We start from the raw sequence: 144,179 nt of genomic DNA, 5'->3' as shown, positions 1-144,179 counted from the left end.
CTACAAGGGCACTACATCTTTCACATTTTTTTAAAAACAGCCAGATGTCCCTAAATATTATTGAAAATCTCCTAAATATTGCCAGAAGACTCTACGAGTGTCCGAAACATTTGAAAAATGTTTAAATATTACCAGAAGCTTCTACAAGTGTTTAAAACTTTTGAAACATGTTTGAATATTGTCAGATTACTCTACGAGTGTCCAAAAGCTTAGAAAAATGTTTAAATTCTACCAGAAGTGTACAAAACCTTTGAAAAATGTTTAATGACAGTTCAGGAGTTTCTTTGAGGCTTCTGGCAATTTAAAAAAATTCTTAGACACTTAAGAACCTTCTTGGAGGCTTCTGGCAGATTTAGAAAAATTCTAGGACAGTTCAGGAGTTTCTTAGAGGCTTCAGGCAAATTAAAAAAATTCTTAGACACTTAAGAACCTTCTTAGAGGCTTCTGGCAGATTTAGAAAAATTCTAGGACAGTTCAGGAGTTTCTTAGAGGCTTCAGGCAAATTAAAAAAATTCTTAGACACTTAAGAACCTTCTTAGAGGCTTCTGGCAGTTTCAGAAAAACTCTATGACAGCTCAGAACCTTCTTAAAGGCTTCTGGCAATTTTAGAAAATTTTTGTGACAGTTCCAGGTCGTCTTAAAGGCTTCCGGCAATTTTAGAAAAATTCTATGACAGTTCAGGAGCTTCTTAGAGGCTTCTAGCAATTTAAAAAAAAAATCTGAGACAGTGTAAGACTTTCTTGGAGGCTTCTGGCAAATTTAAAAAAAATCGGAGACATCTAAGTTCTGGCTTCAGCACTAAGAATTTCCTACAACCAACTATTGTAGATGCAAACTTGGTTGTCGCATATCTCAGAAACAAGTGGAGTTTGGTGAAAATAGCAAAAGAACAAATACACTCAGCCAATCAGTTTTGAGGTCACTAAGTTTACCTTAAACAGGAACAATTAACGTTTCGTGGCTTCCATAGTGTACTCTGTTGTCTTTTTCCCACATATTGAAGAAACAACAACCATTTCCGCTTAAAACCTATAAAAGTCCATTTATTTGCAGTAGGAATTGCACGGACGATACAACAATGCAATTAGCCAAGTATGCCGGTAGCCACTTAGAATTTACAGACGTTTTTACGAAGTAAATCGGTTCCGCAGTGTTTTTAATTGTTTTCCATGGAAAAGTGCATTCGCAGAACGATTAAAACACTTCTTTGGTTCTTAAACCAAGATTAATCGAATAATCAAATTGTTGTTTAGAGTCAAGCAATCACATTTGCTTGACTTTGAACAACAATCAATTAAACGTGTTGTCCTAGGTTCTTTACCATTTTAACAATTTGTGCTTTAAAAAGGTGAATTTTCCCTGAAATAACGAGGGAAAAACGGTGGCAAACGCGGTGTGATAATTTAAATACCGATCCCTGTTTGCACGAGGGATATAATGGGGCAGAGAGACTGCTAACTTTATTTGTTTAAGAGCAAATGGCTGGAAATAAGATCCGCTGAAACAAATTCCGGTTTTGTGTGTGCTTTTTCAATTGGATTCCACCGAATCCCATCTAATTCAGACTATTTAAATAGCTTAAATTACTCAAAAGTGTATACCATTTTCCATTTGTCATATTAAATAGTATATTACATACTCAGGTGGAAAGTGTTTGATTTCTGTCGAGAGATTAGGTGGTAGAAAATCTGCCGCCATTGTTGACAAAAAGTAAACAAAGAGACATTTTTTATTGTTGATGTAAATTTTACAATATTTTAAGAAGTATTTTGATTTAACTTGTTTTTAACTGCGATACTAGATAATGTGTGTGTGTTTCGGTAGTCAGTTTTGAAAATGCCACCTTAATACACTTTACAACTATCAAGGGGCCCAGTGAAACATTCTGAAGGAACTAGAGTTTGTGGTACAGAAAAGGATGCCTTTTCTAATAGAAAACACTGTCACAATGAAACAGCCCATATAGGTATTTACTTACTCCCAAGAAGAGTTTTTACAAGAACACTACAAAAACCAAGTTTATTCAAGCCAGTGGTTCTCGAAGAAACATGGATATAGAGTAAAGGTGTATTTAGCAGAAGCTGACAAGGTGATTCACCTAATACTATAAAAAGGACTCTGGTAGAGGTATTAATAAGCTAAGCATAATACTAAATAGCTTATGTTTCAGATACCTTTATTTACCTAATCTGAAGTTTGCTTATCATGCTTTGAAAGGGTCCAAATGTAAAAAGTCTCATTATCAATTGCTCTAAAAGACTCTGAACAAAAGGTGTTTGAAGCTATGGTTATGGTGTTGTCAAAATCCATAGGCAGAGTGTTGAAAAAACAAATTTCTAATAAGTTTCAGGTAATATTAGAAAGATCGTGTAAACTTTATAACTTTTTTATGGGTTTTGCCAATTTTAAGACACTTTCTACATAGTACTCTATTTTCTGCAACGTTTTTGATTATTTCAGAGGCCTCTGGCAGACTCTTTAGTGGCTTCTGCCAATTTTAAGACAATTCTTGGAAGCTTTATAACTTTTTATTGATTTTTTGCAATTTAACAACAGTTCCTACACAGTATTCTATTTTCTGCAAATTTTTTTATTATTTTAGACGCCTCTGGAAATATTAGAAAATATCTGGAAAGATTTTATGACTCTTTTAGTGACTTCTGCCAAATTTAAGACAATTCTTGGAAGCTTCATAACTTTTTTATTGGTTTTGCCAATTTAAAGACACTTTCCACATAGTACTTTATTTTCTGCAACGTTTTTGATTATTTCAGAGGCCTCTGGCAATATTAAAAAATATCTGGCGAGCTTTTATGACTCTTCTACTGGTTTTGCCAATTTAAAGACAATTCTTGGAAGCTTTATATCCTTTTTATTGGTTTTTAACAATTTAAAGACACTTTCCACATAGTACTTTATTTTCTGCAACGTTTTTGATTATTTCAGAAGCCTCTGGCAATATTTAAAAATATCTGGCAAGCTTTTATGACTCTTTTAGTGGCCTTTGCAATTTTAAGACAATTCCTGGAAGCTTTCTAACTTTTTTATTGGTTTTGCCAATTTAAAGACACTTTCTACACAGTATTTTATTTTCTGCAAAATTTTTGATTATTTCAGAGGCCTCTGGCAATATTAAAGAATATCTGGCAAACTTTTATGACCCTTTTTAGTGGCTTTTAGCAATTTTAAGACAATTCCTGGAAGCTTTATAACTTTTTTATTGATTTTGCTAATTTAAAGACACTTTCTACATTGTACTTTATTTTCTGCAACGTTTTTGATTATTTCAGAGGCCTCTGGTAATATTTAATAATATCTGGCAAGCCTTTATGACTCGTTTACTGGTTTTGCCAATTTAAAGACACTTTCTACATAGTATTCTATTTTCTGCAAAATTTTTGACTATTTCAGAGGCCTCTGGCAATATTTAAAAATATCTGGCGAGCTTTTATGACTTTTTTAGTGGTTCCTGCCAATTTTAAGACCATTCTTGCAAGCTTTATTTCCTTTTTATTGGTTTTTTCGCAATTTAAAGACAATTCTTGGAAGCTTTATAACCTTTTTATTGGTTTTGCCAATTTTAAGACACTTTCTACATAGTAGATTATTTTCTGCAAAATTTTTGATAATTTCAGACGCCTCTGGCAATATTAAAAAATATCTGGCGAGCTTTTATGACTCTTTTACTGGTTTTGCCAATTTAAAGACAATTCTTGCAAACTTTATATCCTTTTTATTGCTTTTTGGCAATTTAAAGATAGTTACTACACAATATTTTATTTTCTGCAACGTTTTTGATTATTTCAGAGGTTCTGGCAATATTTAAAAATATCTGGCAAGCTTTACTTAATACATAAATTTGATCAAATGCCATTATTTTGCAGAATTAGTCCTTATAAATTTTGCCGTATCTTCTCTGACTATAAGGCCAGAAACAGAATACTTTTACATCAGATAGTAGGTTAAATTACTATTTTAATTGTATTGTTTACACATTATGAAATATACAAATAAAATCTTTAAAAAGTACACTCAAATCATAAAATTAGATAATTTCTTTAACTGAGGTACCTACCTGCTCTTACAATAAATTAAACTGAAATTGAAAAAACATGTTAAGTAAATCACACAAGAAAACCAAATTGATATGTATTTAATGCTGCTGAGTAACAAGTTACAAAAGGAAATAAATAAGCAATTTAAATCACAAAATCAAGAAGCAATTCTTAAAACACCAACAATTCTGTTATAAGTTAAAACACTGCTTTAGGATTTAATAGTCCCCAGGATACACACATTGCCTTTCCTTTCTTCCTTTCTTTGCCTTTCTTTTATGGAATAATTCTTGAAACGTTGGTATTGGGCTGTTTGAATGCACCTATCTGTGATGTTCTTTCCAGATAATTTAAATTGAATGTGGTTGTTGTTCCCAAGCCAAAGTTTGATTGGAACTTTCCGCCTTTGTTTACCACCAAATGTTGCAAGTTTTCCAGTTTGGTGAAGAAAAATCTTAAATTCTACGAAGGTCTCGCAATAACAACACTAATTAAGTTTTTATTTCTTCTGTTTGTAGTTTTTGCGGTTTTTCAACTTTTTAAAATTAATTAATTCTATTTATTAATTAATTTTCATCTTTCCACCTGGTTTACACATAAGAAATAACGTTATTATATACCTGGTTGAAAATAAACATTTTTTTTGACTAAGTCTGTCAAAATTTGGCATTTGTCGTATAATTGTTGCTCCCTAATGGAAAGAATATACTGTCAAAGTGATTTTTAATGATCCGAATGTTGGCTGAATGGATTGGCGTATCCCTAATCTGACTTGATAAATCGATTAAAGGGCAATTCCCACAACATTACCATAAATCCCGAGCCCTGAGGGCATCGTAAATCTCCCCGGAACTTAATAATAATAAAAAGTCCTAAATCACCGTACCGAAAAGTGAAACCGTCAATAAGTATTTGACATTGCTAAATAGCTTTGCAATTATACGATACAATGAGGCTTCAGAAGGGCTTGAAGGGCCCGAAATATATTTACCTGAAACACGCCTCAAATGGCCCTTGTGTTTAGTACAAAGACCCTAGAAAAAATTCAAAACTGATGCAAATACGAAAACGTCACCTCCATCAGGTTTTATTTTTACATACGAAATTTAGTGATCCTCTGGATCAGCTCACTTCATATGTTGATTATTTTGACAGTTACAGGGTGATGCAATATATCATTTTACAGCTCTTTGAATTTCCTTTTGACCATCCTGTATAGTGTCTATACTCAAAAGTCTGGTAACTGAGTTATTTAGTGGCAATTACAGATTTGATTGAATTAGTCGTGAACCAGTTTAACAGTTCATAACTCGTAGAGGCTTTTGGCAATATTCAAACATTTTCTAAAGGTTTTGGACACTTGTAGAGCTTCTGCCAGATATCCCTAAGGTTGCCAGAAGCCTCTAAGAAGGTCCTGAGCTGTCATAGAATTTTTATAAATTTGCCAGAAGCCTCTAAAAAGGTTCTTAAGTGTCTAAGAATTTTTTAAAAATTGCCAAATGCCTCTAAAAAGGTTCTGAAAATTTTAATATTTGTTTTAACTTGCCAGAAGCCTCTAAGAAGGTCCTGAGCTGTCATAGAATTTTTCTAAATTTGCCAGAAGCCTCTAAGAAAGTTCTGAGCTGCCTCAGAATATTTTTAATTTGCCAGAAGCCTCTAAGAAGGTCCTGAGCTGTCCTAGAATTTTTCTAAATTTGCCAGAAGCCTCTAAGAAGGTCCTGAGCTGTCCTAGAATTTTTCAAAATTTGCCAGAACCCTCTAAGAAGGTCCTGAGCTGTCCTAGAATTTTTCTAAAATTGCCAGAGGCCTCAAAGAAGGTCTTGAGCTGTCCTAGAATTTTTCTAAATTTGCCAGAAGCCTCTAAGAAGGTCCTGAGCTGTTCTAGAATTTTTCTAAATTTGCCAGAAGCCTCTAAGGAGGTTCTTAAGTGTCTAAGAATTTTTTAAAAATTGCCAGAAGCCTCTAAGAAGGTCCTGAGCTGTCCTAGAATTTTTCTAAATTTGCCAGAAGCTTCTAAGAAGGTTCTTGTGTCTAAGAATTTTTTAAAATTGCCAGAAGCCTTTAGGAAACTCCTGAACTGTCATAGAATTTTTCTAGAATTGCCAGAAGCCTCTAAAAAAGTCTTGAACTCTACAAAAAAAATTTAATTGCCAAAAACCTCTAGAAAGGTTCTGAACTGTCTAATATTTGTCTGAATTTTTCTGTGTCCAAGAAAGTTCCAAAAAGTTGCTGATTTCGTAGTATACAGAATGTTCAAAAGAGCGTTAATTTCTTCAGACAGAATTTCGTGGTTTATGAGTTGATTGGCATATTAATATATAGGGTGTTCCACTTAAAATAGCTGAGGTATGTTCATTTAATTGCGGTGATAGTGTATCAGTATAGGTATGATTGGTGGATCACAAATTTGCAGTTCCACCCAAATGAAATAGTGATAAATGTGTCTAACGCCCTATGTAATTAAGTAATTTGTAAAGGTGAAGGGCTTAATTTTGGGGTGGTTTATCAGACCTAAAAATCCATGAATCTTGCTGTCTTAATTGTAGTTTTAGTTCAGCTGCCCTTATTGAAAGTGTCTAATTTTTTTAAGGAAAAAAACCATTTAAGTTACTCGAAAAGGAAATTTTGCTGGAAATTCAGTCGCCCAACCACGTAGCATTTCCAGGAGAAAATCAGATTTGCCCTTCCACGTCAAATTAATGGACTACCAATTTATTCGAAAATCTAATAATTTTTTCTTAAATGCCCGCGAATATTTTATCGACTCGAGAAAATCCAGTTTTCCCTTCATCAAATTTACTAGAAAAGTCCCTGATTTAAAGGGAATTTTCTAGTTTTAAAGCAAAAAAAAATATTGATAATAACAAGAAGTGTGTAATTATTATGGCCCTCTTTAAAGAAGTGTATACGTCCCCCAGTTTTTTTTTACATTTCAGGAAACATAGCAGGTCTTCTTAGCCGAAAACCCTTAACAGATATTAGGACCTACGTTGTTTATAACCAGGCCGTAAAATTCAATAAATTGGACCAGTTCAAGGATAACTTTCCTTAAGTTACTGGAAGGTTTTGGTTCAAAGAAAACTGCTTAAGACTAAGAGATGTGTTCCGGCCTGTTGGTGGTATAAAGGGTCGTTTCCTTGTCTCTTCTTCTTCGTCCCTTTGCCCTTCCGACCCTTATGCTCTCGTATCTACATGCCTCTTGACGTCCATTGTTCGGAAGCGTGTAGCGAACGCCTGGAAGATCTTTGCCCTCGGCCGGGATATAATGACGGATTTCCATTGCCTGCAGAAAACTCTTTCTGTGCCAGACGGCTTCGTTTTTCCTCTTTTTTCCATTCCCTTCATCCCCCCCCCCCTCAATCCCGTCACCCTTTCGGTTTGGAGGGCTCCTCCAAGTGGATACGCGGTTCAAAGAGAAACGTTTCCGCTGAAAGTTCCTCTATCAAAAGAATTTTAGTAAATTTTCACAATCTGTATTGCACATTTAGTTCAAAATACTAACGTAACGTCACTGTCTTAGATTGATTTTTAATGAACAAAATGTCCTGGATGTAAATAGGGTTCATTTTAGCATACTCCTATTACGTTTAGTTGGCGGAAATTGCAGTACAGTACTACATAGTTTCAAGGGAATTTAGACCATAAAGACATTTTACTTAATTATTTTTTTACTAATGCTCTAGCAAAGTTTTGTTTTAAGTCTTTTGACAAACCTGACAGCCGTCACGTGACTGGTGACATGTTACCAGCTGTCACGTGACGTCACAACTGTTAAAATTACTTCTAACGAGCTATTTGATACAGTCTGAAGGAGACTTTCCTATTTTGAGTAGAAATTAGAGTTTGTTTTAATTTTCGGGCCGACATTTTGAATTCTATAAATATCTAGAACATTCTGGAAGATTCTAGAACCTTCCAGGGTGTTCTCGAAGAATCCAATAAGCTCTGTAAAGACCTAGAATGTTCCTGAAAGCTTCTACAAAAATCTGAAACAGTCTAGAAAGGTGTGGACGATTAAATGGCTGAATGGTGCAATGTTGTCATATTTTCTGAAAACTGACACTTTGGGCTACCTTTTCGCTTCAGTGACATTCTAACGTCAACTGTCAAATAAGCGAGTTATTCAAGATCAAAGTGACACGTGTCAGAAACGGTTGTCTTGGAAAGTTGGGTCAATTTTGAAGAAAATTGACTTTTGAAAATGAACTGCATTTTTTTCAATATCTCAAAAACCGGTAAAGTTACGAAAAAATTGCAAGAGTAGAAAAATATCCAAAAAATCTTTGTTAACCTAACCCTACAAGTTTTAAGGCACTTAAGCAAAGTTTAAACTATACAGAGTGTCTTAAAGTGTTGTAATGTTGGACTTGAACACACCCTGTACATTACTTAAAATTTTGAAAATTTTCAAGGCTACAGTTGTAAAAAGAAGACTCTAAGCTATATTTCGAGTGGTTGGTGGTTGTCGTAGACCAAAAACTAAGCGAGATATGGTGATTTGAAGTTACGACTTTACTTTATAACAAAAATTGACTTTTGACACTAAACTACTTTTTCTTCAATATCTCGAAAACACGTAAAGTTACGAAAAGATTGCAAGAGTAGAAAAATATCCAAAAAATCTTTGTTAACCTAACTCCACAAGTTTTAAGGCACTTAAGCAATGTTTAAACTATACAGAGTGTCTTAAAGGGTTGTGATGTTGGATTTGAACACACCCTGTACATTGCTTAAAATTTTGAAAGTTTCTCTATCAAACGAATTTTAGTAAATTTCCACAATCTGTATTGCACATTTAGTTCAAAATACTAACGTAACGTCACTGTCTTAGATTGATTTTTAATGAACAAAATGTCCTGGATGTAAATAGGGTTCATTTTAGCATACTCCTATTACGTTTAGTTGGCGGAAATTGCAATACAGTACTACATAGTTTCAAGGGAATTTAGACCATAAAGACATTTTACTTAATTATTTTTTTACTAATGCTCTAGCAAAGTTTTGTTTTAAGACTTTTGACGAACCTGACAGCCGTCACGTGACTGGTAACATGTTACCAGCTGTCACGTGACGTCACAACCATCAAAACTAGTATTATAGAGATATTAATACAATTTAAACTATAGAGTTTAATAGTTTCATGGCACAGAAGGATTTTGACAGTCACGGGACTGGAAATGTGTCACCAACTGTCACGTGACGTCACAACTGTTAAAAGTACTTCTAACGAGCTATTTGATACAGTCTGAAGGAGACTTTTCTATTTTGTGTAGAAATTAGAGTTTGTTTTAATTTTCGGGCCGCCATTTTGAATTCTATAAAGATCTAGAACATTCTGGAAGATTCTAAAACCTTCCAGGGTGTTTTCGAAGACTCCGATAAGCTCTGTAAAAACCTAGAATGGTCCTGAAAGCTTCTACAAAAATCTGAAACAGTCTATTAGAAAGGTGTGGACGATTAAATGGCTGAATGGTGCAACCTATCGAGCAATGTTGTCATATTTTCTGAAAACTGACACTTTGGGCTACCTTTTCGCTTCAGTGACATTCTAACGTCAACTGTCAAATAAGCGAGTTATTCAAGATCAAAGTGACAAGTGTCAGAAACGGTTGTCTTGGAAAGGTGGAAAGCAAAGTTTAAACTATACAGAGTGTCTTAAAGTGTTGTAATGTTGGATTTGAACACATCCTATACATTACTTAAAATTTTTAAAATTTTCAAGGCTACAGTTGTAAAAAGAAGGCTCTAAGCTATATTTTGAGTGATTGGTGGTTGTCGTAGACCAAAAACTAAGCGAGATATGGTGATTTGAATTTACGACTTTATTGTGTAACAAAAATTGACTTTTGACACTAAACTACTTTTTCTTCAATATCTCAAAAACAGGTAAAGTTAGAAAAAAAGTGCAAGAGTGGAAAAATACTCAAAAAAGCTTTGTCAATCTAAAACCACAAGTTTTGAGGCGTTTAAATAAAGTTTAAACTATACAGAGTGTCCCAAAGTTTTAAGTTGTTCAGAAATAATACATTTAAAGAGTTTTCTATTATTTTTTTTCAAGTTTTCGAACCGACACTAGATTAAAAACGAATTAAAAACACATTAAGAACGTTTGCCAACTTGTGAACATACAGGGTAGCTCCAAATAGTGACACTCGCACATTTTCGTCCAGTTTCTAGTGTTCGAGTTGGAACTTGCTTGGGCCGCCCTGTATATTGGAAGGAGGAATTCAATAAAGCGCGATCGAAAGCAAAAAAAAGCGACAATAAGAAATCGCTTAGCGAGGCGTTTTACACATACAAAAACCGATAAATACAGATGTGCCGTTTCGGCACCCGATTCCTAATGGATCCCATAAATATCTCGGGAACGGAAACAGGAACGTATTCCCGGTCTCCTTCTTGCAAACTCCCCCGAAAAATGGGACGGATCGGAAGCCATTTTGTATTGATCGGGTTGTTTTCCTGTCAGAAAAAGCTTTTTCGTCCATGTCTGGGTACTTGGATTTGTTTTTGATCCAGTTGGTACCCATCTAATGCCCATGAAGGTACTCAAAGTTTTTGAGGACTAATTTCTTTAACATTACCATTAGCACTGTGAACGGAAATTGCTTTAGAATGTTGATTAGTTTTACTGAAATTTCTATCATATATAACGTGACATTGTATTTTTTTTCAAAAAATTTAAAATTATAATTTTGTATACTAAGATCTACTTTTGCATATTACCACTATCCCTTTCTAAGGAAAATTGCATTAGAGCATTAGTTTGTTTTAAAGCAATTTAGACCATAATGACATTTTCGTGTTACTTTAAAACTTAAAAACAATACAGGGTGTTTTGAAGATAAATAAAATAAAAAAATGTCAAAATTGCACTTTTTGCAAAAATGGCATTTTTTCAATTTTTGAATGATTGTAACTTTTTTATTTGAACTTTTGTAGGTTTCACTACAACTCCATTAGAAAGATGATAAAAAATACTACAAAATGAGACAAAACTGGCTTCTCTAACTCTTCATGTTACCGAGATATTGAATTTCAAAAAGTAGTTAAAAAAGACCCATAATATACCTCAAAATTTTTAAAAATTTTAAAGTGGTTTTTTATTACTTTTTTCACCTAATTTAAGGTCCTTTGGTATAAATATGCCGTTTTCTGTGTCACATGAGTTGATTGGTCACACCGTTTGGCCGCTAGAGGCCGTCAAATTTCCTTCCCCATAAAATCACATATTTTTTGACACACGTTGCTTAGACCATAAATGTCTCCCTTATTTGACAAGTTACGTCAAAATGTCATAGAAAACAAAAGATAGAGCAGATTTCAAGCTTTCTAAAAATGTCCCCCCATGAGCTGATTGATAGCATCGTTTGGACGCTAGAAGGCGTCAAATTTCCTTCCCCATAAAATCACATATTTTTTGACACACGTTGCTTAGACTCTAAATGACTCCCTTATTTGACAAGTTACGTCAAAATGTCATAGAAAACTAAAGATAGAGCGGATTTCAAGCCTTCCAAAGGTTTCTCAATTTGAGTTGATTGGTGACACCGTTTGGCCGCTAGAGGCCGTCAAATTTCCTTCCCCATAAAATCACATATTTTTTGACACACGTTGCTTAGACTCTAAATGACTCCCTTATTTGACAAGTTATATCAAAATGTCATAGAAAACAAACGATACAGCAGATTTCAAGCTTTCCAAACCTTTCTCAACTTGAGTTGATTGGTAACGCCGTTTGGCCGCTAGAGGCCGTCAAATTTCTTTCCCCATAAAATCACATATTTTATGACACACGTTGCTTTGACCCTAAATTACTCCCTTATTTGACAAGTTACGTCAAAATGTCATAGAAAGCAATAGATAGAGCAGATTCAAGGCTTTCCAAAAATACGACCACATGAGTTGATTGAGTACACCGTTTGGCCGTTAGAGGGCGTCAAATTTCCTTAAAATCACATATTTTATGAATGATCCTAAATTACTCCCTCCCTTATAGATTTCAAAAACGACATTAGAAAAAGGATAAAAATACTACAAAATGAGGCAAATTAAGCGGTACTGTACTGGGGATAAAATTGGACCTTTCATTTTTAGTACAGGACAGTATTAAGGTGATTTAAAAAAATAAAACTTACACGTAGTTTTTTCTTGGAAAGTGACAAAATTACTTTGAATATTGCACGATTGCAATAAAACACGTCGTCTGCCACCCCTTTATCTACACCCCCCAACTTCCAGACCCCCCTTCTCATCCCCACCACCATTCGATCCAAAAGTATAAGAAAGCGCTTTCTTATTCTTACTTTTCTCGTGTAGGCGGAGCGTTTTTCCTTCCCCCCTTGCCGCCTCCACCACCCTCCTCCCGCTCTGGTTGACGTATGTGAATGTATGTGTGGAGGCGGCATATAAGCGAGAAATAGGATAAGGAAGGACGCGTTTTTAACGGCCCTCAGCCTATAAGGTAGGGCCCCGAAGGGCCCGATGCGATTGGTTGCGGAATTTTAGATTTTATGTAAAAAAGGAGATTACGGCGCCTCACTTTATATGTAAAGTGGATTTGGGAGCCTGGATTCGCATTACAGAGTCCAGAAAGTTTAATAATTATAAAGGAGGAAGTCAGCTGACCAAATATTGCGAACAAACCTTGACCTGCCCCAAAAATCTAATTTCTCTTTTGATATCCTCATTGAAAAAATTCTCCTGCTTCTCCTCTTCTTGATTACGTCCACGCCAGTCTCCAATTACCATAACGACACTCCATGTTGCCATATCACCCCCCTAAGTTTCTCAGAATGCTCTCATATGCACACCTAACAACTTTCTCAACTGCTTCTTATTTTGGCAGTGTTGGCGTATGTTTAACTTAATTAAAACACTTTAAGTGTACGTGAAATATGGTATGGAAAGGAGTGAGGGTCAAAGTGGCAACACTGTAAGACGCCAGCCCAATTAAGGCAGCTCAGGGCGCCTCGACGCCTAATTACCCCCTTCCCCCTTTTAAAAGCAATTGCGAAGGTCAAGGCTGTTTAGAGCGCGGTCTTTGACCTTTTTTTTCGGGATGGACAGTGGGGACACCAGATTTGACCCTGAGTGACCAAAACGACACCCCCCTTCACCCCTTTTTCCAGGTGAAATGGTGAGGCAACGCCCGTTCCCTTCGGCATCGATCAGGGACGGACTGAATAGGGCGCGTGCGCCCCTGGATATGTCAATACGACCGTATTCGCACACCTATGTCATCGCACGGGAGGGAGTTGGATGTACGTCTTCGGGGGAGATTTTGCGGTGTTGCCATTGATTTTTTTTGCATAAAACAATTTCCACGCTTTACACTGTGGTTCAAAAATTGTCAGTCAAATAACTATGTTTTATGAGTTTTGAAGTTGTCCTGAGTTTGCGTAATCCAACGATACTAATTCATACAGGGTGGCCCATTTAAAATTTTCGTCATTTTTAAAACAGTTGTCTGATGGTTAAGTTAACGTAACTCTAAATATCTCATAAACTGTGATAATTTCGTAGGGCTGTATTGGGTCACCGTGTAGAGCTGAGTGTGCGCAATACAACGAAGATAAAATATACACGGTGTCCCTTTTGAAATATCTCAGAATCTGTAACAATTTTGTATGGACAATGTTGGGTTGATACAGAGAGAGATCAAGTTTGAAGATACCCACTTGTAGAGGCCTCTGGCATTTTCAAAATGGTTCTAGAGGCTTCTGGCAATTTTAAAAAATTCTTAAACGGTTTAGGACACTTTTAGAAACCTCTGGCAACTTTGGGATAGTTATCAGTAGTTTTCAGAGGCCTCTGGCATTTTCAAAATGGTTCTAGAGGCTTCTGGCAATTTCAAAAAATTCTTGGACGGTTTAGGACACTTATAGAAAGCTCTGATAATTTTGTACAGATGTCAGCAGTTTTCAGAGGGCTCTAGCATTTCCAAAATGGTTCTAGAGGCTTCTGGCAAATTTCAAAAAATTCTTGGACGATTTAGGACACTTATAGAAACCTCTGACAGCTTTTGCACAGTTATCAGTAGTTTTTAGAGGTCTCTGGCATTTTCAAAATGGTTCTACAGGCTTCTGGCAAATTTCAGAAACTTCTTAGACGATTTAGGACACTTATAGAGACTTCTGATAATTTTGTACAGTTGTCAGTAGTTTTTAGAGGCCTCTGGCATTTTCAAATTGGTTCTAGAGGCTTCTGGCACTTTCAGAAAATTCTTGGACAATTTAGGACACTTATAGAAACCTCTGACAGCTTTTGCACAGTTGTCAGTAGTTTTTGGAGGCCTCTGGCATTTCCAAAATGGTTCTAGAGGCTTCTGGCAAATTTCAAAAAATTATTGGACGATTTGGGACACTTATAGAGACTTCTGACAGCTTTTGCACAGTTGTCAGTAGTTTTTAGAGGTCTCTGGCATTTCCAAAATGATTCTAGAGGCTTCTGGCAATTTTCAGAAAATTCTTAGACAATTTAGGACACTTATAGAGACTTCTAACAATGTTTGACAGTTGGCAGCAGTTTTCAGAGGCATGTGGCATTTCCAAAATGGTTTTAGAGGCATTTAGAAAATTCTTGAAAGTTTTAGGGCACTAATAGAAGCTTCTGACAATTTCAAAAATTCACATAAATACGGTTCATTTTTGCTTATTAGCACTGAATCATATTATGGAAAATATCATTACAACAGTCAATAATTTTAAAGGACTTTGAACTGTAACTACTTATGTTACTGAATTGAGTGTTCCAAAAAAGCCCGTACTAAACTCTTTTTTCTTTTGTGACTATTAAACAAAACAACTTGGAGAAAACAACAATTCCAAGGCAAAACGACCCGGAAATATTCGTTTAGAGACCTGGGAAATGTCTCGGCGCCATCTTCCAGGCATTTCAAAACTAATAAAAGAAATGCAGATTGCATTTCGGTGCATCAAAATGTATCAAATATGAGCGGCAAATTTTTTTAATAAAATTCCTTTGGATTCATCTTTTTCCCAGGTTGCCAGGACATTTTAATATTCCCCCGGTACTTTTTTTAATGCATTCTTTTATTTTCGGACGGTATTGAAATTGAAATTCCAATCTTCCGTCATACGTTGTATAGTATGCAAATATGGAAAAGGGCGTGGGAATCAAAAAAAGGGTTAGACAACACAAATTCCTATTGCGACATTAAATTATTTCCTTCAAGGAAAATATTAAAAATCCAGGTCTAAAAAACATAAGCAGCTGAGACGACCACCAGGTAATTTATTCCAGTTTCCACAACCAGAAAACTTTACAGGAACTGAGGTGGGAAAGTTGAAACCAGTTACGCGGTGCTGCTCCTATTTGACGAGAGCAGTCTGGATTGATTTTAATAAGAACATGAAGTAAAAAGCGGGAAATAAGCCGATATATCCAGAGGAGATGGTTGTTTTCACCCCCTCTCCACCCCAAGACAAATCCATGGGAATGTCAAAATGTAATTGGTTTGCTGATATGAGGCTTTTTCCCTTTTTAATTTGGAAAAATGGCTTTTACGAGACCCTTCTTTTTTTTATTTATATTACTTGCCCAAACATTACAGCTACAGAAGATCAACAAGCCAGTTTTTCTATGTATATTATTTGGAGCGACGGTTGGTTCCAGAGTGTTGCTAACCAAACCTGTACACGAGTGATTTCAAAATTAGAAGTTTCTGGCAATTTAAAAAATTCTTAGACAATTGGGATCTTTCCTAGAGGCTTCTGGCAATTTTAGAAAAATTCTGTGTTATTTCATGACTTTTTTAGAAGTTTCTGGCAATTTAAAAAATTCTTAGATAATTAGGATCTTTCCTAGAGGCTTCTGGCAATTTTAGAAAAATTCTGTGTGATTTCATGACTTTCTTAGAAGTTTCTGGCAATTTAAAAAATAAAGAATCCTCCTAGAGACTTCTAGCAATTTTTTAAAAATTCTATGACAGTTCAGGACCTTCTTAGAGGCTTCTGGCAATTTTAGAAAAATTCTTAGACAATTGGGAACTTTCCTAGAGGCTTCTGGCAATTTTAGAAAAATTCTTAGACAATTGGGAACTTTCCTAGAGGCTTCTGGCATTTTAAAAAAAATTCTGTGGCAGTTCAGGACCTTCTTAGAAGCTTTTGACAATTTAAAAAAATTCTTAGACAGTAAAAAACCTTCTTAGAGGTTTCTAGCAAATTTTTAAAAATTCAATGACTGTTCAGGACCTTCTTAGAGGCTTCTGGCAATTTTAGAAAAATTGAATGACAGTTCAGGACCTTCTTAGAGGCTTCTGGCGATTTAAAATATTTTTAGACACTTAAGAACCTTCTTAGAGGCTTCTAGCAAATTTTTAAAAATTCTATGACTGTTCAGGACCTTCTTAGAGACTTCTGGCAATTTTAGAAAAATTCTTAGACACTAAAGAATCTTCTTAGAGACTTCTAGCAATTTTTAAAAAATTCTATGACAGTTCAGAACATTCCTAGAGGCTACAGGCAAATTAAAAAAAATTCTTAAACAGTTTAACTGTTTAAAGTCGTTTGACAGGTCAGAATTCGACTAATTTGACAGAAACAATTTTTTTCACCAAAATGACTTGACGTTAGAATCTGTCATAGTTAGCAATGCTTGAGAGTGTCAAATAAAAATCCGAATTAATTTGACTCAAAACACTCAGTAGTAAGAAAAACTTTACAGTCAAACTTTGACAGCTGGTTATTATTATGACGTGATAAATGATAGGTTAGAATCAAATCTTTGAGGAAATCCAGCTGAAATATTTAGTCCAACTTTGACCGCTCAGAACTCGTTTAATTTGACAGTTACAGTTTTACAGTGACGTAGTATACAGTGTGGTCCAAATTGGTGATGCATGTATTGGGATCTCAAAAACGGTAAGAGCTACAGAGTCGGTTAAATGGGGAAAGTTTTAGAGAATTTGCTAAGAGTGAATTTTGCTAAGAGTGTTTGAAATGCACTGCCTCTGACGTTTTCCCAATTTTCCGGAAAACTGAGAAAGATAATTTAATTTGAAAACCGGAAATAAGTTTCACATAAAATTCTCTAAAACTTTCCCCATTTAACCGACTGCGTAGCTCTTACGGTTACAAAGATCCCAATACATTAGTAGAATCAATTTGGGACACACTGTATTTAACTCTTTCTTGCACACACGCACGTTATATGAATGAGGGGTGAAACAAAGCGGAAAAATGCGCTAAATTAATAAATTCCCACAATAAATAAGCGCCATTGAGGAAAAGTGCATAATATTATCAATAGATTGGCCAATGGCAGCACGAGGGGCCACCTCAACCAATGGCGTGTCCACCATAATTACGCAATAAATAATCGCCATTGCACTTACAGGTGTACATAATTATTATTATTTAAGGTGGCAATTGTATATTTGGGTGATGCAGTGGCGTGCATTGATTTTCTTTTTTTTAACCCTCAAGTTTTACTAATTAAAGGACTTTTCCAAGCACCTCACTTACCTTAATGAACCTTCTCCGGTGCATTCTCTTTCTCAAAAAAAAAAAATACAAAATATGGCGCCCGTATCCACTACAATTAGAACAAAGCTCGTCTGCACTCCATCTACACGAGACGCTTTTGTATCCCTGAAATATGCATTATCCCGTAACGGGAACGTGCTGAAGAGGAGATTTTTGGGCACGCAAATACCTTTTTGTTCCCTCAGGACTATAATTATTAAGCCTGGAAATTCGAGCCTTCCATTTGCATGTGTGTGAACAGATTACGCTGTTTCAATTTCTCCGGGAAATCTGATACGTGGGGCGAGAAGCATCTTCGACGTGTCCGTGAAAAAACCAATCAATGTTTTGAAATGTGACCCAGCAATGTAAAGTCCTTTTAATTCAAATTCATCTTAGATTGTAGTCGGATTGTGGTCTTGGATTTGTACACACCCTGTACATTGTTGAAGATTATGTATACTTTCAAGCTTACAGTTGCAAAAAGGAGACTTTAAGCTACATTTTGAGTGGTTGATGGTTGTCGTAGACCAAAAACTAAGCGAGATATGGTGATTTGAATTTACGACTTTATATTGACTTTTGTCACTGAACTAGTGTTTCTTAAATATCTCGAAAACATGTAAAGCTACGAAAAAAGTGCAAGAGTAAAAAAATACTCACAAAAGGTTTGTTAACCTAACCCCACAAATTTTAAGACACTTAAGTACATTTTCAACTATACAGAGTGTCCCAATATAAAATGATTTGGATTTGTACACACCCTGTATACTGTTGAAAGTTTGGTACATTTTCAGGGTTACAGTTGCAAAAAAGAGGCTGTAAACTACATTTTGTGTGGTTAATGGTTGTCGTAGACCAAAAACTAAGCGAGATATGGTGATTTGAATTTAAGACTTTATATTGAATTTTGTCACTGAACTAGTTTTCCTTAAATATCTCAAAAACACGTAAAGCTACAAAAAAAGTGCAAGAGTAAAAAAATACTCCAAAAGGTCTGTTAACCTAACCCCACCAGTTTTAAGACGCTTAAATACAGTTTAAACTATACAGAGTGTCCCAATATAAAATGGTTTGGATTTTTACACACCCTGTATACCGTTGAAAGTTTGGTACACTTTCAAGGTTACAGTTGCAAAAAGGAAACTGTAAGCTACATTTTGAGTGGTTGATGGTTGTCGTAGACCAAAAACTAAGCGAGATATGGTGATTTGAATTTACGACTTTATATTGACTTTTGTCACTGAACTAGTTTTTCTTGAATATCTCGAAAACAGGTAAAGTTACGAAAAAAGTGCAAGAGAAGAAATATTCTCAAAAAAGCTTTGTTAATCTAAAATCACAAGTTTTAAGGCGCTTAAATACAGTATAAACTATACAGAGTGTCCCAATACATAATGGTCTTGGATTTGTACACACCCTGTATACTGTTGAAAGTTTGGTACATTTTCAGGGTTACAGTTGCCAAAAGGAGACTGTAAACTACATTTTGTGTGGTTAATGGTTGTCGTAGACCAAAAACTAAGCGAGATATGGTGATTTGAATTTAAGACTTTATATTGAATTTTGTCACTGAACTAGTTTTTCTTAAATATCTCGAAAACAGGTAAAGCTACGAGAAAAGTGCAAGAGTAAAAAAATACTCACAAAAGGTTTGTTAACCTAACCCCACCAGTTTTAAGACGCTTAAGTACATTTTCAACTATACAGAGTGTCCCAATATAAAATGGTTTGGATTTTTACACACCTTGTATACTGTTGAAAGTTTGGTACATTTTCAGGGTTACAGTTGCCAAAAGGAGACTGTAAACTACATTTTGTGTGGTTAATGGTTGTCGTAGACCAAAAACTAAGCGAGATATGGTGATTTGAATTTACGACTTTATATTGACTTTTGTCACTGAACTAGTTTTTCTTAAATATCTCAAAAACACGTAAAGCTACCAAAAAAGTGCAAGAGTAAAAAAATACTCCAAAAGGTCTGTTAACCTAACCCCACCAGTTTTAAGACGCTTAAATACAGTTTAAACTATACAGAGTGTCCCAATATAAAATGGTTTGGATTTTTACACACCCTGTATACCGTTGAAAATTTGGTACACTTTCAAGGTTACAGTTGCAAAAAGGAAACTGTAAGCTACATTTTGAGTGGTTGATGGTTGTCGTAGACCAAAAACTAAGCGAGATATGGTGATTTGAATTTACGACTTTATATTGACTTTTGTCACTGAACTAGTTTTTCTTGAATATCTCGAAAACAGGTAAAGTTACGAAAAAAGTGCAAGAGCAGAAATATTCTCAAAAAAGCTTTGTTAATCTAAAATCACAAGTTTTAAGGCGCTTAAATACAGTATAAACTATACAGAGTGTCCCAATACATAATGGTCTTGGATTTGTACACACCCTGTATACTGTTGAAAGTTTGGTACATTTTCAGGGTTACAGTTGCCAAAAGGAGACTGTAAACTACATTTTGTGTGGTTAATGGTTGTCGTAGACCAAAAACTAAGCGAGATATGGTGATTTGAATTTACGACTTTATATTGAATTTTGTCACTGAACTAGTTTTTCTTAAATATCTCGAAAACAGGTAAAGCTACGAGAAAAGTGCAAGAGTAAAAAAATACTCACAAAAGGTTTGTTAACCTAACCCCACCAGTTTTAAGACGCTTAAGTACATTTTCAACTATACAGAGTGTCCCAATATAAAATGGTTTGGATTTTTACACACCTTCTATACTGTTGAAAGTTTGGTACATTTTCAGGGTTACAGTTGCAAAAAGGAGACTGTAAACTACATTTTGTGTGGTTAATGGTTGTCGTAGACCAAAAACTAAGCGAGATATGGTGATTTGAATTTACGACTTTATATTGACTTTTGTCACTGAACTAGTTTTTCTTAAATATCTCGAAAACAGGTAAAGCTACGAAAAAAGTGCAAGAGTAAGAAAATAATCACAAAAGGTTTGTTAACCTAACCCCACAAATTTTAAGACGCTTAAATACAGTTTAAACTATACAGAGTGTCCCAATATAAAATGGTTTGGATTTGTACACACCCTGTATACTGTTGAAAGTTTGGTACATTTTTAGGGTTACAGTTGCAAAAAGGAGACTGTAAGCTACATTTTGAGTGGTTGATGGTTGTCGTAGACCAAAAACTAAGCGAGATATGGTGATTTGAATTTACGACTTTATATTGACTTTTGTCACTGAACTGGTGTTTCTTAAATATCTCGAAAACATGTAAAGCTACGAAAAAAGTGCAAGAGTAAAAAAATACTCACAAAAGGTTTGTTAACCTAACCCCACCAGTTTTAAGACGCTTAAGTACATTTTCAACTATACAGAGTGTCCCAACATAAAATGATTTGGATTTGTACACACCCTGTATACTGTTGAAAGTTTCGTACATTTTCAGGGTTACAGTTGCAAAAAAGAGGCTGTAAGCTACATTTTGAGTGGTTGATGGTTGTCGTAGACCAAAAACTAAGCGAGATATGGTGATTTGAATTTACGACTTTATTTTGTACAGACAAATTGACTTTTGTCGCTGAACTAGTTTTTCTTGAATATCTCGAAAACAGGTAAAGTTACGAAAAAAGTGCAAGAGAAGAAATATTCTCAAAAAAGCTTTGTTAATCTAAAATCACAAGTTTTAAGGCGCTTAAATACAGTATAAACTATACAGAGTGTCCCAATACATAATGGTCTTGGATTTGTACACACCCTGTATACTGTTGAAAGTTTGGTACATTTTCAGGGTTACAGTTGCCAAAAGGAGACTGTAAACTACATTTTGTGTGGTTAATGGTTGTCGTAGACCAAAAACTAAGCGAGATATGGTGATTTGAATTTAAGACTTTATATTGAATTTTGTCACTGAACTAGTTTTTCTTAAATATCTCGAAAACAGGTAAAGCTACGAGAAAAGTGCAAGAGTAAAAAAATACTCACAAAAGGTTTGTTAACCTAACCCCACCAGTTTTAAGACGCTTAAGTACATTTTCAACTATACAGAGTGTCCCAATATAAAATGGTTTGGATTTTTACACACCTTGTATACTGTTGAAAGTTTGGTACATTTTCAGGGTTACAGTTGCCAAAAGGAGACTGTAAACTACATTTTGTGTGGTTAATGGTTGTCGTAGACCAAAAACTAAGCGAGATATGGTGATTTGAATTTACGACTTTATATTGACTTTTGTCACTGAACTAGTTTTTCTTAAATATCTCAAAAACACGTAAAGCTACCAAAAAAGTGCAAGAGTAAAAAAATACTCCAAAAGGTCTGTTAACCTAACCCCACCAGTTTTAAGACGCTTAAATACAGTTTAAACTATACAGAGTGTCCCAATATAAAATGGTTTGGATTTTTACACACCCTGTATACCGTTGAAAATTTGGTACACTTTCAAGGTTACAGTTGCAAAAAGGAAACTGTAAGCTACATTTTGAGTGGTTGATGGTTGTCGTAGACCAAAAACTAAGCGAGATATGGTGATTTGAATTTACGACTTTATATTGACTTTTGTCACTGAACTAGTTTTTCTTGAATATCTCGAAAACAGGTAAAGTTACGAAAAAAGTGCAAGAGCAGAAATATTCTCAAAAAAGCTTTGTTAATCTAAAATCACAAGTTTTAAGGCGCTTAAATACAGTATAAACTATACAGAGTGTCCCAATACATAATGGTCTTGGATTTGTACACACCCTGTATACTGTTGAAAGTTTGGTACATTTTCAGGGTTACAGTTGCCAAAAGGAGACTGTAAACTACATTTTGTGTGGTTAATGGTTGTCGTAGACCAAAAACTAAGCGAGATATGGTGATTTGAATTTACGACTTTATATTGAATTTTGTCACTGAACTAGTTTTTCTTAAATATCTCGAAAACAGGTAAAGCTACGAGAAAAGTGCAAGAGTAAAAAAATACTCACAAAAGGTTTGTTAACCTAACCCCACCAGTTTTAAGACGCTTAAGTACATTTTCAACTATACAGAGTGTCCCAATATAAAATGGTTTGGATTTTTACACACCTTCTATACTGTTGAAAGTTTGGTACATTTTCAGGGTTACAGTTGCAAAAAGGAGACTGTAAACTACATTTTGTGTGGTTAATGGTTGTCGTAGACCAAAAACTAAGCGAGATATGGTGATTTGAATTTACGACTTTATATTGACTTTTGTCACTGAACTAGTTTTTCTTAAATATCTCGAAAACAGGTAAAGCTACGAAAAAAGTGCAAGAGTAAGAAAATAATCACAAAAGGTTTGTTAACCTAACCCCACAAATTTTAAGACGCTTAAATACAGTTTAAACTATACAGAGTGTCCCAATATAAAATGGTTTGGATTTGTACACACCCTGTATACTGTTGAAAGTTTGGTACATTTTTAGGGTTACAGTTGCAAAAAGGAGACTGTAAGCTACATTTTGAGTGGTTGATGGTTGTCGTAGACCAAAAACTAAGCGAGATATGGTGATTTGAATTTACGACTTTATATTGACTTTTGTCACTGAACTGGTGTTTCTTAAATATCTCGAAAACATGTAAAGCTACGAAAAAAGTGCAAGAGTAAAAAAATACTCACAAAAGGTTTGTTAACCTAACCCCACCAGTTTTAAGACGCTTAAGTACATTTTCAACTATACAGAGTGTCCCAACATAAAATGATTTGGATTTGTACACACCCTGTATACTGTTGAAAGTTTCGTACATTTTCAGGGTTACAGTTGCAAAAAAGAGGCTGTAAGCTACATTTTGAGTGGTTGATGGTTGTCGTAGACCAAAAACTAAGCGAGATATGGTGATTTGAATTTACGACTTTATTTTGTACAGACAAATTGACTTTTGTCGCTGAACTAGTTTTTCTTGAATATCTCGAAAACAGGTAAAGTTACGAAAAAAGTGCAAGAGAAGAAATATTCTCAAAAAAGCTTTGTTAATCTAAAATCACAAGTTTTAAGGCGCTTAAATACAGTATAAACTATACAGAGTGTCCCAATACATAATGGTCTTGGATTTGTACACACCCTGTATACTGTTGAAAGTTTGGTACATTTTCAGGGTTACAGTTGCCAAAAGGAGACTGTAAACTACATTTTGTGTGGTTAATGGTTGTCGTAGACCAAAAACTAAGCGAGATATGGTGATTTGAATTTAAGACTTTATATTGAATTTTGTCACTGAACTAGTTTTCCTTAAATATCTCAAAAACACGTAAAGCTACAAAAAAAGTGCAAGAGTAAAAAAATACTCACAAAAGCTTTGCTAACCCAACCCCACAAATTTTAAGACACTTAAGTACATTTTCAACTATACAGAGTGTCCCAACATAAAATGATTTGGATTTGTACACACCCTGTATACTGTTGAAAGTTTCGTACATTTTCAGGGTTACAGTTGCAAAAAAGAGGCTGTAAGCTACATTTTGAGTGGTTGATGGTTGTCGTAGACCAAAAACTAAGCGAGATATGGTGATTTGAATTTACGACTTTATTTTGTGCAGACAAATTGACTTTTGTCGCTGAACTAGTTTTTCTTGAATATCTCGAAAACAGGTAAAGTTACGAAAAAAGTGCAAGAGCAGAAATATTCTCAAAAAAGCTTTGTTAATTTAAAATCACAAGTTTTAAGGCGCTTAAATAAAGTGTAAACTATACAGAGTGGAGGAAAATTGAAATATTTAGGGAGATATAGTAATTTAAAAATTTGTATTATACAATCGTATATAAATATGGTCAAATCCTTTAAGGGCTGAATTGATATTGTTTCTAAAATGACAATTAGACCTAATTTGAATGAAATTTTTTGCTGTGTTCGGCAAATTCATAATTTACAACCAAATTTGGGGAAATTTGCCATTTTTAAATTACTCCCTTATTATCATTAACAACATTCTTGCAATGTTGCCAAAACTGATATTAATTATTTAATTTATAGTGAACTTTTTGCAACCTTACAAAGGTATTATTATTGTCCATTTTTGCTTGTCAACCATGTTAATTCTTACGTAAAAACCGATTACTTTACCGATTTGTTTCAAGCAAATTTGGACTTAAACTACACACAATTTTTTTTTTTTTTTTTTTTTTGATTATTTCATCGTTCTATTTGGCTATATCGAGTTACCGATCTAGTTACGGTCCCCTTGACATGAGGCTTGAAACAAATGAATTAAGTCACGAAGAGCAAAAGGTGCGGCGTGCAACAAGACGCATCGTGTGTCATCGAGGATCATATTATGCCCCCCAGGGGGCGTCCGAGTCACACGCAGCCCGGTCAATTAATTAATTTACCTGGACAGGGCATTATTAGCCCTATTTCACCCTGTAAACGATTTTCTTCGAACACTTGTTGTTAGTACAAAAGGGGTACTCAAACAACCCCCCCGAAGGATTAGGTTAGGATGTTGAAGAGGTGTTATGACGTGGTCCTTTTGTCCTATCGATGGGTATTAGCAAATAATGGACCGGTGATTTTCTACTTATGAACCGCATGCGGTATCGATTTTATATAAAAAAAGGGGGCTTGAAGAATTGTTTTGTTAAAACAAAAGAGCGAATTAATCACAAAGTGTTATCGCAAAAGAGCCGGTCCCAAAGACACGCGATTTTTATGTTAATAGGCAATATATATCCACGTTTCAGCTGGAAAATGCCGGTCATGTGCCATTAGAAAATTAAATTTTTTCCCCAAGAAATTCAGTCACAAATTTGATTGCCAAAACCATCAAAAATCCAATTAACATAGTCCGGATCTGTGTTAATTTTTTCCAGAGACAAAAACCACCCCGGGAGGGTGTCCGGAACGGTTAAAGGGTTGCCCTTCTTTTGTTTTTTTGCCTTTTAAAAATTAAAAAAAAAAAAATTACTTTCCAACAGCTGGATTCTTTTATTGTTTTGTCCGATTGTTTAGATAACCCATGAATGGTGTTTCTGGGCCCTTATAGTAGGTTTTTTTTTCAATGCGAGTATTTGCATATTAAGAGCCCCACCAAATCAAACTTTGACTTGACATTTTAAATGTCTCCTAACCGGTACCATCTGCTTAACATTTCACGACCCTGTATACGCATATTAATCCACAGTCAGAGCAAAAAAAATACAGAGTGGAGCAAAAAAAAAAGGCCAGTTGTTCGCTCGTTTAATTTAATGTGCACCCTTTCAGTTAAATTTATTCTAAATTGGATTTGTGAGTTTTTTTTTTCACAGTACAGGTCCGGCTCAAACTTTCTAAAATGTCCAGTTATTATAGAAATCTGTGGTTTAATTCACATTCTAAGTATTATCAAGTGGATAATATTGCCAGACAGGGTAAAGTGCCACCTATAGGGTTATAGGGTTGACCAAAAAAATGGTATTAGACTAAGCAAAAACAGCAACTCTCTAACTGTGAAACTAACCAAGTTGTAACCTGTCAAAGTTTACTCTACTTACTTGACATCACTTTGGTGTTTTCACTGCAATAACTCCCTAATTTGAAACGTTTCAAGCCTAATTGTAATAGTGGATTTAAAAGGAATTTCAAGGGCTATACAGAGGTCAAAACAGCAACTCTCTAACTGTCAAAATAACCAAGTTGTGACCTGTCTACTTACTTGACATTACTTTGGTGTTTTCACTGCAATAACTCCCTAATTTGTAACGTTTCAAGCCAAATTCTACTAGGGGATTTAAAGAGAATTTCAAGGGCTACACAGAGGTCAAAACAACAACTCTCTACCTGTCAAACTAACCAAGTTGTAACCTGTCATAGTTGACTCTACTTACTTGACATCATTTTGGTGTTTTCACTGCAATAACTCCCTAATTTGAAACGTTTCAAGCCTAATTGTAATAGTGGATTTAAAAGGAATTTCAAGGGCTACACAGTGGTCAAAACAGCAACTCTCTAACTGTAAAACTAACCAAGTTGTAACCTGTCAAAGTTGACTCTACTTACTTGACATCACTTTGGTGTTTTCACTGCAATAACTCCCTAATTTGTAACGTTTCAAGCCACATTCTACTAGGGGATTTAAAGAGAGTTTCAAGGGCTACACAGTGGTCAAAACAACAACTCTCTAACTGTCAAAATAACCAAGTTGTGACCTGTCAAAGTTTACTCTACTTACTTGACATCATTTTGGTGTTTTCACTGCAATAACTCCCTAATTTATATCGTTTTAAGCCTAATTGTAATAGTGGATTTAAAAGGAATTTCAAGGGCTATACAGAGGTCAAAACAGCAACTCTCTAACTGTCAAAATAACCAAGTTGTGACCTGTCTACTTACTTGACATTACTTTGGTGTTTTCACTGCAATAACTCCCTAATTTGTAACGTTTCAAGCCACATTCTACTAGGGGATTTAAAGAGAATTTCAAGGGCTACACAGAGGTCAAAACAACAACTCTCTACCTGTCAAAATAACCAAGTTGTAACCTGTCAAAGTTGACTCTACTTACTTGACATCATTTTGGTGTTTTCACTGCAATAACTCCCTAATTTGCAATGTTTTACGCCATATTCTAACAGGGGATTTAAAGAGAATTTCAAGGGCTACACAGTGGTCAAAAAAGCAACTCTCTAACTGTCAGAATTATCAAGTTGTGACCTGTCAGAGTTAACTCTACTTACTTGACATCACTTTGGTGTTTTCACTGCAATAACTCGCTAATTTGCAATGTTTTACGCCATATTCTAATAGGGGATTTAAAGAAAACTTCAAATGCTATACTGTAGTCAAAACAGCAACTCTCTAACTGTCAAAATAACCAAGTTGTGATCTGTCAAAATTGATTCTACGTACTTGCCATCATTTTGGTGTTTTCACTGCAATAACTCCCTAATTTGCAATGTTTTACGCCATATTCTAACAGGGGATTTAAAGAGAATTTCAAGGGCTACACAGTGGTCAAAAAAGCAACTCTCTAACTGTCAAAATAACCAAGTTGTTATCTGTCAAAGTTGACACTATTTATTTGACATCACTTTTGGTGTTCTCACTGCAATATCTCTCTAATTTGTAGTCTTTAAAGCCACACTTTGATAGGGGATTTTAAAAGAAATTCAGCAACTCTCTAACTGTCAAAATGGTATTCTAGGATTTTAGGTAAATTTTGACAGTTTGGACAATAGTGACAGATATCACGTAGTTTTAGAAAATAATTTAGTTAGACAGTCACGTGACAACTGTTAAAATAACTGTCATAAATACGTTTTATACCGAATAGTGCAATAAACCTTTCTAAACCGTGATTTTTGCAACTTTTTAGTACAGTTTGACATTAGTGACAGGTATCACGTGGTCATAGAGGTTAATTTAGCTAAACAGTCACGTGAAAACTGTCAAAATAACTGTCATAAACTTCAGAAACAGGTTTTATAATGAATACTCTAAGAAAACTTTTTAAAACTGCAATTTTTGAAACTTTTGATTACAGTCTGACAGTTTTGACGTTAGTGACAGTTGGTCATGTGATTTTAGAACACTATTTTTACCTAGACGGTCACGTGACAACTGTCATAAATCTCAGAAATCTGTTTCGTTTCGAAAACTGTGCTAAACTGTTTTCGAAACGAAATTTCAAAATTCTTGCAGGTTCGTGACAAATTTTGACAGTTTTCACATTTTGACAGTTTTGAAAGTCAAGAAGACAACTGTTGAAATAACTGGAAATGCTGAAGGTCACGTGACTATTTTCTACAGTCGAATGGAATCTTAGATTGATTCAGTTTAATGTTAAAATAGCACCCTTGCGGTCACGTGACCTGAAGGTTACGTGACTATTTTTAGGTTTGAAAGCAAAGTCACGTGACTTTTTCAATCACTAAATTTTTAATTACGAAAGTCATGTTAAGGTTAGGTTAGGCATTAAACACTTTGGGTATCACTGATTTAAAACCAGAAAAAATTTAAAATTTGGAAAAACTTTTGATAACCCCTGAAAGGTTAGGTTTAGGGTCTTATGTAAATAACTGTGACGTCAAAGAGAATTGTTTCTTCTGTGTGAGTCAAACTCGATACTTTTTTCTGGCCGGGTACACTCCGCTAATGGACTCTTTATTCGGTGGGTATGGTAATGAGCGACCGGACCGCCATCTGTGAACCATTCGAGTACGGAAATGATGTATTCTTTTATGAGTCTCCGGGGGTAGTAAGCGATATTATTTTCGCTATCGGGGCGCAGCACCCCGAAATGGAATTTTAAATTTTGCGCATATAGAAAGTTACACCGAAAAGGGTTAATGAGGAATTTAAATATGCATCAAGGGCTGGTAAAATGGCAGGTAGATGAATTCAAGGGTGCATTTAAAAGCATCCCCGCCGCCCTTTTCCTCTTCTTTAGTTTGAAACGGGGTTGCCTCGCGGCCAATTTTCGAACGAGCAAACTTTAGAATTAATCTCCGGAAAATTGCTTTTCAATAAAAAAACATGCACACACACACAACTTTTCACCGTGCTCGGGAAAGTCTCTCGGAGTTATTTTCAATTTTTTAAAAAAGTTTTAATTTGCCCAACTTAAAGGGCCACGTGTACAGGGTGTCTCATTATAAATGCCTTCCCCTTTTTTTGTTCTAAAGATTTGAACGCAACTTACTTGAATTAACCCGGATGTCCCCAAAAAGTTTGACAGACCAAACTTATGTTTTTTTTATGAAACACCCTGTATATTATTCAATTGTTGAATAGAGCACGTCTCGAGACGATTTCAACGATATATAGTTTGTTGAAAAATGAAAAAAAGTAAATTTTTCAAACCACCCTTTGATCGTTAATTCAAAACCAGTCAACTACGCAGCACTCAGTTTAAACGTCATTAACTCGGTTATTTGACAAGTGACAGTAAAAGTGATTAGAAATAAAATTGTAGAGAACATTCAGAGGTTTGCAAAAAATACCATTCAATCAGGTGATCTAGTTCACTGTTTAGCCGCTAGAGGGCGTCAAAGTTGACCGTTAATTCAAAACCTATCAGCTGCGCAGCACTCAGTTTAAACGTCATTAACTCGGTTATTTGACAAGTGACAGTAAAAGTGATTAGAAATAAAATTGTAGAGAACATTCAGAGGTTTGCAAAAAATACCATTTAATCAGGTGATCTAGTTCACTATTTAGTCGCTAGAGGGCGTCAAAGTTGACCGTTAATTCAAAACCAGTCAACTAGGCAGCACTCAGTTTAAACGTCATTAACTTGGTTATTTGACAAGTGACAGTAAAAGTGATTAGAAATAAAATTGTAGAGAACATTCCGAGGTTTCCAAAAATACCTTTCAATCAGGTGATCTACTTCACTGTTTAGCCGCTAGAGGGCGTCAAAGTTGACCGTTAATTCAAAACCTATCAGCTGCGCAGCACTCAGTTTAAACGTCATTAACTCGGTTATTTGACAAGTGACAGTAAAAGTGATTAGAAATAAAATTGTAGAGAACATTCCGAGGTTTCCAAAAATACCATTCAATCAGGTGATCTAGTTCACTGTTTAGCCGCTAGAGGGCGTCAAAGTTGACCGTTAATTCAAAACCAGTCAACTACGCAGCACTCAGTTCAAACGTCAATAACTCGGTTATCCGTTATGTATCGGGTTTTACCGTACGATATTTGACAACTATGACAAAAAAAAAGAGGAGAAAGTTTGTTGTGGTTATGTTCTGTTTTTACGTACGTTAAAACTTGAAAGTCGAATAACTTAAAGAACGGTCACAAACGTTAACTGCATTACCGTAAACTGTCAAATACCGTAAATTCATAACGTGGCAGTTCCGAGAACTCTCTATTATTTTTTGATTCAAACAAAACGCTATTCTAATAGAGTTTGCCGTTAAAATTCAGAGTGGTGACTTTCTTTTTGCAAAACATGAAAAATAATTTAAAAAAAAAATTGTCATTAAGTGTCAAATTCGTTTCAAACAAAACGTTCAATTAACGGAATGTGCCATTAAACTAAACAGCTGCAGCATGCAAAAATCGACTATAACGACACCCACCTACATATCCGAGGCTGTGTTATCGTGCCAACAATAATCTAATAGGCCAATCAAACTAATTCGATGACGTCACCTCAATAATAAATCCTGACACTCGATTTCGTTTGAAAAGGACCCGGCCTGGAACGTTTTGTTAGGCTAACGAGGCCTAATCTGTTCTGACTGGTTTATAGGCCGTAAACATGCAATGTTCAATTTGTACGTAAATATTTTGGAATTCACAGCAATGTTGCCAAGTCAGCGTTTTTCAGATGTAAAATGACCTTTTTTACAGTACAAAATTTTGATTTAAAAAGTCGAATATCTCGGAATTGGTTAGAGTTACGGAAATTTGGCAAGAGACCAAAAATGTTGAAAATCACTTTCTGCACCCAGTGGACTAGGTTAGTAGGCGATGACGTGGTAATAACTGGCGTAGGATTACTTTCAGAATAACTGTTTTTGTTTTTTTTTCGAACATCCTGTATATGTTCAACTGTTTTGCGGTTCACATGAGAAAAAAATAAAGTAAATCCAGACGAATTTCAGCTTTCTACAGTCTTTGAAATCCAAAAAATAACCTTAATACAGAATTTTGAATTTTTGAATTTTAAAGGCAATTTTCAAAAAAAAATAAAAAACTCGAATATCTCGAAAACCGTTAGAGTTACACAAATTTTGTAAAAGACTAAAAATATTTAGAATGACTTTCTGCACCTAATGGATTAGATTTACACTCACTTAGTATTAGGTAAAAACAAATTTAACTGTTTTTATTTTTGTTTTTTCTTAAACACTCTGTATATGTTTAATGTTATGGCGGTTAGCAAGAAGTGAAATGGCAGTTCAATACAATTATTTTGCGCTTTTTACCGCCTTTGAAACCCAAAAAATAACCGTAATACAGAATTTTGGGAGTTTGAAATGTAATTTTCAAAAAAAAAATAAAAAAGTTGAATATCTCGAAAACCGTTAGAGTTACAAAAATTTTGTAAAAGAATAAAATATTTAGAATGACTTTCTGCACCTAATGAATTAGATTTACCCTCACTTAGTATCGGGTAAAAACAAGTTTAACTGTTTTTCTTTTTGTTTTTTTTTTAAACACCCTGTATATGTTTAATGGTATGGCGGTTAGCAAAAAGTGAAAGAGCAGTTCCATACAATTATTTTGAGCTTTTTACAGTCGCCGAAACCTAAAAAATAACCGAAATACAGAGTTTTGAAAATGTTGACTACAATTTTCAAAATCGAAAAGTAAAAAAGTGGAATATCTCGGAAACGATTAGAGCTACGGAAATTTGGCAAGAGACCAAAAATGTTGAAAATCACTTTGAAATAGTGTAAAACGTAAGAACTTCTGATAAAATCACAGTTTTGGATTAAAAGTGTTTTTTTTTTTCACTTTTTTGGACACTCTGTATGAGCTTAATCGTGTGGCGCTTTTCGGAAGGTGAGAGAGTGCTACCAGACCAACATTTTGAACATTTTAACGGTCTCTGAAACCCCAAATTTGACCGAGATACTGAATTTTTAAAATGTCTACCGCAATTTCCAAAAAATTTTAAATATCTCGGGAACGGTTAAAGATCGTTTGAATACTGGGAAGATGCAAACAGGGCTCATTTTTGCTTAAATTAAAGTTTATTTTTAAATTGAAATGTTCACTGACAACACAATTCCTATGGTTCTTTTTTCTTACCATTAAATTTATATGGATAATTTTGAAATTTCTACAAATAGGGTGGTTAAAAGATGATTTCAAGAGCTTTAAAATAATATATTGAAACACCCTGTAACTGTGAAAATAACTGAGTTATGGACTGTAAAATGAAAACTGTTGAATTCAGACTACATAACTCAGTTATTTGTTGTTTTTACACTGTGAAACTCTACAGGGTGGTTCAATATATTTTGTCATTAATTAAAACAGATTTTTGTTGGGTCAACCGACTTGAAATAACGTTTGGGACGACAACCATTTTAACCGGAAATAACTTGGCCCCTGTCCAACTTAAAGAATTGGTGTAAAAGAGGTGTTTAAAGGGAATTAAAAGGTCTTTACATTGGTGGGTCAACCAACTTTCTAACCTTTCAAGGGCCGAATTTACAACCCTTCAAAAGTGATGTTAAAAAAAAACCAGTCAATTTCAGAAAAAACGCCTGGCTGAGCAGTTTTCATCGATTTCGGTTTGAATTTCCGCCGGATTAGTGTAAACAAGTAATTTTCCAGGCATATAGGGAGTGTAAACAGCATCCGCGAATCCATTACAGGGCAATTTCCTTAAACTGCAGCGGGAAATATTGAGGCCAATATTGGCCGTGCTAAGACCGCCATATTGCTCTAAGTTGCCGCTCCAAACTGTATGGAGCTTCAATGCAGCTCTAATTGCACAACCAGTTTAAAAGATTTGATTTTTTTTTTTAATATCTCAGAAACGAGTTGATTTGTGAAGGAAACGGTGATTTAGGTGTTTTAGAAATTGGGGGTTTCAGTAATTGTACTCACCCTGTAGAAATTAAGATACTTGTGAGGGTTTAAAATTTTTAGGGAGTTTTGTATACTTTTTGAATTGCAAAGGAGAAAAATATTTTTGTTTTAAGATTCAGAATTGTAAATGAGCAATTATTGGATACCTTAATCAACTAATTTGAATTGATCATCAAGTGAGTCATCAAGACAAAAAAGTCAATATTAACGATCCGATATTGGTCCGATAAATACCATTTCCTCACCATATACCGGCTGATTTATGTCATTTAATTTAATATTAATAACCCGAGTCTAACGCCTTAAATTTATTTAATTAAAATATTTAATCTCGCTTCGCATCTTGACGATATTTTATAACGGCCGTCACGTACGATCAGGACTCGGTATCGTATGGAATATCTCTGTATATAGGAAATATACGTTACGGTCATTGAATTATTACTGCTTTATTAGCAATCAGCCATAACAGAACAAACTGACCGATGAAAGTATTTATGTTTGCCTCTTTTTTCCCCTGAACGAGAAACTTACTAATCTTGACAGCGATCAAATGATTTTCAGTTGAATTTAAAAAAAAATAAGAAACTTACTATAATCTTGACAGCGATCAAACTGCATGAATTTCAGTTGATTTAAAGAAAAAATTCAGTACGGTTCAAATTTGCTTCAAACCATTTACAAACCTAATGGAATGTGCCGTAAGCATTGAGGGTCACAGCAAACGAATTGCAACCTTAATGACATCAAATGGGTTTAATTAAAATTATAGAGCTAATAATTTTTTAATATTTGCCAGAAGCCTCTAAGAAGGTCTTGAATCTTCTAAACATTTTTTGACAATTCCAAAAGCCTCTAAAAAACACTCCAAAACTGTGTTTCTAAGAAATCTTTAAATATTACACAAAATCCTTTAAAACATATTTTAAGATTTTTTTTTTATTTTGCCTCTAGAATTATTTTGGAATAACTGCATATTAATCTAAATTCTATGGGGAATTTTCTAAAAATTTGCTAGAAATTTTTAAAAAAATTTAAAAAATTCTAACAATTTTTCAAAAATGCCAGTGGCTTCTCTACATAGTACAGAAAATCATTCAAAACTTAATAGATACGTCTAAGAAGATTTTAAAATATTTAATAAATTTTTAGAATTGTCAGAAGCCTCTAAGAAAGTTTTAAAATTGACTAAAGCCTCTAGAATTATTTTCAATATGGCTGAAGTCTGTAAGAAGATCATGAACACTCTATTTTTTTGGAATTTGCCAAAAATGTCTAAATACTACGGAAAATCACTTAAAATTTGTTAGAAGCCTTTTAGAAAATTTTAAAATCTGTAATTTTTTCAAAATTGACTAAAACATCTAGAATTGTTTTGAATATGACAGAAGTCTGTAAGAAGATCATAAACACCTTAAATTTTTTTTTTTAATTTACCAAAAATTTCTAAATAATACAGAAAATCACCTAAAATTTGTCAGAAGCCTTTAAGAACATTTTAAAACCTTTTATACATTTTTTAAAATTGACTAAAGCCTCTAGAATTATTTTGAATATGGCAGAAGGCAGAACCTTTTGTAAGAAGTTCATAAACACCCTAATTTTTTTGGAATTTGCCAAAAATTTCTAAATAGAATAGAATAGAATAATGATTTATTTAGCATAATGCTATATACAAAAACAATTACAAAGGGTATAAAAACTTAAAATAAATTTAAAAAATATATAAAATATATAAGCCTTTAAAAACATTTTAAAACCTTCTGTAAATTTTTTAAAATTGACTGAAGCCTCTAGAATTATTTTGAATATACCAGAAGTTATTAAGAAGGTCTTAAACCGTCTAAAATTGTTTTTAAATTACCATAGCTCTTTGGAAATATTTTACAAATGTCAGAACCTTTTAAATACCACTGAAAATTTTCTAAAATTTGCAATAAGCCTGTAACTTAAGAGGCCTTTAAATTGCCAGAAGCCTTTAAGTACCTATAACGAAAAATCTTCCAAAACTTGACAAGAATTCCTAAGAAAGTTCTAATATTTTTTTAAATTACTAAATGGTTTTATAACTCGTTTACCGGAATAATTTTTCTCTAAAACTCACAAATAAACGGGATATTGACCGGGAAATAGAGCTGTGTAAGTGAACAAGCTTTATTAAAAATGTCACAATATTGACAGCTCCTAACTTGGTTTCTATGACAGTTGGAGTATTCATTCAAACGTCAAAATGTAGTTAGTAATTTTTACTTTAATTTACCTGAATACAATTTTCTTTCAAAAGTTACTAATAACCGAGATATTGACAGGGAAATAGAGCAGTACAACTGAACCAGCTTTAATGAAAATATCACAATATTGACAGCTCCTAACTTGCCACTTTTTTCCCCTGAACGAGAAACTTACTATAATCTTGACAGCGATCAAACAGCATGAATTTCAGTTGATTTAAAAAAAAAATTCAGTACGGTTCAAATTTGCTTCAAACCATTTACAAACCTAATGGAATGTGCCGTAAGCATTGAGGGTCACAGCAAACGAATTGCAACCTTAATGACATCAAATGGGTTTAATTAAAATTATAGAGCTAATAATTTTTTAATATTTGCCAGAAGCCTCTAAGAAGATCTTGAATCTTCTCAACATTTTTTAACAATTCCAAAAGTTCATAAACACCCTAATTTTTTTGAAATTTGCCAAAAATTTCCAAATACTACAGAAAATCACCTAAAATTTGTCAGAAGCCTTTAAGAACATTTTAAAATCTTCTATAAATTTTTTAAAATTGACTAAAGTCTCTAGAATTATTTTCAATATGGCAGAAGTCTGTAAGAAGATCATGAACACCTTAAATTTTTTTTCAATTTACCAAAAATGTCTAAATACTACGGAAATTTACCTAAAATTTGTCAGAAGCCTTTAAAAACATTTTAAAACCTTCTGCAAATTTTTTAAAATTGACTAAAGCATCTAGAATTATTTTGAATATGACAGAAGTCTGTAAAAAGGTCATAAACACTCTAATTTTTTTTGTAATTGTCAAAAATTTCTAAATACTTCAGAAAATCACCTAAAATTTGTTAGAATCCTTTAAGAAAATCTTCTATAATTTTTTTAAAATTGACTAAAGCATCTAGAATTATTTTGAATATACCAGAAGTTTTTAAGAAGGTCTTAAACGGTCTAAAATTTTGACAACTCCTAACTTGGTTTCTATGACAGCTAAATGTCACAAATAACCGAGATATTGACAGGGAAATAGAGCAGTGCAACTGAACCAGCTTTATTGAAAATATCACAATATTGACAGCTCTTAACTTGGTTTCTATGACAGTTGGCAGATTCGTTTAAACGTCAAAATGTAGTTAGTAACTTTGACTTTAATTTACCTGAATACAATTTTCTTTCAAAAGTCACAAATAACCGAGATATTGACAGGGAAATAGAGCAGTGCAACTGAACCAGCTTTATTGAAAATGTCACAATTTGACATCTCCCTAACTTGGATCCTATGACAGTTGGAATGTTCATTCAAATATCAAAATGTAGTTAGTAATTTTGACTTTCTTTTATTTGAATAATAAGTTGTAACTGTCATTTAGTTACAACGTTTGTTAACCCAGAAACTTAAAAGTTAACCAAAAACTACCTTTTTTTTTATTAAACTTCTCAACTGTTTTGACTGCAAAGTGAACACATGGCAACAGCGCCGAGTACCGTAATCGGTCGTTTGTCAATTTTTCTATTCCTCGAAGGCTCTCAAGAGCCTACATGAAGTTATTATGGGCGACACCCACGTTTATGTCAGCATTTTAATATGTTTACTTTGAAAGGATCGGTTTATTTGTCCTCACTTTATACCTCGATGGTACCGGCCCATAAAATGTATGTTAGGTAAAAAGGCGTCGGTAAAATGTGTCTTAAAGCCGATTTCCGGAGGATTAATGTCCGAATGACAAATTACATTAATAGAAATCAAGTTGGTTCTCTTAAATGGTAATTTATATACGTTGGACGGTTGGAATTTGAAATGGGCGAGGCACAAATGGTACTTTATTACCACTTAAGATGGTCTAGAAAGCTTTTCCTAATCATAATTAAGATGAATTTTTTACGCAGTGCGGCAACGTCGCTTTATCTAAATAGAGCCTAATAAAGCTATCATACGGGTACCTAACCCGCATAAAGGCCAATCAACCCAAAAAAGTTTATCCACCCTATAAATTCATTAAAGTAGGCACTGTTAACCACCCACACAGATTTTTGGATTACCCTGTATTTAGACCAATTATTTGTTCACATTCCTGACTCACTTCTCTGCCAAAATCACTATTCTAGAACGCTTAGAATGTAATTTAAACTAAGTTTAAACATTTTGGGCTGCTACGTCCCTGTGTAATTAAATGTGGTTCTTTCTACTTTTTGTTTCGAACTTGCTGGCTTCATCAGACTTTGAAAAATACTAATTTATGGGACTCATTACAATTCCTAAACCGTTCAAATATCCTTTATATATATATATAGATATAAGCTGAAATGTGGTCACGTGTTTCCTGTATACATTCCAACGATAAATTCAATAATGACGAAACGTCGGGAATATTTAATTTATGATCGGCAACATTAACTGCATATTTAGTGTGTTTAGGGACGAATCTTCCTGTTTAAATTATCCGCGTGCTAAAGTAACTCTTAACCGGTAAAAACGCACCCTTAAATGGTACGCACCGTATATGGGTGCGGTAAAAAGTGGACAAAACCCTGGTACTAATTCGAGTCAAAGTAGCATAAATCTGGTCGGTTTTTGCGATCGGACGTGGAATGCATACGGGGATGAGTAGAAAAAAAACAATTTACCAACTTTGGAGTTAACTGTCAGTTTACATTATACTCGTAAATCCGTTTCTTTTCACTTGTGAGTAAGGTGCAATTTGGTTTATCATTATTATCGGTTACAATGGTAAATCCGCTTAAAACAGTGATACGTTTCATAGGAAATTCGACCTTACTGATTTATAATTTTACTGTAATTTCAAATTATCATATCTCGTTTAGTTTTTGGTCTACGACAACCATCAACCACTCAAAATGTAGCTTACAGAATGTAGTCTTTGTAAACGTGACTTTGAAATTATTAAAAATCTTTAGTAATGTATAGGGCGTGTACAAATTTAAAACCATAACATTTTGGGACACTCTGTATAGTTTAAACTGTATTTATGCGCTTTCAAACTTCTGGGGTTAGTTTAAGGAAGCTTTTTTGAGTAGTTTTCTACTAATGCACTTTTTTCGTAACTTTAGTTGATTTTGAGATATTGATGGAAAATGAATCAAGAAACATTTTTTTTTTACAAAATTTCAATTTAGCATATCTCGCTTAGTTTTTGGTCTACGACAACCATCAACCACTCAAAATGTAGCTTACAGTGTCCTCTTTGCAAATGTGATCTTGAATGTAAGCAAAATCTTCTGTGTTGTACAGGATGTGTACGAATCCATGACCATCATACTTTGGGTCACTCTGTATAGTATAAACTTTATCTGAGCCCGTTCAAGTTTGTAGGATTGGGTTAACAAGGCTTTTTGGAGTATTTTGGTATTCTTGCACTTTTTTCGTAAATCTACTTGTTTCTGAGATACTGAATAAAAAATAGTTTAGTGTCAAAAGTGAATTTTTCTTTACAAAATTATGTCAAAATTTCAAATCACTATATCTCGCTTAGTTTTTGGTCTACGACAACCATCAACCACTCAAAATGTAGCTTACAGTGTCCTCTTTGCAAATGTGATCTTGAATGTAAGCAAAATCTTCTGTGTTGTACAGGATGTGTACGAATCCATGACCATCATACTTTGGGACACTCTCTATAGTGTAAACTTTATCAGAGCTCGTTCAAACTTGTAGGGTTGGGTTAACAAGATTGTTTGGAGTATTTTTGTATTCTTGCACTTTTTTTGTAACTCTTCTTGTTTTTGAGATACTGTATAAAAAACAGTTTAGTGTCAAAAGTGAATTTTCCTTTACAAAATTATGTCAAAATTTCAAATCACTATATCTCGCTTAGTTTTTTGGTTTACGACAACCATCAACCACTCAAAATGTAGCTGACAGTCTCCTTTCTAAGACTACCACCTTGAACCTAACCAAAGCCACCGGTACTATACAGAGTGTATACAAATTCAAGACCACAAAATTTTCTACAAGTTTTGGTAAAAGTCGTTTGGAACAATTTGAATCACGTGAAATTACAATAAACTTTATTCTCGAAATCTCACGCTTCCAATCTTGACTAACAGATACTGCACCCTGTAAACAGGTCACGTGATCGTATTGTTTTGGCACCGTTTAGCGTGCAGAGCCCTTTGACCTTTGACACTGATGAAGAAGTCTTTCAAGCAAAATAATAACGAAACGTGTTTTCCAGAACGATAATCATCAGAAAAAGGGCTGAAATAATCGTACGAAACCATCTGCATTGTTCGGAGATGATTTAGGGCCCTTCGAAGGGTCGTTACAAGGCGCTAAAACTGCCACCGAATTGTCTTGTACTTGGTACTGGGTTTTGCATTTCCTCTACCTGCAATTCACTGATTTAGATCAGGCATTTTTTTTTATGATGACCCTGTATATTAATGGACGTCGCGTGTGAAAACGCTGTTAGTTTAGGAATACTAATTTTCTGGCTAACCATTGTCTGGCCCTTGATACATTGACTATAAGGTAAATAAGGTAAAAAACCGTAATACGTTGGATTTGTATACACCCTGTACAATACAGAATATTTGGTACAATTTCCAGATTGCAGCTGTAAAGAGAATTTCGTAAGCTACATTTTGAGTGGTTGGTGGTTGTCGTAGACCAAAAACTAAGCGAGATATGGTGGTTTGAACTTTTGACTTAATTTTGTAGAGGAAAATCAACTTTTGACTCTAAACTATATTTTCTTTAATATCTCAAAAACAAGTAGAGTTACAATAAAAGAGCAAGAATAGAAAAATACTCAAAAAAACCTTGTCAACCTAACCCCATAAGGTTCAACTTTCTTAAGTAAACTGTAAACTATACAGAGTGACTCAAACAGTTATGTGTATGGTTTTGTACACACCCTGTACAATACAGACAATTTTGCACATTTTTTAGGTCACAGTTACACAGAGGAGACTGTAAGCTACATTTTGAGTGGTTGGTGGTTGTCGTACATAAAAAACTAAGCGAGATATTGTGGTTTGAATTTTGGACTTAATTTTGTAGAGGAAAATCAACTTTTGACTCCAAACTATATTTTCTTTAATATCTCAAAAACAAGTAGAGTTACAATAAAAGAACAAGAATAGAAAAATACTCAAAAAAGCCTTTTCAACCTAACCCCACAAGGTTGAATTTACTTAAGTAAACTGTAAACTATACAGAGTGACTCAAACAGTTATGGGTATGGTTTTGAACACACCCTGAACAGTACAGAAAATTTTGCACATTTTTTAGGTCACAGTTACACAGAGGAGACTGTAAGCTACATTTTGAGTGGTTGGTGGTTGTCGTAGACCAAAAACTAAGCGAGATATGATGGTTTGAAGTTTCAAGTTCATTTTGTAAAGAAAAACTGACTTTGACAGCAAAACATTTTTATGTGGAATATCTCAGAAACTAGAGGAATTACAAAGAAAATGCATGAGTAATAAAAAAATTTGAAAATAATATTAAATTAAATCAGAAGTATGCAGGCTCTTAACTCTGTACAGGGTGTCCCAAATAGTAAATGAAACGTTCGAATTGTTAGTATGTTAATGCAAAAAAAATCTCTTTGGACGATGCGGTAATAAACAAGACATTTATCACTCTCCTTGTCATGGCCCGTGCATCGGTAATGGTGTTGTCCTTTTTTTCTATTTCGTTGGAAAACCATTTAGAGCGAGACAAAAGCCGCCGTCCCGTCCGTTTCATCCATCTTATTCCGGGGAGTTCCGGCCTGTCCGCGGTCCCTCAGATGGATACAAATGGCCCTGTCGTCGGCGACATGTCAACCGGAGCGCCCTCTAACGGACGGAGAAAAAAAAAATGATATGACAACGTCGCCAACATACACATACGTGTCGTATAATCGTTTGGGTTGGGTCATGTCCGAGGAATTCTCGCTTTTAGCATGTTTTTTGTTTTGCATTTGACGGTAAGTATAATCAAGCAGACGGTTATACAGATGAGTGACTCCTTTCCAATACAAGCTAGAATGTTCATTGACCTATTTGAAGCGTCAATTTTGACACACTGCAACTCTCATCCAGTAACAGCGGCAAAGCTCATTGACCTCACATTTGACAGTTTTGTACAAATACCAGTTCTGTATTGTAAAGTTACCAGGGACTACTAACACCAGGAACACGTGAACTTACAGATTTAAAACAATTAATTCAATTCATCAATAATTACTGAAACTGATTAATACTTGGGCTTGAAAACTACTGGAAGCGCCATCTACCGTCCGCCGGCGTAAACTACAATCTAGTACAAAACAGGGTTGTCCATATTGCCACTGCAAAGCCCGTACGCGTTTAAACAACCTTTTTTTTAATCAATTCTGTTTGAATCATACTTTATTAAGCAAAAAAAATAAATAATTTAGTAAAAGAGTTTAATCTTCAAGGGTGTGAACGAGTTTTCCAGGTAAACAAACTGGAAGAATTATTAACACTTTATAGCTCTATGAAGTCACTTTTACACTTGTATAGTTTTATATGTTTATCACAAAATGGCGTCCTTATTTGACCCTTTTACTACAAGCGTTATATAGGGTGGTCAAAAGGATATTCAAACGCAACCAGTATAATTAGTAGTAAAAAAAGACACCCTGTAACTATAATCGAGTTGTACAGAGTGAGTCAAAGTTTTACAGATTGTCAAAGTGACAACTGTCGATTTTGTCTAGTCACCTTTTTATTGTCAATAACTCGGTTAGTTGGCATTTTTAGTACAATCTTCTCATCTGACAATTTGTAGAGGACACTATGCGCTAAAATCTGGCAAAAAAATCAACTCGCTAACTGTCAAAGTAACCAAGTTACAAGCTGTCAAATTGTCGTCTGTCACATTAAGACTAATTATTTCTAAATTCTGGTTAGTCACTTTTTAACTGTCACAAACTCGGTTATTTGACATTTTTCAGAAAATTACTATAGAAAGTGATCGCAAGAGGATTAAAATTGCTTTAAATTTGCTGGTTTGAAGCACCCTGTAGGTGTTAGAATAACGGAGTTACAAGCTGTCAAAATGACTGAACTGTCAATTTTGTCAAGTCACCATTTAACTCTCAATAACTCGGTTAGTCGATTAACCTAACCTAACCTAATAGTTTTTGTAATATTTAAATTTTTTTAACAAAAATTTTAGTCTGTTACAGGTTATCAAAGTGACAACTGTCGATTTTGTCTAGTCACCTTTTAATTGTCAATAACTCGGTTAGTTGGCATTTTCAGTACAATCTTGTCATCTGACAGTTTGTAGAGGACACTCTTCGCTACAATCCGCCAAAAAAATTAACTCGCTAACTGTCAAAATAACCAAGTTACAAGCTGTCAAATTGTCGTCTGTCACATTAAGACTAATTATTTTTGAATTCTGGTTAGTAACTCGGTTATTTGACATTTTTCAGAAAATTACTATAGAAAGTGATCGAAAGAGGATTAAAATAGCTTTAAATTTGCTGTTTTAAATCACCCTGTAGGTTTTAGAATAACGGAGTTACAGGCTGTCAAAATGACTGAACTGTCAATTTTGTCAAGTCACCATTTAACTGTGAATAACTCGGTTAGTTGACGTTTTTCGTAAAAACTTGTCATTTGACAGTTTGTAAAGGACACTCTCAGCTACAATCTGTCAAAAAAATCGACTCGCTATCTGTCAAAATAACCGAGTTACAAGCTGTCAAAGAACAGAATGCGTCAGCCACCATTTCCAGACGTACGTCAGTCAATTCACCTTGATTGACGTCAAATTATATTATTATTTTATCTGCCACGTCTTTATGAACCATCCTGTATATCCAAAAGTAATTTTAAACTATGCATCTCAAAATATTCTCTTAAACTTTTGTATTTAACATTTTTTGAATGTAATCTAACTTTACTTGAACGTTGATTCACCCTGTACAACTGATTATTTCCGGTAATGGCGGACTGGTACTTCCTAATGGGCGTCATGGTGTCTTAGCCCCGCCTGTCTATTGTTTTATTATTTCCTTCATTATAATGTGTGTGGTACCACTTTTGGTACTAGAAAAATGTTTACTTCTACAAACTTCTGAGTCCGGTTCTGTTGACCTTATCCAATAACACAAACTTGCATTCCAAAACATTTATTTAATTAGTTTCAATAAATTTTTGGATTTTCTCCACAGTGTATAATATGCGTTAAGGCGTGTATTTATTATACTGTTCGTTAAATCTAGTAGACACTAATTGCAGCTCATCCTGTATAGTAATCACCTTAATAGGGAAAATCGCGTTATTTATGGCTTGTAACGGTTTTTTCCACCTGACCTGCTCATCTTTTTGTCTTTTCATTATTTTTTTTAATTTCTGACAAAATGGCGAATGTCATTGGAGAGAAAGCCATTTGTAAAAATGTCTTCCGACCTCCTAAAGTAGTGTCTCGTTAATTATTATATTCTATGCTAACATATCGCTTTTCAGGCTTAAAAAATTAATAAGAACACCCTGTAACTTTTGTGTGTCAAAGTAACAAGGACCAACTGCATGGATAAACTAAAGGAGCTTAAATTCACTTCACCAACTAGTTAGAGGACAAACAATTATTGACAAGTGGTTAGGTTAGGTTAATTGGGATTTTAAAGAATTAATAAGAACACCCTGTATTTTTTGTGTAAGTGTCAAGGACCAACTGCATGGATAAACTAAAGGAGCTTAAATTCACTCCAGCAAACTGGTTGGAGGACCAATAATTACTGACAACAAGTTAAGGTTACGTTGTTCTAAATCACCCTGTACACCAGGTAGGTGATTTAATTGTTCCCAATCCGTTGCCATGTCACTTTTTTTTTAAATAATTAAATATTGTCAAAATTTTGTGTCATAACTTTCCACATTTTTATTAATTTTTTTTCTAGCAAAATTCAAGTCTACTCATTACATATTGTTCCCCCCTTTTTGCAAAATGGCGTTTGTGTGCCCCGAAAAGAGTCAAAAACGCAAAGACCTCCTCAAAGACCTAAAATGCCTGCTAGACAACATGGGTGGAGGAGATTCGGGATGCTGCCAACCACCGTCAGTAAACAGTTGTTTAGGACCTGTCATCGAGATTTACGATCCCTTACCAAAACCCTGTTTACCTATTTGCAGCCCTACTTGCGGTCCATGTCCACCACCCGGATGTTGTCCACCCCCCGGTTGTTGTCCACCACAATGCACTCCAGGTGCGGAACTAAAATCCTGATGATGGTGTTCCTTTAACAAGTTTCTTGTTAAAGGTACATGCCCGCCACCAAATGCTTCGGTGCCAATTTGCCCTCCGCCACCACAACCGATTTGCGTGCCGCCCATTTTGCCTGTGTGTACCCCAGTACCACCACCTTGCGTGCCCATTTGCAACCCAAACCCACAAGAGCAACCCTGTGTGCCGTGCAACCCTCCCCAGATGATGGTGTGCTACCGTCGACCGCAGACAAACTCATCCAGAGATCCCCGGAGTAAAAGTCGTGAATTGAGGGCCAGTATTTTGCATATTGGGTGTCACTGTGAAAAACACAATGGTACTGATGCACCAAGTTGGGCTTGAAATGGGGATTTAAACGGGGTTTGAGTATAGGTCTTCAAGATGACTGCCCCAGATCGCAATGTCAAGGATCTCCAGAGTGTTTAACCCAACCTGACCCTACCTGTCCTCCATCTCAGTTCTCGAACGGGAAACACTTAGGACTGAAAGGAGCTGGAAAAGGACAAAATCTAGAACAGTACCAGTGCTACCCAGCCTATGTGCGTCTACCATCTTGTGCACCATGCGGTGGATCTGGCAATGGTGGTAAGTTTTTGAGGAAGGGGACAGGGGCTTCAATAACTCTATACTCTTTCAGGCTGTCCTCCTTCTTGCGGTCCCTGTCCCTCTCCCTGCGGTCCTTGTGGACCGTGCCTTCCCCCTTGCGTTCCACTGATAGCTCAAGCACCTTGCCCACCTCCTATCATGCCCACCCCACCTCCATGCGTCCCAGTAGGCCGAGTGGTACCAGTTTGTCCCGCTGTTCCAGTACCCATTCCCTGTCCCCCACCGTTAACCTGCTGTCCCCCCGCCAATCAACCCCAGTGTTGTCCTTGTCCACCACCACCATGTTGTCCTTGTCCTTGCTAATCCACAAAATAAACTTTTTTAGAAAAAACCGATTTTTTTATTACTTTAAGGGTGGTTGACTAGCTCTCAAGGGCTCTGTCCAATCAGTGAAGATGACGACCAGTGGCAGGAAATGTGCAAATGTCCCACAGGGCAATGTAAATTTACGTTGCCCCATTGCCGGTGCTGGTGTACTAACGGTTTAGACTGTAAAGAGAATCGTTTGCAACGTTTAGGTCTGTTACAATCTAACTTCAACCCCATCAAACTAATATCTAATTTGACAGGGAAACGTCTTGAATCAAGCACCAAACCACATAAGACAGAGTGGAGGAATAATATGGGGGACTTTTTCTGCCGACCCTGTATTTGCCACCCCCAATTTAATCCTGGTAGTTTTAACAGTATGCACCACCAGGGTGCGTTATTCTTGAACTTGTAGAATGTGACAGGAATCCGTTATTCTCAGCTTCTTCTGTCACATTCTATCAACACTTTCCGTTCCCTGCTTTCAAGAATTAGGCCCCAGGCATTTTGAACGTTTAAGTTTAGACTGTGAACGTTCACTGTAAAGAAAATCACATTCTGAACTGAAATCTTCAAAATGACTGACCCTTAATTTAACCACACACAGCACTAGAAGAACAATGCCAGCCTGATGATGATGGTGTCAAAGTCGAAACGTACGAACAAGCAGCGTACACCAGTGACGTATGTCAACACGGTCCTACTGATGACGTCTACACAAAACCGTGTGGTCTGACAGTGTATTGTGAAGAGTGTACCAGCAATCCGTGTTTCTGTGATTGATACGTCACAAAACGAGTGGCAACGTTTCGTTTAATTGGACGTTTTCAGTGGTAAAAAAAATGTTTTTTTTTACCAAAAAGGTGTGTTGACAAGGTTTTTAAGCGCTGTTGTCAAGTCATGTTGCATTAAACCTTCTCCACTACTTTTACAACCTTTTTTCTGAAAAATGTTGTATACCTAACCTCAACACTTCTTTCTGGAACACATTTCCGGTATAAAAGCTAAAGATGGTATACATGGTAATGAAAAAAGAGAATTTTAAGGGCTACAAATTGGTCTATTAAACCACCCTGTAACTGTCAAAATAACAGAGTTACGAGCTGTCACAGTAAAAACTGTCAAAATCAACCAACTCAGTTTTAACAGTAAATAACTCACTTATTCGACGTTTTAGGTAAAATCGCTATACGGGGTGGTCAAAAGAGAATTTCAAGGGCTACAAATTGGTATATTGAACCACCCTGTAACTGTCAAAATAACAGAGTTACAAGCTGTCACAGTAAAAACTGTCAAAATTAAACAACTCAGTTTTAACAGTAAATAACTCACTTATTCGACGTTTTAGGTAAAATCGCTATACGGGGTGGTTAAAAGAGAATTTCAATGGCTACAAATTGGTATATTGAACCACCCTATAATTGTCAAGATAACCGAGTTATTGACAATAAAATGGAGTAATTTACAGGGTGATTCAATGAATTTTTAACATCCTTGTAATTTATAATTTTTTATTCGATTTTTGGAATGTACGTCATATTCTAGGCTTACTTGATGTAAAATGTTTGTATCGCTATTCAATTGTTTTTGCTCTAGCAGCCTTACTTTGACCACCCTCATCGAAAGCAGAAATTCCTAATTTGAGCGAAATTTTGGTGCACTTTTTCAGAAAATCCTCCATAACTCGCTTATTTGAAACACCCTGTATAAAACCACCCTATAACAAAAGAAAGCTAATAAACCGGGCAATCACGTGACGTTGAGCGGATACGGCTTAGCCCCGTTTAGCCGCTAGAGGGCGTCAAAGTTGACTCTCGTTTTTTGTTTGAAAGTTAAGCCTTCTAAACAGTGTTGGTTAGTTTTAAGAAACGATTTTTAAAGAAATAAGCCTTTAATCACATTTTTGCATGTTGCCAAATGCCACTTTTAATATCAAACAATACAAAAAATAAATAAAAAGGCAATTTTTAGGGTAAAACAATCTTTATTTAAACTTCTAACAATAAAGGGAAAGGAATGATTCATCAACTTACAATCTAGTAAAGGTGAAACCTACATAAAAATATCTAATTTTATTTACATTTTTCAATGGTAGTAGTATTAAATTTGTATTGTCAGCTAACAAGAAGTTTAACCTTAATTAATACTGGTCTCAATTCTCAGAGCCAAATTCACACTACAATATTGTATTTATTTCTGGTATAGTAAAGTACAGTTTAGACACTTCCCATACTTCCTTTGGAGGTCTGCAAAACAAACTTTTAAAACCCTCAAAAAAAAAAAAAAAATTAAAAACTTACCAAAAACACTCCAACAATCAACCCAAACAGTCCAATAGCACTGCCAAAGATTTCAATAATTAAAATCTTTACAAACAAGGTTTTATTAGCAGCATCTGCAATGGCAGCCCCCGAGCCTACAATGCCCACACACAAACCGCAGAACAAGTTGACAAATCCTACAATGGTGCCCGCCCCAAAGATCACATGAGCCCCCATAAAGTTTTTGATCCTGGCTTCTTCAGTCACAGTGACTGTATCATATTTCTGCAATTTTTAGGTTATTTCCCCACTGCAGCAATGTAATTTGTAATTTACCGCAAAGTTGCTAGACAACACTATAGCAGTGATCAGACCATAAATGGCCACAGCTTCACAGAAAATAATGGAAATTAAGTTTTTTGTTTTGATTCTTGGGGCTTTCACACCAGCACCCACTATACTAGCTCCAGTGGTGTAAATTCCACTGAAAACCATTAAAAACTTGTGTCAGGGTGTGTATGGTAATGGGGAGGTACTTACATGGCTGCCCCAACTACAGACAGGGCGACAGATAGGGATATACCAAGTGCCCCCCACATGTAAGGAGATGTGTTGTCAAAAAACCTAAAACAGACCAAATCAAGTTTTAGCATTTAAACAATCTAAAGTCCTCACCATCCTAAGCTCACTTGCTCCCCTTTCCCGGTTAACATGTAGTATAAAGCTGAAATTGGGGTAAATCATGTGACTATACAATCACGGGACTTCTTAGAGGAAAAAACTTACGGAAAATTGTCACGGTGGCCGTGGCTAAGTACCCTAATGTGTACAGTAGGTGGTACCTCATTTTGTTACGTTCTCACAACCTAAAACAACTAAAAAGAACTAATAAAAAAAAGGAAAATTGTAAGATAAGTTAGTAGGAGCTGCAAAACCGCACACCCATCTGACACAAGTTAATCAACTGATTTTGACAGTGACAGTGGTGGCAACGTTGCAACAAACACCAAGTTTAACAATTCCCGTCCTGGCAGCTTAAGACCGTAAAACTAAAAGAAGAAGAAGAAAAAACTCCCTAATAATTCAATTAAAAATTAAAACCTAAATTAAATCAAACTGCTGCTTAAATGAAAAGTTTTAATACAAAAATAAAGTTAATTAAAGAAAATTAGTGTGGCAACGCTGCATCAAATCAGGTGATTTTAAACGTCTAGTCCTCTCTCTCTCACTTGAATGCAACAAAGCGAGAAGACAATTAAACGTCAAAATTACGATTTTGACAGCCACATCACTATTCCATAATAACCAGAAAAAGTTGTGTTTTTTTTACAATCCAAACACTTTCCCAACAAAGTGCAACACTAGTGACGCGAAAACCATGACCGTCTGAAAGACCGACCCAGACAAATCAACGATGGAACGTCGCCAATTCATGGCCTTCACCACCGTGTGTTTTATCCTGTTTTGGAACATTGTATCCTTACAAAACACTTCGGTGGTTCTTAACAACACTGTAAACCAGTCAGTGACCGAACCATCCCTTAAGGTGGGCAACAACACTGCAGAGGTACAACCATCTGTACCCAGTTTAGTAAATCGAACTGAGGTGGTTGGGGTTGATTTGAACAACACTGCAGAAGCTAACGCAACCAAAATCAATGTGACATCAACCACACAGTCTGTGGAGCCTGTGTTGCCTGACAAAGAGGCCGCTGAGGATGAGCACAACAGTTCTATGGCGATTTTTTTTGTTTTATGTGTGCTTGCTTTGGGGATTATGTTGATACACTTGATGCTCCAAACCGGGTTCCAGTATGTGCCTGAAAGTATTGTTATTGTATTCCTTGGGGCTTTGATAGGCCTGGCTATGAGTGCTTTGTCTAATAGGAATATTAGTAACTGGAGGAAGGAGGAGGCTTTCTCCCCCACAGCTTTTTTCCTTATTTTACTGCCCCCTATTATTTTTGAATCAGGTTATAATTTGCATAAAGGAAATTTCTTTCAGAATATCGGGTCTATTTTAGTGTTTGCCATAGTGGGAACCACAATTTCAGCTTTTGTAATTGGATTTGGGATTTACTTTTTAGGTTTGGCCGATGTGGTGTACAAGTTAAGTTTTGTTGAGTCATTTGCTTTTGGTTCCTTAATTTCAGCTGTGGATCCTGTAGCCACAGTTGCCATATTTCATGCCCTAAATGTTGACCCAATTTTAAACATGTTAGTTTTTGGTGAGAGTATCCTAAATGATGCTATTGCTATTGTATTAACTACTGCAGCATTGGAGTCCAATAATCCATTAATGGGGACTGGGGAAGCAGTAATTTTGGGGATTCAAAATTTCTGTCTTATGTTTTTTGCTTCGGCTGGAATAGGAGTGATTTTCGCCCTAATTAGCGCTCTGTTACTCAAACACGTTGACCTTCGTAAAAACCCTTCTCTAGAGTTTGCCATGATGTTAGTGTTTACTTACGCTCCCTACGTTTTGGCGGAGGGTATCCACCTATCAGGTATCATGGCTATTTTGTTTTGCGGGATTGTAATGTCCCATTACACTCACTTTAACTTGTCCACAGTGACCCAAATCACAATGCAACAAACTTTAAGAACTTTAGCTTTCATTGCTGAAACTTGCGTCTTTGCTTATCTTGGTCTGGCTTTGTTCAGCTTCAAACACCGCGTAGAACCCGCCCTTATAGTTTGGAGCATCATTCTCTGTCTAATAGGCAGAGCTTGTAACATTTTCCCCCTTGCAATCCTCGTAAACCGCTTCCGCGAACACCAAATAACACGCAAAATGATGTTTATAATGTGGTTCAGCGGTTTGAGGGGCGCAATCTCTTACGCTCTGTCGCTGCATCTGAATTTTAGCGACGAAACCCGTCACGTGATCATCACAACCACATTGATTATTGTGTTGTTCACTACGCTGTTTTTCGGCGGGTCCACCATGCCCCTGTTGAAGTTTATGCAGGCAACCAAAAATCCGGCCAAACGACAGAGAAAACGCAAGAAGGAGGTGACGTTGAGTAAAACGAGGGAATGGGGCCAGGCTTTGGACTCTGAACACCTGTCTGAGACCACCGAGGGCGAAATGGAGGTCTCGTTTGTCTCTGACCGCATCAAAGGCTTTGCCAAATACGATTTAAAGTATTTGATACCGTTTTTTACTAGACGGTTTACGCAACAGGTAAGTTTTTGATTGAATTCCGTCAGCTAGTAGTGCAAAGTGGTTTTAATATTTATGTGGTACAGATTAGTTCACTGTGTTTCCGTTTGTGGCGCTGTCCACCACTATTACTGACGGTTGACAGCCTGTCTGACTGTGATGACATAACCCCTAACCTAACTTCAATTTAATTTTATTTAATAAATATTTTGCAGTAAATACCTAAAAAAAACATGAAATTATACGCGGTGGTACCCACCCACGGTTTACACACTAAACTTTTAGCCGAAACCCACTTAATTTCTTGCGTAGGGCTTATTCTAGTGCTGTTCTGGCTTGTCCTCACTAATAGTTTGTATAACATTGGAAAAGTGAGTTCCAGTGTGCTTCTCTACGTCCTGCTAGTCCTGGAAGGATTCAAGTACCAGTACTATCGCACCAAAATACCTAGAAAACCAGACCAGCATAAAAAACCTAAACCCGATGATTTGTTTCACAGACTATTGTATTCCAGCCTCTACATTGGCTATTTGGGGTTTGTGGGGGTGATATTTGGAGCCCCACTTTTAGGACACTTTGAGGAATGCTACACTTTTGCTTTGATTGTGTTTACCTTGGCAGTGTTGCCTACAGTGTTGTATCTGGGTAGTGGGGGTCCAGATTGGTTGCTGGGGTCATTAGTGTCTTTAAATGTGGACCCAAATCTGAAACCTTTCTTAAGTATCGGTCAGTTGACGCTTTTCGGTGCGTGGCTCGGGGCTATGGTGATCCCTTTAGACTGGAACAAGCCCTACCAAATATGGCCCATACCTTGTATCTTAGGGGCTGTAATAGGCAATTTAGTGGGAAACTCTGCACTGCTAGCTGGTTATCTACTAGACCCTAAATCAAAGAAAAAAATAAAAAATGAATGTTAATTGTTTAGGAGCTGAAAGATTGCAAAAGCCAAATGACTGATTTGACCAATCAGTGGTACCAAGCCATTCGTATATCACCAGATCAATCAGATGAGGAAACCGGCAACACCGCACGTTCCAGCATATCCAGTATAGTTCGCTGACCTACTTCAAAAGTCACTTCAGAGAAAATCCCATTAGTCAAGGCTTAAACTACATTTTTGTGTGTCTATCTAGGATTTGGTGCCAAATTGCTGGATTTTGTTTTATTTTGTGATATTCTTGTAGGTATTTATTTCTAAAAAATGTAAAACACCAGTATTACAAAATATAAAACAATTTAACTTTAATTTGATATGGTCGCCACTGTATTGACGTAACTGTACGATTTACACGCTTTCTTGACTGTATACAGGGTGGTTTGACTAACATGTAGTAATTATTGAATCACTCTGTATATATTGCAGCTTTATCCGGTCATATAAATGTGCATGTTTAATAACATAAAATTGTGTGTATTAAATATTAATAAAGTTAACTGTATCTTTTGTTTATTGTTGTCTCTGTTATGCTAATTATTATTTATATATAAAGATGATTATACAAAGTGTGGTTTTTTTGCTACAAAACATGTAAAATTTCCGCCAAATTAAATACCAAATTAGGTACCAAAAAACTGTATAGAAGGTAAAAGTTGCCTCCCATCGAGGTGCATTTGTGGTAAAAATTCAGACCTCTAACCTGAAACTGTTCCTGAGATATTGAGGAAAAACTGCAAAAAACCAGAGTCAACTTTGACGCCCTCTAGCGGCTAAACGGGGCAACTGAGCCGTGTCTGTTCAACGTCACGTGATAGCCCCATTCATTAGCTTTCTTTTGTTATACGGTGGTTTTATACAGGGTGTTTCAAATAAGCGAGTTATGGACGATTTCCTGGAAAAGTGCACGGAATTTTAATCTAAATTAGGGAGTTTTTGGGCCTACTATACTAACGGCGACCATTTTGGATTTTCGTTAATCAAAGTGATTTTTTTAACTAATTTGAACCTGGGGAACACAAATCTGACGTCCATTTTGCTCTAACTGTCACCGTTTCGGAGATGACCTTGATATTATGTCAATTTTGACACTTTAGGGCGTGGCACCCTTGCAAAATGACATTTTGACAAATGACACTTTAAGTCATTTTTATACTATTAACCTAAAGGTATTTAACCAGTTGAGGATAATTTTGAAAAGAAAAAAATTTCTTAAAAAAATCAGAAGGTATCACACTTGAAATTTCTTGACAATTCCAGTTTTTAATTTTTCAAGGTCAAACGGTGCATGGCACCAAAAAAGTTAATAGAAGGTAAAAGTTGCATCCTATCGAGGTGCATTTGTGGTTAGAACTTCAGACCTCTAACCTGAAACGTTCTTGAGATATTGAGCAAAAACTGCAAAAAACGAGAGTCAACTTTGACGCCCTCTACCGGCTAAACGTAACAATTTAGCCGTGTCTGTTCAATGTCACGTGATAGTATCTTTAATTAGCTTTCTTTTGTTATACGGTGGTTTTATACAGGGTGTTGCAAACAAGCGAGTTATGGACGATTTTCTGGGAAAGTGCGAATTTCTGCTTTCGAGGAGGGTGGTCAAAGTAAGGCTGCTAGAGCAAAAACAATTGAATATCGATACAAACATTTTACATAATGTAGGCCTAGAATTTAAGGTAGATTCCAAAAATAAAAATTTTAAGTTTGGTTTATTGCTCAAATTTGGGGAATACTAATGGATTATCTAGGAATAAAGTATATGCAAATATCTACAAGATTCATATTTGGTATTTTTTTTATAAATCCATTTAATTAAACAAGTTACAAGGATGTTAAAAATTTATTGAATCATCCTGTAAACTACTCCATTGTACTATTGTCAATAACTCGGTTATTTTGACAATTATAAGGTGGTTCAATATACCAATTTGTAGTCCTTGAAATTCTGTTTTCATCACCCTGTATAGCGATTTTACCTAAAACGTCGAATAAGTGAGTTATTTACTGTTAAAACTGAGTTGTTTGATTTTGACAGTTTTTACTGTGACAGCCCATAACTCTGTTATTTTGACAATTACAGGGTGGTTCAATATACCAATTTGTAGCCCTTGAAATTGTCTTTTGATCACCCTGTATAACATATATAGTAGAAATGTCACGCTACCGAAAGATTAGAGCTTTTATACCAGGAATCTTTTTGTTTGTTGTCCAGAAGGGATAAATTTATAAATAATATTTTTTAAAAAAATTGTATTATTTTGAAAAGTATTGAGGTTAGGTATACAACATATTTCAGAAAGTTTCCGTTAATTTTCCGGAAAAAATTAGAAAATCTGAAAATTCATTTGGATCTCTGGTTTTAAGTTTTCTTTCGGTTTGTAATTTCGGATCCAAACGCGTTATACGATTCAAAAGTCACATGACCACCGTGTGATTTTAAAATTATGGTGTCATGTGACTTTTAGATCATAACGCTTTTTTGATCCGAAACTTATGCCAAAATCCCTTAAACTCATATCAAAATCAAATCTAGAGATTTTGTTTCCGTATGTCAAGTTCAGTTCTCTTGGTGGGAAATTTCTAACTAAAACTCATATATTATTAATGAATAAAACGTTTTATTTACAATAGTAAAAACAATAAAAAATATGTAATTTAACATATACAAATTCAGAGTGCTTTTTTCCATCTGTTGCCACGAGAAATGGCAAAATTGAAGGCGTTTTGCCACAAAAGTTGCGCCATTTTGTCGGGAAAATAGATGAACAATTCAACATTATTGTTCCAAGTTGTTAGTTTTAAAATTTCGCTACTATTTTCGTAAACATGACAAGTATGACAATCAAATAATGAGAAAACCAAATCGATTTTGCCATCCCGTAAATCTGCGGCTGTTTTATACAGCTTTAGGTCTGTATTTTCGAAAACAGCCAATCTACCTCCATAAAAAAATATGTTTTGAATTAAACTGCCCACAGCCAATGGGGTGCGCATCGGTCCCACGCCTGTACCTACAGTAACCCGTAATTGCATGTACAGGGTGGCATCGCTGAAACGGAAAACCTTCTGGTCGATATTGGTCATATTAATGGTCCTGTAACCCATCAATTCAAATTGTGGAATCTCGACACCCTGCCACAATTTTTTAATCTTTTTTGTCCATGACTGGACTGGGGGCTTCACCGACAACTTGTACAACGATATCTTCAATTGGAAATCGCAAGCTTGCTGGTCAAATACCATACAACCGGGAAACGTCACGATTCCCTGACGATCCGGTTTGGTGGGTCGGGAGGCCACGATTTTGACGTCATTCTCGACTACCATGACGTAACAAAAATGGGGCGCCGCAACGACGTTATTCAAAGGGGCCGTGTCAATTTTTATGTCGTGAGCTGTGATTCGTCCGTTGACATTCGATGTTGACACAGTGTCTTTTGGTTGTCGGAACTCTGATCTTGCCCTAGCCAGTCTAAGTGCTTCTACATGCAGTCCTGCAAAAAAATTATGATTTAGTTGCATTTTTTGGCAACATAAAATTATACAGGGAAAAACTGACAGAGATAATTGCATGCACAAGACAAACACAGAAAATATACAGTAGTAGGCAAAAACTTTGAGGCAATGTTGCCGCTTAGCTGAGTTTTTCTATGACCAGTTTTAGATTGATTCATTAAAATTTACTGATTTTTTAGCTACTTACTTGCAAGCAACAACTTTCTGGCTATAAACATGTGGTCAGTAGTACCCAGGAACCCTCGTTTGTATTTCGCTGCTTCCAGGGCTTCTTCCGCAAGAACAACTTCGACCAAACTAAAATGGATCATCTTGTTGTAGTCCTTGATCGTTAAATCCGACATTTTTCGTTGATTTCGTTGTGAAAAAGTGATTTGACGCGTTTTTTCCCGGTTATATATCATTTCGTTTGAAACTTCACTGAATTTTTCCCGTAAGGATTTAAGGGCAATTTCCTTGTTCATTTTGAAGATGTTTATCGGACTGAATTCGTACAGAAACTGAACCCAAAATGGTCCAGTTTATAGGGCCTAGTCGTCGTCAACCTTTCGGTACCTGTTTTTATTATTTAAAACCGCCCTTTATTCAGAGTAGCCATAAATGGTGTTTATTTGAAACTGTCTGGAGTCGGTACTTATTTTGTCTGCATGGTAATGGTAATGGTCGGTGTGGATGGTGACAGATGTACTGGGACCTGATTAGATCTATTGTACCCCATCTTCTTCTGCTATCTCAAGGTTTCCTTGGTCATATAGCAGCCCCTCAAAACTTAGTTCCTTTAGGTATTTCTTCCACAGCCAGCTGGTATAATCCCAGTTTGTCTGCATATATTCAGGGTGTCACAAAAATTACTTCTTTCCAGCTTGACACCTTCTTATATGTACTTCAAAACTACATATGTGCAGCTATTGCGTATATAGAATGTATAGTTTGTGATTGGTCTATCTGATGTCTGACATACAATGCAAAGTTATTTAGTAAACACGCTGTATAAAAATTCATGAACAAAGAAAATAAAATTCAAAGAATTGTGTCATTTTATTGGGCTCGTGTCTAGACAAATTTTATAACCACCCTTATTTGCTAATAGGATTCCGCACAATTCAAGCTGGTGGTTATACCCAGGAAATGGGTCCGTAATAAAATTTGCCATTTTTACCTTTATAAAGTAGGAATTTTGATTTATTGTACCGTGTGATTGTATATTTTTAGTTTAAAATAAGAGCAAAGCCGGGAATTATGCTTGCCGGATATGCGATCAGCAGTTCCTCTTTCAAAATTAGAGATGTAAAAGCGGACATTTTCGAGTCGGAAAATTTCCATTTTTGGAAATTTACCGGAAAATTACTTTATTACGTTTAAATGAAAATTTTCCCCTTGATAGGGAAAACGACTGTCAAACTTATCATGCATTCTAATGAGATCATTTATTAAGACATTGAACCGCTATTTGACCCGTCGTACTCTATAAGTATAGCTTAAGTTAAGTGTGGTTTAGAGTGTGACTTTTTTCACCTGTACTGTCACAGTCTGACCCACACTTAAATTAAGCTCGGCCGGTAAATGATTAAAAGTACATTAAACTTTATTTGAATTGATATTGAATTGTTGTACCATTATTAATTAAAAGCGAATTATTTTCCAATTTTTTCCGGAAAATTACCGGAAACTTTCTGAAAAATGTTGTATTCCTAACCTCAACACCTTTCAAAATAAAATACATTTTTAAAAAAATATTATTTATAAATTTATCCCTTCTGGACAACACATTCCCGGTAAAAAAGCTGTAATCTTTCTATTTATAATTAAACAAGTTACAGGGATGTTAAAAATTCATTGAATCACGCTGCAAACTGCTCCATTGTACTATTGTCAATAACTTGGTTATTTTGACAATTATAGGCTGGTACAATATACCAATTTGTAGCCCTTGAAATTCTCTTTTTATCACCCTGTATAGCGTTTTTTCCTAAAACGTCGAATAAGTGAGTTATTTACTGTTAAACTGAGTTGTTTGATTGTTGTTGACAGTTTTCACTGTGACAGCCCATAACTCTGTTATTTTGACAATTACAGGGTGGTTTAATATATCAATTTGTTGCCCTTGAAATTGTCTTTTGATCACCCTGTATACCATATATATATAGTAGAAATGTCACGATACCGAAAGATTAGAGCTTTTATACTGGGAATGTGTTGTCCAGAAGGGATAAATTTGTCCGAGATATGGATGATAACTTTGTAAGCCATCTTGAAGGCGGCCATAAGAATTTACAAAGTTATCATCCATATCTTGGAAACCAATGACGATAGATTTTTTCTAATTACGTCATCGTGTTCTATGTAAAAAAGTGCCTTAAAAAATTAAAAAGGAAACCGGAAATAAGTTTCACATAAAATTCTCTAAAACTTTCCCCATTTAACCGACTCTGTAGCTCTTACCGTTTTCGAGATCCCAATACATGCTACACCAATTTGGACCACACTGTAGAGGGTGGATAAATGCATTAGACTGATAGTGCCTATTAAATTTTAAAAATGTCTTTAATGTAGGTTTTTACTGAAAATAAAAAGAAAAGGTCAATATTGGAATGGTTTAATTCTTGCATTACATATCAACGAGTACGTAAATAACATTTATATATTTATAGGTATATAACATGACAATATAATAATAAAATAACTGACCAACAAACTTAATTTAACAACAACCGTGAAGTAAAATTCTGAACTTGCTCAGATATGTCGGTTGTGGCTTAACCAGTGCGGAAAATGGGACTTTACGCATTTGTTAATGACTTTTCTGGGAGTTAACCGACTGATAGTAACCGGCGAGCAGCTCCCAGGCTTTGGGGGCCATAAAACCGTCAGGCGGATGCTCACCAGTTCTGGCCAGGGTGCGCATCCTGGTGCCCGAAATAAAGTCAAAATCGGCTTTTCTCGAGGCATCGAAAAAGCTCATTTTCTTCGCTTTACGATCGTACGCTGCTACTCTAAAAGGAATAATTTCCAGTTCAGACAATCCTAAAAAAAAAAATAATTTTCCTGGAGAAGTTGTAGGTTTAGTTATTTGATTGATACCTGGTGCCATTTTTAATACGCGTCCACCATGGGTGGATTCGTATAAGTTTCCGTCGGGAGTTGCCTCTTTTCCTTCCGGATGGGTTACACCAGCAGGATCTCTCCCCACAATGTAGAAATTTGCACCTTTGACAAATTTCCTTAAAATCTCTTCTGTTCGCTTTTGATTAACTTACCAGCATTCATACGAGCTTTGGCGTGCCATTGCACTTCAGTAGGTCCCGCGTACAGCATCGGACTAGGAAAAATTGCCAAAACTGTTGAATTTCGATCAAGCAGACCGTCATCCATTACCGCCAAATGTTGTCTGATTCTTACCGGTAGTGGCACGTCGTCATCTTTAATCCACCCTCCTGTTCACAAATATATGACAGATAAAGTTAACAGAATGCTCTAAAACCTACCTAAAGGATGCAAGAGCAAAATCGGTTTCTTGTAGCCTCTCTCGTGCAATTGGTTTTTCGTGTCCGTCATTAAAAGCGCGTGACCGTTGTGGATGGGGTTACGTAACTGGAACGCAAACACCACGTCCGCTTCCATTTGCTTGAACTTTCTCCTCAACTCGTTAGGGGTTAATCTGCCGGTTAAATGGGTTAAAACTAACCCTAAAAGTAGAACCAATTTGGCCTACCTGAACTCGTCCAAACCGTCACCCCATTGTACTCTTTTGAGTACCTCAAGATCACCACCTACCAACCAATCACCCGATTCGATAATTAAGCGCACGTGAGGGTGATTTTTGTGTGTTGTACCTGTATAAGACAGAAATCATTATCTTCCACCATAGAAAATCTCAAAATGTCAAAAATGACATTTTTAACAGAACAAATGTTAAAATAATATATTTGTGACAATTTTAAACTAAAAAAAAAAGGGAGTTTTAGACAACTTTGGCATTTTACAACCTTAGAATGACATGTTTGACTGAATAAATATTAAAACAACATGTTTCTGACTGATTTAAATTGAAAAATGGTCGTTCTCAATTATTTTGACAATTTTAACGTCACAACGATTGTTTGTTCTACCTGTATAAGACAGAAATCATTGGCCGCATTCGTTTTCAAGCTCCATGGAACCAGCAGCGCGTTTTTCACGTCACGATGGCGTAATTTAGCAAAAGCATAATTTAACCAACTGTCAAATTACGTCATTGTGACGTCAATAACGCGCTGCTCGCTCCATGGAGCTTGAAAACGAATGCGGCTATTATCTTCCATCATAGAAAGTCTCAAATGTCAGTTTTGACTTGAAACGTTGTCATGAACTGGCAATTGTCAAAATGCGTTTCATTAAGCATTGTACTTTAGTAAAATCTAAATTTTTAAACTCAGTTTTGGCGTTTCTTTTAGAATCCAAAGACAAAAACGTACAGAACCTGAGTAAGATCCAGAAGAAGAGGAAGGAATGGAGGAAGACAATGATTAACTTAAATATTCCAATTTCAAGGCATTATTGTCAATTTTTTAGTTATTTTTGTATTAATAAAGGTATTCCAAATTAAATAAGAGAATTTATTGTTTCGGGTAAAAGTAAAAGTAATTTTTCTAGTTTTTACGTCAATTTTCTCAAAAATGACGGTTTTCTTGACAAAATTTGGTATTAGTTTATTTTAGAAATTTGAAAGAATCGATTTTCGTCAAAAAACCACAATTTTTGAATTTTTAATTTTTTTTTCGAAATTCAAAAATTGAGTGAAAATGATGGTTTTCTTGACAAAAATTGGTTTCAAATGACTTTAAAAATTAAAAAAAATCGATTTCCGTCAAAAAAACAAACTTTCAAAAAAAAGAAAGAATAAAAAATTTTAATTGATATTAAAAATTCCAAAAAAATTGATTTCCGTCAAAAAATCTTGCTGCAGAACATTCTCGAACCTTGGAAAATATTCTAGAACGTTCTAGAACATTCTACAACCTTATAGAACGAATCAGAATATTCTAGAACGTTCTGAAAGCTTTTAGAAGCTTCGAGAATTATATGGAAGTTTGTAGAACATTCTCGAACTTTGGAAAACATTGTAGAACGTTTTAGAACATTCTACAATCTTTTGGAAGCTTTGAGAACGTTTGAGAATCATTTGGGAGCTTGAAGAACGTTCTCGAACATTGGAAAACATTCTAGAACGTTTTTGAACATTCTACAAGATTTTGAAACGTTTGAGAATTATCTAAAAGAAAATAAAGAAGCTTTCAAAAGGTTGTAGAATGTTCTAAAACGTTCTAGAATGTTTTCCAAAGTTTGAGAATGTTTTATAAACTTCCAAATAATTGTCGAACGTTCTAAAAGCTTCCAAAAGGTTGTAGAATGTTCTAAAACGTTCTAGAATGTTTTCCAAAGTACGAGAACGTTCTACAAACTTCCAAATAATTCTCAAACGTTCTAAAAGCTTCCAAAAGGTTGTAGAATGTTCTAAAACGTTGTAGAATGTTTTCCAAAGTTTGAGAATGTTCTACAAACTTCCATATAATTCTCGAACCTTCTAAAAGCTTCCAAAAGGTTGTAGAATGTTCTAAAACGTTGTAGAATGTTCTACAAAGTTCTAAATAATTCTCGAACGTTCTAAAATTATATTCTTTCAGGAAAAATTCCATTGGACCACGGCTTATAAGCCCGGATAACTTTCATTTTTGACAGTTGTTCCGGTAATGACAGATCAAACGACAATGTGAAACTAACCACCATACTTCAGAACTGTCAGATACACAACCATAAACCCCTATAAAGTGATTTTAATATACTTTCTTTAGGGTTAATTCACTTTCAGGGTTTCTCTATAGTTTTACTGTCATTTTGGGCTGGATTTTGACACGTGTCAGTTTCAAAGTATACCAACAGTTGACAATAGACATTTTCAGTCATCTGCTGTCAAAATTCCCATTTTTGAGCTGTCAAATGTATTTCCAAAGCAATTAATAAGGTCTCATTGGGATTTAAGCTTTTTTCACAGTTTTGACGTACCTGACAGATGTCACGTGACACTAGGATAGTTTTTAATTTGACAGTTACGTCACAACTGTCAGAAACTCTCACCCATAAAGCTGCAAAGTGCATTTTACCCGTTAACAATTCAAAATATTTTGAAACTTTCACTTTGTTAACAGAAAAAAAATTTAAGCTCAGAAATGGGAGTTTTAGACAACTTTGGTAATTTCAACGTTAGAATGTCAAATCAATATCTTTCACCATGGGAAGTCTCAAAATGTCAAAAATGACATTTTTAACCATATAATCTCAAAATAAAATATTAACAGTTTTATCCACTTTTGATAAATAGAACGTCAAAATAATATTTTTTTTTATTTTTTTTTGGTTACCATGTTAATCAAGACATTTTTCAATCATTTTGTAGACACTTGACAATTTAAACGTTGAAATGTCATTCTAACTCATTCTGTCAAAATAAGATGGTTTATGTTACTACAGCTTAAATGTTTCAAGGTTAATACTTTGACCAAATTTAGTTCCATATACTTTCAATAGGTACAACGTCAAAAGTTACACTTTTTAACAATATCAAACTGAAAATGACAGTTGCACACATTTTTGACATTTGACTATCAAACTGAAGAGCTAACTAACGTGAAAACTCACCAAACTGTCTGGCAATTCGTTCTTCTTTTCGATGATAATAAAATTCTGGTTTTCTCAAAATGGCATAACAAACCTGCCCATAATACAGGGCGATGGCGGAACTGTCCTGCAATCTACAATTAATTCCTCAACCCTCTCAAAATACACTTCAAATTTTAGGTTTTTCTAGTACCTATTTTTGTCCACCGTAGTTAGAGGCAGCACTATCGCTACACTCTGATTAACAGCGCCGCCCTCTTTGAGTAAACAATTAAAGTGGACGGCTTGCAAAAATTCGTCTTCGCGCATGAATCCTTTGAGTGGATAGGCCCATCCTTCACTCAAAATCTGAACAAATTTGATACATCTTTATGTAAATCATAGAAAACATTATAAATCTAGATTTACATGTCAATGGGACTGTTTGAAGTCACGTTTTGACAGGTTGGACCTAGCTATTACGATAATTTCTCCGCGAGAGGGAGTTTTATGTTATATTTGGTGTGCTTTCACATTAAACAACCGAAACTCTACAATAATTGTGAAATGTTTTATTGTTTTTCTATTTGTTAATATCAGGTTTTGATAAAAAGGTGTGTTCTATAGTAAGTCGGACTATAATAGTGAACCTGCTTTTACCATCAATGCTAATAGATTGATTGCGGGATTAGGAAACTTAAAACTGCTAGAAGTTGCTCTTGATTCATAATCTGACACTCTCATATCACTCACAAAACTCACGAACAACACAAATATGCAACCTTAACTTTACTATACCTTTTAGGTACTTTAGTGAAGGATATTCAAAATAGATGTCATCATAATGACAACAACAATGACAACTGGTAATTAGTCGTTTTCTTTCGGATCTAAACGCGATATGATCCGAAAAATCACGTGACCTGCGTATAATTTTGTAATCATGAGGTCATGCACCGCCTACTATACTAGAAAGCCTAGAAGGTGCTTGTCAAAAACTCCAAAATGGCGGAAATAGTGGTGACAGTTTGCGTTAGTTTGTATTGTGGAAATTGAGTTTTTTGAGGATTAGATGAATTTTTACGGTTTAAAATCAAAACTTGAGGTTATTTGCGTAAGTTATTTTGGTTTGCTGCCGTTCATAAGTTTTTCAAGCCACATTGTAACAACAATTCAGGAAAAAGTCTTTTTTACTTTACAAAAAACCGGATCTAACTCAAATGTGGTTGAACACTTTGAAATGGAATGATTTTACTCAAACACTATACTAACTGGTAAGTACAAGTGCTTTCTAGTACAGTAAACTTATTAGGTACTTGTTACATGCACAGGTATGTGAGTTACAATTTAAAGCATCCTTTATTGTGAGAGCAACAAAAATAGTTTTGAATGAATGTTCTTGGTAATAACATAAGAACCATTTACCAGTTTTGCTTACCTAGTTTCAAGGATTTACAGATTTTCTTACATTGAACGGTGTTTAAACTAGTTTGCTGTGTGTTGTGTACTTTCCAGGACAAATGTTCTAACCAATTTGTTTAGGCTAGACTTGATTGTATATAAAAGAGCTCTATCTATACATATCTGGATCGGGAATGAACCCTTTTTTGATTTTTCACTCACAACTTGCAATCAACTACACGAAACAATTAAAAAAAACATATTTTTTACTGTATCTGTATACGTTTGTGTATAAAACCAAAACCGCTAACGTCGCCATTAAAAGTGACATTTTAAGCTTTCTAGTATATGGGTCATGCGATTTTTTCGAAAAAAATAAAGTGGCTCCCTCCGGCGGCGGATTCTATCGAAATAGCTTTTTTTAATCAAATGTCAAATGTTGTGTCTTCATGGCCTGCTATTTAAGATGGAGATCTAGGCTGAATTCGTTTTCAAGCTCCATGGAGCGCGCAGGGCATTTTTGACGTCACAATGATGTAATTTGACAGTTGATCAAATTATGGTTTTCCCAAATTACGTCATAGTGACGTCAAAAAAGCTCTGCTCGCTCCATGGAGCGTAAAAACAAATGCGGCCCTAGATTTATAATGTTTTCTATGACGAAAATGCTGGCAAGAACAAGTTTAGCTTGTTTCTTAACTAAATTTTGATTTTTTTCGTGTAACTCACCTGTAACCACTGTAAATCAACTTCCCCAATTTCCAATTTAGGCAAACTGGCAGCCTCCTCTTCCGCACTAGCCAATCGGCTTTCAGGAACAAACAATTCAGTTACATAACCTTCATTTTCTTCAAACATGGGTATAATTCCATTATCGCGCAACATTTCAATAACCAACTGCGTGGATTCCGCCACCGTGTACTGTCTAGTACCATCTGGTGTACACTCAATGGTTTTCACAACCAATTCTGGGTTGTTTGGCGTCTCGTACACTTGATCCACCCCGGTAAATCCGCGTATGATGCCCTGTTTAGCCTTTTTGTACAATCCCTTAGGATCGCGACGTTCACACTCCTCCAAAGGTGTGTCAACAAATACTTCGAAGAAAGGCAAGTCATTATCGGCGTGAATACGTCGGGCTACCTCACGATCTTCCGCAAATGGAGATACGAAGCTGCACAAGCACACCTGACCGGCATCAGCAAATAGTTTTGCCACCTCTGCCACTCTACGAATATTTTCTTCTCTGTCTTTCTTAGAGAAGCCCAGATCTTTATTGAGACCATGTCTCATATTATCGCCATCAAGGCTGTAGGCTGGAATACCATGAGAGACTAGGTAGGCCTCCAATTCAAAGGAGATGGCAGTTTTACCAGCTCCAGATAACCCTAATAGTGAAAAAGACCTTGCAATGCTTATAAACAAACTTAAAGTAATTTTTATCATAAATCCTTAATAGGTAAGTCACTAATAAGCCCTAATATGTGTGATATTATATACAGAGGATTGGTTTCCAAAAAAACAAAACCTTATCATTTACAAGGTATTTTAAATTTAATCAACAACCTATATAGTAAGTCCTACCTGTAAACCAGACTGTGCAGCCCCGGAAACCACGTAAATGCCCTAAAATTTGTCCCCTTTTAGCTCTGGTCACTATATGATCTTGTTTGGTCACATTGGTGGCCACTTGAAGTCCAGTTTTTTGCTTCTTGTAGACGTTTTCCATGTTTGCACTTTCCCAAACTGACTATCACTAAAGCAAAGAAAGTGCTAAACAATTAAAACTGTAAAAACACAGGGAGGGGCTTCCCAATTATTAACTTTCACATACAAATTGGCCTAGAATTTGAAAAACACGTACCTGCTTTGTTATACAAGTGGCCACCCTGTATACTTTATAGCCTGCACGAGTGCAAGGTTAAATTACTCCAAACAAGGCCAAATTTACTTTAAAATCACCTTTTTTTTTCATCAAAACAAAGTTTGACGTGGATCGATAACCTATATAAACAAAGAGCGAGAGATGACAGATGGCAGTAAAGAGGAATGTCAAAAACCAACACTGGCAGTTGACAGTTTACATTGATATATCAGTTTTCTCTCTTGCACTCATCGAACTAAACAAAGACGAACATGTTTCTTAAAATCCTTACAGGGATGTAAAATTTCCGGAAAATTATTTTTATGGAAGGTTTTCCAGAAAATTTTCCTGAAAAATTGGAAAATTTAAAAATAATTCGTTTTTTACATTTTTGTTCTATTAACCTAGAGGTATTTAGGCAGTTGGGGTTAATTTTGAAGATAAAAAAGATTCACTTAAAATTTCTTGACAATTTTAGTTTTTAATTTTTAAAGGTCAAACGGTGCGTGTTACCAAAAAAATGTATAGAAGGTAAAAGTTGCATCCTATCGAGGTGCATTTGTGGTTAGAACTTCAGACCTCTTACCTGAAACGTTCCTGAGATATTAATCAAAAACTGCAAAAAACGAGAGTCTTCTTTGGCGCCCTCTAGCGGCTAAATCGGGCAACTTACTCGTGCCTACTTAACGTCACGTGATAGCCCCGTTCATTAGCTTTCTTTTGTTATACGGTGGTTTTATACAGAGTGTTTCAAATAAGCGAGTTAGGGACGATTTTCTAGCAAAGTGCACCAAAATTTTAAGTAGTCACGGCAAAGTAAGGCTGTAGGAGCAAAAACAATTGAATATTGATACCAACATTTTACATTAAGTAGGCCTATAATTTGTAAGGTGGTTCAATATACCACTTTGTAGCCCTTGAAATTCTCTTTTGACCACCCTGTAGATAGTTTTTACCTAAAACGTCGAATAACTGAGTTATTTACTGTTAAATCTGAGTTATTGTTTGATTTTGACAGTTTTTACTGTGACAGCCCGTAACTCCGTTATTTTGACAGTTACAGGGTGGTTAAATATACCAATTTGCAGCCCTTGAAATTGTTTTTTGATCACCGTGTATACCATATATAGTATAAATGTCAGGCTACCGAAAGATTAAAGCTTTTATACCGGGATGTGTTGTCCAGAGGGGATAAATTTATAAATAAGATTTTTTTAAAAATTCATATTATTTTGAAAAGTGTTGAGGTTAGGTATACAATATTTTTCAGAGATTTTTTCATTTTTTAGCCGAGCTTAATTTAAGTGTGGATCAGACTGTGACAGTACAGGTGAAAAAAGTCACACTCTAAACCACACTTAACTTAAGCTATGCTTAGAGTACGACGGTGCAAATGGCGGTTCGATGTCTGAAATTATCTCCATTAGAATGCATGACAAGTTTGACAGTTGTTTTTCCTATAAAGGAAAATTTTCATTTAAACCTGAAGTAATTTTCCGGTAAATTTCCAAAAATGTAAATTTTCCGACTCGAAAATGACCGCTTTTACATTTCTGATTTTGAAAGACGAACTGCAATGTTGCCAGGTTGAACGCATATCCGGCAAGCATAATTCCCGGTTTTGCTTTTATTTTAAACTGAAAGTATACAATCAAACGGTAAAACAAATCAAAATTCCTACTTTATAAAGGTAAAAATGGCAAATTTTAATTACGGACCCATTTCCTGGGTATAACCACCAGCTTGAATTGTTCGGAGCACGTAAGGGTGGTTATAAAATTTGTCTAGACTCAAGCCCAATAAAATGACACAATTCTTTGAATTTTGCTTTATTTTATTTTCTTTGTTCATGAATTTTTATACAGTTTGTTAGCTAAATAACTTTGCATTGTACGTCAGATATCACAAGACTGGTAGTCAGATAGACTAATCACAAACTATACATTCTATATACGCAATAGCTGCACATATGTAGTTTTGAAGTACATATAAGAGGGTGTCAAGCTGGAAAGAAGTAATTTTTGTGACACCCTGAATATATGCAGACAAACTGGGATTATACCAGCTGGCTGTGGAAGAAATACCTAAAGGAACTAAATCTTGAGGGGCTGCTATGAGGAAACCTTGAGATAGCAGAAGAAGATGGGGTACAATAGATCTAATCACGTCCCAGTACATCTGTCACCATCCACACCGACCATTACCATTACCATGCAGACAAAATAAGTACCGACTCCAGACAGTCTCAAATAAACACCATTTATGGCTACTCTAAATAAAGGGCGGTTTTAAATAATAAAAACAGGTACCGAAAGGTTGAGGACGACTAGGCCCTACAAACTGGACCATTTTGAGTTCAGTTTCTGAACGAATTCAGTCCGATAAACATCTTCAAAATGAACAAGGAAATTGCCCTTAAATCCTTACGGGAAAAATTCAGTGAAGTTTCAAACGAAATGATATATAACCGGGAAAAAACGCGTCAAATCACTTTTTCACAACGAAATCAACGAAAAATGTCGGATTTAACGATCAAGGACTACAACAAGATGATCCATTTTAGTTTGGTCGAAGTTGTTCTTGCGGAAGAAGCCCTGGAAGCAGCGAAATACAAACGAGGGTTCCTGGGTACTACTGACCACATGTTTATAGCCAGAAAGTTGTTGCTTGCAAGTAAGTAGCTAAAAAATCAGTAAATTTTAATGAATCAATCTAAAACTGGTCATAGAAAAACTCAGCTGGCAACATTGCCTCAAAGTTTTTGCCTACTACTATATATTTTCTGTCTTTGTCTTGTGCATGCAATTATCTCTTAATTTTATGTAAAAAATGCAACTAAATCATAATTTTTTTGCAGGACTGCGTGTAGAAGCACTTAGACTGGCTAGGGCCAGATCAGAGTTCCGACAACCAAAAGACACTGTGTCAACATCGAATGTCAACGGACGAATCACAGCTCACGACATAAAAATTGACACGGCCCCTTTGAATAACGTTGCTGCGCCCCATTTTTGTTACGTCATGGTAGTCGAGAATGACGTCAAAATCGTGGCCTCCCGACCCACCAAACCGGATCGTCAGGGAATCGTGGTGTTTCCCGGTTGTATGGTGTTTGACCAGCAAGCTTGCGATTTCCAACTGAAGATGTCGTTGTACAAGTTGTCGCTGGTGAAGCCTCCTGTCCAGTCATGGACAAAAAAGATTAAAAAATTGTGGCAGGGTGTCGAGATTCCACAATTTGAATTGATGGGTTACAGGACCATTAATATGACCAATATCGACCAGAAGGTTTTCCGTTTCAGCGATGCCACCCTGTACATGCAATTACGGGTTACTGTAGGTACAGGCGTGGGACCGATGCGCACCCCATTGGCTGTGGGCAGTTTAATTCAAAACACATTTTTTTATGGAGGTAGATTGGCTGTTTTCGAAAATACAGACCTAAAGCTGTATAAAACAGCCGCAGATTTACGGGATGGCAAAATCGATTTGGTTTTCTCTTTATTTAATTGTCATACTTGTGATATTTACGAAAATACCAGCGAAATTTTAAAATTAACCACTTGGAACAATAGTGTTGAATTGTTCATCTATTTTCCCGACAAAATGGCGCAACTTTTGTGGCAAAACGCCTTTAATTTTGCCATTTCTTGTGGCAACAGATGGAAAAAGGCACTCTGAATTTGTATATGTTCAATTACATATTTTTTATTGTTTTTACTATTGTAAATAAAACGTTATATTAGTTAATTATATATGAGTTTTAGTTAGAAAATTCCCACCAACTCTACGTTCAGAAAAAGCCAAGTGAGATTCAGAAACCAGCAAGTGTAATTCGGAAAAAATCAATTTAAGTTCAAAAAGCATCAAATGAAGTTCAGAAAATTGAAAGCCAATTCCATAAAATACATTATTCTGTGGATAACATTACCAAAGCTGAAACTCCAATGCATTTTAATGAATTAATATACTTAATAATACAATGAATGTTATGAAAAAAATAACACAATTTAGGTTAAAAATTAAACTGAATTGAAACTTTCTGAATTCCAATCTCCAAACTGTGCTAGTTTTCGTTTCTTTTCAAGAGAATAGGAAATTTAATGAGGATTTCTCACTCCAAGTGGGTTTTACAGGCAATTTTGTCCTTGATTGTTCTTTCAAACTGTGTTCCTGGCAGTTCAAATTTTGACACCACTTTTTTTGCCTGACTGTACTAAATTTTTTACTGTTTTTTAATGTTATTGAATAGGAAATTTAATGGGGATTCCAAAAATGTGCTTAAATCAGTAATTTTCTCGCTTCAAGTGGGTTTTGCATGCAATTTTGTATCTGACTGTCTCTACAAATTGTGTTCCTGGCAGTTTAAATTTTGACACCACTTTTTTCCCTGACTGTACTAAATTTTTTACTGTTTTTTTATGTTATTGAATAGGAAATTTAATGAGGATTCCAAAGATGTGCTTAAATCAGTCATTTTCTCACTCCAAGTGGGTTTTAGAGGCGATTTTGTACCTGACTGTCTCTACAAACTGTGCTCTTGGCAGTATAAATTTTGACACCACTTTTCTCCCTGAATGTACTAAATTTTTTACTGTTTTTTTATGTTATTGAATAGGAAATTTAATGAGGATTCCAAAGATGTTCTTAATATAATAATTTTCTCACTCCAAGTGGGTTTTACATGCAATTTTGTACCTGACTGTTTCTACAAACTGTGTTTTTGACAGATTAAACTTTGACACCACTTTTCTCCCTGACTGTACTAAATTTTGTAGTGTTTTTTTATGTTATTGATTAGGAAATTTAGTGAGGATTCCAAAAATGTGTTTAAATCAGTAATTTTCTCACTCCAACTGGGGTTTTCATGCAATTTTGTACCTGACTGTCTCTACAAACTGTATTCCTGGCAATTTAAATTTGGACACCACTTTTCTCCCTAACTGTACCAAATTTTGTAGTGTTTTTGAGGTTAGTGAATAGGAAATTTAATGAGGATTCCAAAAATGTGCGTAAAACAGTCATTTTCTCACTCCAAGTGGGTTTTACAGGCAATTTGTCCCTGACTGTCTCTATAAACTGTGTTCCTGGCAGTTCAAACTTTGACACCACTTTTTTCCCTGACCATACTAAATTTTTTACTGTTTTTTTATGTTATTGAATAGAAAATTTAATAAGGATTCTGAAAATGTGCTTAAATCAGTAATTTTCTCACTCCAAGTGGGTTTTACATGCAATTTTGTACCTGACTGTTTCTACAAACTGTGTTTTTGACAGATTAAACTTTGACACCACTTTTTTCCCTGACTGTACTAAATTTTTTACTGTTTTTTTATGTTATTGAATAGGAAATTTAATGAAGATTCTGAAAATGTCATTAAATCAGTAATTTTCTCACTCCAAGTGGGTTTTACATGTAATTGTGTACCTGACTGTTTCTACAAACTGTGTTTTTGACAGATTAAACTTTGACACCACTTTTCTCCCTAACTGTACTAAATTTTGTAGTGTTTTTTCAAGTTGTTGAGTAGGAAATTTAATGAGGATTCCAAAAATGTGCTTAAAACAGTCATTTTCTTACTCCCAGTGTGTTTAACAGGCGATTTTGTACCTGACTGTTTCTACAAACTGTGTTTTTGACAGATTAAACTTTGACACCACTTTTCTCCCTGACTGTACTAAATTTTGTAGTGTTTTTTTATGTTATTGAATAGGAAATTTAATGAGGATTCCAAAAATGTGTTTAAATCAGTAATTTTCTCACTCCAAGTGGGTTTTACATGCAATTTTGTGCCTGACTGGAATTCACCAAAAAACACAGAAATTAATATTGAAAGTCAAACCTATAAACCACCCTATTGCACCCCTCTCTCCTTATTCTAAACATTGGTTAACTCAATTTTTGGTTAGTTTTGGAAATACTGGTTTGATTGCAGCTTTTTGATATGATAAATACGCAAAAACCGAGAGAATCAAATTTTTTATCAATACGGTCCATTCGCCAATTGTCAAGAAAAGGTGGTAATTGTAAGTTATTTCTAAGGCTTGGGCGCAGCCACCAAACGTCAAGAAAACTTATTATTATGCGTTCTGACCTGAAAATTAAATTTACTATTTGGAGAGCAGAATTGCCAGAAGGCAAGTAAATCTTAATAATATAGTAGAAGGCAATGCACGTCATTGACGTTTAACGCGCCTCGTTGCCAAATGATTAGTTTTTTCATTAAAACACGAACTTTACATAAATTTTGTTTTTATTTACTTCCTATATAGAAGTTGACGCAGTTTTTTATCAGAGAATTTTGAATAACAATATTAGTCAATATTGAGGCTTTTTAAGAAATTTTCTTGACAATTGGTGAAGGTGAAAATGTATGTAAAGAGAAATTGTTCTTCTTGAGGTATTATTCTTAAATAAGTCCCCCAACACTCTGTATTTGGGTTTAAAAATAAAAATTGTCTCGAAATGACATGGAAACTTGAAAGTAGTGGCCCTTTGAGGGATGAATACCCAAAGGAACAACCCCCCGTATTCAAACCCGCAAAAGGGGTGAGAAAAAACCGGTTCGACAAAATAACCCATTTTCCTCGGAGTTATATTATGTCTCCATTTCCAGGGAGTTTTAATTCCCACGACTCTACAAGTTTACTTCCCCTTTTCCAACCCCCACATTTCTGTGGTTGATTTCTTGTAGCAATAATTATCCTTCACTCCACGAACGAAATATAAATAAAAATAGAGGGAAAACTTTAAAACAAATGAAAAGCGCTTGCGTCAGGGTTTTCCCAGCCAACCCGTTTTCGTTTGAAAAGCATTCGTGGTCCGTTAGCAGTGCGTGTCAGTGCTTATTCACCCCCAAACCCTCAAAAAGTTCCGCGAAGTTGCCTGAAGATGTAGTTTTGTCCGAAACTTTCCCATCCAATGTTTCCAGATTGTGACTATTTTTAAGTGTTTTTTTACCCAAAACACAACATTTTTGCAAAAAATATGAATAGTGTGTTAGTGTTTGCGTTTGTGGCGTTCGTCGCCTTCTGCGGTGGGTTGTCGACGCCGGCCTGCGTTTGTGATCGGCGAGAATGTGAAATTGTTAACGAAGTGGATTGTCCTGGACTGGGGGTGGTCGTTTGGGATCCTTGCAAGTAAGAAAAAATTCCAGGATAATCGATTTTGGTAGTAACAACATTTAACGGCGATATCGCGTGGGGGTGCTAAAAATACTCCAATTTAAGGGTTGAGATTGACGTAGGCAACACCTATGATTATTATACAGGGTTTTTCAGTGAAAAGTAGCCACCCTGAATATCTTCCAAAATAATTTCTCTGTTAAAAAATGCTAAGACACGTCAACAAAGATTGCAAGGGGGACATCTTTTTACGTAGGATTTGAATTTCTGCCATCAGCCCCTTTGCCGCCATAGCCATCCCCACTAAGTTTTCAAATGGCACCATATCCTGGCACATCGTTGGAAAGGGTATTTCATAAGGAATTAATTGCACTATTTTATTTGTACATTTGCTTTGAATTAAGCAAATTAAACACTTAAGAAAGTGAATTAACACTTAAGAAAGTGACAGTTTTAAGCACATTTTCGGAATCCTCATGAAATTTTCTATTCCATAACCTAAAAAAAATTCTAAAAATCGAGTACAGGCAGAGAGAAAAGTGGTGTTAAAGTTTCAACTATCAGGAACACAGTTTTTAAGGACAGACAGGGACAAAATCGCTTGTAAAACCCAGTTGTAGTGAGAAAATTATAGTTTTAAGCACATTTTCGGATTCCTCATAAAATGTTCTATTCAATAACATAATACAATTCTAAAAATCGATTACATGCAGAGAAAAAAATGGTATTAAAATTTCAACTACCAAGAACACAGTTTTCAAGGACAGAGAGGGACAAAATCGCTTGTAAAACCCAGTTGGAGTGAGAAAATAACAGTTTTAAGCACATTTTTGAAATCCTCATTAAATTGTCTATTTAACAAGCTTAAAAAACACTTGAAATCTAGTACAGGCAGAGAGAAAAATAGTGTTAAAGTTTCAACTACCAGGAACACAGTTTTTAAGGATAAGCAGGGACAAAATCCCCTGTAAAACCCAGTTGGAAAGAAAAAATTAAAGTAGAATTAGTATAACAAATGTAAATTTTAAGTGGAAAAATCACTTGTCAACAACTGTCAACTTAGCTGTAAGCAGTTTTTCCGGAAAAAAAAACCGAAAAAATTGCACACTCCTCACAACAACATAAAGAATAGTGTTACCCTTTCTAGCTTGAAAGTTATTGTTTTAATTAAAATAAAATGTTTATTTATGGAAATCATTATTTGTATGTTTTTACCGATATCCGACACGGTTTAGGCACTTTTCCGCACTAAATTGAGGTAAAAACACTAAAAAAAAACAGAAAAAAACAAACAAAAATAATACCTGACAGCTAACTGAAGGTCGGTCATGGCCAACTTGATTGCATCACATCATATAGCAGGTTGCCTATCCGGACAGTAGATCTCTTTGTTTATTTTAGTGCAAGAGTGAAAGAGACAACTGTACATTGGTTGTGTTCTGTCAAAAATTGCCTTAATTTTCACTGTAAATCAGTTTAGTTTAATGATATTTTACTAGTTTGTTATAAATGACTGACTAGGAATCAACAATAATTTGCACTAGAAAAAGTCTAAGGACAGGGCCTCCCCTTTGCTTCTGGACAGTAGGGTCGGCCAGCTGTATTGTTGTATAGACCCACTAATACTGATTTAAGTTAATTTTAAAAGGTTAAAATTTGCTAAACAGTTGTAGAACAGTCAAAATCAAAGACATGCATGCATCAAAAAAGCAAAATGTACAAAAAAACTAATTTAAATTGTCAAAAAACTCACCGATTATCTGGTCTCGGTTCCTACATAAAAATTCGTTTTTTTAGACGTGGAAACCATTATTTGTATGTTTTTACCGATACCCGACACGGTTTAGGCACTTTTCCGCACTAAATGGATGTAAAAACACTAAAAACAACCCAAAAAACCAGAAAAAAACAAACAAAAATAATACCTGACAGCTAACTGAAGGTCGGTCATGGCCAACTTGATTACATCATATAGCAGGTTGCCTATCCGGACAGTAGATCTCTTTGTTTATTTTAGTGCAAGAGTGAAAGAGACAACTGTACATTGGTTGTGTTCTGTCAAAAATTGCCTTAATTTTCACTGTAAATCAGTTTAGTTTAATGATATTTTACTAGTTTGGTATAAATGACTGACTAGGAATCAACAATAATTTGCACTAGAAAAAGTCTAAGGACAGGGCCTCCCCTTTGCTTCTGGACAGTAGGGTCGGCCAGCTGTATTGTTGTATAGACGCACAAATACAGTTTTAAGTTAGTTTTAAAAGGTTAAAATTTGCTAAACAGTTGTAGAACAGTAAAAATCAAGGAAATGCGTGCATTAAAAAACCAAAATGTACAAAAAAAACTAATTTCAAAGTGCAACAAAACTCACCAGTTATCTGGTCACGGTTCTTACATAAAAATTCATTTTTTTAGACGTGGAAACCATTATTTGTATGTTTTTACCGATACCCGACACGGTTTAGGCACTTTTCCGCACTAAATCGATGTAAAAACACTAAAAACAACCCAAAAAACCAGAAAAAAACAAACAAAAATAATACCTGACAGCTAACTGAAGGTCGGTCATGGCCAACTTGATTACATCACCATCATATTGCAGGTTGCCTATCCGGACAGTAGATCTCTTTGTTTATTTTAGTGCAAGAGTGAAAGAGACAACTGTACATTGGTTGTGTTCTGTCAAAAATTGCCTTAATTTTCGGTGGTAATATCCCTAGTGCATTTAATTTTTCCGGAAAAACGAGTTTCTAAGTAATTTGTTTTAACAAATTACTACTTAGAAACGAGTATTCCAATTCTCACAATTCATCATTCTCCAAATCTGAACAATCGATTTCCTGGAAGATGGATTGGTAGACGTGGTCCCATGGAATGGCCTGCGAGATCACCCGACCTCACTCCGTTGGACTTTTTTCTATGGGGGCATTTAAAATCTAAAGTCTATGCAACACAGCCGGCCAATATTGCAGACCTCCCTTCCAAAGTCGCTTCTATTATTGTATGGAAGTTAACGGAGGTTATTTTGAGCCATTAATTAAATGATAACCGCTATTTGCTATTATTTCTGCAGTTAACAAAAAATAAACACAAAACGTATTTTTTATTTTTTTTGGTCTCAATTCAAAGCAAATGTACAAATAAAATAGTGCAATTAATTCCTTATGAAATACCCTTTCCAACGATGTGCCAGGATATGGTGCCATTTGAAAACTTAGTGGGGATGGCTATGGCGGCAAAGGGGCTGATGGCAGAAATTCAAATCCTACGTAAAAAGATGTCCCCTTTGCAATCTTTGTTGACGTGTCTTAGCATTTTTTAACAGAGAAATTATTTTGGAAGATATTCAGGGTGGCTACTTTTCATTGAAAAACCCTGTATTTAAATACAATACATTTATAAGAGAAAATCACAGAGTTTCGTAACACTGAAACCTCATCTGGAAAAGTTCAAGACCGCGGAAACGGCCCTAATCGTTACGCCATTAAAATCAGTTCGAATCCGGAAAGTTTGGAGAAAATATCGCCCGGGAAAACTTCTACAGGAACACTCTCAGCTGATAAATCTCTCCCGAATTGAGAGGTGGGGACGGGAGGGTAGATCCGGAAACGAAATGCGGTTCAACGGCCATTCTTGGCCTGCTTTCGCCATTTATTTAATTAATTAGTATTGATAAGTGGAAATTTCTACCTGGAAAACTGAAATTTGGATTAAATTTTGCTGGGTTAAGGGAGGCTCGTGAATGTTTTAACCCCCCCCCCATCCCCGCTAAATCAACATGGCCGCTTCTCAAAGTTTTAAACTAGGTCGGAACGGTCATTTAATTAACGTAAAACAACATTTACAATCCTCTTCTAGTCCTCTAGCTATTGCTCAATTTAAAAAAAAAACAGTTAAATGCTGCCATTTGTAATGTAATAATTATAATTTTAACACCCTGTACATGATTTGTCTGGCATAATAGCTACAGCACTAGTATTGTCTTGCTACATTTGACAGTGCAGCATTTACGCATATCTTCTTTCTTCAGGATCTTCTTACAGGATTCAGGCAATTTTAGAAAAATGTGTAGATAGTGCAGGATCTTCTTAGAGGATTCAGGCAATTTCAGAAAAATTCTTAGACAGTTCAAGATCTTCTTAAATGCTTCAGACAATTTTCAAAAAAATGTGTAGACAGTGCAGATCCTTCTTAGAGGATTCAAGAAATTTCAGAAAAATTCTTAGCCAATTCAGGGTCTTTTTAAAGGATTCAATGATGCTATTTTAACGATAAGAAGAGTCACGTGGCTTTCTAGATTCCATTCGAAGCTGGAACTTAGTCACGTGACCTTTATAAGTGAATTTGATGGTTGAAAACAATCACGTGACCTTCAGAAATCCCCTTCAATCGTCAAAATGGACACGTGACTTTTAGAACAACATTTTGACTTTATATAATATGATCACGTGATTTTCGAAATACTGTTTCAAGGTTAAGTAGAGTCACGTGACCCTCTAGACTTCATTCGATGTTGGAACGAAGTCACGTGACCTTTGTAAGTGAATTTGTTGGTTGAAAACAATCACGTGACCTCCCGAAAACTCCTTCAATCGTCAAAATGGACACGTGACTTTGAGAACAACATTTTGACTTTAAATATGATCACGTGATTTTCGAAATACTGTTTTAGCGTTAAGTAAAGTCACGTGACCATTCTAGGTAAATTTGATATTTGAAAATAATTACGTGACCTTTTTGATTTTAAATATGGTCACGTGATTGCCAGCATACTATGTTAACCTTAGCGAGAGTCACGTGACGTTGGTAAGTAAATTTCATAATTGAAAACAATCAAAATTTATTTCCTTTTCTGAATTTTTTCCGTTAAGGACACTGAAATTGAAGTAAGTTTTGATATTAAACAATCAGGAAAAAAGAAAATAAAATTTACTTCCTTTTCCGAATTTTTCGATTAAAAGCTCTGAAATTACAGAAAGTAAGTTTTGATATCGAAATTTCAGGAAACAGGATTGGAATTGACTTTTCCCGAATTTTCCATCGAGGACACTGAAGGTATAGAAAGTAAGTTTTGATAACACAATATCGAGCAATCTAAAAAAATTAAATTCACATTTTTTTTAACGCAAAGAAAGAAAGTTTTGATATTAAAATTGGACGACAAATTAAAATATGGAAACTTGCTTCCTTTTTCAAATTCTGATTACGAAGCCCAGAATAGGAATTAGGGTTTGATGTTAAAAAACGTTAAATTGTCAGCCTGTAAGTGGAAACAAACGCCTACAAAAAGAAATATATACAGGGTGTTTCATTAAAAAAAAACACAACTGCGCCACTGAATTTCATAAAAAATATGGGAGACGCCCTGTATAACAAAACCAATAAAATTTAGAGTGACCAATTAAACAGGGATAGAGGTATACTTTTAGTGAACCCATTATGTGATTGCCTCAAATACAGGGTGACCCCTTTTGGTTATTAAAACAAATTGTACACAGTTCAGAACCTTCTTAAAGGTTTCAGGAAATTTTTTCAAATTCTTAGGCAATTCAGGATCTTTTTAGAAGTTTATGGCAATTTTTTATAATTTTTAGGCAATTCAGGATTTTTTTAGAGGTTTCTGGCAAATTTTAAAAAATTCTTGGACAGTTCAGAATTTCCTTAAAGACTTCAGGCAGTTTTAGAAAAATTTTTAGGCAATTTAGGATCATTTTAGAGATTTCTGGCAATTTTTTAAAATTCTTAGGCAATTGAGGATATTTTTAGAGGTTTCTGGCAATTTTTTAAAATTCTTAGGCAATTCAGGACATTTTTAGAGGTTTCTGGAAATTTTTTAACATTCTTAGGCAATTCAGGATCTTTTTAGAGGTTTCTGGCAATTTTTAAAAAAATTTTGGGCAGTTTAGAACCTTCTTACAGACTTAAGACAATTTTAGAAAATTTTTTAGGCAGTTTAGGAAATTTTTAGAGGTTTCTGGCAATTTTTTAAAATTCTTAGGCAATTCAGAATCTTTTTAGAGGTTTCTGGCAATTTTAAAAAATTCTTGGACAATTCAGATCCTTCTTAAAGACCAGGCAATTTTGGAAAAATTCTTAGGAAATTCAGGATATTTTTAACGGTTTCTAACAATTTCAAGAAAAATTGTACACAGTTCAGATTCTTCTTAAAGGTTTCTTTTTAGAGGTTTCTGGCAATTTTAGACAAATTCTTAGACAGTTTAAGATTTGTTTAGAGACTTCTAACAAATATTAACATTCTTGTTAACCTTTATTTTCATCTAAGATTACAAAGCGTTTAGGGGGTAGTTTTCCGGCATTTTCACGTTCTGCCCGAACAAAATTTCCCCCTTTTGAACGGTATACCGAAGGGGCAAACCCCTAAACGGTCTTCGTTGCTCATTCCGCAACGATGCGCCAATATTATTCTTTGCGTCCGTCTGGTGCAATAGCGAATTAAATTTTAAAAATGGAAACGCTCTAAAATTTTAATAAAAAGGAAATTTAATATTCTCAAAGGCCGCGGAGAGGTGAAGCACGGAATTGTAAGGAATTTGCATTAGTCCAGAAGAAAAATTAAGGGCATCAAAGCGGAATTTCGGATGGAAATGTTCACGTTTTTATTAACATTAAACGGGAATGGTTCGATGCGAACCGGAAAATTTTTTTTTTTTGCTTTTAATTGGAATATTTAGTGTAATAAGGGAATGAGAAAAATGCAATTTTCAGTTCCTGAAAAATTACTGTAGTTTTTGGAGTTTTTCTTTTCCTGACAATTTAACGGAATTATAGCATATTACCTAACTAGTGCTGTAAGAAGCATTTTACGCTCGACATGGAAAAAGCCGCGTAGCGGCGAGTGTGTAAGTCCATGAGGGCCTAAAATGCCTTAGAGCACGTGTGACGTACTATACTTTACCTACGACCAAATGGAAAGTCCAGTTTTCGCAATTCATATAATTCAGAGCAACTGAATTGTTTGTAATGGCCAGAAGCCTTTAAATATTATCAAAAAACTTAAAGCAATCGTTTAAAATGGCCAGAAGCCTCTAAATACTATCAAACCATCCAAAAAATTATGAGAAATCTCTTCAATTGCTCTAAACATAAGAAAAATTGTTATTGATCGACAGAGGCCTCTACGAGAGTCCTAAACCGTAGAAAAATTGTTTATAATGACCAGAAGCCTCTAAATATTATTAAAAACCTTAAAGCAATCGTTTAAAATGGCCAGAGACCTCTAAATACTATCAAACCATCCTAAAAATTGTGAGAAATCTCTTCAATTGCTCTAAACATAAGAAAAATTGTTATTGATCGACAGAGGCCTCGACGAGAGTCCAAAACCGTAGAAAAATTGTTTATAATGGCCAGAAGCCTCTAAATACTATCAAACCATCCTAAAAATTGTCAGAAATCTCTTCAATTGCTCTAAACATAAGAAAAATTGTTATTGATCGACAGAGGCCTCGACGAGAGTCCAAAACCGTAGAAAAATTGTTTATAATGGCCAGAAGCCTCTAAATACTATCAAACCATCCAAAAAATTGTGAGAAATCTCTTCAATTGCTCTAAACATAAGAAAAATGATGATAGGAAGAAATGTAAACAAAATCAATTTTTCCCAGCATTAGAGGGATAGTTTGTGGCCGATTTTAAAACTGTGCGTAAAGAGGTTCATTACGTAACGGAAAACTATGCGTATTTACACTGAGGTCGTAGGTAAAAGTACAAAAGTGTGTGAAAAGCTAGCAAATTATTAAAAAATTTGAAGGGTTGCATACAAACACCAAATATCCAGTTTTGCGTCCCGGAAAATTGCATGCGCATAAAATGGTCGCATTTATGTAGATTTCCTAGTTAGAGACCGGAATAGTTTTCGATTCCATTTTTCCGAAATGATTACTGGAATACGTCAGTTTTTTCTGGACTTAATCATAACGAAACCTGTTCCGTTTTACCTTTCCGAGTTTCGCGCTTCAAACAATAGCAAAAACGAAAATGGAGAGCAAGAGAGCGATTTTAATTTGAATGAAGCAAGTTTCCTCGCTGTTAAAGCTAAGTTTATCTTTTGACGGAGATATCCAGCCGTAAATTTAACAGAGACGTACTGTACAAGGCATTGTTTGTAATTTTCTGCTGTGGTAAAGTTGGAGAAGGGGCTTAGATATCAAAGAAAGTTACCTTGAATGTAATTAGACTTGCTTTCAAAGGGTTATTGTTCAAATTTCCTTTTTTGGTAATTTATTATAAACAAATTGCATATAAAAGGAACTTTTAATCAGGTCAACTTAAGGGCCCTTTGTCCACATACTCTGTCGGGTTAAGGGTTGGAGAAAAACAAACACAAGACCCATCAAATTACGACGATAGTGTATATACCCTAGACTAGTCTAAATATAGAAGACACGCTTTAAAATCCCACAAGACACTTTGAGAATATCCCAATGATTAAAATTAATTGTGACGTCATCGTTATTTTGTTTGATTTTTACTGTGTTATTTCAATTTGTGAATAAGTAGGCTATCAACTTTTCTCAAACTTAGTAAAACTTCTGAAAAATACATAATTCTCCCTAACAGAAAAGTAATGGAAAATTGCACCAAGGGGTGCCCTTCACCAAAACTATTTGACTGTGACAGATCGTGTGTAAAATATCACAGTCAAATTCCACAATGTCACTCACTTAAACAGAAAGTGAAATCACTTAAAAAGTGTTAAAGTTTACAATTTTACCAAGTAAAAACCACTTAAAAGAACAGTAGAAAAGAGAATTACTTTGCTGTACAAAAAACGTGAAAATACACCAAATTAATTACAATTTGACAGTAAATTTACTGAAAATGTCAAATTCCACAATATTACTCACTTAAACAGAGAAGCCTTTAAGAAGGTTCTGAACTGTCAGGTTTGTCTGTTCAGTCAAATATGACAGCTGTCACTCAAAGAATATAAACAAAAAAACTGACGTTTTGGGGAACCTCTTGTTTAAGTATAGAAGAAGAAAATAGTTCTGAACGACAAACAACAAAGAGAATGTGAGTGACAATATGAGAAGAAGAGAGAAGGAAATAGTCATAGAAACTGCTGCTGAAATGAAGAGGGAAGTAGAGATGACCAAAAGTCAGAATGAGGCAGATCCAAACGTGGGAAGGACAGAAAGAGAAAGAAGAGAACAAGAGCATAGAGACACAAGCAATAACAGAACAGAAAAAAATGGAAAGAGACAAAGTTAATCAAGAATATAAATCCAGAAGCCCCTAAGAAGGTTCTGAACTGTCCAAGAATTTTTTAAAATTGCCAGAAGCCTCTAAAAAGATGCTGAATTGCCTAAGAATTTGAAAAAATTGCCAGAAACCTCTAAAAATGTCCAAAACTGCCTAAGAATTTTTCGAAAATTGCCTTAAGTCTGTAAGAAGGTTCTAGACTGTCCAAGAATTTTTTAAAATTGTCAAAAACCTCTAAAAAGATCCTAAATTGCCTAAAAATTTTAGAAAATTGCCAGAAACCTCTAAAAATGTCCTAAACTGCCTAAGAATTTGTCTAAAATTGCCTTAAGTCTGTAAGAAGGTTATGAACTGTCCAAGAATTTTTTAGAATTTGCCAGAAACCTCTAAAAATATCCTGAATTGCCTAAAAATTTTAAAAAATTTGCCAGAAACCTCTAAAAATGTCCTAAACTGTCTAAGAATTTTTCTAAAATTGCCTTAAGTCTGTAAGAAGGTTATGAACTGTCCAAGAATTTTTTAAAATTGCCAGAAACCTCTAAAAAGATCCTGAATTGCCTAAGAATTTGAAAAATTTGCCAGAAACCTCTAAAAAGATCCTGAATTGCCTAAGAATTTTAAAAAATTGCCTGAAGTCTTTAAGAAAATTCTGAACTGTACAAGAATTTTTTTAAAATTGCCAGAAACCCCTAAAAAGATCCTGAATTGCCTAAAAATGATTACCAAAAACCTCTAAAAAGATCCTCAATTGCCTAAGAATTTTAAAAAATTGCCGGAAACCTCTAAAAATGTCCTGAACTGCCTAAGAATTTTTTTAAAATTGCCTGAAGTATTTAAGAAGGTTCTGAACTGTCCAAGAATTTTAAAAAATTGCCAGAAACCTCTAAAAATGTCCTGAACTGCCTAAGAATTTTTTTAAAATTGCCTGAAGTATTTAAGAAGGTTCTGAACTGTCCAAGAATTTTAAAAAATTGTCAGAAGCCTCTAAAAAGATGCTGAATTGCCTAAGAATTTGAAAAAATTGCCAGAAACCTCTAAAAATGTCCAAAACTGCCTAAGAATTTTTCGAAAATTGCCTTAAGTCTGTAAGAAGGTTCTGAACTGTCCAAGAATTTTTTAAAATTGTCAAAAACCTCTAAAAAGATCCTAAATTGCCTAAAAATTTTAGAAAATTGCCAGAAACCTCTAAAAATGTCCTAAACTGCCTAAGAATTTGTCTAAAATTGCCTTAAGTCTGTAAGAAGGTTATGAACTGTCCAAGAATTTTTTAGAATTTGCCAGAAACCTCTAAAAATATCCTGAATTGCCTAAAAATTTTAAAAAATTTGCCAGAAACCTCTAAAAATGTCCTAAACTGTCTAAGAATTTTTCTAAAATTGCCTTAAGTCTGTAAGAAGGTTATGAACTGTCCAAGAATTTTTTAAAATTGCCAGAAACCTCTAAAAAGATCCTGAATTGCCTAAGAATTTGAAAAATTTGCCAGAAACCTCTAAAAAGATCCTGAATTGCCTAAGAATTTTAAAAAATTGCCTGAAGTCTTTAAGAAAATTCTGAACTGTACAAGAATTTTTTTAAAGTTGCCAGAAACCCCTAAAAAGATCCTGAATTGCCTAAAAATGATTACCAAAAACCTCTAAAAAGATCCTCAATTGCCTAAGAATTTTAAAAAATTGCCAGAAACCTCTAAAAATGTCCTGAACTGCCTAAGAATTTTTTTAAAATTGCCTGAAGTATTTAAGAAGGTTCTGAACTGTCCAAGAATTTTAAAAAATTGCCAGAAACCTCTAAAAATGTCCTGAACTGCCTAAGAATTTTTTTAAAATTGCCTGAAGTATTTAAGAAGGTTCTGAACTGTCCAAGAATTTTAAAAAATTGCCAGAAACCTCTAAAAATGTCCTGAACTGCCTCAGAATTTTTTTAAAATTGTCTGAAGTATTTAAGAAGGTTCTGAACTGTCCAAGAATTTTAAAAAATTGTCAGAAACCTCTAAAAATGTCCTAAACTGCCTAAGAATTTGTCTAAAATTGCCCGAAGTCTGTAAGAAGGTTCTGAACTGTCCAAGAATTTTTTAGAATTGCCAGAAACCTCTAAAAATATCCTGAATTGCCTAAAAATTTTAAAAAATTTGCCAGAAACCTCTAAAAATGTCCTAAACTGTCTAAGAATTTTTCTAAAATTGCCTTAAGTCTGTAAGAAGGTTATGAACTGTCCAAGAATTTTTTAAAATTGCCAGAAACCTCTAAAAAGATCCTGAATTGCCTAAGAATTTGAAAAATTTGCCAGAAACCTCTAAAAAGATCATGAATTGCCTAAGAATTTTAAAAAATTGCCTGAAGTCTTTAAGAAAATTCTGAACTGTACAAGAATTTTTTTAAAATTGCCAGAAACCCCTAAAAAGATCCTGAATTGCCTAAAAATGATTACCAAAAACCTCTAAAAAGATCCTCAATTGCCTAAGAATTTTAAAAAATTGCCAGAAACCTCTAAAAATGTCCTGAACTGCCTAAGAATTTTTTTAAAATTGCCTGAAGTATTTAAGAAGGTTCTGAACTGTCCAAGAATTTTAAAAAATTGTCAGAAACCTCTAAAATTGTCCTGAATTGCCTAAGAATTTTTTTAAAATTGCCTGAAGTATTTAAGAAGGTTCTGAACTGTCCAAGAATTTTAAAAAATTGCCAGAAACCTCTAAAAATGTCCTGAATTGCCTAAGAATTTTTTTAAAATTGCCTGAAGTATTTAAGAAGGTTCTGAACTGTCCAAGAATTTTAAAAAATTGCCAGAAACCTCTAAAACGATCCTGAATTGCCTAAAAATTTTAAAAAATTGCCAGAAACCTCTAAAAAGATCCTGAATTGCCTAAGAATTTCTCTAAAATTGCCAGAAACCTCTAAAAAGATCCTGAATTACCTAAAAATTTTAAAAAATTCCCAGAAACCTCTAAAAATGTCCTGAACTGCCTAAGAATTTTTTTAAAATTGCCAGAAATTTCTAAAAAGATACTGAATTGCCTAAGAATTTTTCTAAAATTGCCTGAAGTCTTTAAGAAGGTTCTGAACTGTCCAAGAATTTTTGTTTATATTTTCATAAGCCTTTAAGCTAACAAGCCAACAAATATTTCAAATTTACCAAAACCCTCTAGAGTTACTTTGAGACTGACAGATTCTTCAAAGAGTATCATTTAAAACCTGTCAGAATTTGTAAGAAAATCCTGAAATTTGAGGATTAAGCAAAATAGCCAGCAATATGGTAAGGCAAACTGGACTTTAGTCAAAATGGAGTTAGATGATTTTGCAACATTTTCAAACTGGGCAACATCGATCTGGTCGGGGTGGTTTTCCAACAAAAAGCCACTCAAACACGTAGGCTGCTTTGTTTTGCGAACATTACCGAGAGGAGTGAAAGGGGTGGAAAATTCCCTTTAACAACAAAATGTCGGATACCTGTATGAGCCAGGCAAACGAAATTTACTTTGAAAAGTCAAAAGTTTAGCGCTTCAGGGCTGGTAAACTTGATAATAGTCAGCAGTCATTTGCACGTGAATATTACATCCTGAATTGCTCTTGTATGCGCATTAATTTGTGGATAATTAGTTTCAGTAGCATTTTCTAGTTTTCAGAAGACTGAAAAATATTTGTTCGGTACAAATAGCATTGTAAATCGATACGAAACAAGCCGTTTGTAGCTCAAAGGGAAGGAGAACAAACGATTCGCTATTATTGCCTCAAAGTCAGGTGAATACAAAATTTTGCCGCGATTTCTTTTATTGTATGGATTTGCAAACTGTTTACTGCAACTTGATAAAATTGAATTTTAAATCGTCTAACATAATCAAAGATAAATCCGGAATTGTCGCCGGATTGCGTCTCAAAGGGATTGAATGGGGCCATTGTTGCCCAAGGGCTCTCCCAAGTTTATTTAACCTGGAAGGGGAAAAAATGGAGAAGCGTCCAGGGATCGTTCAAATAGGGCCAATTTATTTCGAGACCCTTTTTCAGGCAGTTATTTTTATGCGCCTCTGCCAGTTCAGCACAAACCTGGATGACTTAATGATTCAACCCTTTTTCTAATAATAGTGAGCCTTTTTACGATTCATGGAATCGGCTCTAAATGCCCTACGAAACGTCTTTCAAGCTTAATCCGTGTGATAATGAAAAAGGGGCTTAAAACACCACGTTTTTACGGAAAAATTAATCTTCCCAGTGTTATAGAACAGAGTGATGAGGGATAGGAATCGTGCAATTTAGGTCAGATCAGTATTGTAGACAGTGTTGCCAAAAATATTTAATGGCAGTAGAATAATCAGTCAAAAAAAAACCGAAGATCAAAACAAATTCATTCATCTTACATTATTATACAGGGTGTCTTTTAATAGTTTGATTTGATTCTTGCTATATAAAAACTGTATTTCAAAAATCATTTTTTCATTAATAATGGTTTTTCAAATTTTGACATAGTGTCAGATCACGTGGTTTTAAGGGATAATTTAGCTAGGCAGTCACGTGACCATTGTCAAAAATCATAAATCTCAAAAACACTCTTTATATCGAATACTGCAAGAAAACATTTCTAAATCCTGATTTTTGCAAGTTTAGAGGATGATTTGACAGTTTTGACGTTAGTGACAGTTGTCACGTGATTGTAAAATGCTACTTAGATAGACGGTCACGTGATAATTGTTAAAATAACTATCATAATTCTCAGAGACACGTTTTACATCAAATACTACAAGAAAACGTTTTAAATCCTGATTTTCGCAACTTTAGAGCATGGTTTGATAGTTTTGACGTTAGTGGCAATTGTCACGTGATTGTAGAACACTATTTAGCTAGACGGTCACGTGACATTTGTCAAAATAACTGTCGTAAATCTCAAAAACACGCTTTATATCAAATACTGCAAGAAAACGTTTCTAAATCCTGATTTTTGCAGTTTTAGAGCACAGTTTGACAGTTTTGACGTTAGTGACAGTTGTCACGTGATTGTAGAATACTATTTAGTTAGACGGTCACGTGACAATTGGCAAAATAATGGTCATAATTCTCAGGAACAGATTTAATATCAAATACTGTAGAAAACGTTTCTAAATCCTGATTTTTGCAACTTTGGAGCATGGTTTGACAGTTTTGACGTTAGTGACAGTTGTCACGTGATTATAAAACGCTATTTAGCTAGACGGTCACGTGATAATTGGCAAAATAACTGTCATAATTCTCATAAACACGTTTTATATCAAATACTACAAGAAAACGTTTCTAAATCCTGATTTTTGCAACTTTAGAGCATGGTTTGACAGTTTTGACGTTAGTGGCAGTTGTCACGTGATTGTGGAACACTATTTAGCTAGACGGTCATGTGACAATTGGCAAAATAATGGTCATAACTCTCAGAAACACGTTTAATATCAAATACTGCAAGAAAACGTTCTTAAATCCTGATTTTTGCAACTTTTGAGCATGATTTGACAGTTTTGACGTTAGTGACAGTTGTCACGTGATTATAAAACGCTATTTAGCTAGACGGTCACGTGATAATTGTTAAAATAACTGTCATAATTCTCAGAAACACGTTTTATATCAAATACTGCAAGAAAACGTTTTCAATTCTGATTTTTGCAACTTTAGAGCACAGTTTGACAGTTTTGACATTAGTGACAGTTGTCACGTGGTTGTAGAACACTATTTGGCTAGACGGTCACGTGATAATTGTCAAAATAACTGTCATAATTCTCAGAGACACGTTTTATATCAAATACTGCAAAAAACGTTTCTAAATCCTCATTTTTGCAACTTTTGAACACAGTTTGACAGTTTTGACGTTAGTGACAGTTGTCACGTGATTGTGGAACACTATTTAGCTAGAGGGTCACGTGACAATTGTCAAAATAAATGTCATAATTCTCAAGAACAGGTTTAATATCAAATACTGCAGAAAACGTGTCTAAATCCTCATTTTTGCAACTTTTGAACACAGTTTGACAGTTTTGACGTTAGTGGCAGTTGTCACGTGATTTCAGAAGACTATTTAACTGGACTATGGAGTGAAAATTGTCAAAATAACTGCTAAATCTCAGAAAATTGTCTTGTTTCGAAAACTATTTTAAAATGTAATTCTTGCAAACTTTAGTAAAATTTTGATAATTCTGACATATGTGACAGACATCACGTGGGTTTTAGAGAATAATTTGGAGTAAGAAAATGACTGTTTTAAGCGCATTTTTAGAATCCTTATTCAATAAACTGAAAAAGTACAAAGCGAAATAGGCGAAAGTTGTTTTAGGCTAAAGAAACACTGTAATTTTGACGCAGAAATGTCATAATCATGTCACAATCCACAAGTGAAGAAACTACTAGATTATTGCACGAAATTCTAACAAAACTGCAGCTTTTGCAATACAGAGACACTTTATACTGCAATCAGCTTGTAATTAAGTATCTTTTAATGATCAATTAAACTAATTATAGTTTCTTCTAGCAAAGTAATCTTATAATAGACAACGGAAACAATTCCACTCCAACATTAGTAATGCAAAGTGCACGGTGGAGAATACGAAATGACTGTGGGGGAGGAAAAGGGGGGTGGTAATTTGCATCCATCAACTTCCGCAGGAAAGTCGCAGACAAATCGGTAGTACAACAGTTTGTCTTTATTTCCGTTACGTCAAACTAAAAACGATTCCCTTGAATGGTAATTAAAATCGATCCGGTCCTGGTATAAATTACTGATTTGCCCCCGGTAATTACGGATTAGGAATAGTTAATAACGGCAGATTGATACACGCACTTTAAATAAATCATCCCCTGGTCCGATGCAATTATACGCAAAGTGTGACGTTTTCCCATCAAAAACTTAAAGCCTAATCCCCTAGGGACCTGTAATAAATCGCCTGGATGAAGTTTTCACGTCACAACTTGCATAGATCACTCATCGATTAACGTCAAAGTAGGTGGACATGTTGATCAAGTGCTAATTTGATGCGATTAATTACCCTACCCGGCGTATTATGCATGTTAAGGGGAAATTCGTGACTCTCCATCATCCTGTATAATATTCGAAGAAACTCAGTTTTAACAGTAAATAACTCAGTAATGCGACATTGTAAGAAAAAACACTATACAAGGTGGTCAAAGGAGAATTTCAAGGGCTACAAATTGGTACATTGAACCACCTTGTAACTGTCAGGATAACAGAGTTATGGGCTGTCAAAGTGAAAACTGTCACACTCAAACTTTACAGAAAACAACTCAGTTTTAACAGTAAATTGCTCAGTTAATAGACACTTTAAGAAAAAACACTATACAAGGTGGTCAAGGGAGAATTTCAAGGAGGAAATGAAATTCTCTTTTAACCACCCTGTATAGTGTTTTTTCTTAAAATGTCAAATAACTGAGTTATTTACTGTTAAAACTGAGTTGTTTGAATTGGACAGTTTTGACTTTGACAGCCCATAACTCTGCTATTTTGACAGTTTTAGGGTCATTCAAAACACCAATTTGTAGCCCTTGAAATTCTCCTTTGACTACTCTGTATAGTGTTTTTTCTTAAAATGTCGAATAACTGAGTTGTTTACTGTTAAAACTGTTACTGTAACTTCATTTATTTTTGCTCTAGCAGCCTTACTGACCACCCCCTTCGAAAGCAGAAATTCTTAATTTGAGCGAGTTTTTGGTGCACCTTTCCAGAAAATCGTCCATAACTCGCTTATTTGAAACACCCTGTATAAAACCAACGTATAACAAAAGAAAGCTAATAAACGGGGCTATCACGTGACGTTGAGCGGGCACGCTTAAGTTGCCCCGTTTAGCCGCTAGAGGGCGTCAAAGTTGACTCTCATTTTTTGCCATTTTTGCTCAAAATCTCAGGAACGTTTCAGGTTAGAGGTCTGAAATTTTTACCACAAAATGCACCTCGATGGGATGCAATTTTTACCTTCTATACACTTTTTTGGTACCATGCACCATTTAACCTTGAAAAATTAAAAACTAGAAATGTCAAGAAATTTCAAGGGTGACACCTTCTAAATTTTTCAGAAAATTTTTTATTTTAAAAATTAACCTCAACTGCCTAAATACCTTCAGGTTAATAATACAAAAATGACGTAAAGTGTCATTTGTCCAAATGTCATTTTGCAAGTGTGTCACGCCCTAAAAAGTGTCAAAATTAACATCATTTTAAGGTCATCTTCGAAACGGTGCTAGATAGAGCAAAATGGACGTCAGATTTGGGTTCCCCAGGTTCAAATTAGTTAAAAAAGTCACTTTGATTTAGCAAAATCCAAAATGGTAGCTGTTAGTATACTAGGCCCAAAAAATCCTTAATTTAGACTAAGTTTCCGTGCACTTTTCCAGAAAATCGTCCATAACTCGCTTATTTAAAACACTCTGTATAAAACCACCGTATAACAAAAGAAAGCTAATGAATGGGGCTATCATGTGACGTTGAGCGGGCACGGCTAAGTTTCCCCGTTTAGCCGTTAGAGGGCGTCAAAGTTGACTATCGTTTTTTGCAATTTTTGCTCAATATCTCAGGAACGTTTCAAGTTAGAGGTCTGAAATTTTAACGAAATTTTATTAGTGTTATGGTAAATCAACGATTGCAGCATTTGTTCAAAAACCATCATTTTCATTTAATTGAACTTAAAAATGCTTATAAGTTCATTAATTCCAAGTTTCTTTCTAAAAAAAAGCTGATTACCCTTGATTGTTGCTAGATTTCAAAAGTTTTCAGTCTCCTGCTTGTGACAGTGAAGCCTTCTAATTAAGACTTTTTTTATGAATATTCAGCGATTCTCAAACTTTTCCAAATTAAAAAAAACCCTCCAATCAAGTCTACCGACAAGAATTAAGAGTCCCAATTAAAATTTTAATATTTATCGCTGCACCGGTAATTGTTTGATTTACAGGAACGGATTATATTTATTTTGTAGTGTTTTTGTTTTAGTGCAACAACAGGGAAACTAGCGAGAGCGCGAACGTTTACGGTGTAAACAAACTCTACCTCGTTCGTTTGTTGTTTTACCACCCCCTTGGGGGAATTTTTATTAATTACTTGTTTTTTATAAAAAAAATGTATTTAAAAAAAAAAATAAGAAAAATATTAGCCTTTAAAGTATAGATTGATGAGGGTTGAGAGTTTTCGAATTTTCAAATGTTCAAATCAACTTTGAAGTCCTTTGGCGGCCTAACCAACAAATCTATCTACCAAAGTTGGTATCTCTTTAGAAAGCCCATTTCAATGGCTATCTATAGACATATAAAAGTTTTACGAAACTATGTCAAAGAAGCAAGTTATTTAGGTTAAAAGTAACAATTGCACTAAGAAGGTTTAAAATTTCTTCAGTCAATTTTGACGCGCTCTAGCGGCCAAACCGTTAAACCAATTAACCCAAATTGGGACACTGTTGGAAAGCTCATTTCAATAGCTATATATAAACATATAAAAGTTTTACGAAACTATGTCAAAGAAGCCAGTTATTTAGGTTTAAATGAAGAATTGCACATATCGTACTTTTTTGAAATCTATCTTATAATGGTATTTTGAAAATAAAAAAAAAAATACTGAAAATTTGTAAGGGTTGTAAGGTTTGCCCTAATTTGGTTTTTTCTTAAAATGTTGAATAACTTAGATATTCACTGTTACGTCTGACTTGTTTGCTGGAAAGTTTGAATTGGACAGTTTTTACTTTGACAGCCCATAACTCTGTTATTTTGACAGTTAAAAGGTGGTTCAATATATTCCAATTTGTAGCCCTTGAAATTCTTCTTTGACCACCCTATATAGTGTTTTTTCTTAAAATGTCGAATAACTGAATTATTTACTGTTAAAACTGAGTTGTTTGCTGTAAAGTTTGATTTGGCCAGTTTTCACTTTGACAGCCCATAACTCTGTTATTTTGACAGTAACAGTGTGGTTCAATATACCAATTTGTAGCCCTTGATATGGTCGTTTCAAAATCGATGCATAAAAACACCAGATATCTAGGAAAATTCAATTTCTAACCAAAAAGTGCTAATCTTGCGTGTGGAAAACTGTCACGGAAAATATTCAGATGACGTTTTAAATAATTACAAAACTCGCATCTCGAGTCGGTCTGAAACAAAAAGAAACACGATTCTCCTTTGTACACCTGCGGGAAACATTGTTGAAAGCTGACCTGACAAATCTTGCTTTATACGAGAGGGTCAGAAGCTATTTGTTAAAAGACCACACGGTCATTTGCACAAACGAACTTCTTTGGCCGGCTGTTGTTCCCCGGGCAGAAAATGCGATTTTCCGTCCTCGTGCATCTCTCGGACTTAGTTGCGCGACGTTATACGAAAACTTTCCCCCATTTAATACTACAAATTTATTCTAAAGTTAAAAAAAAGTTTGAATTCGATTACATCGAGGTTTCGTGCAGTTGTTTGTCGTACAAAAAAAGTTGCTGGCTTTTGTGGCATCCTCGTGGTAAGTTAAAGTGGCTTTTATCGTCCTCTTTCAACCCTCTCAAATGCCTGACAGGTTTGAAATAAGGTGTAAAACTTTTTTAAATAACTTACGACAGTTATTTATATTGTGCTTTATGTAATGCTGAATTGTTTTTCAATATTATGTCAATAACTAAAGAATCATATCCATTTTAAAGAGAACTTTTTGAACTACTTGGGTAATCCAGAAATAAGTGTTATTTTCAAATAACCATCTTTGAGAAAGAAAATTTTGCAATTTCTGTAGACGCAGGGTTGCCAGATTAGGGGATATTCTTCAAGAAAATAAGTAATATTTTTGGGAATATTTTTTCCGGGGGATTTCTCCTGGACAAAAAATATTTTCAAAAAAATTCAAATTTTTAGTATTTTTTTTTTAAATTTTGAAAAAAGTACCATAGATGCAATTCTTCATTTAAACCTAAATAATTTCCTTATTTGGAATACTTTCGTAAAACTTTTATATGTCTATGGATGGCTATTGAAATGCGCTTTCCAACAATGTCCCCATTTGGGTTAATTGGTTTGACGGTTTGGGCGCTAGAGCGCGTCAAAGTTGACTGAAGAAATTTTAAACCTTCTTGGTGCAATTGTTACTTTAAACCTAAATAACTTGCTTCTTTGACATACTTTCGTTGAACTTTTATATGTCTATGGATAGCCATTGAAATGGGCTTTCTAAAGAGATACCAACTTTGGTTGATAGATTTGTTGGTTAGGCCGCCAGAGGACTTCAAAGTTGATCTGAAAATTTGAAAATTCTAAAACTCTCAACCCTCATCAATCTATAATGAAAAGGCAAATATTTTTCTTTTTTTTGTTTGTTAATATAATATAGTATAAAATACATTTTTTTTATAACAAACAGGTAATTAATAAAAATACCCTCAAGGGGGTGGAAAACAACAAACGAACGAGGTAGAGTTTATTTACACCGTAAACGTACGCGCTCTCGCTAGTTTCCCTGTTGTTGCATTAAAACAAAAACACTACAAATAAATGTAATCCGTTCCTGTAAATCAAACAATTACCGGTGCAGCGATAAATATTAAAATTTTAATTGGGACTCTTAATTCTTGTCGGTAGACTTGATTGGAGGGTTTTTTTTAATTTGGAAAAGTTTGAGAATCGCTGAATATTCATAAAAAAAAGTCTTAATTAGAAGGCTTCACTGTCACAAGCAGGAGAGTGAAAACTTTTGAAATCTAGCAACAATCAAGGGTAATCAGCTTTTTTTTAGAAAGAAACTTGGAATTAATGAACTTATAAGCATAGTAGGCCCATTTTTAAGTTTAATTAAATGAAAATGTTGGTTTTTGAACAAATCGTTGATTTACCATAACACTAATAAAATTTCGTAAAAATTTCAAACCTCTAACCTGAAACGTTCCTGAGATTTTGAGCAAAAACTGCAAAAAACGAGAGTCAACTTTAACGCCCACTAGCGGCTAAACGGGGCAACTTAGCCGTGCCCGCTCAACGTCACGTGATAGCCCCGTTTATTAGCTTTCTTTTGTTATACGGTTGGTTTATACAGTGTGTTTCAAATAAGCGAGTTATAGACGATTTTCTGGAAAAGTGCACGGAAATTTAATCTAAATTAGGGATTTTTTGGGCCTACTATACTAACAGCGACCATTTTAGATTTTTCTCAATCAAAGTGATTTTTTTAACTAAGGTCAACCTGGGTAACGCAAATCTGACGTCCATTTTGCTCTAACTGGCACCGTTTCGGAGATGATCTTAAAATTATGTCAATTTTGACCCTTTTTAGGGCGTGGCACACTTGCAAAATGACATTTGGACAAATGACACTTTACGTCATTTTTGTACTATTAACCTGAAGGTATTTAGGTAGTTGAGGTTAATTTTGAAAATAAAAAATTTTCCGGAAAAAAATCAGAAGGTGTCAAGCTTGAAATTTCTTGACAGTTTTAGTTTTTAATTTTTCAAGGTTAAATGGTGCATGGTACCAAAAAAGTGTATAGAAGGTAAAAGTTGCATCCCATCGAGGTGAATTTTTTGGTAAAAAATTCAAACCTCTAACCTGAAACGTTCCTGAGATTTTGAGCAAAAACTGCAAAAAAACGAGAGTCAACTTTGACGCCCTCTAGCGGCTAAACGGGGCAATTTAGCCGTGCCCGCTCAACGTCACGTGATAGCCCCGTTCATTAGCTTTCTTTTGTTATACGTTGGTTTTATACAGGGTGTTTCAAATAAGCGAGTTATGGACGATTTTCTGGAAAGGTGCACCAAAAACTCGCTCAAATTAAGAATTTCTGCTTTCGAAGGGGGTGGTCAGAATAAGGCTGCTAGAGCAAAAATAAATAAACTGTTACTGAGTTACAGTAACAGTTTTAACAGTAAATAACTCAGTTATTCGAGATTTTAAGAAAAAACACTATACAGAGTGGCCAAAGGAGAATTTCAAGGGCTACAAATTGGTGTTTTGAATGACCCTGAAACTGTCAAAATAACAGAGTTATGGGCTGTCAAAGTCAAAACTGTCAAATTCAAACTTTCTAGCAAATAACTCAGTTTTAACAGTAAATTACTCAGTTATTTGATATTTTAGGTAAAAACACTATACAGGATGGTCAAAAGAGAATTTCAAGAGCTACACACTGGTGTATTGAATGACCCTGTAACTGTCAAAATAACAGAGTTATTGACAATACAATGAAGTAGTTTCCAGGGTGATCCATTAAGTTTTTAGCATCCTCGTAACATGTTTCATTTTATCAAAAAATTACCAAACATGAACTTTGTAGATAATTGCGTCTTCTTTATACCTAAATAAGTATACAGGGTGTCCCAAACAAAAAAATTAAGAGTCCCACTGTTTCAGACCGACTCGGGATGGGAGTTTTATAATTATTTAAAACTTCCTTATTTCACACGCAAGATTAGCACTTTTCGGTAAGAAATTGAATTTTCCGAGGTCCCTGGTGTTGTTATACATCGATTCTGATAGCAAGTCAAATATTTCCCTATCACTTTTAGGTGAAATTGACGTTGTCTACCCAGTTTTGGATCAAAATTGCTATTATCACAGCGAAATGTGTTGAAAACGTTTACACCGAAATTTCCTGCTTTCCTCGCAGGAAAACTCCCCGTTTTTATTTAATTCCCAACCTAAAAGTTGCAATTTATACGACAGGTAATTTATATGGGAGCGATATTATCTTTGGGGAGCTTTAAATTACCACCACCCCTGTACGCACCGAAAAGTATAATTTATGCAGTTCTCGAGTGATTGATGGCGTTGTGGTGCCGTTTTAATTAAGTTTAAACACCCTATTCAATTAACACTTGAAGGTTGGGAGTCTTAATTGAACTATTACTTAACGTGCTACAGTACTGGGGCTCTGAATTTAGAGGAAAAAATTATATAAATCAAATAGTCTCGAGTGGTCAGAAAATTGGGATTCCCAATTTGTCACAAAGTTGATGATTTATGGTGAAAACCACACTTTTTCCTTTAAAAACAACTTAAAACACACTTTTCAAGATAATTAACCTTCTCCCCTTCTCTCTAGAAACTGTTTCAATCCTGGAAGCATTCGTTCGAATTCAATCCACTTAATTCCCATTCCTTTAACGCACCTGTAAGTTTAACGAGTTCTCCAGGAAATATTTTCCATCAGGGGGCGGAAGGGGGGTGGATAATTACAATCTTGCCACTGTATTAGGGATGACGGGGGTGCTTAACGGATCTTGTTCACGCAAATATTGTCGCTAGCTCAAAGATAATTGGGACGTTACATTAGAGGGACTCTGAACGGGTTGAGAGTCTTAAACCTTATCAAAAAGTGAAAAAAGGTTTGGATAACATTATCCAAAATGTGAAAAAGTTTTACTCATAACTCTAATATGCAAAGAGAATTTTGAATATGCCACATCTAGACAGTTTTGGTCTCCCCTTCTGGCACTTATAAGAAGGTTCTAAGCATTTGGAGGTCTCTGACACTTTTAATTTTAAACCATTCAGAACCATTTGGTTCTAGAGGCTTCTGGCAATTTAAAACAGTTATGGGAAGGTTTAAAGCACTTGTGGAGGCTTCTGGTACTTTCAAATTGGTGCTAACGGTTTCTGGCACATTTAAGAAGGTTCTCAGTAGTATTTAGAGATCTTTGTCACTTTCAAATTGGTTCTAGAGGTCTCTGACACTTTTAGAAAGGTCTCTGTCGCATTCAAAATGGTTCTAGAGGCTTCTGGCAATTTAAAACTATTCTAGGAAAATTTGAAACATTTGTAGAAGCTTCTGGCACATTTAAGAAGGTTCTCAGTAATATTTAGAGATTTTTGCAACTTTCAACTTTAGAGACCTTTGGAACATTTTTTTTATTTTTTAAAAAGGTTCTCAGTCGCATCAAGTGGTCTCTGACACTTTCAAAATGGTTCTAGTGGTCTCTGACAATTTAAAACAATTCTAGGAATGTTTAAAACACTTGTGGAGGCTTCTGGCACTTTCAAATTGGTTCTAGAGACTTTTGGCACTTTTTAGAAGATTCTCAGTAACACCAAGTGGTCTCTGACACTTTCAAAATGGTTCTAGAGGGATTTGGCACTTTTAAGAAAGTTCTAAGTAGCATTTAGAGATCTCTGTTGCATTCAAAATGGTTCTAGAGGCTCTTGGCACTTTTTAGAAGAGTCTCAGTCGCACCAAGTGGTCTCTGACACTTTCAAAATGGTTCTAGTGGTCTCTGACAATTTAAAACAATTCTAGGAAGGTTTAAAACACTTGTGGAGGCTTCTGGCACTTTCAAACTGGTTCTAGTATTTTCTGGCACTTTTAAGAATGTTCTCATTAGTATTTCGAGATCTTTGGCACTTTCAAATTGGTTCTAGAGACTTTTGGCAATTTTTAGAAGGTTCTCAGTAACACCAAGTGGTCTCTGACACTTTCAAAATGGTTCTAGAGGCTTTTGGCACTTTTAAGAAGGTGTTCAGTAGTATTTAGAGGTGTTACGCACTTTCAAACTGGTTTTAGAGACTTTTGGCACTTTTTAGAAGATTCTAAGTGGCACCGAGTGGTCTCTGACCCTTTCAAAATGCTTCTAGTGGTCTCTGGCAATTTAAAACAATTGTAGGAAGGTTTAAAACACTTGTGGAAGCTTCTGGCTCTTTCAAACTGGTTCTAGCGGTTTCTGACACTGTTAAGAAGGTTCTCAGTAGTATTTAGAGATCTTTGGCACTTTCAAACTGGTTCTAGAGGCTTCTAGCACTTTTTAGAAGGTTCTGAGTAGCACCAAGTGATCTCTGACACTTTCAAAATGGATCCAATGGTTTCTGGCAATTTGAAACAATTCTAGGAGGGTTTAAAACACTTGTGAAGGCTTTTGGCACTTTTAAGAAGATTCTCAGTAGTATTTAGAGATCTTTGGCACTTTAAAACTGGTTCTAGAGACTTCTAGCACTTTTTAGAAGGTTCTCAGTAGCACCAAGTGGTCTCTGACACTTTAAAAATGGTTCTAGAGGCTTCTAGCAAATTAAAACAGTTATGGGAAGGTTTAAAACACTTGTAGAACTTTCTGGCATTTTTAAGAATGTTCTCAGTAGTATTTAGAGATCTTTGGCACTTTCAAACTGACTCTAGAGACTTCTGACACTTTTTAGAAGATTCTCAGAAGAACTATGAGGTTTCTGACACTTTCAAAATGGTTGGTGGAATTCTAGAGGCTTCTAGCAATTTAAAACAATTCTAGAAAAATTTAAAACACTTGTAGTACCCTTCTACTGGTTCTAGAGGGCTCTGGCATGTTTTAGAAAGTGCTCAGTAGCATTTGGAGGTCTGTGACACTGTTTAGAACACTGGAACATTTAGAACACGTATGGGAAGGTTTAAGACGCACAAAATGGCTGAAAAATCAACATGTGTTTCCGCTTGTTGGTCTCGTCAGGAATCATTAAGGGTCCTAAAACTTACTATTTCGGCCCTTTTGGGGGTAAAATCGATAATGAAATGCAAAGACCATTAATCTTGTGGCGAAAGGAGCACGCTTTTTCCACGTCGACTAATGAAACCAATTTGGGGAAACAGAACGTTCGGATTATGTGCCCGGTTTCTTTCAAATGGATAAAACCAGCCGGGATCGATTTCCGCCACGTGGATTATCCCTGATAATTAACCGATTGATTAAAAGTTGGGTTTTTTTCCAATCCCTAGGGAGAAGGGGGGGAAAATGACTGTATTGTACAGACAAAAAAACTGTAAGTGAATCGGGATCAATTTCCCCGGCAATTAGGTGTAAGAAAGTTTCAGGAAAGTTTTCTGATCCAGCAAAATACCGGAACAGATTTGGAAGCAAAAATCAACTCTCTAGAGAGAGTTTTAAATTTGTGATTCATGAAGGCAAATGAACCGCAATCACAAGAAAACGTAAATCAATTTTATCGTAAAAATTGTGTAGCTCTTCAATTTTTGCCCCACCCCCCATTCTGGGGGGTGGGAATGATTAATTACACACCAAAGGCTCAAGTTTTTCGCTTGTTCAACCCGAATCGCACACCTTAAGGACGGGTAATATCCATTAACATAAATCTTTTGAGGATGCTCCCGATTACACTTTTACGGGCGAAAAACTTCCTCCAAAGGGGAGGGAATTTTTATTAATGATCTTCTGGGGCTACGCTCGCTTGCTCGCGGATTAGTTTCGTCGGTTAATTAAATTAACTCCTTCAGCATCGGAACGTGAGGTAAATCCGAATTTGGTCGGTGTCAATATAGAATTAAGCCGATTCTGAACTTACCCACCCCCCATCCTCCGCCTAATTTGATTCGAAGACCGATTAAACTTGCGAGAAACTGTGCGGATTCGGGGGCAAAAATTTCAAATAACAAAACTGAAATCCAATCTGCCATCCATTTCGTTTTATTGTGGGGAATTTAAATTGGAAGTTTTTTTTAGTAAAAATAATAATAAATGTGGTTTTTAAATTGGATCGTATTAATCCATTTTTTTTATTATAAAAAATATAAAAAAAAACTTGAAATTTGCCAGTTTTACTAGTAACGTACATTTTTATACAGGATGGTCTAAATTGATTGTAGGACACATGAAGGGTAGAAAGTACACCTTTCGGAGCTAGCAGGTCTTAAGTATATGCCCCAAGAAAAGTATCACGTGACCCAAAACCACGTCCTGAACTAACAGCTACGTCACATCTGTCAGTCACCATTCCATGAAGCTGCAGAACGTTCCTGTTTTAGCTTCGTAACTGTAGAACATTTCATTTTGAAGTTTTTTGTTGCCTAAAAGTCATTTTACTTAACTGTGACGTGTTTGATAGGTATCACGTGACCCAAAACCGCGTTCTAAACTGACAGCTACGTCACATCTGTCAATCATCATTCCATGAAACTGTAAAACGTTCCTGTTCTAGTTTCGTAATTGTAGAAGATTTCGTTTTAAAATTTTCAGTAATTTCTCTGAACTGTGACGTGTTTGATAGGTGTCACGTGACACAAAACCAGCTTCCTGGATTGGTAGTTACGTCACAACTGTCAACCACCATTTCAGAAATTTGTAAAACGTTTTACTATCAAAGCTGTAGAAAAGTGTGTTTTTAAGTTTTTTTTATCTTGTAAGTCAGTTTTGACATTTAAGGCAGGCATCACGTGGCACAAATCGACGTTTCTCAACTGACAGCTATGTCACATCTGTCAATTTCCACGTCTGTCACGTGACCCTAGATAACGTCCTGAAATGACAGATATGTCAAGTAAACCAAATTTCAGTCTATAGAACTGTAAAATCACTGTAAGTCAGGTGAAAAAAACATTTTGGTTGCTCCATGTTTTTTTAGTGTATTTTGACAATTGTGACCGGTATCACGTGACCAAAGTGACAGATATCACACATCTGTGCTACAAGCTACAACCACTCTAGATAATTTTAATTTCGTGATTTTTTCCGCTGTATTGAGTCATTATGGAGTGACAGCCATTTTGGTTAGTAGGATTAGTCAAACTTTGACAGTTGTCAGCTGCGTTGCTATGACAGCTAGTGCAACTTTTTATAGCTGATTCGATAGCCCAGAATGTTCACTTTATTTTATTTGTCTTGTAAATTTTTCCTCCAGGCTGAAATAACCGAGTTATTTAGCTTAGAAGCAAACGGTGCACGAAACAAGCCCCAATTTCACTACTTAAAAAACTGCTTTAAAAAGGGTGTAAACTTCAAAATCACGTATCTCCCTTACTTTTCAACTTACCGGGAGCTACAACCACTCAAATTAACCATTTTTAACTCTGTTTTTGAGGGGTGGCAACTAAAATTTTGTATTCCAACCCCTAAACGTGGTAGGGGTAGCTAAATGAGTTACCACCCCCTTTCTGGTCGAAACTTTCTTCTCTTGATGGTGTTCATTATTTCCACACTCTAATAGCATAATATAGTGAAAACTAAGGCAAGATGGAACAATACAGAGTGATCCAGTTTTAAATGTCAATAATTCATCAATCCATAACTAATTAAAAAATAAGTTGACATTCATTATGTCATTTTCCTGAAAAGTGCTTCCTAAGGAAAATACAGTCCTTCAAATTTCTGTTTAAATAAATCGTTTTTTTTGTCATAACTGTCAGACCGTTGGAGCAATATTGATCAAATTTGGAACAAGCACTTTATTACACGTTATTACGGTCAAAGACCCAAAACTAACCTAACCCAACTTAAAAATTGTCTTGGAAACGGAAAATTCACTTAAGAAGTTTAAAAAATATTATTGTAGGCAGTTTTCATAGTTTCCAGACAAACTAAAAGACTTTTGAAAATTGAATTAGAAAAGATACAAATTTCAGAAGCTTAAAAATTGTGTTTGTAACCAGTTTGCATGCAAATCGAAAGACTTTAATACTAAAAATTGACTTGTAGACATAAAAACTACTTTTTCAAGAATTTGTTACTACAAATTCATACATTTAAACCTTAAAAATTGACTTGAACCCCAAAATGTGACTGAACTAATGAAAAGGGACATCAGAAGCTTAAAATTTGCATTTGAAGTAAGTTTTCAGAGGCCTCTGGCAGCCATTTTGAACTGCCAGAAGCCTCTGAAACATTCTAATGGACATTTTAATTTGCCAAAAACTTTAAATAGAGATTTGAATGTGATAGAAGCCTCTGAAACCTTTTTAAGAGTGTTCTAAAGTTGCCAGAGGTCTCTAGACACATTCTGATGGACATCTCAAACTGCCAAAAGGTTCTAATAGAGATTTGAATGTGAGAGAAGCATCTGAAAGCTTTTAAGAGTCTTCTAAAGTTGGCAGAAACCGCTGAAACATTCTAATGGACATGTTAATGTGCCAAAAACATTAAATACAGATTTAAATGTGACAGAACCCTCTGAAAATCGTTTTGAAAGTGCCAGAGGCCTTTGAAACATTCTAATGGACATTTTAACTTACCAGAAGCGGTTAATAGAGATTAGATTGTTCCAGAAAGTCTTGAAACCTTTTAAGACACTTTGAAAGTCGCCAGAAACCACTCAAAACTATTTTGAAAGTGCCAGAGGCCTCTGAAACATTCTGAGGGATATCTCAAAGTTCCAGAAGGTTCTGATAGCCATTAGAATGTGCCAGAAGCATCTGAAATCTTCTAAGAGATTTTGAAAGTTGCTGGAAGCCTCTGAAACATTCTAATGGACATGTTAATGTGCCGGAAACATTAAATAGAGATTTAAATGTGACAGAACCCTCTGAAAATAGTTTTGAAAGTGCCAGAGGCCTTTGAAACATTCTAATGGACATTTTAACTTACCAGAAGCTGTTAATAGAGATTAGAATGTTCCAGAAAGTCTTGAAACCTTTTAAGACACTTTGAAAGTTGCCAGAAGCCACTCAAAACTATTTTGAAAGTGCCAGAGGCCTCTGAAACATTCTGAGGGATATCTCAAAGTTCCAGAAGGTTCTGATAGCCATTAGAATGTGTCAGAAGAATCTGAAATCTTCTAAGAGATTTTGAAAGTTGCTGGAAGCCTCTGAAACATTCTAATGGACATGTTAATGTGCCAAAAACATTAAATAGAGATTTAAATGTGACAGAACCCTCTGAAAATCGTTTTGAAAGTGCCAGAGGCCTTTGAAACATTCTAATGGACATTTTAACTTACCAGAAGCTGTTAATAGAGATTAGAATGTTCCAGAAAGTCTTGAAACCTTTTAAGACACTTTGAAAGTCGCCAGAAGCCACTCAAAACTATTTTGAAAATGCCAGAGGCCTCTGAAACATTCTGAGGGATCTAATAGCCATTAGAATGTGCCAGAAGCATCTGAAATCTTCTAAGAGATTTTGAAAGTTGCTGGAAGCCTCTGAAACATTCTAATGGACAGTTTAATATGCCAAAAACATTAAATAGAGATTTGAATGTGACTGTGAAGTGTGTGAAATAGTCTTAGATGCAGGTTGAATTACATTAGATTCATGAAAATTTTCTTGAAAACGAACTTTTCGTGCTTTTTACTTTGCTTTTCATTTTCTTCGAATTCTGGACTATTTTTAGTGCTTCAAAACTGCTTTCAGCTTGGAAAATCGAGTTTCAAGACTATCTTCACCAAGTTATTGACATAGCAGACTTAAAAAACTATTTTTACATTCTTCATAGACTTAAAATAGCATTCCAAGCTTTGTCACTATTAAATCGACTTCTAGACACCTCAGTGCTAAAAATTCGGGTATTTCTTAATAAACTAGATTGTTTTTAGTGTTTTAAGGCTGTTTTCAGTGCCTCAAATCGAGTTTCAAGACTATCTTTACAAAGTTTTTGACTTATCAGGCCTAAAAGTCAGTTTGTCCACTACTATAGTCTTGAAAATGTTATTTCAAGCTTCTTCACTATTAAATTGACTTCTACACTCATAGGTGCAATAAATTGTAGCATCTCTAAGAAATTCAGACTGTTTTTAGTGCTTTTTAAGACTGAAAAATCGAGTTTAAGACTTGATTTCTAAAAGTCAAGTTTCTTCAGTAATAAAAGTAAAAAATTTTGGTACCAAATGCTACAATAATAGTCTTGAGAACTAATTTTTAGAAATAAAATAGTCCAAAAATTTAATTTACTTCTAGACTTGTTGTCCAGTCCAGAAAATTGAGTTGTACACCAATTAAAGTCTTGAAAATATACTTTTGGACTCTCTTTAGTCCTAGTAAAGTCAGTTCTAGCATTAAAAGTCAACTTTTATATTATTTTTAGTAGTAAAAAATGAGTTTCATGCACAATACAATCTTTGTCTTGATTTCCGGACTTTTTTTTAGTTCTTGAATGCCAGTTTTAGACACTCAACCAGGATGGCAGTCTGAGAAAGCGAATCATAAGACCATTTCTAGTAGTAAAAAAGTTTTTAGACTATTCAGTACAAATTTGGACTTTCACAAGTCTTCAGGATGTTCAGTTTTAAACTATAAAACGATTTTTGAAATGGAAATTTGGAGGACTGTATCTTCCTTAGGAAACGTTTTTCAGAAAAATGACATGAAAAATTGATTGGCTATCAAATGGTGAATTATTGACACTTAAAACTGGACCTGTATAATAGGAAAGTAAATGTTTTTTTGTTACTTCTGTTGTTCTGCCTTCCGGACTACAGGTTAACCTAAATTGTTAAGATAAGAGAGCAAAGAGAAATGTAGAGCTTGTAAGGCGTATCACGATTCTCAAATTCGACATGGAAAATTTTAAAATCCTTCAAAAAGAAAAATATCCCAATCTCCCCCTCTTCCAGTTCTATACCTCACCTTAGATGCAACGTGACAAGTCGAATGGATAGGGCAAATATATGGCCTTAACTGGTTTGGAAATGGGGCTGGGGGAGAAACGTCGAGGGTGCTGGAAACGAATGTGACATCATTTAAAGATCCAGGGCAAGCCTGGAGGGGTAATGGTAATTTCTTCCCTTTTTTCCTTTACAGTTAATGATCGTTGACAACAAAATTCCCAGTAATTCGATCAGCATTCCGGGAAAAGGTCAATTTTTTGCCTTGACCCTCCGTAACACGCAACTTTATAGATTTTCAGCCCTAAGGCACGCAAGGGTGAAGGAGGGTTGTAATGCACAAAATCTCACAGGCCTAATTAGTCGCTAATCCTTGTTTACCGGTTCACTTGTATGCAAGGGCCCTTTGGGTGTAATTAGAGGGCCCTTAAGTGATTAAAGTTTATTTTAAAGGTCCCCTTCAACCTTAATAAGGGAGATTAAAACGATTTTCAGGAAAAATCAGCGATCTAATCACCTTTTAAAAAAGTTACAAAACTCTTTTCCATTCAGAAAAAGTCAATCTTTAATAGCCCCATTTATACCATACACAGGCTTTTAAACCTCGTTAATCTTCCAGTTATAGTTATCCAAGGTTTAAATTACTATTCCACTTAAGGGCCAAATTCAGCTCGTTAGTTTCGAGGAGTGGTTAGTGGATAATCCTTAATATCAAAGTTAATCAGGACTAATAAGGTTCCTAACAGTTAAACGGGAAATTAGAACAAAAAGACTGTTGGAGAACCATTAAGACTGACAATCCTGGGCCTATCCCACATATCAAAAATTTTTGTTTTAATGACTGGAATCGAAAGAATAGGATCAAAAAACTAATTTTTCATATTCTTGAAGAAAAAAATATGGTCGTAAATGTTCCTACATTAGTTTGAATTTGTCCATTAAATTTAAAAGATCTGTTTTGGCGCGCATGTGACGTACGTAATTCTGGGCGATTTTATTGGCTGTTGCACGCCAACTGTTTCACTTCTTGTCGCTGATTGGTTGATAGTGTAGTACGTCACCGGCGGCGGGCGTTTTAAACATGAGATTAATGTAGTTTTTATCATCATTTTTTTTCTATTTAGACTTAATATTTTTGAAAACCAAAAAATACGGGTATAATATTTTCAATTCGTCTTTGTAGTTATGAAATAAACAAAAATTGTGGGACAGGCCTATTGTATAATTTTGTCGTAGATGTTGCCAGGAATGCGCCAAAACTGAGGGGGAACCGTGCGGGGGCGAATTGGGGTTCAGTGGTACCTGCGAACCAGGCCTATCCTGTCAACAACCAGGCCGTATACCGAGCGAAGGCATTTGTCGGCCCATTATCTTCGATAATCACGAGGACACGTGAAATTTGATTGTACATAATGTAAATGTGAGTATTGTTCAGTGTTCCAGTACTTTAGTGTGGGGCTCTTAATGGTATATTTTTAAGTTTACTGTCAATGTCACTTTTAAGTTTTAGCACTGTTTTCTGGGACATTTTTTTTGGTACTGTACAGAGTGATTAAAAGAGGATACTTTAGGCTACAAATCGGTGAAAAGAACCACCCTGTAGCTCTTTAAATAACCGAGTTATATTAGTTCAAAATTTGAACACTCTGTATCTTGGTTATTTTTGGGAGTTCAGGGTAGTTCAACCGCTCAAAAGAATCGTCTTGAACTACTCTTTTCAGTGGTGTAAAGCAAAAAATTGTATATCAAAAATTGTGTACAGGGTGAGCAAAAATAATGACTCACTAACATTTTTGTGCACACCCTGTATACAGAGAACTGTATTGAGGTTCAAACGTTACGCTGTATGGTTTAATGGTTCATTAGGAACTATTTTGCATTCTTGCAGTTTTCATGGAAATCTAACCGTTTTCGAGATAATTTCCAAAAACTACTTTGATTCACTTTTTACCGAAAATTAGCTCACAACTTGAACACCCTGTATCTTGGTTATTTTTAGGAGTTCAGGGTGGTTCAACCACTCAAAAGAATCGTCTTGAAATGCTCTTTGCAGTGGTGTAAAGCAAAAAATTGTATATCAAAAATTGTGTACAGGGTGAGCAAAAATAATGACCCACTAACATTTTTGTGCACACCCTGTACAGACAGAACTGTAATGAGGTTCAAACGTTGCGCAGTCTGGTTTAGTGGTTAATTAGGAGTAATTTTGCACTCCTGCAGTTTTTATGTAAATCTAACCGTTTTCGAGATATTTTCCAAAAACTACTTTGATGCACTTTTTACCGAAAATTAGCTTAAAACTTGAACACCCTGTATCTTGGTTATTTTTAGGAGTTCAGAGTAGTTCAACCACTCAAAGGAATCATCTTGAACTGCTCTTTTCCGTGGTGTAATGCAAAAAAATTTATATTAAAAATTGTGTACAGGGTGAGCAAAAATAATGACCCACTAACATTTTTGTGCACACCCTGTATAGAGAGAACTGTATTGAGGTTCAAACGTTGCTCAGTCTGGTTTAGTGATTCATTAGGAACAATTTTGCACTCTTGCAAATTTTATGTAAATCTAACCGTTTACGAGATATTTTTCAAAAACTACTTTAAAGCACCTTTTACCTTTTTGCTACTATACAGAGTGATCAAAAATGTTATAGAGTGAACAAAGTACTGGAAATCTACTTACGACAAATACTAGTAAAAGTCACGTGACTTTGACAAAAAAATCAGTAAAATTTTGATTGCTTACACCTCAGCCAGTGTGAGGGCTCTTAATGTCACATCTTTTAAGAACCCTTACCCGTTATTTTGAGAATCCATCATATTTCACACAGACACTTTAGTGGATTAACTTTTAAAACTAATCATATATCTTCTCTCCCAAAAAGGGTGAGGGGGGAAAACTTTCAATATCTCACGGTTGCTGAATGAAATATGGCGTCTTCCTGACTGATAAAGCACGCATACACGTTACCTGATACTTTCCACTAAAGTTACCGTAGACGATAAGAATTTGGTTGTTGCTTAGCAGTGAATTAATGACTTTTCCGGTTTGAGATTGGTTTTCTGTGAATGGGAGTCTTAATGAAATTTTTTGCTTTTGATGCATTGTTGCCACTTTGTGTAGCAAAATCATCAATCCTGCCTGCCTTGGTACTAAAAGGGTTTAAGGTCGTGTTTAATAATTGAAATTCATTGTTGTTCATTTTATTACTTTTCCCTCTCTTTTGTGTGATTTTCCGCTTGATAGCCATAATATGATGATATAAAATGAGCATATTCAAGTAGCAAAAAGTGGAAATCCCTCCATTAAATATGAATATTGTTATATTATTAAATGAAATGCCTAATTTATTAAATTTCAATGTAATACAATTTGAATTTTGAGTTGTGCACATGTGCCAGCTAAATAATTAATCCCTATAATTGGGGAGAAGTACCATATATAATATTTTTGTAGTTAAGGCAGTCAATCACCTTTTGTGTTAAGGGCAAACAAAAGGAAGTTTAGGTTGCATTATTCCAAAAGGGTTTGTACTATATAATCGCTGTCGAGTTTCCCTTCAAATTTCACACACAAACTAATACGGCAAAAGGGGATTTTCTGGATCCCTCCGGATTCGGGGAGGCACGAATAAAACTGGCCCCTCAAACCCTCAAACGGCACGTAAAATTTCAATTTGCATTATCAATTTTGCGGGCTTTACTGCAGGATTACATTGTTGGTATGGCGAAATAAACTCCGAATTTAAAATAATAAACCCACCCTCCTCCCCAATTGCCAAACCCCTTTTTGGGGAAGGGCTTGGTGACGAATTTGAAATATCTTCCCATCTAATCATTTTGGTTCTTTAGTCAAATGCGAGATATCCAGCTTCCCGTCCCGTTTGTTCCGGAGTTTATCCGGAAGTTTATTATACGCGTCCTGTCTGGAATGGTTTTGCATTTGAAAGCGCCCTCTCACGGTTTTGGCCAAGAAACCCCCTTTATTGGAGTCCTAATATTCTGTTTACTGTTTGTAATCCACTCGAGTTTATGTCTAGCTTATCGTCGACTTTAAACTGCTCTAGTGCCACCCCTTATTTGGGTTAAAGTTTTCAAGTTGTCTGGTTTCCGAGACTACATTGTGTGGTGCCTCCCCCAATCACTGCAGTCCATTTTAAGTGAGCGTAGCTCCGTTATTTAAAGAGCTACAAAGAAAATGTAAAGAATTATAGTTGTAGGGAATTTGATCCTCTACAAGATTGTATTAAGTTATATTTGCTCTTAAGGGCCTCTTTAAGGAGTTACAAGGCAAAAAAGTGACTGGATGCACCAAACTGTTTTTTTTAAACAGCTCCATTTTGACTGGAGCGTAGCTCCGTTATTTAAGGAGCTACAAAAAAAGTGTAAAGAATAAAAGTTGTAAGGAATTTTATCCTCTACAGGATTGTATTAATAAGTTTTTGCTTTTAGGGTCCTCCTTTTAAATAACTCCATTTTGACTAAGCGTAGCTCCGTTACTTAAGGAGCTACAAAAAAAGATAAAGAATGAAAGTTGTAGGGAATTCTATCCTCTACAAGATTGTGTTAAGTTGTATTTGCTCTTAAGGGCCTCCTTAAGGAGTTACAAGGCCAAAAAGACTGGATGCAGCAAACTTGTTTTCTTAAAAAAACTCTATTTTGACTGAGCGTAGCTCCGTTATTTAAGGAGCTACAAAAAAAGTGTAAAGAATGAAAGTTGTAGGGAATTTTATCCTCTACAGGATTGTATTAATAAGTTTTTGCCTTTAGGGTCCTCCTTTTAAATAACTCCATTTTGACTAAGCGTAGCTCCGTTACTTAAGGAGCTACAAAAAAAGGTAAAGAATGGAAATTGTAGAAAATTTCATCCTCTACAAGACTCTATTAACATGTTTTGCTCTTAAGGGCCTTTTTAAGGAGTTACAGGGCCATTTTGAGGGAGCGTAGCTCCGTTACTTAAGGAGCTACAAAAAAATGTAAAAAATGAAAGTTGTAGGGAATTTTATCCTCTACAAGATTGTATTAATATGTTTTTGCCCTTAGGGTCCTCCTTTTAAATAACTCCATTTTGACTAAGCGTAGCTCCGTTACTTAAGGAGCTACAAAAAAAAGTAAAGAATGAAAGTTGTAAGAAATTTTTTCCTCTACAAGTCTCTGTTAACATGTTTTTGCTCTTAAAGGCCTCCTTAAGGAGTTACAAGGCAAAAAATGACTGGATGCAGTAAACTCGTTTTCTTAAAATAACTCCATTTTGAGTGAGCGTAGCTCCGTTACTTAAGGAGCTACAAACAAAAAATTAAGAATGAAAGTTGTAGGAAATTTTATCCTCTACAAGACTCTATTAATATATGTTTTGCTCTTAAGGGCCTCCTTAAGGAGTTACAAGGCAAAAAATTGATTGGATGCAGCAAACTTGTTTTCTAAAAATAACTCCATTTTGAGGAAGCGTAGCTTCGTTACTTAAGGAGCTACAAAAACATGTAAAAAATTCAAGTTGTAGGGAATTTTATCCTCTACAAGATTGTATTAATATGTTTTTGCCCTTAGGGTCCTCCTTTTAAATAACTCCATTTTGACTAAGCGTAGCTCCGTTATTTGAGGAGCTACAGAAAAGTGTAAAGAAGGAAAGTTTTTAGGAAATTTTCTCCCCTACAAGATCGTATTAATATGTTTTCGATCTTGTTGGCCTCCTTAAGGAGTTACAAGGCCCAAAAGTGACTAAATGCACCAAACTAGTTTTTTAAATTAACTCTAATTTGACTGAGCGTAGCTCGGTCATTTAAGGATCTATAAAAATACGTGAAGAATAAAAGTTGTAGAAAATTTTATCCTCTAAAAAATTGTATTAAGGTATTTTTGTCCTTAAGGACCTCCTTAAGGGCCAATTTTCCTGTAACCTTATTTTTTTGGCAGGTCAACGTTCTAAATGTACCACCAATTTTAAAGAGTATTTTTGAGCATTTTTTTTGCATTAAAAAAAAAAACACGGATCACCCTGTAAAATAACACGCACAAGAAAAATTTTCAGAATTTTTGGAACACCCTATATGTAAATACAAATGTCATTAGTGACAAGTGTGAAATTTGAGAAATTTTGTAGTTTATTAGACAATTGGATTATGTTTTACGTCTTCATGAAGGCAAAATTATCTAATTGGATTGTAGTGTAGTCTGTCATGCAACTGTCAACTGTCAAAACCCGCTGCACAGAGGTATACAACTGTCAAACAGATTTAAAAGACAGTTGAATGGGCTTGTCAACAGCTGTCATTGGATTGTCAACAATATTAAGACCTGCTCCATAGAGGCATAAATACTCTTAAAAGACAGTTGAATCGATTTAAAGTATTTTACAGTTCTATGAGTAGGATTTGAGTGATTTTCTGTCAAATTTCTCTAAATTAGAATGTAGTGTAGTCATGGAAGTGGAAACTGTCAAAATCCGCTTCATAAAGGTCAAATTCTGTTTGATATATGTTTTACGCCTTTAATGTGTTGAATTTTGAAGGATTCAAGCGACAATTAACTATTTGACAGTCAGTCTAATCTGTCATTGGGCAACTGGTCTTCATAGAGATATAAAAACTGACAGTATATTGTATTTTACACCTTCATGGGTGGTTGTTTGGATGTTTTTCTATTTAGCGAGTAGCGTGATTACTCATTCCATAAAGGTATAAATGTATAAAACACACTTGAAAGTTTAAAGTCAAAACTGACTATTTGGCATAAAACTGTTGAAACTCCATAGAGGTATAAAACGAGGAAACAGACATAAAAGACAGCTGAATTTGCTAAAGATTTAGTTGTATTTTATACCTCCAGGATTTGGTGTACTTTCATGTCAAAATTAGTCTGAAAAACTGTTGCAATATATTTTTGGGACACTCTGTATATATCTGTTTTGACTGACTGAAAAAGGACAATATTACATGGCACTGTCTGCTCAAATTATTATTACTCAGTACCTCTCCCACTTTTAGTTAATAGCTTCATTAAGAGCCCCAATTTAAGCGTTAAACTAACTAAACCATTAAACTCCTTGTTAGGTTAGGTTTATCCATCTTTAGTTAACTCTTTTTTTTTGCAGATAACCGAAACGAGAGCTGCATCCAAAAGCAAAAACCCCCAAAACCCGAAGTTTAAAACAAAACCAATAATGTAAAGAAAATTATATAGGAAAAACGCTTACGTGTAGCCGCTCTCTCTGTTAGTTAAGTAAAAGTGAGGTTGTGTTTGTTTTTTGTATATACATACATTTGTAAATACACGTTTCACTGTAAAACTATGCATACTTACTAATTTCGTTCGGAAGGTTGATGAGTTTAGCAGGAACTGGTTCGCTGGCTAAATTTAACCAAAGTTTAGTAATACGGCCCTTAAAGCTGGTTTTTTTTTTAATTTTTGGCGACTGCTGGAATTTTGTATAAATTTGTGACAATACCGTTAGGTAGTCTTATGTGGTGTTTGTTAGTTCCTAAGATGGTAAAAGTCAACAATAAATTGGTTTTATTTTATAAACATTTTGGTTTTTTTTTAAGGTTTAAGAGGTGGACCGAAATGGATAACCGAATTTTTTTTTTTTTAATAACTTGATTTTGACTGAGCTTTGCTCCGTTATTTCAGGAGCTACAAAAATGTGTAAAGAATGTAAGTTGTAGGGAATTTCATCCTCTACATGATTGTATTAAGGTGTTTTTGTCTTTAAGGATCTCCTTAAGGAGTTACAAGGCCAAAATATGACTGAATGCACCAAACTCGTTTTTTTAAATTAACTAGCTCAGTTATTTAAGGTGCTACAAAAAACCCAGTTGGAGTGAGAAAATGACAGTTTTAAACAAATTTTTGGAATCCTTATTAAATTTTCTATTCAATAACCTAAAAAAACTCTAAAAATCGAGTACAGGCAGGGAGAAAAATAGTGTTAAAGTTTCAACTACCAGGAACACAGTTTTTAAGTACAGACAGGGACAAAATCACCTGTAAAACATAGTTGGAGTGAGAAAATTACGGTTTTAAGCACATTTTTGGAATCTTCATTAAATTTTCTATTCAATATCCTAAAAAAATCTAAAAATCGAGTACAGGCAGGGAGAAAAATGGTGTTAAAGTTTCAACTACCAGGAACACAGTTTTTAAGGACAGACAGGGACAAAACTGCTTGTAAAACCCACTTGGAGTGAAAAAATTAAAGTTTTAAGCACATTTTTGGAATCCTCATTAAATTTTCTATTCAATAACCTAAAAAAACTCTAAATATCGAGTACAGGCAGAGAGAAAAATGGTGTTAAAGTTCCAACTACCAGGAACACAGTTTTTAAGAACAAACAGGGACAAAATCGACTGTAAAATCCAGTTGGAGAGAGAAAATGACAGTTTTTAGCACAATTTCGGAATCCTCATGAAATTTTCTATTCCATAACCTAAAAAAAATTCTAAAAATCAAGTACAGGAACACCAAAAAGTGGTGTTAAAACTTCAACTACCAGGAACACAGTTTTTAAGGACACAGGGACAAAATTCCTTGTAAAACCCACTTGAAGTGAGAAAATTAAAGTTTTAAGCACATTTTCGGAATCCTCATGAAATTTTCTATTCAATAACGTAAAAAAAAAATTAAAAATCGAGTACAGGCACAGAAAAAAATGGTGTTAAAATCTCAACTACCAGGAACACAGATTTTAAGTACAGACAGGGACAAAATCGCCTGTAAAACCTAGTTAGAGTAAGAAAATGACAGTTTTAAGCACATTTTCGGAATCCTCATGAAATTTCCTATCCAATAACCTAAAAAATTTTAAAAATCGAGTACAGGCAGAGAGAAAAATCGTGTTAAAATTTCAACTACCAGGAACACAGTTTTTAAGTACAGACAGGCACAAAATCGCCTGTGAAACCTAGTTGGAGTGAGAAAATGACAGTTTAAAGCATATTTTCGGAATCCTCATGAAATTTTCTATTCCATAACCTGAGAAAAATCTGAAATATCGAGTACAAGCAGAGAAAAAAATGGTGTTAAAGTTTCAACTACCAGGGACACAGTTTTTAAGAACAAACAGCGTAGCTCAGTTATTTAAGCTGCTACAAAAATGTGTAGAGACATTTAGACTGAGCGTAGCTCCGTTATTTAAAAAGCTACAAAAATGTGTAAAGAATAGAAGTTGTAGGGAATTTCATCCTCTACAAGATTGTAGTAAGGTGTTTTTGCCACTAAGGACCTCCTTAAGGAGTTACAAGGCCAAAAATTGACTGAATGCACCAAACTGTTTTTTTTTAATAACTCCATTTTGACTGAGCGTAGCTCCGTTATTTGAGGAGCTACAAAAAAGTGTAGAGAATGAAAGTTGTATTTTCTGGCATGTAATTTATGATATTTTACTTGCAGTCCAGTTGACTTTCCGGCTGGCTGGTGGTAAACGACAAATGTGGACTAAGAGGTGGAAATAACCGGAAAATCAACTGACTCGGCAACAAACATACACAAGCGGAGTCCCAATTGTTTTCCTCATTAAAATTCGATTAAAACCCAGCCATCTCGTTTTGTTTTTACATCGTTATTTGTGTGTAGATAAGGTTTTATCGCTCGTTTGAACAGTCCTTCATTAAAATCCCAGTTTTTGTCCTCGACAAAAGTTTCCATGGAGAGAATCGGGGACGCTACCACAAACATGGATTTTTGGTTTTGTCGTGCAATAAACAAACTAAAACAATGCTTTATTGGTCCACCCTGTACCGTTTGTCCTAAAAAATTGTTTAGTGACAGTTCCAAACTGGGAAATGTCAAAGTGACACTAAAAAGCATTGTCTAGTTTGACAGATCATAAGTTTGGTTGTATGACAGTTACAGAGTGGATTTTTTTACCAAAATTTAGCTAAAACAATGCTTTATTAATCCACCCTGTACAGTTTGTCCTAAAAAATTGTTTATTGACAGTTTCAAGCTAGGAAATGTCAAAGTGACACTCAAAAGCATTGTCTAGTTTGACAGATCATAAGTTTGGTTGTATGACAGTTACAGAGTGGATTTTTTTACCAGAATGTAGCTAAAACAGTGCTTTATTAGTCCACCCTGTACAGTTTGTCTTAAAAAATTGTTTAGTGACAGTTCCAAGCTGAGAAATGTCATATTTACACAAAAAAAGCATTGTCTACTTTGACAGATCATAAGTCTGGTTGTATGACAGTTACAGAATGGATTTTTTTACCAAAATGTAGCTAAAACAATGCTTTATTAGTCCACCCTGTACAGTTTGTCTTAAAAAATTGTTTAGTGACAGTTCCAAGCCAGGAAATGTCAAAGTGACACTAAAAAGCACTGTTTACTTTGACAGGCCGTAAGTCTGGTTGTATGACAGTTACAGAGTGTACTTTTTTACCAGAATGTAGACAAAGCAAAGCTTTATTAGTCCACCCTGTACAGTTTGTCCTAAAAAACTGTTTAGTGACAGTTCGAAGCTAGGAAATGTCAAAGAGACAGCACAAACCATTGTCTACTTTGACAGGCCGTAAGTCTGATTGTATGACAGTTACAGAGTGGATTTTTCTACCAGAATGTAGACAAAACAATGCTTTATAAGTCCACCCTGTACAGCTTGTCCTAAAAAACTGTTTAGTGACAGTTCCAAGCTAGGAAATGTCAAAGTGACACTAAAAATCACTGTCTACTTTGACAGGTCATAAGTTTGATTGTATGACAGTTACAGAGTGGATTTTTTTACCAAAATTTAGCTAAAACAATGCTTTATTAATCCACCCTGTACAGTTTGTCCTAAAAAATTGTTTATTGACAGTTTCAAGCTGAGAAATGTCATATTTACACAAAAAAAGCATTGTCTACTTTGACAGATCATAAGTCTGGTTGTATGACAGTTACAGAATGGATTTTTTTACCAAAATGTAGCTAAAATAATGCTTTATTAGTCCACCCTGTACAGTTTGTCTTAAAAAATTGTTTAGTGACAGTTCGAAGCTAGGATATGTCAAAGAGACAGCACAAACCATTGTCTACTTTGACAGGCCGTAAGTCTGATTGTATGACAGTTACAGAGTGGATTTTTCTATCAGAATGTAGACAAAACAATGCTTTATAAGTCCACCCTGTACAGCTTGTCCTAAAAAACTGTTTAGTGACAGTTCCAAGCTAGGAAATGTCAAAGTGACACTAAAAATCACTGTCTACTTTGACAGGTCATAAGTTTGATTGTATGACAGTTACAGAGTAGATTTTTTTACCAAAATTTAGCTAAAACAATGCTTTATTAGTCCACCCTGTACAGTTTGTCCTAAAAAATTGTTTAGTGACAGTTCCAAACTAGTAAATGTCACAGTGACACTGAAAACCACTGTCTACTTTGACAGGTCATAATTCTGGTTGTATGACAGTTACAGAGTGGATTTTTTTACCAAAATGTAGCTAAAACAACGCTTTATTAGTCCAACCTGTTCAGTTCCAACAACGTTCCATCCTGGATTTTAATGGAGAATCCAACATGGACGTGCGGTCAGGACCAAAGAGAGAGATTCCGGTGGTTGTTTACGAGGACATTTTCGTGTTTGTTCCACAGTCCAGACGGTTTTAAATGAGTTTTCCTATTACCGCCACAGGAAGTTTGTGTAACGCTTTAATTCCTCCCTTTGCTTTGTGTGTTTATTGCCGACGAATCTAATTAAACACCCTCCTTTTACCTTCCCCGTTACTAAAGTTTCTCAAAGTTTTCCTAGTGAATTGATAACCGCTTAAAATGGTTTATTACAGAAAAATATTATAACTTGTCAAACGTCAATTATGTCACAAATGTCAGATAAGTCACATACAGGGCGCCATAGTGTGGCAAAGTCCCATATTGTTGTTACTTTTGGTTTCTCGAAAAATAACTGTATATGTATGTAAGCTGATTTACTGTCTTATTTGCTAAATAGTGGTATAGGGTTTTATACGTCAATGGATAGACAATAAAATGGGCTATCCAAACATATACCAACTTTAAGTTGTAGGTGTTATGATTTGGTCACTAGAGGGCTTCAAAGTTAACTAATATTTTCTGCTGTTTGATCAGAATTTGAAGTTGATGCGAATCATTTGGTGAAAAACATAAACAATCTTTCTACTATACAGGGTGTTGCATTAGTGGGGAGCAAAAATGTTTTTTTTTTAATGAAACACGCTGTATGTTTTTGCATATTTGGATTTCTTGTAAAATTCTGCATCTGAATCAGTTTTCTGCTTTGCATAAAATGGCGGCGTTGCCAACTTATTTAACAAATTAATCAAAAACATACTAACTAAGGCAGTTAAAGACAATTTTCAAAATCCAAAAATTTTACAAAGTCTGACGCCCTCTAGCGGCTAGACGGAGCAAGTTAGCGGTACCCGCTTAACGTCACGTGATAGCTCCAATCATTAGCTACTTACGATCATTTCATGTGTCTATACGGAATGTTTCAAATAACCAAGTTATTTGCGACTTTTTGGGAAAATGCACCGAAATTTTGTCCAAATGGAGGTTTTTCCTGACTGACCGCTGAATTAAAGTGGTTTTTAGTAAATATCTCGAAAACGGTTAGATTTACAATAAAATTGCAAGAGGACAAAAGTGTTCCTAATGGACCACTAAAACAAACTACGTAACGTATGAACTTAAATACAGTTGCCTGTATACAGGGTGTTCACGAAATTGTTAGTGTGTCATTATTTTTGCTTACCCTGTACACAATGTTTTATATACAATTTTTTGCTTTACACCACTGAAAAGAGCAGTTTAAGACGATTTTTTTGAGTGGTTGAACCATCCTGAACTCTCAAAAATAACCAAGATACAAACACCCTGTATATTTGAACAAATTTTTAGTAAAAAGTTCATCAAAGTAGTTTTTGAAAAATATCTCAAAAACGATTAAATTTCAGTGACAAATTTACTTGGCCATGTTGAATTTCCAGCTTCCTGTTTGACTGGAAAAGTGGAATTAGTAGCATCGGATCAAAAACTGTTGTTGTCGAGTCAATTACGAATTTGAGAAGGAAAAAGTTGGATTGAAACTGCACCAGTCTGGATAGAAATTCGGGCTCGAAGAAAATGCCGAAAGCAAAACAAACGACGGGCACCGGCAGGCAAATTTGTTTTTCATTTAATTGATTACGAAGGAAAGCGCTTTGGCAACAAAACTAAACCGGGACCAGAAGAGTGAGTTTTTAGTTTTCCGCCATTTCAATTTAGGAAACCGCCAACTTTCTGTTTTCATATTTCATTATCATACGGGGGCGGCGGATTGCTGCGCTCCCAGAATTGCCCTGTCAACCGCAAATTCCGCTTAGTTAATGACAGTTTCCGGCTTTCATTTGCGGATTTATAATCCCCTCCCCCCTCCCAACCTTGCCCCACTGCTGTCATCTGTGTCACAAAGACGTTATTAAAAGTTGCGCTTTTGTTTTTGTCACGTCGACCATTTTCCTTTACGAACAATGTAATCGACAAAGCTTTTCACCAAATTGGAAAAATAATTTTCTTGTTACAAAATCCAGGCCATTTTTAGGTTAATTTTTCCAGAACAACATTTAGTACAACATCAAAAACTGAGAGTGAGAAAGGTTTTCTGCGTAAGTATACAGGGTGCTTCTAATTAAGATGTACTAACGAAAGATAGATTTTTGAAATAATCACTAAATTTTCTATCCCCTAACCTAAAATATTGTAAAAGTCAGGGAGAAAGCGGTATCAAAGTTTGTACTGCCAGAAAGACAAAATCCCTGGTTAAACCCAGTTGGAGTGAGAAAATGACAGTTTTAAGCACACTTTTGGAATCCTTATTAAATTTTCTATTCAATGACCTAAAAAAAACACCAGAAATCGAGTACAGGCAGAGAGAAAAATGGTGTTAAAGTTTCAACTACCAGAAACACAGTTTTTAAGGACAGATAGGGAAAAAATCGCTTGTAAAACCCACTTGGAGTGAAAAAATTAAAGTTTTAAGCACATTTTTGCAATCCTCATTAAATTTTCTATTCAATAACTTTAAAAAAACTCTAAAAATCGAGTACAGGCAGAGAGAAAAGTGGTGTTAAAGTTTCAACTCCCAGGAACACAGTTTTTAAGGACAGATAGGGACAGAATCGCCTGTAAAGTCCAGTTGAAGTGAGAAAATAAAAGTTTTAAGCACATTTTCGGAATCCCCATGAAATTTTCTATTCCATAACCTAGAAAAAATTCTAAAAATCGAGTACAGGCAGAGAAAAAATGGTGTCAAAATTTTAACTACCTGTAACACAGTTTTTAAGTACAGACAGGGACAAAATCGCCTGTAAAACCCAGTTGGAGTGAGAAAATGAAAATTTTAAGCACATTTATGGAATCCTCATGAAATTTTCTACTCCATAACCTAAAATTCTAAAAATCGAGTAAAAGCAGACCAAAAAATGGTATTAAAATTTCAACTACCAGGAACACAGTTTTTAACGACAGACAAGGACAAAATCGCTTGTAAAACCCACTTGGAGTGAAAAAATTTAAGTTTTTAGAACATTTTCGTAATCCTTATGAAATTTTCTATTCAATAACTGAAAAAAGCAGTAGACTGTGGTATTATCTACCAAGAACAGTTTTTAAGGACATACAGGGAGAAAATCGCTTGTAAAACCCAGTTGGAGTGAGAAAATTACGGTTTTAAGCACTTTTTCAGAATCCTCATAAAATTTTCTATTTCATAACCTAAAAAACACTAGAAATCGAGTACAGGCAGAGAGAAAAGTGGTGTTAAAGTTTCAACTACCAGGATCACAGTTTTTAAGGACAGACAGGGAGAAAATCGCTTGTAAAACCCAATTGGAGTGAGAAAATGACAGTTTTAAGCACATTTTCGGAATCCTCATGAAATTTTCTATTCCATAACCTAAAAAAAAATCTAAAAGTCGAGTACAGGCAGGCCAAAAAATGGTGTTAAAATTTCAACAACCAGGAAGACAGTTTTCGATGATAGACTAGGACTAAATCACTTGTAAAACCTACTTGGACTGAGAAACTGTCAGTTTTAAGCACATTTTCGGAATCCTCATGAAATTTTCTATTCCATAACCTAAAAAAAATTCTAAAAATCGAGTACAGGCAGACCAAAAAATGGTGTTAAAGTTTCAACTATCAGGAACACAGTTTTTAAGGACAGACAGGGACAAAATCGCCGGTAAAACCCACTTGGAGTGGGAAAATGACAGTTTTAAGCACATTTTTAGAATCCTCATTAAATTTACTATCCAATAACAAAAAATTTCTTAAAATCGAGTACAGGCAGACCAAAAAATGGTGTTAAAGTTTCAACTATCAGGAACACAGTTTTTAAGGACAGGCAGGTACAAAATCCCTTGTAAAACCCACTTGAAGTGAGAAAACTAAAGTTTTAAGCACATTTTCGGAATCCTCATGAAATTTTCTATTCCATAACCTAAAAAAAATTCTAAAAATCGAGTACAGGCAGACCAAAAAATGGTGTTAAAGTTTCAACTATCAGGAACACAGTTTTTAAGGACAGACAGGGACAAAATCGCTTGTAAAACCCAGTTGGAGTGAGAAAATGACAGTTTTAAGCACATTTTTGGAATCCTTATTAAATTTTCTATTCAATAACCGAAAAAAAACACCAGAAATCTAGTACAGGCAGAGAGAAAAATAGTGTTAAAGTTTCAACTCCTAGGAACACACTTTTTAAGGACAGGCAGGAACAAAATCCCCTGTAAAACCCAGTTGGAAAGAAAAAATTAAAGTTTTAAGCACATTTTTGGAATCGTCATGAAATTTTCTATTCTATAACCTAGAAAAATTTCTAAAAATCGATCAGATTCCATACTTTATAGACACACTCTGTATGTAGAAACCTGCCCTTTGGCCTTACAATTTCATCGTGATATATACACTCTAATACATAAATACAAGAAGAACAGTGTACGTATATAATTGAAAAGAACAACGTTTTAATACAAAGTACGTGGTTAACGTCCCTCGAATTTTAAGGGCGCTTCCGGATTGTTTTTCGGTGGATTTTTAACTTGAAAACATCCACCCCTCAAATAACTCAACAGCGTACGAGATATTGACATTTTGGGGCCCTTAACGCATCCAAAAATTGTACATTTTGGTGTGCAACAAACGACAAAATTGACATTTTGTAAAACCGAGACGAATCGTAAAATGGCCGGTTCATTCTAGCAAAATTCCCTTTTTCCTCCAACGTCGTAAAATTTGATACTTTTACGAACATTTAATGACACTCGAGGGAGAAACCTCCAACTTTTATCTACTCCAAGCAAGTCGAATTTAATTTCATCCCTTTACACTATAACATATTGTGTGTATGCACCCTTAAGACTACCTACTTCACTGCAAAACTTGACTGAAATCAAAACTAATAAGGTCGAATTTAGCTTGAAACGTAACACTATTTTAATAGGATTTGCCATTGTGAGAAACAATTAAAGAAAACTAAATTGAACCTTAGTGAAATTTGGTAAAACTGACTGAAGAGTCGATTTAAACACTTTTTAGTTAACGGTCAGTTCAATTCAATGTTTAAACTGTAAAATTATGACTCACATTCTAAACACAGTAGAGACTTTTGAGAATTTTGTAATGTTTTTTCAGGTTATTAGATAGGAAATTTAATAAGGATTCCAAAAATGTGCTTAAAACAGTAATTTTCTTACTGCAAGTGGGTTTTGAAGGCGATTTTATCTCTGACTGTCCTTTCAAACTGTATTTTTGGCAGTTTATACTTTGACACCGTTTTTCTCTCTGATTGCACCAAATTTTATAGTGTTTTATTAGGCTTTTGGATAGGAAATTTAATAAAGATTCCAAAAATGTGCTAAAAATAGTAATTTTCTTACTGCAAGTGGGTTTTATCAGCAATTTTGTCTTTGACTGTCCTTTCAAACTGTGTTTCTGGTAGTTCAAATTTTAACACCATTTTTCTACCTGACAGTACTAAATTTGTAATATTTTTTTCAGGTTATTAGATAGGAAATTTAATAATGATTCCAAAAATGTGCTTAAAACAGTCATTTTTTCACTCTAAATGTGTTTTACAGTTGATTTTGTACCTAACTGTCCTTTCCAGCTGTGTTTCTGACAGTTTATACTTCGACAGAACTTTTCTCCCTGACTTTACTTGATTTTCTACTGGTTTTTGATGTCATTAGATAGGAAATTTAATGAGGATTTCAAAAATGTGCTTAAAACAGTAATTTTCTTACTTCAAGTGGGTTTTAAAGGCGATTTTATCTTTGACTGTCCTTTCAAACTGTATTTTTGGCAGTTTAAACTTTGACACCGTTTTTCTCCCTGATTGCACCAAATTTTGTAATGTTTTATTATTGGATAGGAAATTTAATAGGGATTCCAAAAATGTGCTTAAAACTGTCATTTTTTCATTCTAAATGGTTTTAACAGGCGATTTTGTACCTAACTGTCCTTTCCAGCTGTCTTTCTGACAGTTTATATTTTGACACTACTTTTCTCCCTGACTTTGGTCAGTTTAATTTATGTTTTAAACTGTAAAATTATAACTCACATTCTAAACGTCCTAGAAGAGTGGTTTTAGAATGTAAGTTCTGACGATTTTGTTCCTGACTGTCCTTTAAGGAAATTTCAAACTGACCCATCACACTTTTGTCTAGTAAAGTTAAGGAAAGACTCTTAAGAGGCCTAATCAGTTTTGTAAGTTTACTGGGAGGTTGTTAAATTGAGTTTTCTCCCAAAAAACTGTGACAAAAGCAGCAAAACGGGCAATTAACGAGTCGATTTTTCCAGTTCGCGTTAAACTGCAAATTTCCGCTTTAAAAGGGCTCATTGGAACCCCAGGGCACGTCCTGCACGTTTCGACTTCCTGGTTTTTGGTCGGAATCAAATTCAAAAATTACGCGTTCGCTTCTAAATATGTGTGCGGTTTGGTTTTAGCTCGTAAATTTTGTTTCCATCGATCAGACTAAGTTAAACAGGTTAGGACACTTAATGTCCATTTGATGGTGTTTTGCTTAAGAGTCCTAATTTGTTCAGGATGAAATTGATCATGTCTGATGGTAAATTTTATTATGATTATTAATTAACTGAAAGTAAATATTTTACTAAACCAGGAAAATTACTGGTAAATTAAAAATACTCTGATTTTGGCAGTTTGAACTTTGACACCGCTTTTCTCCCTGACTGTACCAATTTTTGTAGTGTTTATTTAGTTTATTAAATAGGAAATTTAATGAAGATTTCAAAAATATGCTTAAAATTGTCATTTTCTCACTCAAAGTAAGTTTTACAGGCGATTTTATGGCCGATTGTACTTTCAAACTGTGTTTCTGGTAGTTCAAATTTTAATATTAATTTTCTTCCTGACTGTACTAATTTTGTAATATTTTCTCAGGTTTTTGGATAGAAAATTTAATAAGGATTCCAAAAATGTGCTTAAAATTGTCATTTTCTCACTCAAAGTAAGTTTTACAGGCGATTTTATGCCCGATTGTACTTTCAAATTGTGTTTCTGGCAGTTCAAATTTTAACACCATTTTTCTACCTGACTGTACTAAATTTGTAATGTTTTTTAAGTTTATTGGATAGGAAATTTAACTAGGAATACAAAAATGTGCTTAAAACAGAAATTTTCTTACTGCAAGTGGGTTTTATCAGCAATTTTGTCTTTGACTGTCCTTTCAAACTGTGTTTCTGGCTGTTCAAATTTTAACATTATTTTTCTTCCTGACTGTACTAATTTTGTAATGTTTTCTCAGGTTTTTGGATAGGAAATTTAATAAGGATTCCAAAAATGTGCTTAAAACAGTAATTTTCTTACTTCAAGTGGGTTTTAAAGGCGATTTTATCTCTGACTGTCCTTTCAAACTTTATTTTTGGCAGTTTAAACTTTGACACCGTTTTTCTCCCTGATTGCACCAAATTTTGTAATGTTTTATTAGGCTATTGGATAGGAAATTTAATAAGGATTTCAAAAATGTGCTGAAAACAGTGATTTTCTTAGTGCAAGTGGGTTTTATCAGCAATTTTATCTCTGACTGTTCTTTCAAACTGTGTTTCTGGTAGTTCAAATTTTAACACCATTTTTCTACCTGACTGTACTAAATTTGTAATGTTTTTTCAGGTTTTTGGATAGGAAATTTAATAAGGATTCCAAAAATGTGCTTAAAATAGTCATTTTTTCACTCTAAATTGGTTTTACAGTCGATTTTGTACCTAACTGTGCTTTCCAGCTGTCTTTCTGACAGTTTATACTTCGACAGAATTTTTCTCCCTGACTTTACTTGGTTTTGTACTGGTTTTTGATGTCATTAGATAGGAAATTTAATAAGGATTCCATAAATGTGCTTAAAACAGTCATTTTTTCACTCTAAATTGGTTTTACAGTCGATTATGTACCTAACTGTCCTTTCCAGCTGTCTTTCTGACAGTTTATATTTTGACACCACTTTTCTCTCTGACTTTACCTGATTTTGTAGTGGTTTTTGATGTCATTAGATAGGAAATTGAATGAGGATTCCAAAAAAGTGCTTAAAAACCTGATTCGTTCACTCCAAGTGGGTTTTACAGACGATTTTCTTTTTTAAATTTGATTTGTTGCAGGAAACCAGTTTTTCCTAAATAACTCGAAAACTGTGAAAGTTGAAAAGAAATTTCAAGAGACCAAAAATCTTACAAATCAACTCCTTAACCAAACACTGTAAATTGGCAAGACCGGTTGTGCTTCCAGTATACAGGGTGTGCATGAAAACTATGATGGTAATTAACTATTTTTGGTCACCCTGTACGTAATTTTTCAGACACAGAATTTTTTGCTCAACATCACTGCAAGATGGTTAATGGTTAATTTAAGTGGTTTTCTTGATCAACTGCCATAACATGAAAAATACCTTGTTGATCAAGTTTTCAAGTAAATTGTTCAGCTCGAAATAAGAAAATATCAAAATTATTTATTCGGTCATATTGTCAAGTTAATTTTCAGGTTTGAAATGTAAATTTGATCAAATTATCCATTTTTCAAGTGTAAAATGTTAAATTCTAATGCATTTCTAGCTGAATAAGTTTTTAAGCCAATTCTCCAGGTGAAATTAGCAAAATATGAAAATTGTCATATTATCAAATTTTCACATGTGAAAACATGACAAATTTGTTGTTGACTGACATCTTGACAATGGCAAATGGACAGGACTGAAATGACACTTAAAAAAATTCACAAAACAATCACGTGATCTTTAGAGAGTTTGATTACGAGCAAATCAAGTCAATTTTTGCTTAAATGATACCAGTAAACAGTAAATCACGTGACCTTTTACAACTTAAGTAATTAAAAAACTTCAAGTTGGTTTTTTCAAGTTCAAAAACGGTCACGAGACCAACAATTCACTTAAACTTGGTTTAAAATAGTTCCCTAACTGACTGCTACTACGTCAATTATCCGAATTATCATCGGAGCCCTATTAAGACTGATAATAGCCCCGGACTCAATTGATTACAGTAATAATCCAATTCGACAACAATTTCCAACTAAGTGCATTGATGAGGTTGGATGTACAGTCAAATTACCCCTTTGTCGGGGTAAAAAGGGTCGGCAAAAACCTTGAGGGACACGTCCCGAAATATTAAGCTTATCCGGAAAAGTTTTACCATTCTTAAAACTTTGCTTTATTCCCGTATAAGTCGGCTTTGAATATAACTTGGACGAAAGTTGCCGCAGTGCAAAAAAGGGAGGAAGAAAACCCTTCACTGAATAAATATGTTCTCTTCTTCGATATGGGTAGTAAGTCGAGGATTTTTAATGGAACTGAATTCAGTCCCTTGTAGAATGCAAATTTGCCAGTGATAGCGCTACTCGAGGAAGATTTCCTTCTCGAAAAGTCCGGGAGCAAATTGACTAATTTCCATTGAAACTAGTCTGGAAAGAGACAAGCAACCTGGAGGATTAATTAAATTTCATTTTCCATCCCGTATTAAAATGTATTACAATCATCTTACTTATCACAATATTCTATATTGGACTATATTGTGTAAAAAAACTTAAAAACTGAATTTAGTTTCAGTCACTTGGTTAACGCTCTGTGTGCATCCTGTCACAAAACCGTAAATAACACGCTTATTTGCAATACTTTATATAAACTTTTATATGTCAATGGATAGGCGATAAAATGGGCTTTTCAAAAATATGACCACTTGTATTGATAGGTTGCTTTGTTTGGCCGCCAGGGGGCTTCAAAGTTGACTGAATGTTTTTCTTGACTGTTACCACTTAAAAAAATAGTCGATCAGGCACGTCCCTGATATTTGGCATAAATTAGTACAGTGATTGTCAAATCCAGGTCCGTAGCCAAATTGTACAAAGAGAAATCGTTAAGAACAATTTTCGCTTGCACTAAGTGGTCAAGTTAACGCAAAACCCATTAGGAGAGTTGTAATGTTTCAGGCAAATTTGACCCTTACGAAAATTATCATTTGCAAGAAGTTTCCAACCATTACATTGTGATATTCTTGTGGTAAACCTTCTAGGTCACGTGATCGTATTTTTTTAATTTTTTTAGGGTTAAATTAGACATAAACAAGTCAAAAAGTGTTTCTGGTGCACCCTGTCACAAAACCGTAAATAACGCGCTTATTTGCAACACTTTGTTTAAACTTTTATATGTCAATGGATAGGCGAGAAAATGGGCTTTTCAAAAATATGACCGCTTGTGTTGATATGTTGGTTTGTTTGGCCGCCAGGGGGCTTCAAAGTTGATTGAATGTTTTTCTTGTCTGTTACCACTTCAAGGAAATTTAAAAAAAAAGTCAATCAAGCACCGCCCTGATATTTGGTATAAATTAGTACAGTGATTGTCAAATCCAGGTCTGTAGACAAATTGTACAAAGAAAAATCGTTAAGAACTATTTTCGCTTGCACTAAGTGGTCAAGTTAACGCAAAACCCATTAAGAGAGTTGCAATGTTTCAGGCAAATTTGACCCTTACGAAAATTGTCATTTATAAAAAATTTCAAACTATTACATGGTGGTACCCTTGTGGTAAACCTTGTAGGTCACGTGACCGTGTTTTTCCTAATTTTTCAGAGTTAAATTAGCCATTAACCAGTCAAAATGTGTTTCTGGTGCACCCTGTCACAAAACCGTAAATAACACGCTTATTTGCAACACTTTGTGTAAACTTTTATATGTCAATGGATAGCCGATAAAATGGGCTTTTTAAAAATATGACCACTTGTGTTAATAGGTTGCTTTGTTTGGCCGCCAGAGAGCTCCAAAGTTGACTGAATATTTTTCTGGACTGTTACCACTTTGAGGAAATTAAAAAAAAAGTCGATCAGGCATTATATTTGACACAAATTAGCACAGGGATTGTCAAAATGAAGTTTTTAACATAAAAACTGAATTTGTGGTGAATTTTCAAAATTTCAGTTCAAACTATAAACTTTAGGTGCTTTAGACATTTAAAACGCTCTGTAACTTCCAAAATTAGTGAGGGAGATTTATGAAAATTTCCCACAATATTCTACACACAATTTCTTTCAACAAACAAAACCTATAAAGATAATCTAACCTTCCTGGAAATGCTTTTATCTAGATCCAGTTTGCATTGGAACTTTGCTTAATTCTAGTTCTCCCAAACCACCATAACCCTGGAGGGGAAGGATAATTTTCTTGGGCTTTGTGCCTGCGTAATCGATTCCCTTTAATAATACTGGAAAAGGGTCACGTAATTACGCGTACCCTTTTTGAAACATCTAACGTAGCTTTACTTGTCGAGTAATCGTAATAGTCAAAATGGAAGACGTCCGTTTCTGGAATTAATGAACGTAATAATTTCATTACGCACGTCCCGTCTGGATTTGCGGCCGAATCTCTGGATCTCTTCCCGTTCATGAGATATTGCTCTATTAAAGTGAGTAAAGTGACGTAGTTTCTCCCGGCTAAATTTGGCTAGTTATAATGATCGTATTTTATTAGTGTAAAGCAAAATTTTATGACGAATTTATTTTTTAATTACAGCAAAAACAATATTGTTCAAATTTGCTTGCAATAAGCCACTATCTTAATGAGTTTTGCCATAAGAACTGAAATAGTTTGAAACAAAAATGGACCGAAATGACATCCTACTACATTTGTTACTAAACAATTTTTAGAATGTTTTAAAACTGTATTTCTTGGTAAATGAATTGATGACTTTGATTGAGAAGTTTTGGTGTAAAACCGGCTTTAGTTCAATTCAAGTGTCGGTTATGTAATTTTCTTTGACTTGTGCCGTTTTTGGGTCTATTTTTAAGTGGCAATCTAGAACGGACGTCATAAAGGGCCACTGGGAGCCCTTCCCATAAACGCAAACTTAATCAAAGCTAGAAACAATTCCCACTTAAGTCGAGAACATCCATGACAATTATTTGGTTTGCAAATGGCTTCCCCGTTTCCTGCGATATAAGTTCCTGAAAGCCTGACGGGCTGCAGTTCGTTATTGTTCTGGAATTTCGACGCAGTCCCAGTTTCGTTATCACAATTTATCCCCCCCGCATCCTCCTTGAAACCCCTTCTCACACCCCCCTTTTAGCTTAAAACATTTAATTTAACGATTTTTTCAGCCAAAGAGTGCGTTTTTTTCAAAAATGGTATAAAAATTTCAAGTTTGTAAGTTGAACACTTTTCGAGATATTTACGAAATGAGACGATTACCTTTGACGCCCTCTAGCGCCCAAACGCGACAACTTGGCCACGCCCGCTCAACGTCACGTGATAGCCCCATTTATTAGCTATCTACGGTCTTCTGATATGTCTATACTGAATGTTTCAAATAAACGAATTATCAGCAAGTGCAACAAAATTGTGTCAACATTACTGAATGTTTTCCTTGACTGTTGCCACTCTAGTTGCTTTGAAAAAATCGGGCAGGTACGGCCCTGATTTTTAACACAAACCTAGCACAATCCAGGTCCGTAACATAATTAAACAAACAGAAATCATTAAGAACGATTTTCGCTTGCACAAAGTGGCCAGGTTAACGCAAAACCCATTAGAAGAGTTTAAATGTTTCAGGCAAATTTCACCCTTACGAAAATTACTATTTTCAGACACTTTTTCATGAAATTTCCAACTATTATAACGTGGAAAACCTTGTAGGTCACGTGATCGTGTTAATTTTAATTTTTTAGGGTTAAATTAACCATTAACCAGTCAAAAAGTGTTTCTGGTGCACCCTGTCGCAAAACCGTGAATAACATCCTAATCTGCAATACTTTATATAAACTTTTATATGTCAATGGATAGGCGATAAAATGGGCATTTCAAAAATATGACCACTTGTGTTGATAGGTTGCTTTGTTTGGCCGCCAGGTGGCTTCAAATTTGACTGAATGTTTTTCTTGACTGTTACCACTTTAAGGAAATTTAAAAAAAAATCAATCAGGCACGGCCCTGATATTTGGTATAAATTAGTACAGTGATTGTCAAATCCAGGTCCGTAGCCAAATTCTACAAAGAGAAATCGTTAAGAACGATTTTCGCTTGCGTTAAGTGGTCAAGTTAACGCAAAACCCATTAAGAGAGTTGTAATGTTTCAGGCAAATTTGACCCTTACGAAAATTGTCATTTATAAAATATTTCAAACCATTACATGGTCAGGGTGGTACCCTTGTGGTAAACCTTGTAGGTCACGTGACCGTGTTTTTCCTAATTTTTCAGAGTTAAATTAGCCATTAACCAGTCAAAAAGTGTTTCTGGTGCACCCTGTCACAAAACCGTAAATAACGCGCTTATTTGCAACACTTTATATAAACGTTTATATGTCAATGGATAGGCGATAAAATGGGCATTTCAAAAATATGACAGCTTGCGTTGATAGGTTGCTTCGTTTGGCCGCCAGGGGGCTCCAAAGTTGACTGATTGTTTTTCTTGTCTTACCACTCAGTTACCACTTTAAGGAAATTTAAAAAAAAGTCAATCAGGTACGGCCCTGATATTTGGTATAAATTAGTACAGTGATTGTCAAATCCAGGTCCGTAGCCAAATTGTACAAAGACAAATCGTTAAGAACGATTTTCGCTTGCACTAAGTGGTCAAGTTAACGCAAAACCCCTTAAGAGAGTTGCAATGTTTCAGGCAAATTTGACCCTTACGAAAAATATCATTTGCAAGAAGTTTCCAACCATTACATTGTGATATTCTTGTGGTAAACCTTGTAGGTCACGTGACCGTGTTTTTCCTAATTTTTCAGAGTTAAATTAGCCATTAACCAGTCAAAAAGTGTTGCTGGTACACCCTGTCACAAAACCGTAAATAACACACTAATCTGCAATACTTTGTTTAAACTTTTATATGTCAATGGATAGGCGATAAAATGGGCATTTCAAAAATATGACCACTTGTGTTGATAGGTTGCTTTGTTTGGCCGCCAGGGGGCTTCAAAGTAGACTGAATGTTTTTCTTGACTGTTACCACTTTAAGGAAATTTAAAAAAAATCAATCTGGCACGGCCCTGATATTTGACACAAATAGTACAGTGATTGTCATATCCAGGTTTGTAGCCGAATTGTACAAAGAAAAATCGTTAAGAACGATTTTCGCTTGCACTAAGTGGTCAAGTTAACGCAAAACCCATTAGGAGAGTTGCAATGTTTCAGGCAAATTTGACCCTTACGAAAATTGTCATTTACAAAAAATTTCAAACCATTACATGGTCAGGGTGGTAAACCTTGTAGGTCACGTGACCGTGTTTTTTTTCAATTTTTCCTTAACCAGTAAAAAAAATGTATATATAGACTTTTATATGTCAATAGATAGCCAATAAAATGAGGTTTCCATTGACGTATACAAGTTTATCGGTACACTTTTACGGTCTTATTATTATTTAGATTCTTTTAAGAGCCCTTTGTGCTAAACATAATGGAGGGCTTAAGTACTTTCGGAACTTCATGCATATTTGATAGAAAGTGATGTTTGCTAAAGCCCTTAAATTTCCCGTTAATGTTTTTAAGTAGAAGAAGGTTTTAAGATTGTTTTACTCAAACACTCTGTATACTATACGATTCGAATCTAAAGAGAGGAGGAAGATGGAAAACAATTTAAACGGAAACTTTGAAAAGCCACAGCTCGGTAACATCTGTTCGAATCTTTTATCTTAAATGCGTTCATTATAAAATTTTGTTAATAATTCAAATGAAACGTTACAGTCGGAAGAGCTTTCCTCGTTCCGAACAATTTAAGGCCCTTTAAGGGCTGAGAAGGGAAGGAAAGCGTGCTAAAGTTTAAACTGGCTCGTTCGTTTATATTAGTGTGCGGAAAGTGAAGCTTTACCGCCCTATCCGCAATATTTAGCCCTTTATCCGAAACCGCACACCATAAATCACTGGAATACAATTTGATGCGGTGCATTCCAAATCCATCAATGGACTTTTGATACTAATGCGAAATTGTGGTTATTTCATCTCTTTGTTGCCCATTTAATTAATATCACGCGTGATCTACTTTACTGTTTATTAAGCTCGATATTAAAAACAAACAAAATCCCAGAGAAATTTTGTTAATTAAGCAGCCCTTTAAGGGAATTAAGCCTTCCAGACGGTTAGTAAATTAATTTGGAGTAAGGGCCGGGGAAAAAGTAGTTTCTAGGAAGGTTTTTGCCCTCAAACCATAATTGGCGCAAGAGTCCAAAAAAAAACCTTTAAATCTCAGCCCAACTCTATAATATATTCCCAAATTAATCATGCGCCATTGTTGTCAAACTGGCAATGAAAATATTAACGATGGAGATCAAAAAAACGCAGAAAATTACGCAATTTTTGATCAGTTTGGCTCGGGAACATTTCGATTTGCCCTTGATGTAGTAGTGCCCTTTGAAAATCAGAAACATTGCAACAAGCACCTGAAGTGTCAATGATACGATGATAAGGCCAATGGTGATGTGGAACGTATCACTTTTTCTGTTGAATTCCAGCAGGTATCTCAGTTGGTTGGCATTGGCTGTTATTAGGGCGATATCCATTAAACCTGTAAAAGTTTCCAGTTACTTTGGCCACCCTGTTAATTCACATATTTTTGAATTTGAGCAAAAAATTGTAAAATATAAATCTCGTATTTCGGTTACTTGGAAGCCTCTGAGTAGTCATATCAATACCGTAAGCATTACAGCCGAAAGCTTTTTATTAAAGATAGGAAGTTTCTTACTGTCTTCCAGTAGTCAAATTTAAAAACACTATGAATAGTAAAAAATGCTCTCTGGAAGCTTCCTTAAAGACTCTCTTGACCATATGAATACTGTAAGCATTTTGACAAGTAGAAATTGTCAAAGTTTGAAAGCCTTTTATCGAAGACAATCATTCAAATTAATACCGAAAAGCTTCTTTCTGTCTTTGAATAATCAGAAATGCTGCCTAGAAACCTTCTTAAACACTCTGAGTGAACATGTCAATACTGTTAGGATTTAATTCGCAGAAATTATCAAATGTAAGCCAGGAAGCCTTTTATCGAAGACAGAAACTTGCTTACTGTCTTCCAGCATCCAAATTAATACCAGAAGGCTTCTGAATAGTCAAAAGTGCTGTCTGGAAGCCTTCCTAAAGATTCTGGGTGGTCATATCAATACTATAAGCATTTTAATGAGTTGAAATTGTCAAATTGAAGCTAAAAACCCTTGTATTGAAGACAGGAAGATGCTTACTGTCGTCCAGCATCCAAATTAATACCAGAAGGCTTCTCTCTGTCAAATTGAAGCTAAAAACCATTGTATTGAAGACAGGAAGCTGCTTACTGTCTTTGAGCAGCCAAGTTAATCTGAGTTGATGAGTTTAATGAGTTGAAATTGTCAAATTGAAGTTAAAAACGCATGTATTGAAGACAGGAAGCTGCTTAATGTCTTCCAGCAGCCAAATTAATAACAGAAGGCTTCTTTTCTGTCTTTGAATAGTCAAAAGTGCTGTCTGGAAGCCTTCCTAAAGATTCTGGGTGGTTATATCAATACTATAAGCATTTTAATGAGTTGAAATTGTCAAATTGAAGCTAAAAACCCTTGTATTGAAGACAGGAGGCTGCTTACTGTCTTCCAGCAGCCAAGTTAATACCGAAAGGCTTATTTCTGTATTTAAATAGTCCAAAGTGATGTCTGGAAGCCTTCCTAAAGATTCTGGGTGGTTATATCAATACTGCAAACATTTGAATGGGTAAAAGTTGGCAAATTGAAGCTTGAAAGTCTTTTATTAAAGACAGGAAGCTTCTTACCGTCTTTTAGCGGTCAAACCAATACCGGAAGGCTTCTTTCTGTGTTTGAATAGTCAAAACTGCAGTCTGGAAGCCTTCATAAATATTTTAAATGCTTCTTTTAATGGTTAAGAGTGGTCAAATAAAAGCTAGAAAGCCTTTTATTAAAGACAGGAAGCCTCTTACTGTTTTTGGGCTGCCAAATTAATACCAGAAAGCTTTTTTCTGTGTTTAAATGGTCCCAAGTGATGTCAGGAAGGCTTCCTAAAGATTCTGGGTGGTTATATCAATACTATAAGCATTTGAATGGGTAAAAGTGGTCAAATTGAAGCTTGAAAGTCATTTATTAAAGACAGGAAGCTTCTTACCGTCTTTTTTTTTACTTTAGGAGTATAATAATGCACTTTTAAGTTTCACTTGTGTGCAAAATAGATGTACTTTTTGCACTTGTTGCATAAGTAATTATTTTATTGACAAGTATAGTTTGTTACTCAAACAAGATTTGTATTTTTGAATTTCTTGCTAAAATCAAAAACAATGGAATTAAGAGGGTGGCGTCAAATTTACTTGAAAAATGTTTGACACATATTTTTGATTATTTTAAATGAAACGCCCTGTATTTTATTCGATCTGTTGAAAGATAATTTATTGACTGTTTTTTTTTTGTAAAAATTTAAAGCAAATATCAATTGAAATATTAGTTATAACAGCTAGATTTGAACTCTAAACTATAAAATACAGGGTGAATCAAAACATGTGTCAGAAATTTTACATATGTCAATTTTGACATCAGGTTATACGTTTCTGATTAACACTTTTCTTGCTGCTCTTAAGATGACTTTGGACAAACTTCCTTAGAAGTAATATTGAATTTTTGAGTTTTTTAACTTCGTTTTGTACGTGCTAGGTAAAAGTCGGAAAACGCCGTCTAGTTCGCAATTAATTGAAGGGAAATTCGGTTCATTAAGACGTAAAATAAGGGTGGAAAGGGGGATTAAAATTCAAGGAAGACGTCGACGAGAAGGAATTGATAATTTTCGACTCTCTTTGCCAAAATTGTCGAATCGGAGATTATTTTATACTTTCTTTGGTTTGGTTGTCTTGGTTTCTAGTTTCACCCGCACCTTGTAATGCAGTTTTTTTTCCAACTATTCCATACAACGACAATCGAGGGGTTTCACCCGAATCGCCATCATCAGACTCCAGCGTCATATTAAGCACTTCCTCGTCATCCGCAAGCTTTTTATGGCCATCCAACGAATCTACGTCTGAACAAAAAACAATTTAATGAAGCCAACTTATTAAAAAGTTTCTTAGGAAATAGCTTTGAAAGAGGACAAAAGATTTGCAGGGGGGTAATTGCAAGTTTTCACCTGGACAAAGGAAAGTAATAAAGAAACTGGAAGCTTTGCAGGGTTTTTGATTTCTGTTTTGCCAGTGGCGTACCTACCAGGGATTTCTTCAGGCTCCATTTAAACTCGTTAAGGAACACCACCTGGAGGACAATTCTCACTAAGAAACAACACGACAATGGTGAAAATAGATCTGTAAAACCGATGTGTTTTTGTCTGGTTATCTTTTGTGGTTATGACACATTTTTGGTTTTCAATCACTTTGTTTTCACCGTCGTGATTGATATATTTGTTATTTTTGTCCAAGTTGAAATGACTGGGATTTTACTTCTGATTTTAATAATTTTTTAATTTTCTTTTTAGTCTAGAATATCCTTTGTAAAGGTGGAAAATACATTTGAAACGTCGCTACTAAATGCAACATAGAAACAAAGCGTAATGCAATTTTCGTTTTAGGGTAGTACACACGTAAACTAATGACACCTACCGTGTGTAGGCCAAACTAATTTAAAACGCATTACAAAGGACTCGGAGGAAAGTTCAGAAAGCTCATCATTTTAACCATAATTAGATGACTGCTAACTATAACCGGTGTTGCCAAGTCAAAATGGCTAATAATCGGTCAAAAAGTGATAGATACCGGAAGATAAAAAAAAATATAAACAAAACAAATTTGACGTTAGTGACAGTTGTCACGTGGTTTTCGAACACTATTTAGCTAGACGATAACGTGACAATTGTCAAAATAACTGTCATAATTCTCAGAAACACGTCTTGTTTCGTAAACTGCGTTAAACTGTAATTCTCGCAAGTTTTAGTCAGGTTTTGACAATTTTGACATTAATGATAGATGACAGACGATGCTAGACTGATAGACAGTTGTCACGTGGGTCTATAACATTATTGAGCTATGACAGTCACATGAAAATTCTCAAAATAACTGTCATAAATCACAGAAACACGTCTTGCTTTCGAAAACTGTAAACTAAATTCTGTTAAACTTGAATTCTTGCAGATTTTAGGCAAATTTTAAAAGCTTTGACATTAGTGACAAATATCACGTGGTTAGGTTAGGTTAAATTAGGTTAGAGAGGAAGTTAGAGGCTAATTTAGCTAGGCAGTCACGTGACCCACTTGGAGTAAGAAAATAACAGATTTAAGCACATTTTTGAAATCCTCATTAAATTTCCTATCCAAAAACCTGAAAAAACAGTCCAAATTTGGTACAGACATGGAGAAAAACGGTGTCAAAGTTCGAAATGCTAGAAATACAGTTTGAAAGGACAGTCAAGGACAAAATCGCTGGTAAAACCCACTTGGAGTAAGAAAATAACAGATTTAAGCACATTTTTGAAATCCTCATTAAATTTCCTATCCAAAAACCTGAAAAAACAGTCAAAATTTGGTACAGTCATGAAGAAAAGCGGTGTCAAAGTTCGAAATGCTAGAAATACAGTTTGAAAGGACAGTCAAGGACAAAATTGCTGATAAAACCTACTTAGAGTAAGAATTTGACTCTTTTAAGCACATTTTTGAAATCCTCATTAAATTTCCTATCCAGTAACCTGAAAAAACAGTCAAAATTTGGTACAGTCATGGAGAAAAGCGGTGTCAAAATTTGAAAAGCTAAAAATACAGTTTGAAAGGACAATCAAGATTAAAATCGCTGGTAAAACCCACTTGTAGTAAGAATTTGACTGTTTTAAGCACATTTTTGAAACCCTCATTAAATTTCCTATCCAGTAACCTGAAAAAACAGTCAAAATTTGGTACATTCATGGCTAAAAGCGGTGTCAAAATTTGAAATGCTAGAAATACAGTTTGAAAGGACAGTCAAGGACAAAATCGCTGGTAAAACCCACTTCGAGTAAGAATTTGACTGTGTTACGCACATTTTTGAAATCCTCATTAAATTTCCTATCCAATAACCTGAAAAAACAGTCAAAATTTGGTACAGTCATGGAGAAAAGCGGTGTCAAAGTTCGAAATGCTAAAAACACAGTTTGAAAGGACAGTCAGCGACAAAATTGCTGCTAAAACCCACTTGTAGTAAGAATTTGACTGTTTTACGCACATTTTTGAAATCCTCATTAAATTTCCTATCCAATAACCTAAAAAAACAGTCAAAATTCGGTACAGTCATGGAGAAAAGCGGTGTCAAAATTTCAAATGCTAGAAATACAGTTTGAAAGGACAGTCAAGGACAAAATCGCTGGTAAAACCCACTTCGAGTAAGAATTTGACTGTGTTACGCACATTTTTGAAATCCTCATTAAATTTCCTATCCAATAACCTAAAAAAACAGTCAAAATTCGGTACAGTCATGGAGAAAAGCGGTGTCAAAATTTCAAATGCTAGAAATACAGTTTGAAAGGACAGTCAAGGACAAAATCGCTGGTAAAACCCACTTCGAGTAAGAATTTGACTGTGTTACGCACATTTTTGAAATCCTCATTAAATTTCCTATCCAATAACCTGAAAAAACAGTCAAAATTTGGTACAGTCATGGAGAAAAGCGGTGTCAAAGTTCGAAATGCTAGAAACACAGTTTGAAACACAGTCAAGGACAAAATTGCTGATAAAACCTACTTGGAGTAAGAATTTGACTGTTTTAAGCACATTTTTGGAATCATCATTAAATTTCCTATCCAATAACCTGAAAAAACAGTCAAAATTTGGTACAGTCATGGATAAAAGCGGTGTCAAAGTTTGAACTGCCAGAAACACTGTTTGAAAGGACAGTCAGGGACAAAATCGCTGGTAAAACCCACTTGGGGTAAGAAAATTACTGTTTTAAGCACATTTTTGGAAAAGACCTGGCAACAGTGACTATAACGCGGCCGTGTTGTTCTTTTTCCAGAATTAAACGAAGTACCAATAACCTCACTTTTCCCAGAAATTTCCCAGTTAAAATGAAAGCGACTTCAAAGGGCTCGGTAAAGTTGGGGACTTATTAATTGGGTAATTTTCCGATTCCGAAAATACGAAAGTAGTATCAACAGAAGGCCCTTTTAACCGACCTAATTGATGATTTCAGTCCTGTGTGCGTTTTGCCAAAGGGAATGACCGAAAGGGCACTGAAATGTTACGCTTTATTAGATTGCTTTTGACGTTTTGCCCTTTTTTAGCTCAAAGGCACCGGTCAAATTTTGTTTATTTCGATTCAGACAGTTTGACTCACTTTTTATTAAATTCATACATTTTCCTCGCAAAAAGTACAAATCTATAGTAATGTAAAAGTTCTTTCCGAAAGACGTAAAGTCCTGAACTCACTCTAACATATTAGAAAAGACAAAGCTTTCATTAGAATTTCCTAGTTCTTTAGGGACTTTCTCACTTTCGACGAAGGAAAATATGTAAAGGGCCGTGTAGTAATCCGGGCAAAGGGCTGGGAACACAACATAAAACCGGATTGTCCGTTCCCATGTGCCTATAACGTTAAAAGGGCTCGGAAATGACGAAAACGGTGTCAAATTCTGCTCGCTCGGGCCTGAAACTGGATTAACCGGGACTAGGAAAGTTTAAAAATTTAATCCTCGCGTAAGGGTCGGATTTAGTTATTTATTTAACACCCCCTACAACGTTTTGATTTGAATCAGAAGCGTACCGAGGACCTTTTTGCCATTAAGTGTCTCATGTAAACGAGATCAGCTTGATCAACGCATTTTTCCACTCTCTTCTTTGCTGACTCTGATAAAGTTTGGCGTTAGCACAATCAATCAGTCGTCACTACCAATTTTTGGGCAATTAGCCAATTCTTTTTGATATAACACACTACATGAAATGTATTTGTTCCTAAAAATAAGTGGGGCTTTAATATCAATTATTTACAACTTTTATTCCAACATTAAGACACTTTATCTTACTCTAAACTTTTTAGTGCAAATTCGAAGGCCCTTAAGGGAAAAATAACATTCTTGTGGTTTGGTAAAAAATTAAATTCTCTACAACTTTCATTTCTCGAGAATTTTGCAAGAAGAAGTCATTTCTGAGCATTTAGTTGACAGTCTTCTCTACTTTTCTGACCTTAATAAAACGTAATTCTTCTTTAAAACCTGTTTGGCTTTAATATCAATCAGACAGTCTTCTTTCCAAATTTCTAGGCACTTAGCCAGCTCAATTATAGTGTATGTATGTACATAGTGTTTTTTGTTGCAATTATGATTTCTACGTAAAGTTCTGGATATTTTTTATTGAAAATAGTGTTCAATAATAATAAAAAACAGTATTTTAAAAATTAAATTAATCAAAATTTATAAAAAAAAATATTTTTTTAATTATTAAATTTTTAAAGCAAAATTTTCGTGCACTTTGCCAATTTTCTATAACTTGCTTATTTGACAGTTGACGACCAAAAGTGATTGAAGTTAAAAGATACCTCAGGTTGTAAGCTTTCCAAAAATATGCTCATTCAAGTTAATCGCTTGCACAGTTTGGCCGCTAGAGGGCGTCAAATCAAGCTTCACAAACCTTCAAAGTGATTTAACCACTTTCGCTTTAACCTAAAATAATTCAGTTATTTGAACAGTTACGACAAAAGGTCACTGAAGGTAAAATATAGTCCAGACCAAGAGCTTTTCAGCGGTGTATTCAAAAAAGGTCATTGATGTGATAGTTTGACCGCTAGAGGGCGTCAAAGTCAAGCTTTTTGACAATTTTGACCATGTTTGCTTTTTACACAGTTTTTGAGATATTTCCCGGAAATTAAAAATTGTTTTTCACTTTTTTGAGACACCCTGTACTCAGCCGCTAATCTGAGAGACCCTGTATCACCCTGACATCCATTTTGCTCCAACTGTCACGGTTTTTGGGAATGACCTGGAAATTATGTCAATTTTGACGGTTTTCAGTGTGTGACACCCTTAAAAAATGACATTTTTACAAATGACACTTTATGTCATTTTTGTATTATTAACCTGAAGGAATTTAAGCAGTGGAAGTTTATTTTAAAAATTCAAAATTTTGTTATTTTTTTAAATATATTCAAAGGTAGTCCCTTTAAATTTTTTGACAATTTTGGTTTTTAATTCTTCAAGAACAAACGGTGCGTGGTACCAAAAAAGAGCATTGAAGGTAAAAGTTGCATTCTCTCAATGTACGTTTGTGGTAAAAATTTTAGACGTCTAACTTGAAGCGTTCCTGAGATATTGAGCAAAAACTATAAAAAAGCAAGGTTAACTTTGACGCCCTCTAGCGGCCGAAACGAGAAACTTAGCCGTGTTCGCTCAACGTCACGTGAGAGCACCATTCATTAGCTTTCTTTTGTTATATGGCTCGTATATACAGGATGGTTCAAATAAGCGAGTTATTCACGATTTTCTGGATAAGTGCACGAAAATTTTGCTCAAATTAGCAATTTTGGCTCGATTTGAAAGGCGAATCAAGAGCAGAAACAAATATTTTACATCGTAGATTCCAAAAATCAAATAAAAAATGGGCCATCCCATATAAGAAATTATAAGTTTGGTTTCTTGCTCAAATTTGGAACACCCTGTATACTAATAGATTTTCTAGGAAAAGAACAAACTTTTATTAATTTTTTTAAGTTGAAAACATAAAAAATGCCCAGAAATTTACGTAGAATCCAAAAATGCAACAAAAAATAAAGATTCTCTTTTAAAAATGTCAACTGGAAGGTCAAAATTCAATTTTTTGGACACCCTGTATATCTAAATTTAAAAAAGGAAATACACGTATTTAACAATAATAACGAAAGATAATTCACTAAATTTGACACACTGTATATTTGGCTGTTGTAATCGACCAATAAATGTTGTTTTAAACCTTCTGGGCATTTAGCCAGCTCAATCATTTTGACAGTCTTTACCTCTTTCTTCTGTTTCTGATTAATTTTTCTTAAAAATAAGTTTGGCTTTATCTTTATCAATCAGTTAGTCTTCTTTTTAAATTTCTGTGCAATTAGCCAACTCAATCATATCTAATTCAATCTGTACGTAAGGTTAGGTTAGGTTGGACATTTTTGCCATAAAGTATCTCATGTAAACGGGATTAGTTTGGTAACAACTGCGTTGTTATGGATAATTTATAAAGGAACGGAATTTATAATAAAAATCCTGCAATTTATAAGGGCGTAAAAATAAAAAATTAACCGCCTCAAGCCCTTTAAACATACACACAAAAAGGGTGTGTGGTGTGTGTATTTTTTGCGTCGATGCCCGCCAATTTATCACCTTGAGGTTGTGTTTTCTTGCCCTTTAAAAAGGGCTGAAAAACCAGCTTTTTCACAAAACAAATATAAATGGGAAACAGCGTTTTCTGCTTTAGCTATCCCTGAAGGCTTTTGTGTTGCCCAGACGAAATCAAACGTCCTGGAACCCTTAAAATGGCCCTTAAGGGCTGAGATTATTTTAAATATTAGAAAAATTTAAAGCATTCATTTTTGTACATCCTTCTGATTTAATGGGTGGTGGTTTTTTCAATTTTCTGTCCTAATCCGTCTTTTGATCTTTGCTCCCCATTCAGGGAGGTAAAATTGGTTTTCTACCCAGAAAAATGAAAATTTACCAAAAATCCCGGACACCTCCAGTCTAATTTGATTCTAAAAGAACGGTTTTAATTATTTTTTTTTATTGTTAACTTGGAAAACAAGGGTAATAAAAAAAGTTTGCGTAAAAGCAGCTTTGTCCCTGAGAATAATTACGATTAGTAAAGCTTTTTGTAAAAATAGCATATTTTTCGACACACGTTGTTTTGACTCTAAATTACTCCCTTATTTGACAAGTTACGTCAAAATGTCATAGAAAACAAAAGATAGAGCAGATTTCAAGCTTTCTAAAAATATCCCCCCATGATTTTATTGATTACTCCGTTTGGCCGCTAGAGGGCGTCAAAATGCTTTGACTATAAAATCACATATTTTGAGACACTCCTTGCTTTGACTCTAAATTTCTCCCTTACTTGACAAGATACGTTAAAATGTCATAGAAAACAAAAGATAGAGCAGATTTCAAGCTTTCTAAAAATATCCCCACATGAGTTGATTGATAACACCGTTTGGCCGCTAGAGGGCGTCAAAGTTGCTTCACCATAATATCACATATTATATTGTAAATATTTTTTAGATTTCATGTATCGCTTAATCCGGCCGTTTCTCCGGCCGAAAAGAAATGGTTAAAATGTTAAATTTTACGTCTAACTCTGTTAGTTTTTGAGATATCAAAAAACCGACTGTACCAGCGTCTTTTCCGGGAAATTTTAACATAAAATGACACCGAGATGTCAACTGTAACTTGACAAATAAAAAAGTTGTATTTTTTGGCGGTTCTAGGCCGCCATTTTGAATTTCCTGTCAAAATATTGACTTGCACCTAATTTTAAAGGAAATTTCACGTAGTTTCAAGAAATGACAGACAAAATGGCGTCACAGGTCGCCATTTTGAATTTTCTGCCAAAATACTGACTTACACCTCATTTTAAAGGAAATTTCACGTAGTTTCAATAAATAACAGACAAAATGGCGTCCCAGGCCGCCATTTTGAATTTTCTGTCCAAATGTTGACTTGCACCTCATTTTAAAGAAAATTTCACGTAGTTTTAAGAAATAACAGACAAAATGGCGTCCCAGGCCGCCATTTTGAATTTTCTGTCAAAATATTGACTTGCACCTCATTTTAAAGAAAATCTCACGTAGTTTTAAGAAATGACAGACAAAATGGCGTCCCAGGCCGCCATTTTGAATTTTCTGTCAAAATATTGACTTGCACCTCATTTTAAAGGAAATTTCACGTAGTTTCAAGAAATGACAGACAAAATGGCGTCCCAGGCCGCCATTTTAAATTTTCTGTCAAAATATTGACTTGCACCTTATTCTAAAGGAAATTTCACGTAGTTTCAATAAATGACAGACAAAATGGATTCCGAGGCTGCCATTTTGAATTTTCTGTCAAAATATTGACTTGCACCTCATTTTAAAGGAAATTTCACGTAGTTTCAAGAAATGACAGACAAAATGGCTTTCCAGTCCGCGATTTTGAATTTTCTGTCAAAATATTGAGTTGCACCTCATTTTAAAGGAAATTTCACGTAGTTTCAATAAATGACAGACAAAATGGATTCCGAGGCGGCCATTTTGAATTTTCTGTCAAAATATTGACTTGCACCTCATTTTAAAGAAAATCTCACGTAGTTTTAAGAAATGACAGACAAAATGGCGTCCCAGGCCGCCATTTTGAATTTTATGTCAAAATATTGACTTGCACCTCATTTTAAAGGAAATTTCACGTAGTTTCAAGAAATGACAGACAAAATGGCTTTCCAGTCCGCGATTTTGAATTTTCTGTCAAAATATTGAGTTGCACTTCATTTTAAAGGAAATTTCACGTAGTTTCAAGAAATGACAGACAAAATCGCGTTCCAAGTCGCCATTTTGAATTTTCTGTCAAAATATTGACTTGCACTTCATTTTAAAGGAAATTTCACGTAGTTTCAAGAAACGACAGACAAAATGGCGTCCCAGGCCGCCATTTTGAATTTTTTGTCAAAATATTGATTTGCACCTCATTTTAAAGGAAATTTCACGTAGTTTCAAGAAATGGCATTACAGGCCGCCATTTTAAGTTTTCTGTTTTTTTTCTAAATTTTTTTGGAAAATAAAAAATTTTAAAATGCTTTTTTTGTACTTATTTCACCTAATTTAAAGTTCCTCCTGGAGCAAAATAAAAAATTGCCAACTTAAACCTTAGACAACTTATACTCTGGAAACTTTTAATTTTCACTCTGGATATATCCTAAATTGATCCAGTATTTTTCAGGGCTGGAGAAGAGAAATTAAGCCTCTTCAGACAAATTAATTTAGAGAAGCGGCTCGTCCAAGATTACGAAGCACTTACCGTAATAAAAGAGGGCTTTAAAGGGAAACTGTTTAGGATTGGATTCTGAATAAAATCAGAATTCGTCCTGAATTGCCTCGAGTTTCAGGGAGGAAACTATAGCTTTTCCTCTCCCCTCGGCAGCCAAAATAGTGACGAAAAAGTGTGTATGAAGTTGGTACAATTCATGGAATGCAATTTAAATTAAAGAAATCTCCCACCGGAAATAACCGGACCGTGAAATTGATAAATCCTGCCCTGCAGGACTGAAATTTGCTGCAAATGCAGTTATACAGTTTTTCCATCCCCTTCTTCACTACTTCCACGTCTATGAGTGTTGTTCTAATTTGAATTTAGAGAATATGTAGCAAAAATTATCACCTGAGCTTTAGAGTGACATTTTGACGTTAAATATGGTCACGTGACTGAAAGGTAAGGCTCTTTTAACTTCAAGAAGATTTGACGATTGATCAAGTTATTTTCAGACAGTTTCTTCAAAGTCACGTGACCTTCAGAACAACGTTGTGACTTGACATAATATGGTCACGTGATTGCAAAGATTGTTGAAACATACTTACAAAAAAGTTAAAATCATTTAAAAATTGACACCCAAACTATTTTTTGAAATTCAATATTTCGGAAACGTGAAGAGCTAGAGAGGCCAGTTTTGGCTCATTTTGTAGTATTTTTTATCCTCTTTCTAATGGCGTTTGAGTGAAATTTATAAGAGTTTAAATAAAAAAGTTACAATCATTCAAAAATTCCAAAAAATGCCATTTTTGCAAAAAGTGCAATTTTGGCAATTTTTTATTTTGCTCCAGAAGGGTTCCAATGCACAGCAAAGGGCATATTTATACCAAAGGACCTTAAATTAGGTGAAATAAGTACAAAAAAAGCACTTTAATTTTTTTTATTTTTCAAAAAAATTGAAAGAATGCCATTTTTACAAAAAGTGCAATTTTGCCATTTTTTTATTTTACTCCAGAAGGGTTTCAATGCACAGCAAAGGGCATATTAATACCAAAGAACCTTAAATTCGGTGAAATAAGTACTAAAAAAGCACTTAAAATTTTGAATTTTTCAAAAAAATTGAAAAATGGGGGGGTATTAGGGTCTTTTTTACTACTTTTTGAAATTTAATATCTCGGTAACATGCAGAGCTAGAGAGGCCAGTTTTGGCTCATTTTGTAGTATTTTTTATCCTCTTTCTAATGACGCTCAAATAAAATTTATAAGAGTTCAAATAAAAAAGTTACAATCATTCAAAACTTTCCATCTCTTTGAGTGTTTTAATGTGGTTTCTTTTCAAATTTAGTTGTTTGAAGACAATTGATCGTCCATTTTTATTTCGACTTTACTATTACAACAAGACGGCCATTTTGTATGCGCGTATCGTTTCTCGAAAGCGATTTAGTTAGTATTCCGCATTATACATCGACTATTAGGCGTTGTAGCAGATGTTGCCTGGTTTGAACATGCTTCACGCTCGTGTTTCGGACCTTTTGACTGCAATTCCGAAAATAATATCAAGAAGGTTGTAATGTCAAATGTTGGAAAAACCCAGACAAGCCGCGGAAACACCCTAAAGAAAACGAGAAAATGATTCTGCACCGGCAAAACGAGAATCCAATATCAACTTTATCGCGCTTCCACCTTACAAGAGTTTCACTTTGATCTGCTTTTTATGGCCATTTTTTTACTCCCTCACTCCTACACGTTTACTGGAGGAGATACGAGAGGCAAAAAGAAACACTTTACAAAGTTTTTAAAGACCGAAAGATGTGCCGGTATCGTTAAAATCGAATTAGGAACCGTTTAAGGGCGGAAGAGGAAAACTGTTCTGGATTTTCCAGAAACAATCTAAGAAACCCATAATTGTGGTATACAGTGGAAAGCTTATTTCATTGGCTATCCATCGACATATAAAAGTCTATATCTTGTCGGTCAAGTAAGGCAGTTATTTAGGTTTAAATAAAAGAGTGCATAATAATAGTGCCAAAAATGTTGGTCTGAATTTGAGGCCATCTAGCGGCCTAACGACTAAACATACATTCTTAAGTGGGTACATCCTTGGAAAGCTTATTTCATTGGCTATCCATCGACATATAAAAGTCTATACCTTGTCGGTCAAGTAAGGTAGTTATTTAGGT

The 144,179-nt window shown here is 34.9% G+C and overlaps 8 protein-coding genes across 12 annotated transcripts; 4 read left to right on the top strand and 4 right to left on the bottom strand.

Moving 5' to 3' along the window:
• The first annotated feature begins 44,042 nt into the window (after positions 1–44,042).
• Positions 44,043–46,274, top strand: LOC145737067 (uncharacterized). Of its 5 annotated transcripts, XM_081991667.1 has the most exons (7): positions 44,044–44,264; positions 44,340–44,413; positions 44,468–44,749; positions 44,806–45,018; positions 45,071–45,557; positions 45,609–45,716; positions 45,956–46,274. In XM_081991667.1, the coding sequence occupies exons 1-5, from the start codon at positions 44,155–44,157 to the stop codon at positions 45,340–45,342; spliced, it is 951 nt and encodes a 316-aa protein (XP_081847793.1). In that variant the 5' UTR covers positions 44,044–44,154; the 3' UTR covers positions 45,343–45,557; positions 45,609–45,716; positions 45,956–46,274. The 5 variants fall into 5 exon arrangements, with proteins under 5 accessions (XP_081847791.1, XP_081847793.1, XP_081847789.1 ...); XM_081991665.1 differs by having other exon boundaries at positions 44,043–44,413; positions 44,806–45,015; XM_081991663.1 differs by having other exon boundaries at positions 44,045–44,413; positions 45,609–45,713.
• Positions 46,275–47,312: 1,038 nt separating this feature from the next.
• On the bottom strand, positions 47,313–48,574 carry LOC145737073 (V-type proton ATPase 21 kDa proteolipid subunit c''-like). The gene is made up of 6 exons (XM_081991675.1): positions 48,396–48,574; positions 48,285–48,333; positions 48,150–48,233; positions 47,946–48,093; positions 47,649–47,894; positions 47,313–47,594 (listed from the first exon to the last, which is right to left on the bottom strand). The coding sequence occupies exons 1-6, from the start codon at positions 48,454–48,456 to the stop codon at positions 47,565–47,567; spliced, it is 618 nt and encodes a 205-aa protein (XP_081847801.1). The 5' UTR covers positions 48,457–48,574; the 3' UTR covers positions 47,313–47,564.
• A 310-nt stretch (positions 48,575–48,884) lies between these two features.
• Nhe1 (Na[+]/H[+] hydrogen exchanger 1) lies at positions 48,885–52,278 on the top strand. The gene is made up of 2 exons (XM_081991652.1): positions 48,885–50,796; positions 51,701–52,278. The coding sequence occupies exons 1-2, from the start codon at positions 49,024–49,026 to the stop codon at positions 51,833–51,835; spliced, it is 1,908 nt and encodes a 635-aa protein (XP_081847778.1). The 5' UTR covers positions 48,885–49,023; the 3' UTR covers positions 51,836–52,278.
• Positions 50,912–51,951, top strand: PIG-F (phosphatidylinositol glycan anchor biosynthesis class F). Its single transcript, XM_081991673.1, has one exon. The coding sequence runs from the start codon at positions 51,009–51,011 to the stop codon at positions 51,690–51,692; it is 684 nt and encodes a 227-aa protein (XP_081847799.1). The 5' UTR covers positions 50,912–51,008; the 3' UTR covers positions 51,693–51,951.
• Positions 52,279–54,304: 2,026 nt separating the features above from the next.
• LOC145737065 (uncharacterized) lies at positions 54,305–56,286 on the bottom strand. The gene is made up of 2 exons (XM_081991661.1): positions 55,410–56,286; positions 54,305–55,200 (listed from the first exon to the last, which is right to left on the bottom strand). The coding sequence occupies exons 1-2, from the start codon at positions 55,684–55,686 to the stop codon at positions 54,377–54,379; spliced, it is 1,101 nt and encodes a 366-aa protein (XP_081847787.1). The 5' UTR covers positions 55,687–56,286; the 3' UTR covers positions 54,305–54,376.
• A 1,516-nt stretch (positions 56,287–57,802) lies between these two features.
• Positions 57,803–65,283, bottom strand: Papss (3'-phosphoadenosine 5'-phosphosulfate synthase). The gene is made up of 10 exons (XM_081991654.1): positions 65,121–65,283; positions 64,841–65,012; positions 63,986–64,644; positions 62,070–62,224; positions 61,898–62,010; positions 58,935–59,055; positions 58,708–58,880; positions 58,480–58,656; positions 58,304–58,429; positions 57,803–58,246 (listed from the first exon to the last, which is right to left on the bottom strand). The coding sequence occupies exons 2-10, from the start codon at positions 64,983–64,985 to the stop codon at positions 58,014–58,016; spliced, it is 1,902 nt and encodes a 633-aa protein (XP_081847780.1). The 5' UTR covers positions 64,986–65,012; positions 65,121–65,283; the 3' UTR covers positions 57,803–58,013.
• A 6,644-nt stretch (positions 65,284–71,927) lies between these two features.
• cmpy (crimpy) lies at positions 71,928–111,164 on the top strand. The gene is made up of 3 exons (XM_081991687.1): positions 71,928–72,260; positions 104,887–105,070; positions 110,740–111,164. The coding sequence occupies exons 1-2, from the start codon at positions 72,109–72,111 to the stop codon at positions 105,044–105,046; spliced, it is 312 nt and encodes a 103-aa protein (XP_081847813.1). The 5' UTR covers positions 71,928–72,108; the 3' UTR covers positions 105,047–105,070; positions 110,740–111,164.
• A 19,155-nt stretch (positions 111,165–130,319) lies between these two features.
• LOC145737089 (ninjurin-A-like) lies at positions 130,320–133,388 on the bottom strand. Its single transcript, XM_081991686.1, has 3 exons — positions 133,300–133,388; positions 132,974–133,117; positions 130,320–130,643 (listed from the first exon to the last, which is right to left on the bottom strand). Exons 1-3 carry the CDS (start codon positions 133,319–133,321, stop codon positions 130,354–130,356), a joined length of 456 nt encoding a protein of 151 aa, XP_081847812.1. The 5' UTR covers positions 133,322–133,388; the 3' UTR covers positions 130,320–130,353.
• Between the last annotated feature and the right edge of the window lie 10,791 nt (positions 133,389–144,179).

This window comes from Ips typographus, linkage group LG13, assembly GCF_016097725.1.
Source record: "Ips typographus isolate SLU linkage group LG13, UJ_Ityp_2.0, whole genome shotgun sequence".
NCBI lineage: Eukaryota > Metazoa > Arthropoda > Insecta > Coleoptera > Curculionidae > Ips > Ips typographus.
The sequence above is the reverse complement of the archived record's forward strand: the minus strand, read 5'-3'. Positions and strand labels throughout refer to the sequence as shown.

Bases quoted from the DNA above. Each gene is read 5' to 3' on its own strand.
- LOC145737067 (XM_081991663.1), top strand. From the start codon at position 44,155: ATGGCGTTTGTGTGCCCCGAAAAGAGTCAAAAACGCAAAGACCTCCTC. The intron at 44,414-44,467 runs GTGCGGAACTAA...TTCTTGTTAAAG, and splicing joins TCCACCACAATGCACTCCAG to GTACATGCCCGCCACCAAAT. The intron at 45,019-45,070 runs GTAAGTTTTTGA...ATACTCTTTCAG, and splicing joins CGGTGGATCTGGCAATGGTG to GCTGTCCTCCTTCTTGCGGT.
- Nhe1 (XM_081991652.1), top strand. From the start codon at position 49,024: ATGGAACGTCGCCAATTCATGGCCTTCACCACCGTGTGTTTTATCCTG. The intron at 50,797-51,700 runs GTAAGTTTTTGA...TTAATTGTTTAG, and splicing joins CTAGACGGTTTACGCAACAG to GAGCTGAAAGATTGCAAAAG.
- PIG-F (XM_081991673.1), top strand. From the start codon at position 51,009: ATGAAATTATACGCGGTGGTACCCACCCACGGTTTACACACTAAACTT.
- cmpy (XM_081991687.1), top strand. From the start codon at position 72,109: ATGAATAGTGTGTTAGTGTTTGCGTTTGTGGCGTTCGTCGCCTTCTGC. The intron at 72,261-104,886 runs GTAAGAAAAAAT...ATTTTGTCGTAG, and splicing joins GTCGTTTGGGATCCTTGCAA to ATGTTGCCAGGAATGCGCCA.
- Papss (XM_081991654.1), bottom strand. From the start codon at position 64,985: ATGGAAAACGTCTACAAGAAGCAAAAAACTGGACTTCAAGTGGCCACC. The intron at 58,657-58,707 runs GTAGGTTTTAGA...ATTTGTGAACAG, and splicing joins TTTGCTCTTGCATCCTTTAG to GAGGGTGGATTAAAGATGAC. The intron at 58,430-58,479 runs GTAAGTTAATCA...AATTTGTCAAAG, and splicing joins CAAAGCTCGTATGAATGCTG to GTGCAAATTTCTACATTGTG.
- LOC145737065 (XM_081991661.1), bottom strand. From the start codon at position 55,686: ATGAACAAGGAAATTGCCCTTAAATCCTTACGGGAAAAATTCAGTGAA. The intron at 55,201-55,409 runs GTAAGTAGCTAA...ATTTTTTTGCAG, and splicing joins CAGAAAGTTGTTGCTTGCAA to GACTGCATGTAGAAGCACTT.
- LOC145737089 (XM_081991686.1), bottom strand. From the start codon at position 133,321: ATGGAGCCTGAAGAAATCCCTG. The intron at 133,118-133,299 runs GTAGGTACGCCA...TTTTTTGTTCAG, and splicing joins GGAGCCTGAAGAAATCCCTG to ACGTAGATTCGTTGGATGGC. The intron at 130,644-132,973 runs GTGCGGGTGAAA...AAACTTTTACAG, and splicing joins AAAAAAAACTGCATTACAAG to GTTTAATGGATATCGCCCTA.
- LOC145737073 (XM_081991675.1), bottom strand. From the start codon at position 48,456: ATGAGGTACCACCTACTGTACACATTAGGGTACTTAGCCACGGCCACC. The intron at 48,234-48,284 runs GTGAGGACTTTA...GGTCTGTTTTAG, and splicing joins GAGCAAGTGAGCTTAGGATG to GTTTTTTGACAACACATCTC. The intron at 47,595-47,648 runs GTAAGTTTTTAA...TTTGTTTTGCAG, and splicing joins TGATTGTTGGAGTGTTTTTG to ACCTCCAAAGGAAGTATGGG.